Raw genomic sequence first — 144,179 nt, 5'->3', positions numbered from 1 at the left:
GCACGCCTCCAACTCAATCATCAAGTTTGCGGACGACACTACAGTGGTAGGCTTGATTACCAACAACGACGAGACGGGCTACAGGGAGGAGGTGAGGGCCCTCGGAGTGTGGTGTCAGGAAAATAACCGCACACTCAATGTCAACAAAACTAAGGAGATGATTGTGGACTTCAGGAAACAGCAGAGGGAACCCCCCCTATCCACATCGATGGGACAGTAGTGGAGAGGGTAGTAAGTTTTAAGTTCCTCGGCGTACACATCACAGACACACTGAATTGGTCCACCCACACAGACAGCATCGTGAAGAAGGCGCAGCAGCGCCTCTTCAACCTCAGGAGGCTGAAGAAATTCGGCTTGTCACCAAAAGCACTCACAAACTTCTACAGATGCACAATCGAGAGCATCCTGTCGGGCTGTATCACCGCCTGGTACGGCAACTGCTCCGCCCACAACCGTAAGGCTCTCCAGAGGGTAGTGAGGTCTGCACAACGCATCACCGGGGGCAAACTACCTGCCCTCCAGGACACCTATACCACCCGATGTCACAGGAAGGCCATAAAGATCATCAAGGACAACAACAACCCGAGCCACTGCCTGTTCACCCCGCTATCATCCCGAAGGCGAGGTCAGTACAGGTGCATCAAAGCTGGGAATTGATGGGAATTGATGTAAAATATATCACTAGCCACTTTAAACAATGCTACTTAATATAATGTTTACATACCCTACATTATTCATCTCATATGTATACGTATATACTGTACTCTATATCATCTACTGCATCTTTATGTAATACATGTATCACTAGCCACTTTAAACTATGCCACTTTGTTTACATACCCTACATTACTCATCTCATATGTATATACTGTACTCGATACCATCTACTGCATCTTGCCTATGCCGCTCTGTACCATCACTCATTCATATATCTTTATGTACATATTCCTTATCCCTTTACACTTGTGTGTATAAGGTAGTAGTTTTGGAATTGTTAGTTAGATTACTCGTTGGTTATTACTGCATTGTCGGAACTAGAAGCACAAGCATTTCGCTACACTCGCATTAACATCTGCTAACCATGTGTATGTGGCAAATAAATTTGATTTGATATTTTTGATTTGATACTGTTCTCTCTTTTCAGCTACAGTATGTGACAGTCTCAAAAATGATACTCCTGTGTAAGGGTCTGCAGCGAATCACAGCCAGCCGCCAGAGAGAAGCAAATGTAACCACAGGACATGTGACAGCGTTGATGGACACCCTATGTTCATCAATGGACAGAAAGTTCCACAGAATGGAATATAATCACGTGCTATCAGAAACCGCTGCACTTGACCCCAGGTTTAATAAGTTAGCCTTCAGTGATGCCAGAGCAATTGATGAGTCTCTTCAAAGAATAGCCTCAGCAGCAGGGAGGGACAGCCCCAGCAGTCAGCTGGCTCAGGCACCAGGGCAACAGGAAGAAGAGTTTGACGAGAGAGCAACTGGGGATGCAGCACAAAGGAATCCCTCAGCAGATGCCATAATGGAGGTCTGATCCTATTTGTAGGAGCCAAAGATCTGCAGATCCTCTGAGCTGGTGGAAGAACAAGGCCTCTGTCTACCCACGGCTTACTAAAGTCAAGACAGGGAGACTCTGCATAGTGGCCACATCCGTTCCCTCTGAGAGGGTCTTCTCGAAAACAGGACAAATAATTACTGAGAGAAGAAACTGTATCAGCCCCTCGAAAGTGAGGCAGCTTGGATTTATGAATGCAAATCTCTCATAAAAGCAAAATATGGTCAACATTGCTGTGTGCTGCTGGTTATAACATGGCAATAAAGAAGAGAGAAAAGAGGAATTAATTTAATGTTTTAAGTGAGATTCGCAGTTTTGTACAATGTTATGTATTTTTCTTTGATATGGTGCAATATTCTATTATGTTGTTCAGATTGTATTCGTTTTGAATTGTTACATTTATATGCAATATCTTTATATACATTAAAATAGTTGTACATTAAATGCACATGTGTAATAGTGTCCTTTTTTACATTTATTTAAATTTGTGGGATGCTGCAGTTTTGTTAATTGTTATTTATTTTTCTTTGATATGGTGCAATATTCTATTATGCTGTTCAGATTGTATTAGTTTTGAATGGATAGATTTATATGCACTTTATTCAAATACATTAAAAAGTTATACTTTAAATGCAGATGTTTAATAGCATTCTTTTTCATAACAAACCACCTACCGACTTAGCCACCTTGAACTGTAGTGTAGCCTACGGCTTGTGTATTTCCTGTTATCGCTAAAGGCCTAGAAAAGATGATGTCCAATCTATAGATAATCTGTCTTTCCCTCAACACCTCATGGCATAAAAATCCACTTTTCCAGAAACATGTCTCTCACCGTTGTAGCTTGCAATAGACCTCGTTCTGCCCCCAGCTGTGCCCTGGACACCATATGTGAATTGATTGCCCCCCATCTATCTTCAGAGCTTGTGCTGTTAGGTGACCTCAATTGGGACATGGTTAACACCCCGGCCATCCTACAATCTAAGCTTGATGCCCTCAATCTCACACAAATGATCAATGAACCTACCAGGTACAACTCCAAATCCGTAAACACGGGCACCCTCATAGATATCATCCTAACCAACCTGCCCTCCAAATACACCTTTGCTGTCTTCAATCCGGATCTCAGAGATCACTGCCTCATTGCCTGCATCCGTAATGGGTCTGCGGTCAAACTATCACCCCTCATCACTGTCAAATGCTCCCTAAAACACTTCAGCGAGCAGGCCTTTCTAATCGACCTGGCCCGGGTATCCTGGAAGGATATTGACCTCATTCCATCAGTAGAGGATGCCTAGGTTGTTCTTTAAAAGTAAATTAATCTAATCTAATCAACTATATTTAAATGATGAGAGCGCACCCTTAAATAAGCATACCCTATTCAAAACAATTGAGAACCAGGAACAGATATAGCCCTTGGTTCTCTCCAGACCTGATTGCCCTTGATCAACACAAAAACATACCATGGCGTACTACATTAGCATCGAATAGCCCCCGCGACTTTTCAGGGAAGTTAGGAACCAATATACACATGCAGTTGGGAAAGCAAAGGCTAGCTTTTTTCAAACAGAAATTTGCATCCTGTAGCACAACCTCAAAAAGTTTCTGGGACACTGTAAAGTCCATGGAGAATAAGAGCACGTCCTCACAGCTGCACTGAGGAAAGGAAACACTGTCACCACCGATAAATTCAGGATAATTGAGAATTTCAATAAGCATTTTTCTACAGCTGGCCATGCTTTCCACCTGGCTACCCCTAGCCCGGTCAACAGCCCTGCACCCCCCACAGCAAATTGCCCAAGCCTCCCCATTTCCCCTTCACCCAAATCCAGATAGCTGATGTTCTGAAAGAGCTGCAAAATCTGTACCCCTTCAAATCAGCCGGGCTGGACAATCTGGACCCTCTCTCTCTAAAATTATCAGCCGAAATTGTTGCAACCCCTATTACTAGCCTGTTAAACCTCTCTTTCATAACGTCTGAGATCCCCAAAGATTGGAAAGCTGCCGCAGTCATCCCCCTCTTCAAAGGGGGAGACACTCTAGACCCAAACTGCTACAGAACTATATCCATCCTACCCTGCCTTTCTAAGATCTTCGAAAGCCAAGTTAACAAACAGATCATAGACCATTTCGAATCCCACCATACCTTCTCCACTATGCAATCTGGATTCCGAGCTGGTCATGGGTGCACCTCAGCCACGCTCAAGGTCCTTAACGATATCATAACCGCCATCGATAAGCGACATTACTGTGCAGCTGTATTCATCGACCTGGTTAAGGCTTTCGACTCTGTCAATCACCACATTCTTATCGACAGACTCAACAGCCTTGGTTTCTGAAATGATTGCCTCGCCTGGTTCACCAACTACTTCTCAGACAGAGTTTAGTGTGTCAAGTCGGAGGGCCTGTCGTCCGGACCTCTGGCAGTCTCTATGAGGGTGCCACAGGGTTCAATTCTCGGGCCGACTCTCTTCTTTGTATTGATCAATGATGTCGCTCTTGCTGCTGGTTATTCTCTGATCCACCTCTACGCAGATGATACCATTTTGTATACTTCTGGCCCTTCTTTGGACACTGTGTTAACTAACCTCCAGACGAGCTTCAATGCCATACAACTCTCCTTCCGTGGCCTCCAACTGTTCTTAAATGCAAGTAAAACTAAATAAATGCTCTTCAACCAATCGTTGCCCGCACCTGCCCGCACGTCCAGCATCACTTCTCTGGACGGTTCTGACTTAGAATATGTGAAACAGCAAATACCTAGAACTACAAATACCTAGGTGTCTGGTTAGACTGTAAACTCTCCTTCCAGACTCACATTAAGCATCTCCAATCCAAAATTCAATCTCGAATCGGCTTCCTTTTTCGCAAACAAAGCATCTTTCACTCATGCTGCCAAACATACCCTTGTGAAACTGACTATCCTATCGATCCTTGACTTCGGCGGTGTCATTTACAAAATAGCCTCCAACACTCTACTCAGGAAATTGGATGCAGTCTATCACAGTGCCATCCGTTTTGTCACCAAAGCCCCATATATGACCCACCACTGCGACCTGTATGCTCTCGTTGGCTGGCCCTCATTACATATTCTTTGCCAAACCCACTGGCTCCAGGTCATCTATACATTTCTGCTAGGTAAAGCCCCGCCTTATCCCAGCTCACTGGTCACCATAGCAGCTTCCACCCGTAGCACGCGCTCCAGCAGGTATATTTCACTGGTCATCCCCAAAGCCAATTCCTCCTTTGGCCACTTTTCCTTACAGTTCTCTGCTGCCAATGACTGGAATAAACTGCAAAAAAATCACTGAAGCTGGAGACTTATATCTCCCTCACTAACTTTAAGCACGAGCTGTCAAAGAAGCTCACAGATTGCTGCACCTGTACATAGCCCATCTGTAAAATAGCCCATCTAACTACCTCATCCCCACACTGTTATTTATTTATTTTGCTCCTTTGCACCCCAGTATCTCTACTTGCACATTCATCTTCTGCACATCTATCACTCCAGTGTATAATTGCTACATTGTAATTATTTCGCCACTATGGCCTAATTATTGTCTTACCTCCCTTGTCTTACCTCATTTGCACACACTGTATATATCCTTTTTTTCTATTGTATTATTGACTGTGTGTTTGTTTATTCCATGTGTAAGTCTGTTGTTGTTTGTGCCGCACTGCTTTGCTTTATCTTGGCCAGGTCGCAGTTGTAAATGAGAAGTTGTTCTCAACTAGCCTACCTGGTTAAATAAAGGTGAAATAAAAAATAATAATTTAAAACATTTGCTTGGTAGCAAGTTCTCAAAGTATGAACAAATTCACTGTCCTTTTAAATGACTACTGTAACCAAAGACAAGCAGAAACTGAAGCCCAACCTGAATTAACATTTCTTGGCACTTTGCTAGTTATAACAAAAGACAGGAAAACAGCCAGATTCGGATCTAATCAGCTCAATGTAAATGATATACAAGGATGCGTGCCTCTCTCCCTCTTTGAACTATCGGCTTCCCGACTAACATAATAACACTTTGTGTAACAATAAATCCATAGCACTTACAGTACAATAAAATATATACAAATTCGTAGCTCTTTGTGAACTCTTGAAAAATTCAAACATGACAATTTAATTTACACAGTAACATTAATTTAGTTTATTCACGTTTTCATCTGTCCTCACACCTCCCCTGGCGTCAGTGACCCAAGGACTTCCGTGAGAATGTCTTTTCTTAGAGATTTCCACAGATACGGTATGTTTGAACCTTGTGACAGTTGAAAATAAAGGAGAGCCTCACACTCTAAGAGCTCAGATGCAAAAATTGAATGTCCAACATTTCGACAGGCAAGCTGTCTTCATCAGGGTATAATCACAAACACTGCAGGGGGACTCGTTTATATAGTGTCAAAAGACCCACACAGGTGTCTGTAATCATGGCCAAGTATGGCCTAATATCATTGGTTAATTATCAAATATTAAAATGACATACAAAGAACAAAATACAAAAAACAAATGGATAGCATACAATAATAGATTCAATTTAGACTACATAAGCCTTCAAACAATTACAATGGCAAATTCATAACAATCACAAGAATGGCTTCAGAACAAAGTCTACGTTGAGACCGAACGGAGCAAGGGTCTTTAAATTAAAGATCCAGGCAGCCTCTCATTTTAACAATAAATTACCAAGGTCGTTATTCATGGGAAACAAATGAAAAATCTAAGGGCCTTTTTGTTGATTTTACCCATGCCTGTTTATTCATGAAAAGCAGAAGATAGTGAATATCATCAATCACAATGGTTAACCTATGCAAAATAATAGGAATACATTTCAAGCTTATTAATAGCATTACATTTAGCTGAATTGGGAACACATATGGCGCAGGGAAAAGTCAAAGAAAGGAAAACACAACCAGATTCTAATCTAATCAACTATATTTGAATGATGAGTGTCATTGTGTCATTCCCTCTGAACAGTGCAATAAAATATATCAATATTCATAGCTCTTTACAAACTCTTGAACAATCCAAACATGACATTTAATTCACACAGTAACATTAATTTTGTTGACTCACATTTTCATCTGTCGTCAATGACCCCTGGACTTCCATGGGAACGCCAGCCAGTCAGGAGTATTATCACCTTCTCATCCTTCCACTACAGTAGTCATTTATGGGAAATCAAATTAAAAATCAAAGAGCCTGTCATGCCAAATAGTGTCCCCCTGCAAAAAATGTTTTAGGTTTACAGGACTGCCGAAAACACTGCAAAGAATACTGTCCGAAGATGCTTTACTTTCTCAGGCCCCAGAGACTGTAGGATGGGCATTGGCAGTTGAATCTCAATAAAGGAGTACATTGGGTTTTGTTTATTTGTATTTTGTTAATTATTTGGGCTGATATACAGCCAGGGCAGTGGGTGGGGGTATGCACTTGTTTGCAGACTGCCATAGTATCAAAGAAGAAGACCCCGTATGTAGGTTCAGGTCAGGAGACTGGCTAGGCCACTCCAGGACCTTGAGATGCTTCGTACGGAGCCACTCCTTAGTTGCCCTGGTTGCGTGTTTCAGGTCGTTGTCATGCTGGAAGACCCAGCCACGACCCATCTTCAATGCTCTTACTGAGGGAAGGAGGTTGTTGGCCAAGATCTCGCAATACATGGACCCATCCATCCTCCCCTCAATACGGCGTAGTCGTCCTGTCCCCTTTGCAGAAAAGCATCCCCAAAGAAGGATGTTTCCACCTCCATGCTTCACAGTTGGGATGGTGTTCTTGGGGTTGTACTCATCCTTCTTCTTCCTCCAAACACGGCGAGTGGAGTTTAGGCCAAAAAGCTCTATTTTTGTCTCACCAGACCACATGACCTTCTCCCATTCCTCCTCTGGATCATCCAGATGGTCAAACTTCAGAAGGGCCTGGATATGTGCTGGCTTGAGCAGGGGGACCTTGCGTGCACTCCAGGATTTTAATCCATGATGGCGTATTGTGTTACTAAAGGTTTTCTTTGAGACTGTGGTCCCAGCTCTCTTTAGGTCATTGACCAGGTCCTGCCGTGTAGTTCTGGGCTGATCCCTCACCTTCCTTATGATCATTGATACCCCACGAGGTGAGATCTTGCATGGAGCCCCAGACCGAGATTGATTGACCGTCATCTTGAACTTCTTCCATTTTCTAATAATTGCGCCAACAGTTGTTGCCTTCTCACCAAGCTGCTTGCCTATTGTCCTGTAGCCCATCCCAGCCTTGTGCAGGTCTACAATTTTACCCTGATGTCCTTACACAGCTCTCTGGTCTTGGCCATTGTGGAGAGGTTGGAGTCTGTTTGATTGAGTGTGTGGACAGATGTCTTTTATACGGGTAACGAGTTCAAACAGGTGCAGTTAATACAGGTAATGAGTGGAGAACAGGAGGGCTTCTTAAAGAAAAACTAACAGGTCTGTGAGAGCTGGAATTCTTACTGGTTGGTAGGTGATCAAATACTTATGTCATGCAATAAAATGCAAATGAATTACTTAAAAATCATACGATGTGATTTTCTGGATTTTTGTTTTAGATTCCATCTCTCACAGTTGAAGTGCACCTATGATAAAAATGTACAGACCTCTACATGTTTTGTAAGTAGGTAAACGTGCATCGGGAGAGTATCAAATACTTGTTCTCCCCACTGTATTATGATTTCAATGAATGGCATATCATAGAGAACACAATGTTTCAATGTGTCACCTTGTGCTTATAGGTGAGTACTTGTCTAGCCTGATGCGACCGATTATTTTACCAAGTGGGTGGAGGCAATAGCCATGAAGTTCTGTAAAGGAAGGGAACGTGCTTAACTCTGAATTCCCTTCTGTAACCCATTTAAAAAGGGTGCTTGGAACCAAAAAATGATATTCTTTTGTATGATGCCCATCAACGACCAGACTCTTTCTTTCACTTCCTTTCTGTTTCTGTTTCGTTGTTCAGTTGTTCAGTCGTTTAATTCTCAACCAGGATTTCTATGGAAAGGCATTTGGGTCCTTGCGTGTCAAAAAAGATACACGTCAAATAACACTATTTGACGTGTCAAATAACCTGACATAATCTGTTTCTATTCTGCCCTTGAGTTGCGTTCCCATGCAAAACTAGACAGATAGCTAACAACTAAGTCTTCAATAAAACTCCCAAGGCGTGACTTTTCTTGAATGAATATATTGAAAACGTTTATGTTGTGAAACTGCAAAATACAGAAAATAATATACTTTAGTATTCAATTCACACCGACATACTGTAGCTGTACATAGAAGGTACCCTTCTACTTTAGCACACTCAAGTTCTAGAAGAATGTCACCTAGTTCTCTTAGTTTGTGATTGTCTTTGTTAGCCAGTTTTGGAAAATCATCAATTTTCTTCAACAGTGCATTCTCGATCACTTTGGGTGTACCGTAGCACTCTTCTAGTCATTGCCAGACCATGTTAAGCCCTGCTGTTGCGTTGAAAATATGGACAGATCTAATTCTGTTTGCTTGCTGAGACGACTCTGCCCCTAGCCACTTGGTAATTAGATCTAACTCTTCCCTGGCTGATAAATTCAAGTCTCTGATCGCATTGAGAAAGGATGCTTTCCATGCCCAATAATTTTCAGGGCGATCATCAAACTTCAGGAGTCCGGAACTCACCATCTCACGTCGTAGGAGGTACTTGGTGAGGTCTGGTGCCACTTGTGACTCAGGGAAGTTGTGTGTGTGTGTGTGTGACTGGAAGTGGGCTTGCTTTCCATTTCCACCATGCTGCTGTTCATTTCTTTTGAACGGAGAGTCTCTGCTCATGTTCTGTTGTTTGCTACCTTCTGGATTATGGCATGTAGCTGGATCAACACTAAGCTCTTGTTTCTCCACTTCAAATGGAAGTTCAGCAAAGTAGGGCCTAGCATGTTGTTGCACATACTCACATGTACGTTGGACTGGACTTAAGGGCTGTGTCCCTGTGTCTAGTTCTTTGCGAAGCTCTCTGCGTTCTGATCCTACAGCTTCTTCAAAGGCTGCAGCTTCAGCCAACGCAGCAGCAGCTGCTCTCTCAACTTGGAGAACATATAAAGTTGCCTCGAGGTCAGCTTTTTGCTTCATCACAGAAGTTTCCTTCTCAGCATAGGGGACTTGTGCACGCGCTGCGTCTGCCTTGGCGCGTGCTTTGACGGCTGCAGAACTCGCCGTTGAGGATCTGCTTGACTGTTTTGATGACCTTGATCTTGTAGATTGAGACTTGGTCCCAATGTGCTGAAGAGGCTCTTCCATCTCTCTCTGTTGAACACCTGGCTCTGGTTGTTGCATCGTAGACTGCTGGTCTTCCCTAGGAAGAGAGGCTTTGTTTGCTGATGAACGTAGAAACAAAACCACCGTGTGTGGTTATTCTTGAGCTTGAGCCCGATGTGATGATGTTTTTTCACTATTCTGCCCTTGAGTTGCGTTCCCATGCAAAACTAGACAGGTAGCTAACAACTAAGTCTTCAATAAAACTCCCAAGGCGTGACTTTTCTTGAATGAATATATTGAAAACGTTTATGTTGTGAAACTGCAAAATACAGAAAATAATATACTTTAGTATTCAATTCACACCAACATACTGTAGCTGTACATTAAACATTTGAAGTTGCATAAATACAAAGCACGCGCTAAGGTACCATGCATCTGGCATGATGCCAAACCATATAGCTAATTGTTAACCATGTGGTAATTGGCTCATTTCATTACTCTAATAATGTATAACCATCTATGTAGAATAACAAAGCATATTACACTAGAAACAGTAACAAAACTACAGTATTGTATATTTTACAATTCGTTTGCATGACGCATGAGCAAAGTAATACAGCTAACGACATACATTAAAGGCATTGCAATTTGTGAGTAAATGCAACCAACATTGATATGTAAGCAACTCTATCAATAACAAGATTATCATCATTAGCTAAATGCTTGAATCGAACTTACAAACAAATATGTTTCCAAGACTGAAGCGTGACAAGAAATAACTACATTGAAAGACCTGCACCGTAGCGTTGTTTGTAGCTGCTTCTATGCGTGCAAAACAAATTCTGTACTTCCTGTTTGCGTCGTCTTTCTAAGTACCAGAAAGTGCCACTAGGGGGCAAATAACACCATTGAACACAATGAAAATCCAATTTAACCATTGTAATAAAATAATCTGTTACCTTCTAACAGGATGGCAGCACAGTTTCAGTAGCTATAGTTAGCTAGCTAACTATATAGCTAGGTGTCATCTGAAATAACTCTAATTTATAAGACAGTTCTTATTTGATTAATGGTGGTCAGACCAATCTATGTGAAGCTAGCCACAATAATGGACTTCGTGGTTAGCCTTCAAATTAAAAGGATGGTATAATTCTATTTGTATTCATTTGCAACACTGTCAATGGCATACTTTTATTTTTAAGGCAAACCGCAAATTCCACTATTGTGCTTAATCCTTATTGTGGCTAGCTTCACAGCACATAACCCAGTCCGGTTGAGCTTCACTAGCCAGATGAAGCTAGCTGTCTGCTTATAATGTTAGCTTTGGGCAACAGGGTTAATTAGCTGGCTAGCAATTTATTTTCATGAACTGAAGTTCAATTTCAATAGGCGAACAACAAGTGGCAAACTAGCTAATACTTACAAGGATTCATAAATCATTGCTAAGAATAATGAAAATGATTGCAGTTTCTACTGGTCATTGTTTTCAGGCTGGTTGTATTGGTGCTAGCTAGGTACCAAGCTAAAGATAGCTACCCCAGAAGTTGCGGTCGAACAACTTATGCTTCATTACCAATGCGGTATTGTAAACACATCGTTCGTGGCCGGCGTTTGCTTGTTTGCAGATTTTTTTGTACAGCTTTGACAATGCTACTGTATATTATTTGACACGCAAAGACTCAAACGGCGTTCCATAGTATGTATGTCGTGAAGCAGTGTCGCTATTACTGTGTAACTCCTGTAGGGCAACATCTGGAAAATACTGCACTTGGTAGTGTGTACCGGTGCTTGACCAGTCGGCGAAAGCCAACATCGCCCACGACAGAAAGGTTGATGAATTCCATTATCTTGGCTATAATGGATTTCGCCTTTGAGTAGTCTAGCTGAAATGTTCTTACTCTTTCAAATGACTGCTCAACTTGTTGACTGCTCGATCCACACAGCAGACATTGTGTGGGCTAGGTTTACGTGGCATTATTACGTCAAGACTGCAGTTATATAGGTATGCACGGTAGCTTTGACATCGGTTTTTAACATAGGGATTAAACTAGACATCGGGCCGATACAGATGTTGGCATTTTTAGCTAATATCGACCGATTCCGATATGTTCACCGATATATTGTGCATCCCTAGTATTTTTAAATACCTGATAATCATTTAACCTGTGTGTTTGCTTGTTTACATCTGTGTCCTACCCTTTACTCTGCTCCTGTTCTCCAGGACCTAGGGGTTCTGCCTAACACCCAGACATGGATCCACCTGATGTCCTCCATTACCAACCACCCTCCAACTTTTCAATACAATAGCTACTGTTATTGTCAAGTTGTCATTATCTGCTAAGATAGAGCAAGAAAACAACATACTGGGCACATAATGTGAGCTGCACAGATTAGCTAAAAACACTAGCACTACAAACACTCAGAACAAAGAGGGCAGCAGTGCCTGGACTTCGCAGTTTCCCTCTTCGAGTTCACCTTCCAAGACTGACTACCTGTTAAAAACAAGTGACAGGCAGAACCTCCCATCCACACAGCACCCACCTCCTCTCTATTCCACACACCATAATTTAGTAGCAGCACGCACCCGTAGCATGCGCTCCAGCAGGTATATCTCACTGGTCACCCCCAAAGCCCATTCCTCCTTCGGCTGCCTCTCCTTCCAGTTCTCTGCTGCCAATGACTGGAAGAACTTCAAAAATCACTGAAACTGGAGACACTTATCTCCCTCACAGCTCACAGATCGCTGCACCTGTACATAGCCCATCTGTAAATAGCCCATACAACTACCTCATCCCCTACTGTATTTATTTATTTATCTTGCTCCTTTGCACCCCAATATTTCTACTTTGCACATTCATCTCCTGCACATCTACCATTCCAGTGTTTAATTGCTATATTGTATTTACTTCGCCACCATTGCCTATTTATTGCCTTACCTCCCTTATCTCACCTCATTTGCACACATTGTATATAGACTTGTTTTTCCACTGTATTATTGACTGTATGTTTGTTTACTCCATGTGTAACTCTGTGTTATTATATGTGTCAAACTGCTTTGCTTTATCTTGGCCAGGTCACAGTTGTAAATGAGAACTTGTTCTCAACCTGCCTACCTGATTAAATAAAGGTGAAATAAATAAAATAAATATTAAACCACAAGGGTGTACTAATGAGCTATTATTTAAAAAAAAATCTAAATAGAGGACTAATATTATTTCAGTGTTGATAAGGGAAGGCCTGCTTAAAATGATAACATGCCAGCCAGACAAGCCAGTGTATGAATTAAATATATCTGCATATCAATGGAGTGGAAATTAGCTCACTTTGTGATCTGTAAGGTAAGTAACATTAGTGTGTGTGTGTGTGTGTGTGGGGGGGGGGAGAATTATATTATTTTTTACCCTGATGCCTGTTTATTCATAAAAAGCAGAAGATGGTAAATAACATTAATCACAATGGTCAGCCTATGCAACTAATAGAAATACATTTAGCCTAATTGGTAATAAATATGACTTAGGGGAAAGTTGAGATCCTAGTCAGGCTTTTGTTTGTCAAATCCAGATTAAATATAGGTCTTCATGTCTATCACATCTGTAGGCGATTGTGGACTAAGTCAATGACAAACAGCTGAAATGTTCAGGCTTCATCATGACATCATGATTAAAACAGGCTGGGGTGTTTTCGGTTACGTTTAGTCTAAGGATATGCGAAAGAACACAACTACACTGAAATAAATAGCCTGATTCAATAGGATTCTCCTGAATAACACATGTTTTTATATGTTAAATTTTTTGGTCTATGCATAGACCCATACCGATCCTAACGTTTTTGTATTTTGCGGTAGGCATAGCTCTAAATTGCAGAGCATTTAATAAGCCAACCACATGTTCCTATGATGTTTAGGCTGATCAAGACCTTCAATAGGCAAGTAGACTATGCATAAATAATCGAGGAGTTAATCATTGTTATAGCCTAGATCGCTTTATATAATCTAGACTGTTGCTTTTCCTATGGATAAGAAGACATATGCTTATGTAGCATATGCTTTTTGCCCATCTCTATAACAAGGCCTATATTCTCACATACCCCCTACCCCCTCAATTAGAACCCTGCTTTTAACCATAAGACATCTCAACAGAAATGTATAGACTAAAGATTGCTTGGTGACAGTGATTGTGTCTGTTAATCCAGTAAACTGGGAAGTGGGAAAAAACGAGGTCAAATCATGACATCAGTGATTTTCAGGTCAGAGAAAGATGCCAGAGTTTCTGAATTGGAATTTTGAGTTGGATGACTGTTCAAAACAAAACAAAAATCCCTGTCTGAGATAGTTTTTTTCAAAGTTCCCAGTTGTCTTGAATGCACTGAAGTCGGAAGTCAGAGATTGCCAACTTCCGAGTTGTTTTGAATGCGCCAGTAAAGACCGAGGCTACCTCTTAGCCTCTGAATCAGAGGTGCGGGGAGCTGCCTTAATCTAAATCCACATCTTCATCGCCCGGGGAACAGTGGGTTAAACTGCCTTGCTTGGGCAAAATGATACATTTTTACCTTGTCAGCTCAGTGATTCGATCCTGCAACCTTTCGGTTATTGGCCCAACACTCTACCCACTAAGCTATCAAGAAGCCCTTTTGTTTGCATGATAAATAGGCATATCTACACAGTAATGGTGGTTGGTTGTGATATCAACTTGCCTAATAAGTCTTGTATTGAGGTGATAGGCCTATTTTTAGCTAAATCGACAAATGAAATTGACAAATTAAAATATTTTTTTATAAAAACATTTACATGTAGACGTTTGTAAGGTGAGATCATGGTGAGAATAATAAACTAAACAGACACTTAAAATTACACGTAACACATAACACATGTAGACGTTAAGGCGTTCATGGTAAGATCATTCAAAATAAACCTACACACAAACTGACACGTTACACGACATGAACACTAGTCTACATGACGTGTACGTGTCACATGACGTGAATGCGTCGGCAGTTTGACGCCTTAAATACGTGTCTCCATTGACAGTCCATGTTAATTCATGGCGTTATTTGATGGCGCAAGGAAGACATTTGGTGACTTGGTGAGGAATCAGTAGCTTCACATGTCTTAATTCTGGCATGAATCACCCCCCATAGTTATGTGAACGATTGGCTGAGCCTTGGATAGACCCAGTATTGGTCCAAATACCAATCACTCATTCGCAGCCTTGGATACAGCCAGTATTGATCCAAACACGCATCACCCCCGCCCAATCATTTCTCATCGGATCTATTCGAATAAAGTGGGTAAACTATTTTGGATTCAAAACGGGAAAATTTTGCCGAAAGGTGACTGGTGACTGGGATGGAATGTAACAAAGTGTGGAAAAAGTCAAGGTGTGTGAAAAAAAGAAAAAAGTTTTACTATATTTCTTTCAGATTTTCACTCATTCACGCTTTTTAATAGAAAAACAACAACAATTGGATGTTGTAAGTCCACAACAATACTTAAACCACATCAGGAGAAAATAGTTGTGGTCTGGGAGACATTTAAATATATGGAGGGTGTAGTTTTCTGTACTGTACAATGTAGGCCTACATGGCAGTTTGCAAAACGAATGCCCTCCCGATTGATACAAATCATCATATCATTTTGCAGTCAACATTTAATTGGGAAGTTTTTTTCGGAAAGCCTACCGGAATGTTCATTCAAACAGCGCATGATGACTGAATTGCGCATTACAAAGATTCAACCGAGACTTCGGACCAAACATTTTCAATACCTGGTTTGCATATCCATTGTTTCCTTAGCATTTACTGGTAAATAAGTTCAAATGTCTTTCCTACAATACCAGCTACCGATGTCGTTCAATTCTGTGAGCTCCTCCCTGCGACAACCAGTTGCACGCGGTTACACCACTGCTACATAGTATACACTAGCTAGCTAGTACACACTACTGAGACGGTATCTGCTGGAGCCAGACCCTATTGAAATATACTCAACTAATTTATGATCATTCTAATTTGACCAATTAAATATTTTACTGTCATGTAAAAGTTATTTGTCTGACATGCATCTGATTATAATTATAGTGCCTACATTTAACAGTTGTTTTGGACTGGGCCATTCATATCAACACAAAATGTGTGTCACCACACACACTCAATCGCTTTCTCGCTTGCTCACACACACACACCTATATGGGAGCAACTGAATCTGCAACACCAGGGAAATGAATTCTGCCTATTACGTTCACATTCTGCCTTCACAGGTATCCATGTTCACATTCTGCCTTCACGGGTATTCACATTGTTTTTGCCAACAAAAGCCACCCCTGAATTTCTCTATTTATCTCAGTCCCTTATTAATATTTACATGATTAGATGGTCAATGGTGAGCTCTTCAGTCTCAGTCAAATTTAAACCTGATATCCCAGCACCAGGCTGTATGGTTTTACAGTTAGCTCTGAGCTCAGGCTCGATAGTAAGGAGCAAACATGGCATCCCACATCTGCTTCAGCATCTGCAGCATCTGTGAGATCCAGGGGAAAGATGAGGGATGAGCTGTGGAGAAACCATATCCAAGAATCATCATAACATTTCTGCTTTTTGTTCTGATATCTAGTCGCTGTTCAGTGCTTAGTTGCTTAAATACTGTAGGTAGGTTGGCTGCAATCAAAAGCTAGACAAAAGCTGTATGCTAAGTGCTAGACTAGTATTTACTAATGCAACCACATTAATTTGATGTTCAAATTATTTTTATTTATTTACCTGGATCCATCCAGACAAAAAGCATGTTTAGAAAGACCACAGCCAGAAAGACTCTCCGAATAGGGAATGACCCAGCACTGGCTACCGATAGTCCTCTGTTCAAAAGTCTAAGCAAGGCCTCAAGTTTCTGAATCACAGCACCTATAAAGTACAAACTGACAGTCAGTCACACTGTCTGGCAGCATTAATGTCAATACAAAGGGTTAATGCAACTGTAAGTGAGATCCACCTTGAGGTGTGTTAAGTCCAGCAGCTCCACCACAAGACTGGGGTTGGGACTAAGGCTTGGGGATTGTTTTTGGCTGAGGTTCTTTATTCTCCATGATATCCAGTGCTGTTTGTTTCTGGTCCTCTGTGAATGCAACCTTTGACCTCACCACAATGTCCAGTGTCTACATTGTATAGCACTGTTATAAATGGGGTGGAAGAAATGAGAACCTGCAAATGAACCATGTTACATTTTCCTCACCACATCTGCATTATTTTGGCAGGTATTTTCTCAGGGCACTCATAATGCTGCAGAATCCATGCCAGTGCACCAGGTCACTGATTGAGTTCAGCCAATGGTTGAATCCCCACAATGCTGAGTGCAGCCTTCAACTCCCTATACCTGAAAGTCAGCTGGACAACGGGTTAGTCCAATAATGCAATGCAACAAGGACCATGTCATAAAAGCAGAGCACATTCTAAGAATTAGTACCCACCGGCTGTCCTTTTTCTCCGGGTTTAAAATGCTCTCCAGACCTCTCTCACATGTGTCGAAAGCAGCTTGGAAATCCCCCCGAACCATTAGCAGCTGGACAGCTGAGTCCAACAGTCCATGTGTCAGCGCAACATTTTAACTCAGCCGGGGGCTTTGACGGACAGACCCGAAGCTGAGAGTCTGAGCCATTGAGGTGGACGAGTTGCTCCTCATTTTACTGTAGGTAACTAACGTTTCTTCTCTTTAAGTTGTTTGTGCTGACAAAATGAAAATACGAATCACTGACTGTCAACCAAACATTAGTAACGTTTTTACCAATATGTGAAACGCGCCGTCAATTATGTGGTGGTGGTAAGTTTAATTGCAAAAAACGGTGGTACCTGCCTTGTACCAATTTGTTTACATTCTGAGGCAATCTACATGCTCTTATTTTGCTTCCGCATTCGCCAACAATCTTATTAGGAGATTACTCATGAACACAAGTCAGTCACTTGCGTTCTTATTCAAGCGTGGGCGCATTTGCATATACATTTGCATCACTGTTTTGTAAAACAAGGACAGAAAGCAATGAAGTTGAAAAACTCAAAATAACTCTATGCCATGAGCTGATTATACTGTGCAAAGTAAGGTTTGCATGTTAAGAGACTTTCATTTACTAATTTTCTGTTGAGAGACAGATTTAGAAGGTTCTAAATATTAGACGTGATGTTTGATGTTTGAAATACTTATTTTTCATAGCAGTAGGAATCTCTCTTAAACATCCTCACAACTTTCAGCTCAATAAACATGCAAAGGAGAAAAATAAATGGCATACTTTGCCTTTCTGTACTATTCAAATCACATAATGTGATGGTGTAGAGTGGTAAAATATTGTGATACTTAGTTTCCCGGAAATGCTGACAACCATTGTCAACACATGCAATTACAACAAACATGTCAAATGAAAATAAAGCAGCTATAATGCCTTTGTTAACTGCTGTGTTGAAAGATTTTTAACAATAGGGAGCCAAGCGATGGATTAACTGAAATGGACAGCCACAGTCTCCCAAGCGTTAAGGAAAGAGAGGCCAGATACATTTTTTCACAGTTTGCTGTTTGATCCCTCACATGTGATCTCAAGCTGAAGTTTCTTTGCTCATGACAGAAATACCTCACAGTTCACACACAGGGACAAACTCCATGACCTTGGTTTTATTCATCAGGCGTGTGTGCAGAGAGACAGAAATGACATGCCAATTGTTTGATGTGGCATTCAACCCCATTTTAGTGTTGACATTTTTGTCAAATTGGATGTTATTTGGTTCTGATTTGGTTATGAATGAATTATACTGATATTTTGTGGATATTAGTGAGAACATCAACAAGGCCATCTGCTCCTATAGCACGTATAGTTTCTCTGTTGTGAAGTTGTTGTTGTAAGCGACCCCCCTGTTATTTGTACAGCTGCCGTTACAAGGGGTGTTTGGGTTCTCTCCCCATGGTATTCCGTGTTTATAGCTGTGCACACAAGCAAAACTTCACACACTGGCACACACACACGGAGACCCCGAAAAACTTTAGTGCATGCACACACACACACACACACACACACACACACACACACACACACACACACACACACACACACACACACACACACACACACACACACACACAGTACAATGAATGCACCATGGCTTTGACCGTCTAAACTACCTTAATTACTCATGTTGTTGAAGCTTGGGAAGAAGACTGCTGGCTTTGTTTTCTGCTTGTGCAGGATTGGTGAGTTTCTATGGTTACTGGCTGTGCTGATCTGCAAGAGCCAATGAGGGGATAAAAACAAGTTCAGGGGAGAGGGCCTTGTGCAAGTGTGAGGGGTATACTAGTCTACCCGTTCAGCTCATACAGCTCCACTCGGCTTGTCACCCTCCCCTAGCTTGTCTCATCTTTCACACTCGTCCTCTACATCAAGCAATCTTCATTGGATAACTACAAGCAGTTTCAGTATATGAAAAGGGATATGTTAATTTTATAGTTTATCCATAAAGGGAATTACTATACTTTTGTGTTCATAAAGAGAGAATACTTTTTTGTTCACTTAAATGAACTACTTCTGTGTTTTCTTTAAACTGGAATGTGAAAGGATTTTTGCTGCTTAAACATAATTTTTTGGTATTTGATTTATTCACTGGAACGTGTTGGTGTAAGGCTGGCTATCTAAACAAGGTGTGTGTTCACACCTTCAAGGCTGCTGAAGCATGGGCATAGATGGAATTCAGTTGAAGGAAGAGGGGGATGAGGTGAAGGAGAAGAAAGAAGATGAAGTGATCCACCTGAGGAGGACAATAGGTCTGCTTCCGGCTATCTCCTTCATCATCGGTACAGTGGTGGGCAGCGGCATCTTCATTGCACCAAAAGGGGTTCTGATGAACAGTGGTAGTGTGGGGCTGTCACTGGTGGTTTGGGCACTGTGTGGGGTCCTCTCCACCTTCGGTAAGCACCAACTGTCATTTTAAAAGAGGTAGTGGGTACCTATGAAAGAAAGAGGAGTATAATTGTGATGTTTGAGAGTGGCAGTTGCTAACACAATATCCGTCTTGAAACATTTGTATTAGATATTCACACATCAGTCTGATTCAGTATTGTTAAAGGTCCAATGCAGCCGTTTTTATCTCAAAAACATTTCTAGGTAACAATGAAGCACCTTTACTGTGATTTTTTTTTCAATTAAAATGGTTAAAAATATGCAAAAATAGCTTCTTAGCAAAAAGCAATTTATCTCGCAAGAATTTTGCTTGGACTGTATGGGAAAGGTCTGAATGAGGAGCCTAATTGGAGGAGCCTAATGGGAGGGAATGTAACCTGAAAACTAGCTGTTATTGGCAGAGAGGTATATTATTGTTATTGGTCTATTAATTTACACTGCCCGGTGATGTAGCCAGGCAGGGCAAAACAAGCTGAAATTTCAGGCAGTCTTTTCAAACAGCTTATTCCAACCTCATAGTGTGGAAATATATATAAAACACAGGTAAATCATGCATTTGACTGCACTGCCCCTTTAATTCACAGACAGCACACAACATTCACTCCCCTAATGGAAATTTAGGCTACCTCAGAGGTGTAATCTAGTACTCACTGTATTTTCGCTGGCAGTAAACTGTGCTGGATGTATTCACTTAGTTGAATGATCTGGCCAAGGTCCACAATCCTCTGGTATTTGCACATGCGAACAAACCTTTGTACCTATAAAGTAACTTTGACTTATCTTATTTAATTAAGGTAATAACAGTTCACTGTACCGGTTATTGTCATACATGCACCACTATTATTTGTACCATTAACATAATTTAAAACATTTATTATCCTTCAAGTATATGAGTCCTTGCACATATGTCCAAATGTTAACTATTAAACTGATGGGTTAATTTACAGATGTTGGATCTTAATTTGAGCCAGTTTGCTACAGCAGGAAAATGAGCCTGTGGATTATAATTAATGGCCATTTTTGTAGGGGTTGATGTATTTTTCATTAGGGCAAATCAAGTCTGAAATAGAAATTTCAGTGGAAATTACAAACTTCAGAAGCCTTTTTAAACCTCAAATACACTACAAGTTTGAATTTACTGCTGTGCAGGAAAATTCTTAGGAATAAAAGTGATAAAATGAAGATCTGTACTATTCATTACGGCTGTTTATAGGGTAATAGCCTATGGCTGACCAAATAAACGGATCAAAAGGGTAGCATGGGGTGGATAGCTTCCGGCGCCGACAGAGATGGCCGCCTCGCTTCGCGTTCCTAGGAAACTATGCAGTTTTTTGTTTTTTTACGTGTTATTTCTTACACTAGTACCCCAGGTCATCTTAGGTTTCTTTACATACAGCCGACAAGAACTACTGAATATAAGATCAGCGTTAACTCACCATCAGTACGACCAAGAATATGTTTTTCGCGACGCGGATCCTGTGTTCTGCCTTACAACCAGGACAACGGAGTGGATCACATGCAGCGACCAAAAAAAAAAACGACTCAGAAAAAGAGGGAAACGAAGCGGTCTTCTGGTCAGACTCCGGAGACGGGCACATCGTGCACCACTCCCTAGCATTCTTCTTGCCAATGTCCAGTCTCTTGACAACAAGGTTGATGAAATCCGAGCAAGGGTAGCATTCCAGAGGGACATCAGAGACTGTAACGTTCTCTGCTTCACGGAAACATGGCTCACTGGAGAGACGCAATCCGAAGCGGTGCAGCCAGCGGGTTTCTCCACGCATCGCGCCGACAGAAACAAACATCTTTCTGGTAAGAAGAGGGGCGGGGGCGTATGTCTTATGGCCAACGTGACATGGTGTGATGAAAGAAACATACAGGAACTCAAATCCTTCTGTTCACCTGATTTAGAATTCCTCACAATCAAATGTAGACCGCATTATCTACCAAGAGAATTCTCTTCGATTATAATCACAGCCGTATATATCCCCCAAGCAGACACATCGATGGCTCTGAACGAACTTTATTTAACTCTCTGCAAACTGGAAACGATTTATCCGGAGGCTGCATTCATTGTAGCTGGGGATTTTAACAAGGCTAATCTGAAAACAAGACTCCCTAAATTTTATCAGCATATCGATTGCGCAACCAGGGGTGGAAAGACCCTGGATCATTGTTACTCTAACTTCCGTGACGCATATAAGGCCCTGCCCCGCCCCCCTTTCGGAAAAGCTGACCACGACTCCATTTTGTTGATCCCTGCCTACAGACAGAAACTAAAACAAGAAGCTCCCACACTGAGGTCTGTCCAACGCTGGTCCGACCAAGCTGACTCCACACTCCAAGACTGCTTCCATCACGTGGACTGGGAGATGTTTCGTATTGCGTCAGACAACAACATTGACGAATACGCTGATACGGTGTGCGAGTTCATTAGAACGTGCGTTGAAGATGTCGTTCCCATAGCAACGATTAAAACATTCCCTAACCAGAAACCGTGGATTGATGGCAGCATTCGTGTGAAACTGAAGGCACGAACCACTGCTTTTAATCAGGGCAAGGTGTCTGGTAACATGGCTGAATACAAACAGTGCAGCTATTCCCTCCGCAAGGCTATCAAACAAGCTAAGCGCCAGTACAGAGACAAAGTAGAATCTCAATTCAACGGCTCAGACACAAGAGGTATGTGGCAGGGTCTACAGTCAATCACGGACTACAGGAAGAAACCCAGCCCAGTCACGGACCAGGATGTCTTGCTCCCAGGCAGACTAAATAACTTTTTGCCCGCTTTGAGGACAATACAGTGCCACTGACACGGCCTGCAACGGAAACATGCGGTCTCTCCTTCACTGCAGCCGAAGTGAGTAAGACATTTAAACGTGTTAACCCTCGCAAGGCTGCAGGCCCAGACGGCATCCCCAGCCGCGCCCTCAGAGCATGCGCAGACCAGCTGGCCGGTGTGTTTACGGACATATTCAATCAATCCCTATACCAGTCTGCTGTTCCCACATGCTTCAAGAGGGCCACCATTGTTCCTGTTCCCAAGAAAGCTAAGGTAACTGAGCTAAACGACTACCGCCCCGTAGCACTCACATCCGTCATCATGAAGTGCTTTGAGAGACTAGTCAAGGACCATATCACCTCCACCCTACCTGACACCCTTGACCCACTCCAATTTGCTTACCGCCCAAATAGGTCCACAGACGATGCAATCTCAACCACACTGCACACTGCCCTAACCCATCTGGACAAGAGGAATACCTATGTGAGAATGCTGTTCATCGACTACAGCTCGGCATTCAACACCATAGTACCCTCCAAGCTCGTCATCAAGCTCGAGACCCTGGGTCTCGACCCCGCCCTGTGCAACTGGGTACTGGACTTCCTGACGGGCCGCCCCCAGGTGGTGAGGGTAGGCAACAACATCTCCTCCCCGCTGATCCTCAACACTGGGGCCCCACAAGGGTGCGTTCTGAGCCCTCTCCTGTACTCCCTGTTCACCCACGACTGCGTGGCCATGCACGCCTCCAACTCAATCATCAAGTTTGCGGACGACACAACAGTGGTAGGCTTGATTACCAACAACGACGAGACGGCCTACAGGGAGGAGGTGAGGGCCCTTGGAGTGTGGTGTCAGGAAAATAACCTCACACTCAACGTCAACAAAACTAAGGAGATGATTGTGGACTTCAGGAAACAGCAGAGGGAACACCCCCCCCATCCACATCGATGGAACAGTAGTGGAGAGGGTAGCAAGTTTTAAGTTCCTCGGCATACACATCACAGACAAACTGAATTGGTCCACTCACACAGACAGCATCGTGAGGAAGGCGCAGCAGCGCCTCTTCAACCTCAGGAGGCTGAAGAAATTCGGCTTGTCACCAAAAGCACTCACAAACTTCTACAGATGCACAATCGAGAGCATCCTGGCGGGCTGTATCACCGCCTGGTATGGCAACTGCACCGCCCTCAACCGTAAGGCTCTCCAGAGGGTAGTGAGGTCTGCACAACGCATCACCGGGGGCAAACTACCTGCCCTCCAGGACACCTACACCACCCGATGCTACAGGAAGGCCATAAAGATCATCAAGGACATCAACCACCCGAGCCACTGCCTGTTCACCCCGCTGCCATCCAGAAGGCGAGGTCAGTACAGGTGCATCAAAGCTGGGACCGAGAGACTGAAAAACAGCTTCTATCTCAAGGCCATCAGACTGTTAAACAGCCACCACTAACATTGAGTGGCTACTGCCAACACACTGTCAATGACACTGACTCTACTCCAGCCACTTTAATCATGGGAATTGATGGGAAATGATGTAAATATATCACTAGCCACTTTAAACAATGCTACCTTATATAATGTTACTTACCCTACATTGTTCATCTCATATGCATACGTTGATACTGTACTCTATATCATCGACTGCATCCTTATGTAATACATGTATCACTAGCCACTTTAACTATGCCACTTGGTTTACATACTTATCTCATATGTATATACTGTACTCGATATCATCTACTGTATCTTGCCTATGCTGCTCTGTACCATCACTCATTCATATATCCTTATGTACATATTCTTTATCCCCTTACACTGTGTATGACAGTAGTTTTTTTTGGAATTGTTAGTTAGATTACTTGCTCGTTATTACTGCATTGTCGGAACTAGAAGCACAAGCATTTCGCTACACTCGCATTAACATCTGCTAACCATGTGTATGTGACAAATAAAATTTGATTTGATTTGATGTATGCCTGACCTTTCCCAGGTATTCCCCCAGTTTTTAACTTTATTATACCACAGTTATAAGCACAGCTATAACTAATGATATGCACTGAATAATTAATATTTAAAAAAAAAATCTGTTTCCTGAATGTATAGAGATCGTTATACAATAGAAAATATCCCAGCCCACTGAGCAAAAACTTGTTGAGTCCACATAGTTTCCACATAATTTCAATCAGCAAATTCAATGTGGGAAAACTGACTGTATTTGAAAAAAGTAATCAACTAAGGGAATTTTGTATTTTTTTTCACCCAAGGAATCCAATGACTTGGTGACATTTTTTGTGATTTCACATTGAATTCATGTTAGTTGACAACGCCAAATGTAAATCAAAACTTTACGTTGAACTGACGCCTATGCCCTGTGGGAGATGTGTCATCTGTCTCTGCCCTTTGTCCAGGGGCCTTGTGCTATGCTGAGCTGGGAACCACCTTTACAAAGTCAGGGGGCCACTACACCTATCTGCTGGAAACATTAGGACCCTTGCCTGCGTTCCTGCGTCTCTGGGCAGAGTTTTTATTCATCAGGTCAGCAGCCTGTATCTCCGTGTCTCTGTGCATACACTCTTAGAATAGTTTAGGAGACAGTATAGTTTACTACGAGTTTTTCTAATACTTTAATACTGTTCTCCATGTGGACTGTAAAGGCCAGCTGTAGCATCCTACGTGTCCCTGGCGTTCGGACGCTATGTGGTGGATCCATTTTTCAGCCCTTGTGCTCCTCCCACAGCACTGATTAAACTGGTCAGCATCCTTGGAGTGAGTGAGTGATAAAATACAACCGAAAAGACTTTGTGAATTGTTTGATTACTATGGTATACTATTTCAACAAGGTTTATCTTCCTCCTCTCACTGTAGCATTTGTGGTGGCGATAAACTGCTGGAGTGTGACCCTGGCTTCTCGCACCCAGATCACGCTGACATTCATCAAGATGTTTGCCCTGGTCTTAATTATCGTTCCTGGCATCACGGCATTAGCCAGAGGTGGGGTAGTGGTTTTGGTAGGGTAAAATGATACATGATGTACACAATATACACAGGACCCTAATCAATCAAACCCTGCTAACTCATTTTCCCCTCTCCCCTCCCCAGGACAGACAGAGAACTTTCAGAATGGCTTTGAGATTGATACATTAACACTGGATAAGCTACCATTGGCCTTTTATTCTGGTCTATATGCCTATGGTGGATGGTAAACAGTGCACAAGAAATTCCCATATCATACCATTGTTGTGTTATCCATAAAAATTGTTAATTGATAAATTAACATCTTTAATTTCTTCGCAGGTTTTATCTGAATTTTGTCACAGAGGAGGTCATTAACCCAAATAGGTATTTTATATTAAAAAAACAATTGACCAATTATTTCCACACAAAAAATCAAGTAACCTCATGTCTTAGTTTGTCTGCTCTATTTTGTCAGAAACATCCCACGGGCAATCATCTTCTCCATGGTGACGGTGACTGTGTGCTACGTTCTTGTCAACGTGGCCTATTACACCATGATGACAGCAGAGGAGCTTCTTGTGTCTGACGCTGTGGCTGTGGTCAGTACTGTGGCATCAGATGGTCAAAGCCAAGAGATGGAAAATAACTGCATATGAAGTGAACTGCATGTCAGTCTCATATATGCTGTCTGTTTATCGCAGACGTTTGCCAATCGTGCGCTTCACGGCTTGGCCTCTGTGATTCCTGTACTGGTAGCTGTGTCCTGTCTTGGGGCGCTGAACGGTGGCTTCTTTGGAGCACCCAGGTAATAATGCTGCACTCTCGTAATTCAGAAATGTACCCCTTGATGTACGCTTGGCTGGTTTTATTCACGAGACGTCTGTCTGTCCGTGGTGCAGGATGCTGTTCGTGGGGGCCAGGGAGGGACACTGGCCAGTCCTCTTCTCAATGATCCATATCCGTAGAAACACGCCTCTGCCTGCTATTCTGCTACTGGTATAGTCTACTACTACTGCCCATAGTCATCCTTGCTAACCCTATTAGAGTCTCTTTACAGACATCTGTATTGTGGGGATGTCCTTATTGGGTTGATGAGGTAGGTCTATGCTTTGCTTTCATGGTCCAGTTGAGATGTTTGTGTTGTCCTTCCTGCAGTATCCGTTGGTGGTAGTGATGGTGGCAAGAGGAGAGATATTCCAGCTGATCAACTTTGCCTCCTTCTCTCGGTGGCTCTTCATTGCCATGGCGACCATGGGGATGCTCATCCATCGCTACCGCTTCCCCCTCCACCCAAGACCCTTCAAGGTTGCTATGACTACTATAATTAACTAATGTCACTTGTTTGGTACTTACTAGTTGGCGGTTTCTTGACTGCTTACCTAGTTGTATTCCTATGATCAGCTCATAATTCTATTCTATGTCTACTAGGTGCCGCTGACCATTGCAGTCACCTTCACAGTGGTGTGCTTCTTCATCGTTGGGCTGTCTCTGTACTCAGACCCCTGGAACACAGGGGGCAGCTGTGCTCTCACCCTGTCTGGAATCCCTGTCTACTACCTGACCGTGCACCACTCACACTTGCCCACCCGATGGAGAAAGATATTCAGTAAGTCACATCCTTATCATGCCACTATAATGTCGTTGTCATCATACTGAATTACTGATAGCAGAAATGTCAGATGAGGGTGTTGTGTGGGATAGTTATGGCTGTTGCGAGTCACTGACAGGACTGCCTCTCTATTCTCCAGACTACTGCAGTAAGCAGCTCCAGATACTGCTGGAGGTGGCTCAGCAGGAAGTTCAGACCTACTAAAGACGCCTCTTTACTCACACACACCCATTGCTGTGCCCTCCATATTGTATATGGATGTAAATACCAAGGCATGTTAGATTTGGAAAATGAGCCATTAACTCTACAACATTCACTGCTGGGAAAGTTAGTTCTGCAGAAAAAAAACTTGTTTTTGTTTACTTGAATTAATGAGATGTAATTTTACGCTTTGAATACGATAGATGTTTTGTGTGGATTATTTACATTTAAAACGACGCTCATCAGCAAATGTTGACATACTGGTATTTGGTACTCACCTGCATTGCTTGCCGTTTGGGGTTTTAGGCTGGGTTTCTGTACAGCACTTTGAGATATCAGCTGATGTACGAAGGGCTATATAAATACATTTGATTTGATACTCAAATAAAACAAAAAGAGAAACTGTGACATTAATTTATTCCATTTACATAGGATTCATAAAACAGACATGCTTTTCTTAAACATCCCCAAATTTACCCATGTCAGTTTCTCCCCAAACCTCCCTCTGGGGTCTGTTGTACTGGTCATGCAATAAATACTGAATCAGAATGTAAAAGTTCTTGAATATTATGTGGTGTTCATGCCTCTTCCAGTTAATCATTATTTTAAATGATATGGGACAAGAAACCCAGGACTGTGTGGAATCTAGTCAAGTTAAGACACCTAAACCCAACCAATGTGAAAAGGAGCAGCAAAGTCAGCGGGTTTCACTGTAGTCAGCACACCCACCCAAAAAGAAAAAAAGGCACTTTAAACGTTTACATTAGCTACAGTTTCCAAGACACCAATACTGTAAAGATAAGAAACCAAGTCAATCACCAGCAAGCCCATGCCATGATATTAAACACTAGCAGACAGGATGCTCCTCAGACTTTAACATGAATGTGTCCGCCACAAGCACAGCTAACAAAGGAACTGAGAAGAACTAGAAAAAGCCTTACATCATTCAGAATTGGTCATATGCAAATGATGCCATCTTCCTTTCCCATAACAAAGTAACAACTATGACCCTTCGATCAAGATAAAACCATAAACTCATGCATTAAATGTTTAAACCTGCTAGCCAAAAAACTTCCAATGACAATTCAAACATTTTTTTTATTCAAATATATTTCCCTTCTACCCAGACGGAGTAACACAGGAATAGAAAACAATCACCGTACTACTTTATGCTTTTACATAGTGAGTAAGAAACTACTACCACTCTTTAAAAGTTCACAAAGCAGATTGGACATTGTCATGCCTAGAATAAGTTACAAAAGTGCACTAGAATAAGTGTTGACTTGGTCAATCAAAAATGGCATCTCCTTTGGGTGTAGACAGTCCTTGTTGTTTATTACATTCTCTCATTGGTGGTTGATCGTCTGTACATCATGTTACATCCTTTCAGAGGTCCAATCAAATGGAGACTCGCTCAGGCACCACATCTTATATTCTAGCATGGTAGTGTTGGTCTCACTGGATAGTGTGATGATTTATCTATGTATAAATGTACATTTTAAAGAGCAAAATATATTACAAAATGTGCAAATTAACATACATATTCTATGCAGGCTACACATTAACATACTTTTCGGTTCTCTAGTAGTTCCTTCAAGACTATTGTGGGAGACAGTGAATTGTAATCAAAATATGGTCGCTTAAGCTTGTGGCATGAAATACAACCAAGAGAGAGGAAAAAGACTGGTTAGTTTTGACAAAAGCAACCAACGACAAAGAAAAAAAATCTAAGTTAGAAACACTCCCACATTTACAGATTGGAAGATGTGAGCAGCTTGGGTAATGATGAGACTATGGCATCCTCATCTAGCAAAGAACTTTGAAAGGGTCGTGCTCTCTGCACGGCAGTGGCTACTTGAGTTCAGGGATGAGCTGAGACCAGCTGATGTTCCCCATACCCAGATCATCATCCTCCAGGCCAGAGAAGCTGATATCCACCAAGATCTTGCTCAGGCTGTCGTTCATGGTGTCCAGGACCAAGCCCTCCGTAAAGGAGCGGTTAGCTGTGGAGGGACCCCCGATCTGGAGCACTCTGGAGCAGCCCTGCAGACGCTCCGTCCCCGGGGAGCAGGTGTCGGTGGGGCCAGCCGCAGATGAGGAGCGTGCAGAGGTGAGCAGCTCGCGAGGGGAGTTGAACAAGGGCAGGTCCTTAAAGGGAGTGCTACTGAAGCTGAAGGGGGTGTGGTCATGGCGGTGCGGGGTGAAGTTGGGGCCGGGGGTGCGGATGGGGCTGAAGTCCAGCATGCCGCCTCTCTCCTTGCCCAGCGGGGTCACCCTCCAGGGCTCTAACAGCACAGTGGGTGGCTTGCTGGGGGTGGAGGAGGCTGGGTGGCTGCTCTTGATGGGGGTCTTGAAAGAGAACTCCCTGCAGGGGCTGTCAGGCTCTGGCCGGGGATCGAGCTCGGCGTCCTGGAAGGCAGAGCCGTCGGAGGCCAGGCCCGAGTCGAAGAAGGTGCTGTCGGGGAAGAGGAGCACGGGCTCCTCATTGGAAGGCAGGACGAGGCGCTGCTTGCGACGGGAGCTGCTGACTTCCTTCCTGGTGTTGGTCAGAACAGCCCTAGGGGCAACGGAGGTCAGGGGCACACAGACCTGCTCCTCCTTCATCTCCTCAACTGGAGGAGCATACAGCATCACTGTGGAGGCATCACTGTACGTAACCTGCCAAACACACAGTTCCAGCGTATTCATTTAATAACTATAGGGAATGAAGTAACCTCCCGGCACTTCACAATAAAAAAAAAACGTATGGTAATGGTGAGACTTTACCTTGGGAGCTATACGGACCCTCTTTCCCCCTCCTGAGGAGCTAGATTTCTGTTGGGGGGCAGAGAGGGGGAGCTGTGTGGACGAGGACAGGAAGAGTGACTGGGTGAAAGGCAGCTGGATGGGGACCAGGTAGGAGTCTGCACGAGGAAGAAGGGGCTTCATCTTCCTCTCTGAACATATGGATGTCAGAAAAAAATGTAATGAGGCAACAGCTACACATCAATAATTTCCAACTCTCAAAGGTTTGGTAATCGTCCAACTGCTTGTTTCCCCCCACGTCTTTCCGTCACTCACCAGGGGCACTGGCAGATGTTTTCTTGATTTCCGGAGCAATTCTCTTTTGTTGCTGCAGGAGACAATTGAGATGTTAACTTCTTATTCCCAACACAACTATTCTAATTGAAATGGTCCCTTTCTCTTCTCAAAGACAACATATGAAGACGGCATGAGTTAGACCTGTGTAGAAGAAGTTACTGACTATGTACGGTGGTCCTGTGATGTCTGCCTCTCTGCCTACACCTCGCATCTCCCCTGAAATTAATTGTCAGCTTAATGAGCTAAACAAGAGCAGATGGAAAGCATGTCCTGTCCTCTCTCCGACTGTCCTGTCCTCCCTGACTGACTGCCACAGATGAAAAGAAGGGTAAAACGATCTTACATGTTGTTCACAGACCTGCATGGTCCGAGACGAGATGGAAGTTGGATCAGACTCAGTCTGTGGGGGTGGACAATTGGTCAAAAGGGACAGAGTTATCATAGAGATGGGTAAATATCAGAGTTAAGACTGTTATATGCAGGGATTTGTCCTTTTGTGGAGTCCCATAGTTGTAATTGGCAAGCGACAAAATATGACTTAGAACAGAAAAGTGGGTATCATGCTGACCTTGTAAACCTGGTCAAGAGTAAGGCAGCGATTGGCCTCTGGGCGGATGGTCCAGTAGGAGATCTTGCCATCTTGTGTTGTCTCACGGATGAACATGTCATGCAGGGAAAGATTGTGGCGGATGGAATTCTGGCAAGGAGCATAGACAATATCAAACTAAGAGGATGTGGCTTATGCCATTGGCAATTATACAAGTTTTTGTTGGGTGCTTAAGGGGTATTCTTCTGCTTCTATTGTAACACGATCTTGTCCTCAACTACGACAGTGACACCAATAAAATCTATCTGTGACCAAGGGCTTATTGTGGATGTTTACCTTCCAGCCTGGCTTGGCCACCTTTCTGAAATATGGAAAGTGATCCTCAATCCAAGTGTAGATCTCTTTCAATGTCATCCTCCTGCTCTTCTTACTGTTGATGGCAAACTGAATCATTGCCATGTATGAGTAGGGTGGTCTCTCTGACAAGGGGTCTTTGACAACCATGTGTGTTTCCATTCGCTCACTTTGTGACTGTGTGCAAAACAGAACAAAAGAGAGGTTGGCTTTGTTTGGCCTATTTAGACACTACTCTTTGAAGACTCAACAAAGACTCAACAAATGCAGCAACCACACAGAACTAACATCACACTTGAGTGCAACTCTCTTGATAAACATAACATGTTGCCGGTGACACCCTCCTTGAGCATCACTGTTTACATACGTCCGTTGACAATCACACCGAGAAGCTAAAAGAGGAGCCAAACCTGGAGAATCTGTTGGCAAGTGTCATGATTCTCTTTGTTAGCAGCTTTCTTAGCAGGATCTGGTTCAAGACCGTCTGTATTCATCCTCCCAAGCCACTGGATGTTAGTAAGGCTGTCATCTAGAGGACTGCAATCAAGGTCCCTATTCACTGTGAAATAATAAAAACTGTGCGCATCAACAATGTTCATCAAACAGTTAAACAACACCTGAAAAGTGGAGGGTAATTTAACCCAAAATCATGAAAGAAAATAAACATACATGGTTTAATTGTAGTCAAAGTCCTAGTATCCTTTAGGCAGTCCATTGTTGTTGCCTTCTCTAGCTGTGTGACAAGAGCCATGCTACCCCTACCAGAGCTGCGTCCTCTCATATAGCTACGTTGACAGAAAGAATCTGCACCATCCTCGATACAGCCGCCACCACTTAGAAGGATGAATTTGTTTGGTCCTTGAGAGCCACACTCCTTCCCCTTGGCAGTGAGGGCCCCAATTACACTCTGAAGGTCTGCAGTTTTGGGGATGACAACCACTTGTGTGCCAGGCATAGTGGGATGGTCCATGATGCGGATGCCATCAGGAAAGCACTGGCCACCTGAGGGTTTGGATGTGGATGGTTCCTTGTGTCGTAGTCCATCCGGCTCCTCAATTGAGCCATCAAGTGTTGGTTCATTTAGCTGGAAAGGAAGCTTCCTCCTCCTAAGGATCAGGGGCCTTCTTGGGCTCTGTTTCATTTTGCTCAGATTACAGAGGCTGGCCCTTTGACTTCACTTGATGTCTGAAGAGATAACAGGTAACGTTAAAGCCACAACAACATTTCCCATGGGGCAGAAAAAACTGGTTAGATTAGAGCTAGTTAGCTATAATGGTTAAATGATAGCGAAACTGATCTCATGACGAATCAGGTGCTGACAACTTTTTACCTGAGTTGATATGCTGCAACTAAGCAAGCAAGACTGTCGATGCAAAAGCTGTTAGTTCAAAAAAATATCCAAGGTTCTTTTGATGGTTAAATTAAAGTAGCGTTAGCTAGCATGCGTAACCTGGTAACAACGCCGAATTAAATGTATTTCGGATATGGATCACATCATGAATTTATGTTTCTCATATTTGCGCTGACGTTACTCTAGTAACTTGCTAACTTAACTATACTAAAATATTTTGGATTGTTTAAATTAAAAATAAAGCAGCCAGCTAATTGTTACTATAGCTAGCTAGCTAACGATTTTAGAATAGAAATACCAGTCTTTCAAATATCAGCTATGGTTATGACGCAGTCTTCTAGAACATGGTGTTAGCTAAATTAGATAGTTGCTAATCCACGGGTTTATAGTTAGCTAGCTAACATACAAAGGTAGAAAAATATTCCCCAAAATAACGTAAACTAGTAGTTAGCTAGCTAGCGGTAGTAGTTAGCGCGTTTAGTTTGCCAGCTAACTAGCAACTTTAACCATGTTGAAAATAACAAACCTTCATATTATGGTGAAGCGCTTTTGTTCTGTGTTACTTGACTCCTTAATTAAACAATGACAATCGAAAATGAAAGTTGATAGGTAGTTTTTAGATCTCTACCTCCTTTCATCCAGTGTGAAAGGGAGTTTGAATTTTGGCGCAGTATTTGCGATTCCGGTCATGTGGTCTTTGCATATCCAATGGGCTGAACCCAGTGGATGTGAAAACCAATCAGCGTTAGCCATTATGTTAACCACAAGACTTGGAGGACAGCGGAGCAAATGCCAAATCTGTGTCCTTTCTGATTCTGACATTATTTATTCAAAACATTGATAAATAGCTACTTCTGACATGCAGTACTACACCCAAGTACGTCTTGTGATATACGAAGGCGTACTGTGTTCATGGAAGGGTACTTCACTCTTATTTTTGTTGTAGCTAACTAGCTACTTAACCCAAAGCAAGCTATAGCGTTATAACGTTTCTTATATACCACATCTGTTCCATACTGCATTACTTTGATACGTCACCTTATATTTCACCTTCTTTTGATCCCATCAGCTACTCAGCCATGATCTCTGATGCCCCGTAAAACAAGAAAGACATCTTTGCCAAACTCAGAGAAGCCGTCGCTGTTGTTTTTTGATCCACCACTTGATGACGCCAGATACCACAACGTGCCTCAAGTGAGAGGCGTACTCAATCCCAAGTCATTTCTGGTTGAGGAGCAGCGACAGAACAGCTGCACAGCCTGTAGTTCTTGGGTAATCACAGTTTAGGATAACTGATCATGTGTATGATGATAATCAATCATGTTTTTAATGTAATTATTTACTATCTTCTGAATGTTGTCCGTTCAAACTATAAATAATGTATAACTAACATGTTCAAAGATGTCTCGTCTCTCACTCAATTTCAGGTGAGTCCACAGTTTGATCAACTACCGCCCCCTGCACCCAGAGGAAGGCAAGGGAGGAAGAAGTCCTTCTCTGCAACAATAATTCTTGACAGGAGTTCTCAGTTATCCAGAAAAAAAGTTGTATTTGCAAGTTCCAAGCCTTATCTTTTCAGAGAAGGTCAACAGTCCAATCTCTCCTTGCAAGCGCATAAGGTCGGTTCTCTAAGTACAGAGTACCTAAGTAATCAAGATGAAACATAGACACCAACACCGATAACTTCTCTCAGGAAAGGGACAGCTGAGAGGAGACGGTTGTCAGAGGTAACACCGGAAGATGCAGCATCAACCTCTAGCAGATGTGTGGGGGTTCTTAGAACGTCAGCTGCCAATGTTGCCAGACATTGCAAGAGCCCAGTGTCATACTGTGCTCGGACTCCTGCCTCAGCAACACACCACACCCCTGGCACGGACAATGTCTTGTCCCCATCTGATGTAGAGACTCCAGAATTACACCATGATGGTAGTTCCTCCTTTCTTCGCCTCCCGTTGCCTGCGTCACAGCCGATGACCCCGCCACACACTGTGACTTCAGAGATTTTAGCAACAGACACCCCAGAGAGGGACTATGGAGTCAAGGTTACATGGAGGATGAGGAAAGGGCTGATGAGGTTGCTGAGGGACCGAGGTTATCTTTCAAGTGCAGAGGCACTGATTAGCATCTAATCAATATAACTGTAAATATTGACATTTAATCATCATGTTCTGCAATTAACACTGAATTGTAGTTAACACCACATGAATACATTAGTCCACTGATTGAAAGTGATATGTTGCAATGACTATAATATTATCGAGTCCACTCAATTGTTTTGCTACTCGGGATATTATCGAGTCCACTCAATTGTTTTGCTGCTTGAGATAACTTGGCATGTTGTCCATGTGCAGTTGGTAGTTCAGCCCATTATGGATGTGGCTCTGTCTAGGTTCTTGTTTTCTTTGTACCCTGGGTCCACATACATTTTTTTTTTTTTTTAATTGGTTGTTTTTAAATTTAACATAAATACATAATAGATTTCTGTGGTGTGAGTGTTACAACACTAGCTAGTAACTTGGGTATAAGTAGAGGGGTCTATTTACTAGCTACATGTGTGGTAACATGTCATGCAGAAGCAAAGAAACCTGTCCAATCACTCAGCCTATATAACTTGCCATCCAATATTATTGTCAGTGTTGCCAACTTAGTGACTTTGTTGCTATATTTGGCGAGTATTCAGACCCCTCTATCCTCACATTTTCAAAAAATCGACGAGCGACAAATCTAGCGACTTTCTGGTGTTATTGGAGACTTTTGGAGGCTAACGTGAAAGCACGTATCATTCTTACTCTTCTCAACTAGCAGCGGGTGCTGCCGTGGGCCCCACCCTGTCCCAAAGCACTCACAGGCGGCCCAGTCCTCGCGCAGCAGTCCCTCCCAGCTGCAGTCAGAGCAGGAGATGTTCACCCCTCCCCGTCCAGACTGCAAATGGATTGCGCATGCGGGAAGCTGCGGCTGGCTGATCCTGCCCTGGCTTACATTCAGGGCGGGATGCAAATGTAAAATGTTCTTTGTCTAAAATAAATCACTGCACAAAAATAAATCACTGCATTTGACTCACTGCCTCAGTCACTTACTCACCTTGTCCACTGTGTGTGTGCCTCTCTGTGACATAAGCTAAACATCTAGCTGGCTAGCTCATCATGTCTCAGTCTAAACTGTACACTCAAAAATACAGAACGGAGTGGGAATTAAAACCTGAATTCAAAGGTTGGTTGAAGCCGTTTATTGGAGATGATACACGGGCATACTGTATTGTAAGGCTGATTTCTACGCCAAACTTAGTGATGTAAAAAACACATGACAACTCAAAAACATACTCAAAAGGCAAAGCCTTATAACAGTTCCACCCAAAACCAGCTGCCATTTATGATTTAAAAAATTGACTCTGCAAAAAAGGCTGAGGCCACCATGGCATTAGTTATCGCTGAACACTGTTCCATGCTGGCATGTGATCACATTGGAGAAGCATGTAGAGCTGCTTTCTCAGACTCCACTGCTGCTATCCACTTCAAAATGCACAGGATAAAGTGCATAGAAATTTTTAACGGTGTTCTAGCACCATACTTTCTGAAAAAGTTGGTCGCAGATGTGGGTGACCAGCATTTCAGCCTCCTCCTCGATGAGTACACGGATGCAAGTGTTTCTACGTACCTGGGGGTTGTGATAAGGTACTTTAGTGACACCAAGCAGACAACTGTATCAACATTTCTGGGGCTTGTTGAGTTGGAGGGAGGAGATGCTAAAATCTATAGCCCGTGCTGTTGTGGCTTTCCTCAAAGTGTTGTCTTAAAAAAGAGAAACTCCTGGGGATAGGGACTGACAATGCCTCTGTTCTGACGGGGATTAACAATGGGGTCCATAAAGTGCTGAAGGAGGAGTATGGCCTCAAATATCTGGTTCTTATTCGCTGTGTGTGCCACTCTGCAGCTTGTTGTAAGTCATGCTTCCAATAACACCATCCCCGTAGTGTGGAGTACTTGGTACGATATACTTATAACTGGTTTTCAGTGTCTCCAAAGCTCAGGGAGACCTACAAGGCCATATATGAGACTTAACTGTGGGGAGAAACCTTTACAGATAACCAAGGTGTGTGCCACATGTTGGCTCTCCATTGAACCCACGGTTTTGACCAGTGGGAGGAGCTTAGGCTGCATTTCACAGTCACCAAGTTCAGTGAACACTGCTACATGGCTGAGGTTTTCTACTCTATGTACAGTGATCCTCAAAGAGGAGAGCAAGTAGATCCTCTTAAGCTACTTGACAGCTTGGTTCGCCTGATCAAGTCTGTGAGTAGCAGGGTGCTGAATCCACTGGCAAATGTTGATGTACTCAAAGGGCCAATAGATGGATACAGCCGTCCCAAACCGTACCTTGGTTACCTTTTTGAGTCAAAGGCAGCTGAGTTCCACCTTGCACCTGAGGATAAAAACAATGTCAGAAAGCGGTGTGTAGCCTTCACCATCTCCCTCACTAATGAGTTGAGGGTGAGACTGTCAGACAACATCGAAGCATTGCAGTACATGTCAGTTTTCAATGTGGAGGAAACTATAAAGCACAATAAGAGTCCTGGAGAAAAAAAAATAGCCAAGGTCCTTGGCGACTCAAATGCGGAGATAGACAAGATTGTCCAGCAATGGCGTGCCATCCATCTTAGTAAATGGAATGAGACAAAAAACACACTGGGCTTCTGGAGTGAGATTTGAAAGTTCATGGATGCAGCTGATATCAACCCGTTTCAAGAACTTGCCATGGCTGCTGTGTCTGTGTTGTCCTTGCCAAACTCGAATGCTGAAGTCGAGAGTGTATTCAGCCAGATGAGTGTGGTAAAAAGCAAACTTAGAAATCGGATGTCCTTGCAGACCCTTAACTCCACCCTGTACATTCGATATGGACTGAAGCTGTCTGGTGAGGCTTGCTATGAGCACCAGCTGCCTGATAATGTTTTGCAGCTTTTTGGCACATCAGCTGCTTACTCATTTAAGTCAGCTCCCTCAGTTGCTGAACCTGCCATAGAGCCCTGACCAAAATGACAATGACCCACTCTTTCTGTGAGCCAGCACAGCCTGTGTGTGTGTGGAGGCGGGTCTGTAAAAAAAACAACTATTAACCTGAATTAGGGCCAGACTAGTTACCATAATTTTCTCACATTGACAGTTGTTTCTATTGTCTCATTTTGGTCCATTTAGATTGATAATGTAGATTGTATACAATAAAAAAATGTAAAAACTGTTATGGTTAAAAATGTTAATGTTTTACTGTGACTTGTTGTAGCCTCCTAAGTGGACCCTAAGGTTAAAAACCAAATCAAATTAAGAAAACGAAACTAAAAAAAAATAAAAAATTAAATAAACAACTAAGTAACTCCGCCAGTGTCTCTTTTGGGTCACTTTTGCCGGTCCCAAGTCCAGATAAAGGAGGAGGGTTGGAATTGTGACATAAAAAAAACTATAATCTTTTTTTTTTTTCTACCCCCTTTTTCTCCCAAATTTCGTGGTAATCCAATTGTTAGTAGTTACTGTCTTGTCTCATCACTACAACTCCCGTACGGGCTCGGGAGAGACGAAGGTGGAGAGCCATGCGTCCTCCGAAACACAACCCAACCAAGCCGCACTGTTAATTTGTAGTTCTAAACATATTCAGGGTGTTTTTTACTAACTTTTTGTCTCTCGACTTTATTCCTCTCTCCTACAGCATCCATCACAATTACATGCACATGGCCAATTATGCAAATTAGGCGATGGCGTCATTTAGCGACTTCTAGGACAGCCAATAGCTACTTTCCTTACTGAGGAGTTGGCAACACTGTGTTGTAGTCATGTGCGGTAACTAGGGCTGTGGGGAACAATTTTCCAAGCGTGTCAAGGAAAGTTGTCTGCTGCACCAGGAGGCCACCACCAGCTGGGATCCATAGCAACCGTGGATAAACATGAGTTACTACAGCATAAGGTAAGTTTAAAAAATAAATAATATACATATAGATAGTTCTTATATAGATAGTTCTTATAGTTCTTTGCCCATGATATTATGTAGACATGCGGTGACCAAATTTGATGGGCGAAGTGTGTCTGATGGGTGGTGCGCGAGGCTGGTCTGTCACTTAACTTTTTCAGAAGGCACTGCTGCTCGAGAAGACTGATGCTAGTTTGGCTAATGTTAGGCTAGCTAGCTAACGTTTCTTGCTTGCCTGAAGATAGCGTGCTCCGTGAAGAGACTAGAACAGAGGCTGAGTGGTAAATCAATCATGGAAGATAATACCAAGCACAAACTAAAATACATATTTTTCACAACTTTAAATGTAGCTAACTATTCTATTTTTCTTGTTAGGAATCAAGCAGAGTTAAACGCATATTTTTAACGATTTGGGCATCGTTTTATCACGAAAAGGAAGCATGAGCTGGTCAGTGAATTGTAGCTAGGAAAACTCCATCGATTGTTAGCTAGCTAACGTTAGCGTGCGTGTTAACGGTTTAAGCAGAAAGCACACAATTCTTCATGGATTGCTCGTCAACTATTTGTTTCATGTTTTGTAACAGTAATGTGTTTGAAAATGAGAGAGTATTTTTAAAATGTTAACTTGTTAGCTAGCTACAACGTTCGATCTGAAAAATGTCAAAATTGTATGAACATGCATGTTGACAACGGAGCTATAACGACGTTATAAACATCTGGCAAGGCTCACGTCTTGAATATGTTGGGTTGCTAACGTTACATTATTGCGTCACGAAAGCCATCAGATGGGGAATATATTACACTCGATTTCTCGAGTTACTGTGGCTTTGTCATAGGAGCTTGCGCCATTCTCCTTGGAGACGGCATCGCATAAATGTGGGTACTATAGCATGCTGCTTGCTAAAAAATACAGTATTAGGGCCTATGAGGGGGGCAATCTTGGCAACATCACTCGGCACGGTCACCACCAAAGAAGTCTCCCGAAACGGAAGAAGTGACAGGATGAACAACATCAACAAAAGCAGGTGAATCAAGCTAATGTCATAGGATAATGATTGTATGGCTCTGTGGCCAACATGGGGACAATCCGATGTTGAATAGGGTGTTGGATGGTTCAGTTCGTGGTTAAGGATGTGATAGTAATGTGATATGCTACATGGAGGCAATAGACAAATTACAATATGTCAGTCAGAGTATGATTATTATTTAACACAACCTGAACCCTTCTGCATAACAGAATCAGCTGTCATAAACACAGTCATGACAACTTTTCATTAAAATTACAATTGACTTTATACTGTTTATGACCCTGCTTTTTGCAACTTCATTTCACCCTGTTAAGTTGAGTGTCATTTAGGGATTCTTAATGCTTATTTCACAAGCAATCATTTTCCTTATGCTGTGCATTTCTGGTCAAAATAATGACACTCCTCCCCCATATTATTGTGGATTGGAATGTAGTATGGCTGAATGTTATGTGACTATCTGGAGGCTATAGAGAATTCCAGTCTTTGCTTTTTAAAGAGTGCCTACGAATGTTGCAATACCATTGCACCCACAACAAACAATATTATTGGCTATTCCCTTTGTGACATTAATGCACACTGTTGAAAAGGGCTCAGGACAATTAATAGGCAAACATGTTGACACAAGAACTATGCAATCTGGTTTCCGAGCTGGTCATGGGTGCACCTCAGCCACGCTCAAGGTCCTAAACGATATCATAACCGCCATTGATAAAAGACAGTACTGTGTAGCCGTCTTCATCATCCTGGCCAAGGCTTTTGACTCTGTCAATCACCGCATTCTTATGGCAGACTCAATAGCCTTGGCTTCTCAAATGACTGCCTCGTCTGGTTCACCAACTACTTCTCAGAGTTCAGTGTGTGAAATCGGAGGGCCTGTTGTCCGGACCTCTGGCAGTCTCTATGGGGGTGCCACAGGGTTCAATTCTCGGGCCGACTCTTTTCTCTGTATATATCAATAATGTTGCTCTTGCTGCTGGTGATTTTCTGATCCACCTCTATGCAGACGACACCATTCTGTATACATCTGGCCCTTTTTAGTTTAGTTTAGTTTATTAATTTGACCATTTAAAAAAACAAGCACAAATAAAACTTAAAAGCCTTACATGCACATGAATAAAATCATCGAGGATAACACACAATAAAGTCTGGGACTTATTTCCATTGTGGTCCTTTTGAGACAAGATGGCTAGACAAGATCAAACACAGTACGTTAGTGAAATAATAAAACAAAAACATAGAAGAAGAACACCTATCTCATCATTCCAGTTACATCATATTCATATGGGCACAGAAGACATCAAACATATTTTTACTTTCTTTTTAAAGCTGTCCAGAGAGGACTATGTTTTTATAGACAGAGGCAACTCATTCCATTCTGAGGCTCCAGTATATAAGAAAGTACTTTTCCCAGCATTGCTCCTGAACCTGTATAAGCACACATCAGCAACACCTGATCTGGTGCTGTGATTGTGTGCATCCCTAACACGAGGAAAGTAATCACTTAGATATCTGGGCGCAGGACCATAAATATTCCTGTAAACCAAATCTAGTCTAATCTGGGACACCCCAGCCTCAACAGGCAGCCAGTTTAGTTCCTGAAAGCAGCTCCTGCCTATGTGAGTATGTGGACTCACCTTCAATACTACCATGATCAGCTTATTCTGGGCTATCTGGAGCTTCCCCTTCATAAGTTTAGATAAGCCCCCAAACCAGGAAGTACTAGCATGGTCGAAATGGCATTGAATGAGGGCAATAGCTAGCACTTTCATGGAGTCCTTATCAAGCAGCTTGGACTTTCTAGCCAAAAACTTAGTCCTGGCATTAACCTTCCCTAGCACCTTATTGGCCATGCTCACACCTCCCAAGCTTCCATCAAGGATACATCCCAAGTAGCTAACAGAGGTTTTAGTAGTCAGCACCTCACCCCCTAACTCCACTCTGATTTCATACGACCTACACAATTTAGGTCTGGATCCCCAAATAATTGCTTCAGTATTCCCTAAGTGCAGAGATAGCTTATTATCTCCAAGCCATTTGCTAATGTTAGTAAGCTCTGTGCTAAGTATGCTCTCCAACATAGTTTTACTTTTTTTTGAGACACCAGAAGTGTAGAGTCATCCGCATAAAGAAAAAGACGGCAAGAACAAGCATCTTTCGTATCGTTAATATACAATAAAAACAGCAGAGGCCCAAGCACGCTCCCCTGCGGAACGCCACAACTCATTGGTTTTGCCTGAGACAGTGAACCATTAACCTCTACTCCTTGCTCCCTTCCTGATAAATAGGACTTTACCCAGCCTAGAGGGATACTGCTTAACCCCAGTGCCTCCAGTTTGGAGATTAGGAGACAGTGGTTAACTGTATCAAAGGCCTTCTGTAGCTCAAGCAGTACCATGGCACACAGATTTCCCTCATCAATCTCTTTCCTGTGAAGTCAGTCAAGTAAAGTAGACATGAATCAGTGGAGTATGTTTTTTTTTAAACCCGATTGAAAATCATACATTAGACCCTGTTTGTTAACATATTCATACATTTGCTCATGTACAATTCTCTCCAGGATCTTTGATGTTACACATTGGATAGATACAGGCCTATAATTCCCAGGGTCAGACTTTATCCCCTTCTTATACAGAGGTATAACTTCAGCTTGTTTCTTGGACACTGTGGTAACAAACCTCCAAACGAGCTTCAATGCCATACAACACTCCTTCTGTGGCCTCCAACTGCTTATAAATGCTAGTAAAACTAAGTATATGCGCTTCAACCGATTGCTGCCTGCACCCTCCCACCAGACTAGCATCACTACTCTGGACAGTTCTGACCTAGAATATGTGGACAACTACAAATACCTAGGTGTCTGGTTAGACTGTAAACTCTCCTTCCAGACTCACATTAAGCATCTCCAATCCAAAATGAAACCTAGAATCGGCTTCCTATTTCTCAACAAAGCCTCCTTCACTCATGCCGCCAAACATACCCTTGTAAAACCGACTATACTCCCGATCCTCGACTTTGGCGATGTCATTTACAAAATAGCCCCCAACACTCTACTCAGCAAACTGGATGTAGTCTATCACAGTGCCATCCGTTTTATTACCAAAGCCCCATTTACTACCCACCACTGTGACCTGCATGCTCTCGCTGGCTGGCCCTCACTACATATCCATCGCCAAACCCACTGGCTCCAGGTCATCTATAACATGGAACCCAAACCGTCTGAGCACGTGCGCCATCGTGCATACATTTATTTTGTCCCCAACACCAAACGCGATCACGACACGCAGGTTAAAATATCAAAACAAACTGAACCAATTACATTAATTTGGGGACAGGTCGAAAAGCATTAAACATTTATGGCAATTTAGCTAGCTAGCTTGCACTTGCTAGCTAATTTGACCTATTTAGCTAGCTTGGTGTTGCTAGCTAATTTGTCCTGGGATATAAACATTGAGTTGTTATTTTACCTGAAATGCACAAGGTCCTCTACTCTGACAATTAATCCACACACAAAACGGTCAGCCGAATTGTTTCTAGTCATCTCTCCTAGGCCTTTTCTTCTCTTGACATTATATTGTGATTGGCAACTTTCATAAATTAGGTGCATTACCGCCACTAACCTTGTTCGTCTTTCAGTCACCCACGTGGGTATAAACAATGAGGAAATGGCACGTTGGTACCTGCTTCTATAAACCAATGAGTAGATGGGAGAGGCAGGATTTGCAGCGCGATCTGCGTTACAAATAGAACTGACTTCTATTTTAGCCCTTGGCAACGCAGATGCGTGAGCAGTGTGGGTGCAATGATTGAATAATATAGATTTATACATTTATTTTGCAAAGCTCATGCACGCGACACGAGCGGTGTAGTCAGCCTATAGGTCTTTGCTAGGTAAAGCCCCACCTTATCTCAGCTCACTGGTCACCATAGCAACACCCACCCATAGCACGCGCTCCAGCAGGTATATTCCACTGATCATCCCCAAAGCCAACACTTCCTTTGGCCGCCTTTCCTTCCAGTTCTCTGCTGCCAATGACTGGAACAAATGTCAAAAATCTCTGAAGCTGGAGTCTTATATCTCCCTCTCTAACTTTAAACATCAGCTGTCAGAGCAGCTTACCGATCACTGTACCTGTACACAGCCAGTCTGTAAATGGCACACCCGACTACCTCATCCCCATATTTTTACTTACCCTCTTGCACCCCAGTATCTCTACTTGCACATCATCATCTGCACATCTATCACTACAGTATTAATGCTAAATTGTAATTATTTTCGCCTCTACCTCCCTACTCTTCTATATTTGCACACACGGTACATAGATTTTTCTAGTTTTATTTTATTTTCTGTTATTGACTGTACTGTTGTTTATGTGTAACTCTGTGTTGTTTTTGTCGCACTGCTTTGCGTTTATCTTGGCCAGGTCTCAGTTATAAATGAGAACTTGTTCTCAACTGGCCTACCTGGTTAAATAAAGGTGAAATAAAATAAATAAATACAGTGTTTCCTCTAGGATTTCCACCAAACATTTTAGATGTTGGACGCTGAGACAAAATCTTGCAGTTTTAAAGCTAATTTCCTGCAATTCTACAATCTACAATTCTACACATTTTGCCATATGGCGGAGAAAACATTTTACAGTTTTATAGCTAGTTTCATGCTATTCTAAACATTTTGCCATGGGGATGAGAACTTTCTACCCAATTTAATGGTTCTTTTGATGAGCAAATTAAAGTAGTGTTAGCTAGCTAGCGTAACCTGTAAACACCAAATTAAATTTCTATCATGATCTGATGTTTTCCATATTTATGCTGATTTACTCTAGTAACTAGCTAATCCTTTCCTACAATTCTACACATTTTGCCATGGGACTGAGGGAAAATGTGCAGTTTTAAAGTAACTGTCCAGTGAAAATCTCACTTTTAAAATGTAATATTCTGTTATATACTATTCTCATATTGAAATAATGTTCTTGACTCATCCTATACTCGTATTTGTGGCCAAACCATAAATTGGAGCTTGCTATTTCCTCGTGGAGTATGATGTAATACTCCTAACGAGGTTGAGCTGACCAATCAGCGGTCTACTCGTATTACATTTTTTTAATGACCGGTATATGCCCACGCCATTCTGTTGTTGGGGTACGCCTAAACCGTTCCAACACAGAAAAGCTGCTGTGCATACTTAATTACATTTTTTTTGGAAGGAAAACTATTTTACTCATATTGTAATTCATTATAGGTCATATTAATCTGGAAACACTGGACAGCTACCTTTAAGCAAATTTCATGCAATTCTACACATTTTGCCATGGCTTATGCTGTGTTCTTATGCTATCTGAGTGACTCAAACATTATAACAAAATCAATAGTTCAATGATTATCTTATTTAAAAATATGTACCCTCATTATCTTTTCTGCATACTTTATATCTGGTTTTAGTCATTTAAGTTTACACTGAAAACATTTTATGAATACAGGGGAAACACTGACATGACATGTTGGAATGTTGGAGCATGCCTCTCCCTGCCTCGTCTTACTCTAGCTTTTCAATCAGTTTCAGAACTGAGGGCCCTGTGCTTAATGTAATGGCTTGTCTGAGGGAAATCAACTCTCCCTATGGTCCCCCAGCACTCCTATTGATGTCTGTTTGATGTCTGTGCATTAGGACTGTGCTGACCAGAGGTGCCCTGAGAGTAGAGCATGGTGCTGTGTGCGTAAGAGGTTACTGTTAACTAGAGGTCAACCGATTAATCGGAATGGCCAATTAATTAGGGTCGATATCAAGTTTTCATAACAATCGGAAATCTGTATTTTTGGACGCAGATTTTTTTTTTACTCCTTTATTTAATCTTTATTTAACAAGGCAAGTCAGTTAAGAACACATTCTTATTTTCAATGACGGCCTAGGAACGGTGGGTTAACTGCCTCGTTCAGGGGCAGAATGACAGATTTTCACCTTGTCAGCTCGGGATTCAATCTTGCAACCTTACAGTTAACTAGTCCAACGCTCTAACCACCTGCCTCTCGTTGCACTCCACGAGGAGACTGCCTGTTATGCGAATGCAGTAAGCCAAGGTAAGTTGCTAGCTAGCATTAAACCTATATTACAAAAAACAACCAATCAATCATAATCACTAGTTAACTACACATGGTTGATGATATTACTAGTTTATCTAGCGTGTCCTGCGTTGCATATAATCGATGCGGTGCGTATCGTTGCTCCAATGTGTAACTAACCATGAACATCAATAACTTTCTTAAAATCAATACACAGAAGTATATATTTTTAAACCTGCATATTTAGCTAAAATAAATCCAGGTTAGCAGGCAATATTAACCAGGTGAAATTGTGTCACTTCTCTTGCGTTCATTGCACGCAGAGTCAGTGTATATGCAACAGTTTGGGCTGCCCAATTTGACAGAATTTTATGTAATTATGACATAACATTGAAGGTTGTGCAATGTAACAGGAATATTTAGACTAATGGATGCCACCCATTAGATAAAATACGGAACTGTTCCGTATTTCACTGAAAGAAAAAACGTCTTGTTTTCGAGATGATAGTTTCCAGATTCGACCATATTAATGACCTAAGGCTCGAATTTCTGTGTGTTATTATGTTATCATAACTAAGTCTATGATTTGATAGAGCAGTCTGACTGAGCGGTGGTAGGCACCAGCAGGCTCGTAAGCATTCATTCAAACAGCACTGTCATGCGTTTTGCCAGAAGCTCTTCATTGTGCGTCAAGCATTGCGCTGTTTATGACTTCAAGCCTATCAACTCCCGAGATTAGGCTGGTGTAACCGATGTGAAAGGGCTAGCTAGTTAGCGGGGCGCGCGCTAATAGCGTTTCAAACGTCACTCGCTCTGAGACTTGGAGTGGTTGTTCCCTTTGCTCTGCATGGGTAACGCTGCTTCGAGGGTGTCTGTTGTCGTTGTGTTCCTGGTTCGAGCCCAGGGAGGAGTGAGGAGAGGGACGGAGGCTATACTGTTACACTGGCAATACTAAAGTGCCTATAAGAACATCCAATAGTCAAAGGTTAATGAAATACAAATGGTATAGAGGGAAATAGTCCTATAATTCCTATAATAACTACAACCTAAAACTTCTTACCTGGGAATATTGAAGACTCATGTTAAATGGAACCACCAGCTTTCATATGTTCTCATGTTCTGAGCAAGGAACTTAAACGTTAGCTTTCTTACATGGCACATATTGCACTTTTACTTTCTTCTCCAACACTTTGTTTTTGCATTATTTAAACGAAATTGGACATGTTTCATTATTTATTTGAGGCTAAATTGATTTTATTGATGTATTATATTAAGGTAAAATAAGTGTTCATTCAGTATTGTTGTAATTGTCATTATTACAAATAAATGTAAAAAAAAAAATTGGCCGATTGATCGGTAGCGGCTTTTTTTGTTCCTCCAATAATCGGTATCGGTAACGGTATCGGTATTGAAAAATCATTATCGTTCGACCTCTACTGTTAACTCTGCAGAAAAAAATTTGAAATCCATAGGTCCATTTTTACCCTGAGAGGAGAATAAAATCAGAGGGCAGTTCCCACCCTTTCCTGTTCTATTGCTGCAATGTGGACTGTGATTATTTGATGTAATCTGCTTGTGTATTCTTTCAGAGGATGTGTGTAGAGGATTAGTGTAAGGAACAGACATGTAGCCTGGGCAGGGTTTCCATTAGGAAAATTAGGCGGCGGACACCGTGACCGGCAAGATTTTAATTTACCGGATTTTTGAGAAATTTACCGGACATCCATATTTATTTATTATTATTATTATTTAAAAAAAAAAAAGTTTGTTTTTTTCTTTCACCTTTATTTAACTAGGTAGGCTAGTTGAGAACAAGTTTTCATTTACAACTGCGACCTGGCAAAGATAAAGCATAGCATTGTGAACAGATAACAACACATAGTTACACATGGAGTAAACAATAAACAAGTCAATGACACAGTAGAAAAAAAGTCTATGTACATTGTGTGCAAAAGGCATGAGGAGGTAGGCGAATAATTACAATTTAGCAGATTAACACTGGAGTGATAAATGATCAGAAGATCATGTGCAAGTAGAGATACTGGTGTGCACAAGAGCAGAAAAGTAAGTAAATAAAAACATGGGGATGAGGTAGGTAAATTGGGTGGGCTATTTACAGATGGACTATGTACAGCTGCAGCGATCGGTTAGCTGCTCAGATAGCAGATGTTTAAAGTTGGTGAGGGAAATAAAAGTCTCCAACTTCAGCGATTTTTGCAATTCGTTCCAGTCACAGGCAGCAGAGAACTGGAACGAAAGGCGGCCAAATGAGGTGTTGGCTTCAGGGATGATCAGTGAGATACACCTGCTGGAGCGCGTGCTACGGGTGGGTGTTGCCATCGTGACCAGTGAACTGAGATAAGGCGGAGCTTTACCTAGCATGGACTTGTAGATGATCTGGAGCCAGTGGGTCTGGTGACGAATATGTAGTGAGGGCCAGCCTACTAGAGCATACAGGTCGCAGTGGTGGGTGGTATAAGGTGCTTTAGTAACAAAACGGATGGCACTGTGATAAACTGCATCTAGTTTGTTGAGTAGAGTATTGGAAGCTATTTTGTAGATGACATCGCCAAAGTCGAGGATCGGTAGGATAGTCAGTTTTTCTAGGGTAAGTTTGGCGGCGTGAGTGAAGGAGGCTTTGTTGCGAAATAGAAAGCCGACTCTAGATTTGATTTTGGATCGGAGATGTTTGATATGAGTCTGGAAGGAAAGTTTACAGTCTAGCCAGACACCTAGGTACTTATAGATGTCCACATATTCTAGGTCGGAACCATCCATATGCATTGGATGTTCTTATATCAGCAAGACAGGTTTTATCGAAAAGCAAAACATTGCCCATTGCGTCTTCATCCCTGCTCGTAAATCGTAAATGAATATCATTAAAAAAAAGAAAAAACATTTAGCCTAGAAGAACAAGTCGCCTACACAGTAATAAAACACAACTTCAAAATGTAATATTTGTATAATATAATTTGCAAACGACCTGTCCTATAGCCCCCCAAACACCCAGACACTGTTTGTTTGTGTCCAGCAGTCATGCACACAGATAGCACAGCTGCAATCCTGGCATGTAAAACATCTCACCTATCTCTCAAGCCCTTTCCAGTAGCCTATCCTTCTCTCTTTCTCCGTAAGGGCAACTGAGGCTCCCTTCTCTCTCTGCTGTGGGTTTCATGCTTGGGTGACTCAGTTGGCAGAGGATGCGAGTCTGTTTTAAGAGCTGAACAGAGGGGTGGAAAGGGACCTTAACACAGCAGCATCTGAGGCTGATACCACAAACCTCAGAGTGGAGGGAAAAATGCAGCACATGAAACTACTGAACAAGCGCATGGATGGACAAATGAAAATCAGGGTGTCTGTAAGGTATAGTGCACACGATTATCATGGTCGGTGACCAAAGATAATCATGCACTCACAGTCTCACTCAAAATCAGTTACCATTCAGTCTGATGTAGGAAAATTGTTCCTGGTTTAATTCAATGTGTCTTAAATCAGTATCAGTAATTCCCTTTCCATAAAGGTGTGGTTGTTGTATCCCGATTTCACAATGGCTCAGCAGACCTATAACAAACCAGCTGGACCTCAAGTATCTAACTGTACAAGACCTGTGGGTGAGAAAGCCGTTTCAACAGGGTAGAAAATGAAGTGCAATTTACTTCCTGTTTTCCAGCACATTCCGAACACATGCCTCCTCAGTTGGCTTGGACAATCCACCCATTTGACTCAGGGACTGACAGACAGAAAAACAAATCTGGTATTTGCAATAGGTAGGCTGGTGCTCAACTGTATCATGTAGGCTACATCATTTTAGCCTACCTAATCTCCCGTGAGCCGATTCTGCGTGTAGACCGAAGAATCTGCCGTGACTCAATGGGATGCATGAGATAACGAGCTTCTGTAGTTCCGGTCTTTGGGTTTTCGTCATTGTTATATGGATGTAAGGCGGTGCTTCGAGTGCTGACCAGTCTACACTTAGCTCTTGTTTCCATCATTTGTTTTGACAGTGTTTAATTACTCTCAGGTGAATCATTCCCCAGATTGCCCTCAGCTGAGGAGAATGCCATTTTCCCTTCGCTGGTACGCGCATGCAAACACACGTACACAAACAGAAGACGATATGACTTAAAGGTCCTGTGGTCTCCTAGCAACAGGATCAAGGTCCCCCACTTCTTGCCAGTTTAAGGAATGAGAGGGTTGTTTGTTTATACTTCTGGTAATTGGGAGTAACTGTGGTTGTCATCCAGAAACCGCTCTACTTACACGGATTCAAGGAGGATGTAAGAAAAGCCTATGTAGAAAGGCAGAAAACCAGAATAATGTGGTTTCACATTGACAAGAAACCATTTGGTTCATTTTGCTATGACTAAGCAAATTCCATGTTCTGGCATTTTCTGTCAAAATAAAAGTGTTGGAATATTTTACTTAAGATACTGGGCCTAGGCTAAAGCTCACAAAACGTAAACTTTCCTAATTGGTGTAAAATTCAGTTTGTGTAAATGGTCTGCGGTTTTGATATGTGCAATATCTCCCTCTGAGTCAGAAAGCATTTTTAGCTATTACGATACAGTCATGTCCAGTTTTAGAACGTGGCCTATCAGTCTATATATCTGATACATCTTAGAAACTGAAGAAAGACGAACTTGTAACTAAGTCAGAGGACCAAGTTTAGCGATTTTATTCCCAGTATTTTGTCTTGGCATGAACTCACGCCACATTTAGACTCCTCTAACAAATCCCTGTGGGTTCACTGTGTTGTGTTCAGAGGCTAGCCTCAAGTGTGGCGTCATGGCAACGGCTCCTACTCCGAGACCTCACCCTCAGCTGCGTGGCGCTGGGACTCCCTCCTGGCTGCAGGGTAGCAGGGTTGTAGTTGGAGCTTCAGGTAGACCTTCAGACTGACTCTGGACCGGGTTGGGAGCACCATACATTACCGGAGCTGCTGCTGGACCTTCATACACCTAGACTGACTGATACAGCATCATGGACCGTGTAAAGAGTGGTGTCTCCCAGCCTGTCTACAGCCACTGCCTACTTAGGCACACGCTCGCGCCTAGACATGATCATATTGTACACACACACACACACACACACACACACACACACACACACACACACACACACACACACACACACACACACACACACTGTGCTTGATATCTCATAAATGTGTACTGTAGGGTGATAGAGGAACTGAGAGGGGTCTGTGTCCTGTGAGTCAGGTGTTTGTCGTGCCTGTGACAGACAGATAGGCTTTGAGCATCTCTTCCTCCTGTTCCCACTGATCCTACCTCCTACCCACACCCCGGTTCTCTGTTCTCCTTGGGCTGAATGGCTTACCTGTTGTTAAAGGGAAACAAACACCAAAAGGTTGTTTTTGAGTGGTTTTTCATGAGCCCACTGTTGATACAGCCCCAAAATGTTTTGTATGTCAGCAGTGAAGTTTTAAAGATATTGGAATTTCAAGAAGCAAAGTGTCACCGGCCAAATGCAGTGTCAACAGGGCTAATAAAAAGAAAGTTTACCTTTAAGGGTCTCTCCCACGCTCATGTTTTGTCTGGTGCATCGTCGTTACTTATTCAGAGCTCCACCTCTTGTACTGTAACAAGTTTCTTTCGAACATGTTATATTGTGAGGTTTTGTTTTACAGCTGTTTGCTCTAACTAAGGACGTGCTAAGAATATTTGACCAAGTACCTGACATGAAAGAATTTGATTGAAGTTGCTTGTGTTGAAAAGACTGTCGTTTTGCTTGTATGAGTCCTATAATATCCTAGGCCTAGTTAAACAGTGTTGTTCATGCTCTATACCTCACCATGCGTTGATCCTTTATTCAGCTGGTGTCTTTTCATTGTCTTCCTTAAAGGCACAATCTGCAATCTGGAAATCTGTTTTAATGGTCATTTCAATTCTTGGTATATAGCAGGGCTGCTGTTTCACACAAAAAAAATGAATCCCAAATTCTAGCTTTAACTTGACGCAGAGCTGATCTGACTGCCAGGGAATCAAAAACATTCTAATCTCACCCATGTCATCACCCTGTTTTGAATAATCCCTCTCTCTTGTGATTTCACTTGCTGAACTGGAACTGAAGCCATTCTCTCCAACCTCTGGGGAAATAGAAGTTTAATTAGACTACCTCTCGTTCAGTCTTTCATTTTTAACCCCGGAAAGTCATTTGCCGAAGGGGAAATGAAATGTACTTTTATTCGATGAACTTTAAAACATGATTTAAATTAGTCCAAAGCTGTGAAGTATATTAATGAGAATAATTTTATTGCAGTTTGATAATATGCTTCTCCCTTGTCTCTCGCCTGATAATAAAGTCTCTCATTTTATGCTCAGTTCCAGAGACACGTTTGGAACTGCATCATATTGTCATCTGTATGCAGGAGTCTCATCCTATTCTCAAGCCTTTTCACCAACAGACCGAGGACAATGCCATGACATGGAGGGTATCCTAAATCTTGTTCGTGACAAAGTAATAGGCTATTACTGGCCTGCGTCTTGTTTGCTTGTCAGTCATTAAGTCTTTTACAGCATAGTGTCAGTGTTATGAAACATTGATTACCGCGTAGATACCTGTGAAGTGGACAGAAAGACTGTGTCCTCCAAGTTTGATAGAGGTGGAGGACACAGTGTATTCTCAGATAAAAGTATAGAATGATGATACCCTGTGGCGGATTAAGCAAATACACAGCACTTGATCAATGTTCATTCACTGTCTGGGGGCTGTGACCACGCCACAGTCAAATAGGTGTTCATTCACTGTCTGGGGGCTGTGACCACGCCACAGTCAAATAGGTGTTCATTCACTGTCTGGGGGCTGTGACCACACCACAGTCATATAGGTGTTCATTCACTGTATGGGGGACTGTGACCACGCCACAGTCATATAGGTGTTCATTCACTGTCTGGGGGCTGTGACCACGCCACAGTCATATAGGTGTTCATTCACTGTCTGGGGGCTGTGACCACGCCACAGTCATATAGGTGTTCATTCACTGTCTGGGGGCTGTGACCACTCCACAGTCATATAGGTGTTCATTCACTGTCTGGGGGCTGTGACCACGCCACAGTCATATAGGTGTTAATTTGTAGTACTACTGTACAGGCCACTGTCTGTTCTATGTCTGCTAGCTCAGGTAGGCCTATTTTAGACAAATGAAAAATATATAGCTTATTATGTGTTATGGACTGGGGATCGATTTCCATTTCCCTGTAAGCTTGAAAGATCATGTGCTTCTCAAGCTGAAGGACTACACACGTATAGAGACTGTCAGAACAGTACTGTCAGAACAGTACCAACGCATCCTGTTTTAGCATGGTTCTTTTTGGTGTCACTGATCTCTTGCTAACTCTATTCTTCTCTGTGTCCTGTGTTCCTGTTTGAAAACCCCATGGCTCTGAAGACCCTCCAGCTCCGCCAGCTTCTCCTCTACCTCAACAGCAAGGTAAGCAGCACCGATGTTGGATCTTAACTTGATCACCCAATGCAGGAGATTTAAAACTTGGAGTATATTTGAGGTTTATAAAGGCTGCTAAAGTTTGTAATTTCCACTTTGAAATTTCAGACTTTATTTTCCCTTACGAAAAATGCATCACCCCTACAAAAAATGTCCAATAACTATAAACCACATAAGAATTCACATTTCCTGTTGCTGCAATATTATTCTACTGCTGTAGCAAACTGGCTCAAATTAAGATCCTACATATTTAGCACTCATCAATTAGAATACCTGTGATTAACCACCCACCCAGGCACCCACAGCTTCCATCAACTAGTCATTTCACGGTCAAAGAATATTTTTTTTACTCATAGTATGGTCCAATAGGTCAGTTGACAGACTACTTCAGAAATGCTCTGTTTTTGTGAGTGCCAGGTAAAGACCCTGTAGTGCAACCGGTGAAGTGAAATTTGTGCAGAACAGTCTGGATAAGGGTCTACTAGAAAGAGCTGTTGTGTTGTCAGAGAGACTAGGTTGAGTGTTGGGAGATGGAGGGCCATATTGATTGTGGTGTCAAGTAGATGGATGGAATCAAGGAATGTCCACAGTGGCCACACACAGTCACTCTTCTACCTCTAGGGTTGAATGGGGACACTTTTCGGGTGTTAGAGCCACCTAAAAAGGGTCAGTTTTACAGGCTGGCAGATTTAATGACAGTATCCCAACTATGTTTTTTCCCCCCAGTCCAAAAGAGGTCAAACACCCTTTGGTAGTAACCATACCCACCAAGCCTCCAGCCTTTCCCCAGTGGAGAGTATTCCCATTGCGTCTCCACCCAGGTCCCTAGCTGGACAGCTGTTGAAAAGAAAGATTCCCCTGCTCTTCCTCCGCTCCTCCTCTGGACACCCTACACTTTTAGAAAAAAGGGTTAAAAGGGTTCTTCCCTTTTTGGTTCCATTAAGAACCGTATATAGCAAAGGTTCAACATGGAACCAAAAAGGGTTCTTCAACGGGTTCTCCTATGGGGACAGCCAAAGAACCCTTTAAGGTTCTAGATAGCACCTCTTTATTCTGAGTGTAATGACCATCCCGGATGTGTAATTAACACCTCCCATCATCCTTCACTCGTCACTACCGTCACCAACACCTGCTCAGAGCCATGTAATGGCTTCCCTGTGGACAGATCTGCACGCCTGTATGGATAGCGCTGCACTGGGCTGATTAGACTCAAAGAGGGCTGTAACAATCAGTATACTAAAACAGAGTGCTCTACAGCCTCTGGGTTGTTGTTGAATAAATAGACAAGCAACTTGCCAAGTCAGGTCCAAAACTCATTGGTTCGATGACATTGGTATTTCTTATTGCCACAGAATGTGGAATTTCAATCTGTAGTAATTTACTTACTTACTTATAGCCTAATGATTTTAATCCATCATTCTGAGGATGTTGGAGGATGTGGCCAAGTCATCGGTGTTGTTGTCTGTAATAATCTGAGTTCACGTAATAGACGGATGATGTTTGCCTCTCAGCAGATGATCGTCCTGCTTTCTATTCCTCTTGGCATTTGGTGCGGGTCCTTCAGAAACGGTGATGATGACATAATGAGGCCCTTATATCCTCATGGAGATAGAGAGAGAATCAGTGGTATGGAGAGATTGTTATTTACTGTAGATAGCCGTGCTTAATTAAGTTCTTCTTGTCCTGCTCCTGTAACACGCTCTGTCTGAATGGGAGATGTAAAGGGTATAAAACAGCCGAGGCTGTTTGACAGCAACAGATGGTGTGAGCATGTGGACTGACAGAGAAATTAGTGAAGCCCAGAGATGTTAAATTGTTCTGAGAGATTTCAGCAGGTGGTGGCAGAACCTTGTTTTTTCCCCCTCCCAATCTTCAATCATCCTCCATCACCCCCATCACTCCCCATCCTCCATCACCCCCATCCCTGCATCACACACTCCTCCATCCTCCATCACACACTCTCCCATCCCTCCATCACACACTCCCCCATCCCTCCATCACACACTCCCCATCCTACATCACAATCTCCCCCATCCCTTCATCACTCCCCCCATCCTCCATCACACACTCCCCATCCCTCCATCACACACTCCCCCATCCTCCATCACCCCCTCCCCATATACGCTATGTTCTTGCAGTGAGAGTGTCTTGTAGATTATGTCTGTCAGTGAGAGTGTCTTGTAGGTTATGTCTGCCAGTGAGAGTGTCTTGGAGGTTATGTCTGTCAGTGAGAGTGTCTTGTAGGTTATGTCTGCCAGTGAGAGTGTCTTATAGGTTATGTCTGTCAGTCTTGTAGGTTATGTCTTGTCAGTGAGAGTGTCTTGGAGGTTATGTCTGTCAGTGAGAGTGTCTTGTAGGTTATGTCTGCCAGTGAGAGTGTCTTGGATGTTATGTCTGTCAGTGAGAGTGTCTTGTAGGTTATGTCTGTCAGTGAGAGTGTCTTGTAGGTTATGTCTATGGCTGGGTAGAGTAGCGGTGGGTTCCTCTAACTCGTTCTGTGCCTCTGAATAGACTCCCACTGCTACTCCCACCTTCTTCTCCTTCTCCACTGTAGCTTAGCAACATGTACCCAGCAGGCCTTTTCACAGGAGTCCAGGAAAAGTAGTCCCAAACAACAGCCACCACTCTGACGGCCAGAGACAGGACTCTATGGAGAACTGTGTTTTAGATCTAGACTTGCTGTTGCTTTGTAGCACAGTAGTGCTGCTGTCTGATGCGTTGTTCTATTGCATTATACAGTCCTGATCCAGTATCATTTTTGACCTCACCAGGAAAGTGAGGCGTTTTGTAGCTTGAGCCATAAGCTTTTCTCTTCAAGTTAGCCTCTGTGGTCATGAACAACTCCTGGACAAAATTATATTTCTTAACAACTACATGTTTTTTTTACAGTGTGCAGATCATGCAGTCAGGCTAAGCTCAAACAGTTATAGCCTAAGGTATGACAGTAATCCTGTATGTCAGTCTTAGTTATGTGCAGCAGTGTAACTGCTCTTTCAAGCGAACACCTTGGTAACGTTCAATTCTAGCTCTGCCAGGAGATTTCGGTGCCTTGTCCACAGTTATTATTCACAGTAGCGATGCCCCCTGGTGGAATTCCATTGAAAATCATTAGTGTCATTGATGTAAGTGACAACAGGGTAGGCTTGAGCAATATATCACATTTTCAAATCAAATCAAATGTATTTATATAGCCCTTCGTACATCAGCTGATATCTCAAAGTGCTGTACAGAAACCCAGCCTAAAACCCAAAACAGCAAGCAATGCAGGTGTTGAAGCACGTTGGCTAGGAAAAACTCCCTAGAAAGGCCAAAACCTAGGAAGAAACCTAGAGAGGAACCAGGCTATGAGGGGTGGCCAGTCCTCTTCTGGCTGTGCCGGGTAGAGATTATAACAGAACATGGCCAAGATGTTCAAATGTTCATAAATGACCAGCATGGTCAGATAATAGGTCTAGGACAGGTAGCACGTCGGGTGAACAGGTCAGGATTCCATAGCCACAGGCAGAACAGTTGAAACTGGAGCAGCAGCACGGCCAGGTGGACTGGGGACAGCAAGGAGTCATCATGCCAGGTAGTCCTGAGGCATGGTCCTAGGGCTCAGGTCCTCCGAGAAAGAGAAAGAAAGAGAGAATTAGAGAGAGCATACTTAAATTCACACAGGACACCGGATAAGACAGGAGAAGTACTCTAGATATAACAAACTGACCCTAGCCCTGACACATAAACTACTACAGCATAAATACTGGAGGCTGAGACAGGAGGGGTCAGGAGACACTGTGGCCCCATCCGATGACACCCCCGGACAGGGCCAAACAGAAAGAATATAACCCCACCCACTTTGTCAAAGCACAGCCCCCACACCACTAGAGGGATATCTTCAACCACCAACTTACCATCCTGAGACAAGGCCGAGTATAGCCCACAAAGATCTCCGCCACGGCACAACCCAAGGGGGGGAGCCAATATACCATATACCGGGGAATTTACAGTTGTCAGATGTTTACATATACTTAGGTTGGAGTTATTTAAACTCGTTTTTCAACCACTCCACAAATTTCTTGTTAACAAACTATAGTTTTGGCAAGTCGGTTAGGACATCTACTTTGTCCATGACACAAGTATTTTTTCAAACAATTGTTTACAGACAGATTATTTCACTTATAATTCACTGTATCACAATTCCAGTGGGTCAGAAGTTTACATACACTCAGTTGACTGTGCCTTTAAACAGATTGGAAAATTCCAGAAAATGATGTCATGGCCTTAGAAGCTTCTGATAGGCTAATTGACATCATCTGAGTCAACTGGAGGTGTACCTGTGGATGTATTTCAAGGCCTACCTTCAAATGCAGTGCGTCTATGCTTGACATCATGGGAAAATCAAAAGAAATCAGCAAGACCTCAGAAAATAATTGTAGACCTCCACAAGTCTGGTTCATCCTTGGGAGCAATTTCCAAACGCCTGCAGGTACCACGTTCATCTGTACAAACAATATTACGCAAGTATAAACACCATGGGACCACACAGCCGTCATACCGCTCAGGAAGGAGACACGTTCTGTCTCCTAGAGATGAATGTACTTTGATGCGAAAAAGTGCAAATCAATCCCAGAACAACAGCAAAGGACCTTGTGAATATGCTGGAGGAAAACAGGTACAAAAGTATCTCTATCCACAGTAAAACGAGTCCTATATTGACATAACCTGAAAGGCCGCTCAGCAAGGAAGAAGCCACTGCTCCAAAACCGCCATAAAAAAAGCCAGACTACAGTTTGCAACTGCACATGGGGATAAAGATCATACTTTTTGGAGAAATGTCGTCTGGCCTGATGAAACAAAAATAGAACTGTTTGGCCATAATGGCCATCGTTATGTTTGGAGGAAAAAGGGGAAGGCTTGCAAGCCGAAGAACACCATCCCAACCGTGAAGCATGGGGGTGGCAGCATCATGTTATGGGGGTGCTTTGCTGCAGGAGGGACTTGTGCACTTCAGAAAATAGATGGCATCATGAGGGGGAAAATTATGTGGATATATTGAAGCAACATCTCAAGACATCAGTTAAAGTTAAAGGTTGGTCGCAAATGGGTCTTCCAAATGGACAATGACACCAAGCATACTTCCAAAGTTGTGGCAAAATGACTTAAGGACAACAAAGTCAAGGTATTGGAGTGGCCATCACAAAGCCCTGACCTCAATCCTATAGAAAATGTGTGGGCAGAACTGAAAAAGCATGTGTGAGCAAGGAGGCCTACAAACCTGACTCAGTTCCACCAGCTCTGTCAGGAGGAATGGGCCAAAATTCACCCAACTTATTGTGGGAAGCTTGTGAAAGGCTACCCGAAGCGTTTGACCCAAGTTAAACAATTTAAAGGCAATGCTACCAAATACTAATTGAGTGTATGTAAACTTCTGACACACTGGGAATGTGATGAAAGAAATTAAAGCTGAAATAAATCATTCTCTCTACTATTATTCTGACATATCACATTCTTAAAATAAAGTGGTGATCCTAACAGACAGGGATTTGTTTTACGAGGATCAAATGTCAGGAATTGTGAAAATCTGAGAAATGTTTGAAATGTTTGAAATGTTTTTTTGCTCAGGTGTATGTAAACTTCCAACTGACAACTGTAGATATACCGATGGTATGATTTTCAATACCTTTTTCAAAAATAAATAAGGCCCCCTGTGTGCACTTCCGGTAATACCAAATACCCCGGTATGGTACAGAAGCGGTATAAAAATCTGCATACCACCCAACCTCGATCAGAGGTGCATTCATTAGTGACCACTGTAGCAAATAGTTTCTTATTGTAAATATAACAGATAACAGATGAGACCCAGATAACAGATTGGTATTCACCACAGAACCACTTGTATTATGTCTCAGTCAGATATGAGTTATGAGTGGATAGTAACCATTTTGTCTTTCGTCTCTTCTCAGTGCCCTTGATGATGACAGCACCAGCCTCAGGCAGCAGAAGCTGGAAAAGCAGGTAATGACTAACTTTATTAAACACATTTAACTAGTTACGCCACATACAGCACCTGTTCAACATCATAGCCACTCTATAGACATTACAGCTCCCATAGACTTGTTCAGGGTATATGTCATGAGTATTTTATTCATGATGCAGAAATGACCAGACTAGTCCATATTATTTATATCTAGAGGCATTTTGCGTTTTGGTTGTTTTTGGTGTCTTTTCATGTTTTTGTCAGAATTGTTTTTGAGGTCTCAGTCCATGTTTATAGCTGGGGGCCTGTCAAGCCTGAACATTTGACTGGCAGCGAGTGTACAAATGACCTGGTTTTCTGCCTCCGGTGTCACTCAGGCTATGAATTTAGTTGGCTTTGTAATAGCATTTGTATTTCCGACCATCAGCACAGTAAGGCTGATTGTCATGAAACAGGGAAAACAGGGTGTCTTTGAACTCTTTTATTTTCGAAGGCAGTACAATTTGTCCAATTAGCAGAAAGAAACATATTTTTCCGGAAGTGAATTGTTTTAGCACTCCTTGTAGAGATAAAGCACCAATCTGCTCCTTTCTCAGCGAACAGCTCTTCCTGGTCGGAGTGTCTGATGATTGTTCCTTACAATCCCTCCTGCCTGCAGTATCCTTATCACCACCCACGCTGTTTTAAAGTGAAACTGACTGATTTGGTTTAAGAAACCAGCCTTAAGCAACAGTCACACAATGGAGTAAAAGATGGATGAGATGATTGGTAGGCACATAGACTGACTCAATGCCTGCGTCCCAAATGGAACCCTGTTCCCTACATAGGCTTTGGTCAGAAGTAGTGCACTAACGAAATAATGCACTATGTAGGGAATAACCGTAGAAGGGTTTCAGTAGACAGTCTGTGTAGTGAGCTGTATGCCTACAGATGTAGGATCTTAATTTGTTGCTTTTGTTGCTGAGAATTTTCCTGCACAGCAGGAAATGCACACTTGTAGTGTATTTGAGTTTTAAAAGGCTTATAAAGTTTGTAACGCTAAACCTAACCCTAACCACTAACCCCTTACCTTAACCTTAATTCTAACCCTAACTCTAAACCTAACCCCTACGCTTAAAATAGCGTTTGTCCTCATGAGGATGTGGGAAATGTTCCCACAAGGGAGAATTTTTCTTGTTTTACTATCCTTGTGGGGACTTTTGGGGATTTTAGGTTCCCACAAGGATAGAAAAACCAACCCACACACAAACACAGACACTTGCAGCACCTCTATCCCCCTCCCTCCATTTCTCCATCTCACTCATTCTCTCTTTCTTCCCCACTCTGCCCTGGGGTGAGTAACACCGCTGATTCAGTTAGTTACAGTGACCACCCAGACACACGCACATACACTCTAGTTCTCTCTCACTCACACTCTCTCACAGGCTGAGGAGGAGACACGGACTCGGAGTGAGAGGGAAGCTGGTGTTGCGTGGTTATCCTCGTGTTAGTTGTCTGATCTGAAAGCCTGATCCAGGGGTAGAGGGGGACAGGGAGACAGAGGCATGCCCGGCACGAGTGCTGCTCGGTGGGAGAGAGTTTAGACTTGACGGGGTCTCACAGAGCATGGAACCCTGAGCTCCACAGAGAAACTTCTGCACTTCACTTTAACTCTCTGTCTCACTCCGGACACTAATGGACAGGGTGGGTCAGCACCTCTTATTCTCTGTTCTGTTTATGTAATTTATGGTTGACTATTTTGATCTGAGAGTAACATGGGAAGTTGTCTGTGCACAGGTATATGCTTGCGTGAGTGTATTTTGGTGTGTATATTTCTGTGTGCATGTGTGTATGTGTGTGTGTGTGTTTGCATATGTACATGCTTGCGTGTGTGTACTGTGCATGTCTGCGAGCATTTGATTTCAGCTCATCCTGGTGATATCATTGTTATAGCCTGTCTCTGGTGGGACACACTTCCGTGGATGTGGGATATCTCCTAGTCTGCTATTTTCATTAGCCTCCTGTGTCTTGTTTTAGGCCTGTACAATGTCTTGCTCCCACAGCCTCAGGACGGTGAATGAAACAGTGTATTGAGTCATATCCTTTTCTCATATCCTATCCTCTTAAGTCTTTTGTTTTAAATTGACAATAATACAATGGATTGTTTTAATTGTAGGGCAGTTTTGTTTCTAGTAGCCTACGTTCTTTTCTCCAGTTTAAAAAAAAAGATTCTCATGTTTTATAATTTAGAGGTATGATCTGTGTAATGGTGGTGTACTGGGAACAAATAGCCTATTCAACAGATTCTATCAACTCATTATGTTGCTGTTTGAATATGCAAATAGTTGAACAATGAGTAGCCTAAAGCATAACTATTCCTCATTTTCCGGCCATACTCTATGTTCGGATTATACACTCTTAGAAAAAAGGGTTCCAAAAGGGTTCTTCGGCTGTCTACATAGGATAATCCTTTTTTGGTTACAGGTAGAAACCTTTTGGGTTCCATGTAGAACCCTCTATAGAAAGGGCTCTACAAGGAACCCAGAAGGGTTCCTTCTATACCTGGAACTCAATGGGTTCTACCTGGAACCGAAAAGGGTTATTTAAAGGGTTCTCCTATGGGGACAGCTGTATAACTGTTCAACGTTCAAGTTAGAAAAATAGGTGCTAAGAGTGTAGTCCAAGCAAGCTAGGAACTAGGTTTGATTTCTGTTCAGTTTGGATAGGGTTAATTCAGTGAAGTGAAGTGTCGTGGCCACTGATGAGTTCTGTCAGCGAGTGAGACAGTTCAGTTTCTGCTCTACTGCTGTCAGTTCTTGTGAGGTAACCGTTCTGTAAAAACTTTATTATTAGTTAAATCCAGGAGTGGCCATTGCTAAGATTCCAGCAGCAATATCATCTTAGTTACAGATCAATATCACATCAGTGAGAGAAAAACAGCTTACACATGATATAAAACATGATAAGGCTGGCAAGAATTTCCCAGACAGTTTACTGCTAGCCAGTTTACACAGGAAGATGACTGCTAGCCAGTTTACACAGGAAGACGACTGCTAGCCAGTTTACACTGGAAGACGACTGCTAGCCAGTTTACACAGGAAGACGACTGCGTGCCAGAGCAAAGAGGGAAGACGAAGAAAAATACTAGACAAAAGAGTTTCAAAGTTTAATCAGTTCCTGGGTCAGATGTGTGGCTCTTGATAACATTTTTAAATAGGATCTCATCGTGAAGAAATGTGGGGCTTTTGTTTCTTGTTTACATGGAATCTGTATACTGTGTCCAAATTAACAGTCTGTTTCATTATGATAATCCATTCAGATGTTTTATTCATTTGTCTGCTATTTTTAGCCTTAGAAGAAAACGAAGAGGCGAACCCAGTTCCCCTCTTAAAGGGATACTTTAGGATTTGATCTACTTCCCCAGAGTCAGATGAACTTGTGGATACCATTTGTATGTCTCTACGTGCAGTTTGATGGAAGTTGCTAACTAGCATTATCGCAATTGATAGCTAGTGTTAACGCAATGACTGGAAGTCTATGGTAATTGCTAGCATGCTAGTAGATGCCATAGACGTCCAGTCATTGGGATAACGCTAATTAGCATTGGCTCGTGAAACTACCTCTGACTTCCTTCATACTGGATGCAGAGGCATAAAAATGCTATTTATGAGTTCATCTGACTCTGAGGAAGTAAATAAAGGGCTTCATTGCCAAAAGCCCAAAGTGTCCCTTTAAAACCAAAGCCTGTTTGAAATGTAAACCATCAGACTCCAAGTTGAAATCATTAAGCTCCCAGAGGCCTTTCATCTGGTCTTATTTTAATTTGAATCAAAGACAAAGTTTGGGTATTTAATTAATATAATTTTTCAGGTGCACCTTGAGATTCAGGTGTCAAATAGAAGCAGGCCATGGTAGTGTGTGTGTGCACGAGCATGTGTGTGTGTGTGTGTGTATGTATGAGCGTGCGTGTCTGTGCTTTTGTGTGTGCGCCTGTGTTGCATTGGCCCTGAATGTGTGTGTTGCGTTAGCCCTGAGTAATAAAACCTTTCTGCAGTGGTGGTTAATCAGCCCAATGAGGCTTCAGAGAGACAAGGACCTCTCGTCTCTTTCCAGCCCAGTTCGTCACTAAACACCGCTTGTTGTTTTGATGCTCCCCACTAATTGAGGCAGTTACGTAACCCATCGCCTACTTTGACCAGAGACCAGGACTGCAGGGCCAACTGATGAATGTGACCACAATTCATGGAAATGGACCATTTCTCTAGTGTGAAGCTTTTTTTTTTATTCATAGAGACATTGTGCTGTGTATTGTTTAGCCAGAAATCTAAAGGGGACCAACCCTCGTCGCTGTTGTCCCTAGTTTCCCAGAGTGTTTGTGATGGCTGTGACAATGTCAGCTCTAATGATCCCACTGCCTTGTCACTGTCTCCAGTCTCTCTGTCCCCGTGCTGAACAGAGCCTCAGCCAGCATTTCCAGTAGTTTGAATTGTTTGCACTGTATGTAAAGCACTCTGTTACTTTGTCTCAGCATCTTTTACAACAGTCTGGGCTTACTTTTCCAGGACCCATGTAAAAGGTTTTTCTAAATTGATTTCAATGGATTTGTTGCTGAAGGTTCCTTCACTGAGTAGCTAACTCTCTTATGTCCCATTTCCTCTAGTGGTATTGCTAGGATACAAAGGTCCATTATTCTGTGACCTTTACTATGAGAAAAATATAGCCTAGCCAACCTTACCTCACCTGTCCTGTTTCTATGCGAGTTGCTTATTCTGCCTTCCAATTTAGTCTCAAAGATACCGAAGGAAGAAAACATGACATTTTACTGTGGCTGAATGATTTGCCAGGTCGGGTCATGACGCTTGTGTGTGTTGTTTACAAAGCCATCTGGGGTTCCATTTTGAGATTCACATTGAATGGCCATCATGTTCTGTCCTCTCCCTCAACAACAGTAGGAGTGGTGAAAGACAACAACTAAGAATGTGGAGTCTATCAAGGACACTCTGACACGGTTACCATAGGAACATGCATCTTGTTTGACACCCCTGAAACGGAAGCTGGCAAGCCACCATAATTAGTTTTTTTGCTAATTTGTTTTGTCGTATTGCTTAAGATAACTCTGAGAGAGAGCACTGTTTTTCAAAACAACACCACCACCACAAAGTGTCTGATAAGGACAGAGTCGTTACTGATTGTCTGGTTCTCAGCATTTTGAGTGATCTGGATAAGGTCTAAGGCTGTCTGTGTCTCTGCATCCAGTAGGAAGGAAGTTAGCGGTAGTTTCGCCAGCCAATGCTATCTAGTGTTTGAGCAATGACTGTGTCATCAATTATGTGACAGAAAGTGTCATCAATTACCTAAAATTCTGGAAAATTAGGCGGCCCAAACTGTTGCAAATACACTGACTCTGCGTGCAATGAACGCAAGAGAAATGACACAATTTCACCTGGTTAATATTACCTGCTAACCTGGATTTCTTTTAGCTAAATATGCAGGTTTAAAAATATATACGTCTGTGTATTGATTTTAACCTGTTGCGATGAGCAATCCCGTATCCGGGATCCTATTTATAGCCTCAAGCTCATTACCATAACGCAACGTTAACTATTCATGAAAATCGCAAATGAAATGAAATAAATATATTTGCTCTCAAGCTTAGCCTTTTGTTAACAACACTGTCATCTCAGATTTTCAAAATATGCTTTTGAACCATAGCTAAACAAGCATTTGTGTAAGAGTATTGATAGCCTAGCATAGCATTAAGCCTAGCATTCAGCATGCAACATTTTCACAAAAACAAGAAAAGCATTCAAATAAAATCATTTACCTTTGAAGAACTTCAGATGTTTTCAATGAGGAGACTCTCAGTTAGATAGCAAATTTTCAGTTTTTCCAAAAAGATTATTTGTGTAGGACAAATCGCTCCGTTTTGTTCATCACGTTTGGCTACGAAAAAAACCTGTATCCAGGAGTGTAATTATCGCCGCAAGCGCATTAGCATAACGCAACGTTAACTGTTCATGAAAATCGCAAATGAAATGAAATAAATATATTAGCTCTCAAGCTTAGCCTTTTGTTAACAACACTGTCATCTCAGATTTTCAAAATATGCTTTTGAACCATAGCTAAACAAGCATTTGTGTAAGAGTATTGATAGCCTAGCATAGCATTAAGCCTAGCATTCAGCATGCAACATTTTCACAAAAACAAGCAAAGCATTCAAATAAAATAATTTACCTTTGAAGAACTTCAGATGTTTTCAATGAGGAGACTCTCAGTTAGATAGCAAATGTTCAGTTTTTCCAAAAAGATTATTTGTGTTGGACAAATTGCTCCGTTTTGTTCATCACGTTTGGGTAAGAAAACCCCCGAAAATTAAGTCATTACAACGCAAACATTTTTCCAAATTAACTCCATAATATCGACAGAAACATGGCAAACGTTGTTTAGAATCAATCAATCAATCCTCAAGTTGTTTTCACATATCTATCGATGATAAATAATTCGTGGCAGTTTGGTTTCTCCTCTGAAGAAAATGGAACGCGCATGGACCTGAAGATTACGCAATAATTTCGACTGAGGACACCGGGCGGACACCTGGTAAATGTAGTCTCTTATGGTCAATCTTTCAATGATATGCCTACAAATACGTCACAATGCTGCAGACACCTTGGGGAAATGACAGAAAGTGCAGGCTCATTCCTGGCGCATTCACAGCCATATAAGGAGGCATTGGAACACAGGGCATTCAAAATCTGGACCATTTCCTGTATGAAATTTCATCTTGGTTTCGCCTGTAGCATTAGTTCTGGGGCACTCACAGATAATATCTTTGCAGTTTTGGAAACGTCAGAGTTTTTCCTTTCCAAAGCTGTCAATTACATGCATAGTCGAGCATCTTTTTGTGACAAAATATCTTGTTTAAAACGGGAACATTTTTATCCAAAAATTAAAAGAGCGCCCCCTATCTCGAAGAAGTTAAGAAAGTTATTGATGTTTATGGTTAGGTACACATTGGAGCAACGATATGCACCGAATCGATTATATGCAACGCAGGACACGCTAGATAAACTAGTAATATCATCAACCATGTGTAGTTAACTAGTGATTATGATTGATTGATAATTTTTTCTGAAAGATAAGATGAAAGATAAGTTTCATGCTAGCTAGCAACTTACCTTGGCTTCCATTGCATTCGCGTAACAGGCAGGCTCCTCGTGGAGTGCAATGTAATCAGGTGGTTAGAGCGTTGGACTAGTTAACTGTAAGGTTGCAAGATTGAGTCCCCGAGCTGACAAGGTAAAAATCTGTCGTTCTGCCCCTGAACGAGGCAGTTAACCCACCGTTCTTAACTGACTTGCCTTGTTAAATAAAGATTAAATAAAGGTGTAAAAAAAAAAAATTGTTGTCCAAAACGGTGTCCAAAAATACAGATTTCCGATTGTTATGAAAGCTTGAAATCAGCCCTAATTAATCGGCCTTTCCAATTAATCGGTCGACCTCTAGTCCTCATGGACTGTGGGGAAGAGAGGCCAGGTATACCTGGACAGATACAGGTAGGGTCCAGAGAGAGAAGATCACTAGAGCCTTATCACCAGCTGTCCGTCCAGCTGTCAGTCTTGAGCAGGTAGGGACATACAGACAATATTTGCATGGTAAACTCTCACTGTCGTAATTCCCCTCCCGTTCACAGAGGGCGCTGTTGGAGCAGAAGCAGCGGCGGAAGCGGCAGGAGCCTCTGATGGTGCAGCCCAACCCAGAGGCCCGGCCCAGGCGCTCCAGGCCTCGGCGCAGTGAGGAGCAGGCCCCGCTGGTGGAGTCACGCCTCAGCATCACCAGCGATGTCATCATGGATGGTGAGCCTTGGTTCTTGGGGTTAGCTACTGTACTAGCTAGTTTTTCCGGGGTCAGCTCTCACCATGGGGATAAAGTAATGGGTCTAAGGAAGCAGGATCAGTGCTGAGCGATTGAACCCCAGTCTGCAGTCAAGAGATAGACAGTTGTTGGTGTTGGCTGTGAAGAAGAATACTTTAATGATCAATTTGCTTTCCAGTCCAGAGTGAGGACAGTATATCAGGTGAGGACAGTGAGAGGGAGTGGTGGGAGAAGGTGGGGCCCAGGAAAGCAGGAAGAGGAGCCAGTCATGGAGCTCACTCTGGAGGAGCAGAGTTGCTTTCCAGATCGAGGTAGAGGAGACCAGTCAGGAATTACAAGACTAGAGAAAAGGTGCTTATATTTTATTTATTTATTTATTTCACCTTTATTTAACCAGGTAGGAGGGAGGTTGAGAACAAGTTCTCATTTGCAACTGCGACCTGGCCAAGATAAAGCATAGCAGTGTGAACAGACAACAACACAGAGTTACACATGGAGTAAACAATTAACAAGTCAATAACACAGTAGGAAAAAAAAGAGTCTATATACATTGTGTGCAAAAGGCATGAGGAGGTAGGCGAATAATTACAATTTTGAAGATTAACACTGGAGTGATAAATGATCAGATGGTCATGTACAGGTAGAGATATTGGTGTGCAAAAGAACAGAAAAGTAAATAAATATAAACAGTATGGGGAAGAGGTAGGTAAAATTGGTAGGTAGAATAGGATCATAAACATTGGTGTATCCCACTTCTGATACCAATCACCTGTACATTGGCATGCAATATATTTTAGTCTCTCACGTACTGGGATACAATACAATGTTCCTACAAACAATCAGGAAGCTAATATGATGACGTGTGTGCGTGTGTGCGTGTGTGTGTCTAATAACGCCTCCCTCAGTCTTGGGACATGTGGAGAAGCGACTGTTTAAGGTAGTGGAGGGGACACCCAGGAAGCTGTTCTCTGATGCTCAGAGGGGCCTTCAGATGGGGAGGAGAGAGACACATTCAGAGAGGCAGAGCAGCATTCAGACTCCCAGGCAAGAAAAGGGCCACCTGCTCAGTGCAGCATATCACTCCATGGCACAAGGCTAAGCTCTGACATGAACATAGAGGAGAGGTATTACAGAGAAACGCAGCTGCAAGCAGACGGCTAAGTAATAAGGAGTAGGTACAAATCAAATCACCTCAGGGAAGCATAGACAGGAATACAGAACTGCTCTTGGAGAAGTAAACAGCTGGGTGCTCAAACACACAGACAAGCAGGACAAAGTCATTAACATAATTCAAAAACGTCTGTGAATGCACCCCACCCTGCAGGTATCGACGGCCCTGCTGCCTTCATGGGCTCTGAGGCCCCAGACCTGGGTGGCAAGATCCAGATTCTGTCGGTGAGCAAGTCCCAGCCCCTGTCCCTGTCACAGCCGCTGCCCCAGTCTCCCCCCGCAGAGGAGCCAGACCGGGACGGAGACACGGAGACTCTGCTGGAGCCCAAGACGGACATCCACGAGCTGCTGCAGAAACGAGGTGAGCCGGGGGGGGGAGCTTGAGAAGGGGGTCAGGACAGGGAGTCAGGACAGCCAGTTTGGACAGAAGGTTGGAGTGTTAAAGTACAGTGTTATAAAGAGCTCTGTCAGTAAGTAAGGCTGGAGGGGTTCCTGAACACATTACCTGACCAAGAAATACTCTGGGACCTAGTAATGGTCAGACCATGTGACCAGGAAATACTCCGGGACCTAGTAATGGTCAGACCATGTGACCAGGAAATACACCGGGGCCTAGTAATGGTCAGACCATGTGACCAGGAAATACTCCGGGACCTAGTAATGGTCAGACCATGTGACCAGGAAATACACCGGGGCCTAGTTATGGTCAGACCATGTGACCAGGAAATAGTCCTAGCCCTATGACCTCCACTGCACAGACAATGTCTCATACGTAGTAGTGCTGTAGACAGAAGACCTAGGAGAGTGTGTACACATGCGAGTCAGTCATTTATATCCTCATCGTCATCTACCCTGATAAATCCTCTGGGTCGCCTCAGCACACGAATACCAAGCAGCTTCAGAGATCACATCCCGTCTGCTGCTCTGGCGGGATACACCGACAGGGCACTCAATATAAGTGTCTCTTTCACACCTCTGGGCTGGTAGAGGCACTTTGTAGTCTTGTGAGAGGACAGGCTGAACTGAGAGAGAGAGAGAGAGAGAGAGAAATGCAGGATAGAGTGAGAGGTAGGGGGCGAGAAGATAAAGAAAGGAGGACAGATGAGAAATGGGAGCGTATCTGGTCGACATCGTTGTTCGGGGACAGTTTCAAGAACTATGAAGGCTGTGGTTTATTGTTGCTGCTGTTCTTTCAGTTACCCTCATTAAAAGCCATTGCGCATTGATAAAACCTTTTTCCTGCTCTGGGATACTTTCTCCTCCCAGGGCTGTGGTGCTGCAGTGTGCAGTTAGAGAGATGGCGGAGGGCAATGTTGATTGTGACACAGTGAGAATTTTATCATTTTATCATGTGTAAAGGGCAAGAGTAGCATCCACCTACCACAGTACCTATTTATGCCACCTCACCTCCCCTCCTTCTGGCTGGTCCACGAAGAGTGTTGAAGTCTCTTTAATTTCCTGAGACTAATTCAATATCCTTCTGTACTGTTACTGTGCTAAATGACAAACTAAATTAAGATAGCCAAGTCTATATCCGGGAGAGTGATGTATTACCTAGTTAAACCTGAGACCCAGATTAAGGGCAGTGTATTACTGCATTAGCCTCAGTTTTTAAGGATCTTCTCCTGGACAGCAACAAGAGGGCAGAGGTGACACTCCCCTCTCAATAATGCAAACCTTCATCATGAATGAATGCCTGGTCTGCTTAGTGCTACTGAGATACAGCCTGTCCTCAGGTGCTTTTAGATAGTATCTGTCTGCCCATGCTTTTTTATTTCCCAGTGGAAATGAATTGAAATGGAAACGGCAAAGGTTTAGTAGTAGCCTACTGCCTCCATTTGGATTTGACTTGGGGACGCTATTCAATCAAAACTGGTCAGTGAGTTCCCAAGTTCTTCATGTGCTGTGAGACAGAGAAAGCCGTTGAAATGATCACGTTGCAAGTTTTGGTTTTGCAACCTGAGCGTTGACATTTCCATTTCCAAACTTTGTGTGCTGTTTTAATTGATGCCTTTGAGTCACTATTAGAATGTAGCTGACATTTGCGGTCTGTATTTAATGTTTGTCAGTACCCTGACATTTAGACATCTCTGGGGCTAGATGGAGTGAACACCACTGTGTACATATTGTTTCTAGCCACGTTGGCCAATACATATGTGTCTGTCTGCAGAGGCGTGGGACATCTCTCTCAGCCCCTCCCCCTCTCTGACCCCGCCAACGACAGGGTGGTCCAGTTGGTTGGTGCAGTGGAGGAGGGCCCAGAGGAGGGGCTGGAGGAGGGGCCAGAGAGCCCACTGTCTGCCAGGAAGAAACTACTCCAGTCAGGTAGTAGAGAGCAGCCTGCCGTTCCCATGGTGACAGGGCTGAAGTGAAGGTTGCTGGGTTTCTGTCTCTCTGCCTCCCTCCCTCCCTCCTTTCCTCTCTCTCTGTAGCACTAACTCTATGGAGCAGAGGTGAAACTGAGGGAGGATACAACAACAGTGAATTCTATAGTTACTGATAATAACCTAGTCTTTGGATGTAAAGTGCTAGGTATTATACTCTGGCCTCAAGCCACACCGAAGAAAAACATTTCATATTTCTTGTATCATCAACAATGGAACACATTGAGAGTGGACATTTTTCCCATTCTCACTTTGAATTATGCTTTTACACCTAAAAAAATGCTTTCTCATTAAAATATTCCACAGCACCAGCCAGAGTCACGGCTGGTAAATCCAATTAGCAGCATTACTGACACCTGTCCAGAGCAGCTCCCACAGAGGCCTGTCTGACCACACGTGTTGTGTCTGTCTGGCTGGTATCTCTCAATAGGATTTCTGCTTTCCCTCGTGCCTAACTAACCGCTTTACATTGGACAATCAGGGCCGGTTTCGCGGACACAGATTACTCCTGGACTGAAAAGCATGCTTAACGTGCATTTAGTACAAGACTAGGCTTAATCTGGGTCCAGGAAACCAGCTCTCAGTGATGGATAAAACACACTGAAGATGGAGAATCTATTGTCTTGTATTTCAACAGTATTCTTTCCAATGTGGAAATGTATAGGGCTCTGAAGTGGACTAACGTTGGTGTCTGGGTATAATGAAGGCTGCTGGGATGGCTAGAGGTTCATAACAGGTCTCTTCTATCGTAACCTGGTTACTGGGTAGTCTCGTCTGTAGTCTCTTTTATCCAGAAATGTTCTTCCTCAATGGGTCTCAACAGTTACTCAGCACTATTTCGCTTCCACTTTCCTTCCTATCCTCTGCCAGCTGTTTTGAGGTTAGGTTGTCTCCTCAAATTATTTCGGGACTACTAAATATTTCAAAGACCAATTTTAGCTGCATATTGTAATATGTGGCCTTTTCCGATTGCAGAAATATTGCATCAGTTCAATATTTTCAACTGAGGTAGTATGATGACTTAGTTGGAACAAATCAAATGTGATCAAAAACAAAATGTGATCAAATGTGATCAAAAGCAAAATGTGCATACATTTGAAGAAATACGTTGCCCATATCCATTACATGCAGGCTAATCCCTTTGGATCCCAGGAGAAAATAATCTATCTAAAAGTCATGACAATAAGAACCTATGGGATTACTGAGGAGATATGGAGGAGTTGTAGCTTGGCTGGGCATCTGAGATGATCTCTCCTGTCTGTATAGAGAACCCTGGGTCCTCCTGATTAGAGGTCGACCGATTATGATTTTTCAACGCCGATACCGATTATTGGAGGACCAAAAAACCCGATACAGATTAATCGGCCGATTAAAAAAAACTGTATTTGTAATAATGACAATTACAACAATATTGAACGAACACTTATTTTAACTTAATATAATACATCAATAAAATAAATTTAGCCTCAAGTAAATAATGAAACATGTTCAATTTGGTTTAAATAATGCAAAAACAGTGTTGGAGAAGTGTTGGAGAAGAAAGTAAAAGTGCAGTATGTGCCATATTGCACTTTTTTAAGCTAACGTTTCAGTTCCTTGCTCAGACATGAGAACATATGAAAGCTGGTGGTTCCTTTTAACATGAGTCTTAGGTTGTAGTTTTAGGTTGTAGTTTTTATAGGAATTATAGGACTATTTCTCCCTAAACCATTTGTATTTCATTAACCTTTGACTATTGGATGTTTTTATAGGCACTTTAGTATTGCCAGTGTAACAGTATAGCTTCCGTCCCTCTCCTCGCTCCTCCCTGGGCTCGAACCAGGAACATAACGACAACAGCCACCATCGAAGCAGCGTTACCCATGCGGAGCAAGGGGAACAACTACTAGAAGGCTCAGAGCGAGTGACGTTTGAAACGCTATTAGCGTGCGCTAACTAGCTAGCCATTTCACTTCGGTTACACCAGCTTCATCTCGGGAGTTGATAGGCTTGAAGTCATAAACAGTGCAATGCTTGACGCACAACGAAGAGCTGCTGGCAAAACGCACAAAAGTGCTGTTTGGATGAATGTTTACGTGCCTGCTTCTGCCTACCACCGCTCAGTCAGATACTTAGATACTTGTATGTTGTATGCTCAGCCAGATTATATGCAACGCAGGACACGCTAGATAATATCTAGTAATATCATCAACCATGTGTAGTCAACTAGTGATTATGATTGATTGTTTTTTATAAGATAAGTTTAATGCTAGCTAGCAACTTACCTTGGCTTACTGCATTCGCGTAACAGGCAGTCAGTCTCCTTGTGGAGTACAACGAGAGAGAGGCAGGTTGTTATTGCGTTGGACTAGTTAACTGTAAGGTTGCAAGATTGGTTCCCCCGAACTGACAATGTGAAAATCCCCGGAACGAGGCAGTTAACCCACCGTTCCTAGGCCGTCATTGAAAATAAGAATGTGTTCTTAACTAACTTGCCTGGTTAAATAAAGGTATAAAAAAAATAATAATAATTGGCAAATCGGTGTCCCAAAATACCGATTTCCGAGTGTTATGAAAACTTGAAATCGGCCCTAATTAATCGGCCATTCCGATTAATCGGTCGACCTCTACTCCTGATCCCAACCAATGGAGTGTAAGCTGTAGGCCACATCTCCCATAGTGCACTCTTTCTCCCTTGACCAGGTCTGTCAGGCAGTATGAACTACGAAGAGGCCAGTGAGGATGAGGAACACGGTGACGAAGACCGGACACGCTCGTTGTCCCCCAACCCAGAGTCAACCCGGCCTGCGTCTGCCTCCAGCACAAAGTCCAACACAGTGAGTCCAACCGTACAATTGTCTCTGTCCTGTCATATCATTAGGTGCACACACATAGCTATGTGGCTATGGCTTGTGAGATTTCTAATGTGTTCATTACACATGGCAAATCAACTTGTCACTTGAAGACACTGAAACAACAAGATGGCAGATGAATGTTGTCCTCCCTACTCCTGTACCGTATCTCCTTTATAACAGCGATTGGCCGGTATGTTTTGTGATGTAGCAGTGTGTGATTTTTTTCCCCCCCTTACAGGAGTGCGTGACACCGGGGTCGCCCACGGCGGAGAGCGCCCTGATCGAAGTGGACAACCTGGAGGAGTTTGTGGTGCGTCCCGCACCCCGCGGCGCCCCCGTCAAGTGCCGCATATCCCGGGACAAGAAGGGAATGGACCGCGGCCTGTACCCCACCTACTTTATGCACATGGAGCGAGAGGACGGCAGGAAGGTACATTGACCTCACATCCTGTCATAGTGGATTAACATGGAGACAAGACCTAGATGGGTTTATTTTACCATCTTATCTCACAGGCCTGTTTCTTTTTCTTTTCCTCAATAGCTACATTTGAAATGGTGTGAGAATATAAAGTAAAAGTAACACCTGTTTTGATTGCGGTGATTAAAATGATGGTTTGTGAGTTTCCCTCTCACCCTGAGTTTACTCTCTTTGTTTCACCCAGCTGTTTCTTCTGGCTGGGAGGAAAAGAAAAAAGAGCAAGACGTCCAACTACCTGATCTCAGTGGACGCCACGGACCTGTCACGCGAGGGAGAGAGTTTCATGGGGAAACTGAGGTAGGACCATATCTCATTCGTCTCACAACTCTAAATATAATTCTAAATCTTTGCTGATGAACAATTTCCATATTGTTTTGAGCCCTCGGCTGCATCTGATAAACCTATTGGGTGTGAAGTGGGATTGTGAGTGCTGGAGGGTCATTGTAGACTCTAATGTGATTGGTCTGGTCATCCTGCAGGTCTAACCTGATGGGGACCAAGTTCACGGTGTATGACCAAGGCACCAACCCCTGTAAGAACCCTGGAGCTCTGCTGGAGGAGAGCAACACACGACAGGAACTCGCAGCCATCTGCTATGTGAGTGTACACACACACACACACGCACACACACACATACACACACACGCACACGCACACAAATATAATTGAACCTGTAAGGTTGTGTGACATTCTGTGACATTCTGATCTCCTGTGTTCTCTCTGCAGGAGACCAACGTTCTGGGGTTCAAAGGTCCCCGCAAGATGACCGTCATCATCCCAGGCATGAACATGAACTTTGAGAGGGTTCCCGTCCGTCCAAACAGTGTATGTATCAGCCCCATGGGACTGTACAACTCCAATCACTTCTTCTAACATTTGTAGTCACTGTACTTGTTATGCACAGTATGGCAGAGGGGCATGTCAGAGGGCATGATTGATTTAAGACTCTGGCATTCTTACATCTTGAAATAGAAAATAATTTAGCACAATCTGAATAATGGAGTGAGTATTGAAGTCAACATCATGTAATGGAAACTGAGGCTAACCCACTAAGGGCTGTGAGATGTGGTCACTGGGGAGTGATGTCAGATTAGATGGTTTGGATGTCTGGGTCGTATTCATTAGGGCACGCAACGGAAAACTAAAAAAGCGTTCTTATTGGGTAAGTCAAGGTTGTCACTCCCTGTTTCAGTCCTATTTCTTCTGTTTAGTGCCTAATGAATACAACCCTGTTGTCTGTGTGTTTTCAGGAGCAGGACAGCCTTCTAAGTAAGTGGCAGAACCACTCAGTGGAGAACCTGATCGAGCTGCACAACAAGGCCCCTGTGTGGAATGACGACACCCAGTCCTACGTGCTCAATTTCCACGGCCGCGTTACACAGGCCTCCGTCAAGAACTTTCAGATCGTCCATGACAACGATCGTGAGTCGATTCGTCAGTGCTTCTCTCAGCTCTTTCTCTCCTCTCTTTCTCTTTCTCTCTCGCTCTTTTTCACTCTATTTCGCACTCCCTCTCCTTTGGTAGAATGGAATAATGATTTCACATTATTGAGTCGTCTCTTCTCTCTTCCCTCAGCGGACTACATCGTAATGCAGTTTGGCAGAGTGGCCGAGGACGTATTCACCTTAGACTACAACTACCCCATGTGTGCCCTGCAAGCCTTCGCCATTGGCCTGTCCAGTTTCGACAGCAAACTGGCCTGCGAGTGACCAACCCCATCACGACTCCTAACTCGCCATTCCCTCCATGGCCTTTTCAACCTACTCCCTCTCCTCCAGGACAACGCCAACTCCACAACACCGCCCCTCCCCGTCACAGGATTCAGCGCCTTCCTTGTACAGTCAGCAGTCAGTTCGCCAGCAGTCTGCCACTATGGAAATAATCATGAACTATGACCTCTCACCCCTACGTGGTACATCCAATCATGGCACCCGAATCATGCTGACTTGGAGAGCGGATGAAGAGAGTGGGTGTGTGAGAGAGGACAAAAGCAAGTCGATTTGGGCGGAGGATATAGGATTTTCCTTATTGGCAGAAAAATGAAATTACCGTCCACAAAGGGAAACTTGTCAAATCATCAAGGCGCCTTTGTTTTTATTTGTATTTATCTGTAGTTCTGTTTCAATGAGTTTGTATTGCTTTTTGTTGCTTTAGCTGTTGTATATTGGTGATTTTATGTGTATTGAAATTGATTGAAAGGGAAAAAGGACACCAAGCATCATAGACCAAACACTCCCTGTTTAGGGACAGAACTTCTAACACAGACTAGACCAGGTCACAGGAGATGGTGTCTTTGATTTATATCAGATTTGAATGTTTTATAGGCCTCAACACGTCTGATGAACTTGAGTTTTTAGCAGATGCTTTTAAAGTTGCCTTTAATGTTGATTCCAAGTGTCATTTTACTCCATTTTACATTCTGTTGCCTTCCACAATCACTGTTGTGCGATTCTTTTTTTGCAGCACCAAGATGTTCAATAACTCTAACGTTAAACTATTTCAACCCTTTTTTCATTTTCTTCCTCTTGAAGATACATTTCTCATAATCACATTTATTTGCCTGCATATCCATCCAATGTGTCCTCATCTGTTTTCTTGTTTTAAAAACACACTTTTACTAACGTATCTCAGTAGCATTCTGAGGAGTTTGGAAGGGAACATTTCTTACTGCAATTCCTTTGTACATGTCATTTTGTGATGTCTTAGCCCCATGTCAAGTTAAAACCTCACGGGAAAGTCAATAGAGTTGCCCAGCAAGCACCATTAAAGGATTTTATTATAGTTTTATGTAAGATATGTCTTAATGTTTGGACATACTGCTCATTTTCAAATATCATAAAATGGCAGTCTAAATGTCATTTCAATGTGTGGAATACAAAAGAGTTATCCTGGAATCCAAACAATAGAGGAATATTCCGTTTGGATTCCAAGTGACAACGGTCGCCCTGTACTCAGTCTACATTATATGCCAAACGTATCTACCCATTTAAAATGATACCAGATTGAATAATAACACTACATTTTATATGTACTGTAATTGTTCAGCAGACTACACTTGTACTGTACCATGAAGTCATTGAGAACCCACTGGGTGAAATCTGGTTGAATCCATGTTGTTTCCACGTCATTTCAACCCCAACATTTGAGGTGATGACTTTGAATCAACGTGGAACACTGATTGGATTTGCAAAAAGGAATTGCGTCTTTTTTTTTAACCCAAAGTTTAAATCCAATGACTGGGTCAAATGTTTGGTTGATTTCACGAAGGTCTATGCCCAGTGGGAAATTACTTTTGGGGTGACATTTAAGGTGCAAAATAGTTCAAATCTGTGCAAAAATAAATATAAAGATGACCATAACAAGTTATTTAAGTAGTTTTAAGTACACTGAAAAATGCATAAATTAGTGGCCTTTTACAGCTCTCGTTGCCGAAGAAAAGTCACAATGCCAGATTATTACTTTTACAGTATTTTTTGCACAGGTTTGAACTATTTTGCACCATGAAAAAGTCACCCTTGATTAAAGTTTCAGCTGGATGGATGTGCTATAGAAATGATTCTGTCCAGTTCTGTGATTCTTGTTCTTGGAGGATTAGGAACATTCCTGGGTAACCTGCAGGATGCATTTGATTCCTGTCCAAACAAGACTAACACTGATTATGTGTGACAGTGTCGGGAAACAAAGTTAATTCACAAGATGTACTGTTAGAAAGAGGGAAAGGGTTTGTTTGTACAAAATATATAAAAGAGAGAAATATAACATTTTACTACAAGATACTTATGGGGAATTGCATTCCATTCATAACTTAACTTTCTGACAATTTTTGGGGGGATTGAATTTTAGAAATATGACTGTAAATAGAATAAATGAAGATAAGTGCACAAGACTCCCCCTGTAAGCTTAAGTAATTAATGTATTCAGTAAAATACATTTATTTGCACCTACAGTGCTGTGAAAAATTATTTGCCCCCTTTCTGATTTTCTCTACTTTTGCATATTTTTGATACTAAATGTTATCAGATCTTCAACCAAAACCTAATATTAGATAAAGGGAGCCTGAGTGAACAAATAACACAATTACATACTTGTCTAATTTATTTCATAAACAAAGTTATGCAACATCAAATGCCCCTGTGGGAAAAAGTAAGTGCCCCCTTAAACTCAATTACTGGTTGTGCCAGTTAGCTGCAATGACTCCAACCAAACGCTTTCTGTAGTTGTTGATCAGTCTCTCACGTCACTGGAGGAATTTTGGTTGACTCTTGCATGCAGAACTGCTGTAACTCAGTGACATTTGTGGGGTTTCAAGCATGTACTGCTTGTTTCATGTCCTGCCTCAACATCTCAGTTGTGATTAGGTCTGGACTTTGACTAGGCCATTCCAAAACTTCTAATTTGTTGCCTTTTAGCAATTTATTTTTGCTTTCATTTGTAGGCTAGGTTGTAGCAACCTCATGATGGGTACAGGGAAAATGTTAGTATCATGTAGTAGCCTAAACCTATCGATGTTACATTAAACTGGGTGAATGGAATATGAATGACAGTCATCCAATATTCTGTAATAGAAATAAGAACATGCTCATAAAAAAAAATCGTCCTCCGTAATCATAAACTGAACCGACTGCCCCTGATGTATTCAGTAAACCCATTTATTGTCAATAACATAACGACTTTACAGTTTATTAAGAACCTTTTTGAAAGCAACATCTAGAACTTATAATTTCTTCTTTCTACATTATCAATTTACAATTGTTTCCATTATTAAAACATTTCGAAAATATATCAAACTTGTTTGTGTTACATTTAGAATTCCATTTTAAAATGGGACGTTGTAGAAACTTACTGTAAAAATGGTAATTGTAAAACTTCCTAAAACACATCTATTCTAAAGATATTCCAAGTCTTTGGAAGGCTTTGAACATTATCCTTTGGACTGGATACACAAACATTTTGTTTGATGCAGTTTTGACTGATCTATTCTTAATGCTGTCTTTCACCTTAATGCAAGGTGCTGCATTATGGTCTGGTGTGGAGTGAACATCCAGTGAACAACAACAGTTACCGTCACAGGCAGCAACACAAGCTCCCTCAGGGCAAACCTACTCATTAACGTCCACCACTAGCAGCTCTTTGTATTTGATCAGGTAGTAGGGGTAGCACTGGCACCGGTCAAAAACTACAAAGATGGTGGGGTTGACCAGCTGGTCCACACAGGTGTCGTATAGGTTGTAGTTCTCCTTCGTGGATTTGACGGGTGGCGGCCGGCGGTATTTGCACTTGCCCACGCTCACCTTTCCCACCAGCACCTTGGCCAGGAACATGTGACGCACCCCAGCGTCAGGTGACACCGCAGCGAATGTGTTGGAGTAGGAGGCGTCGCGGGCGAAGTAGGAGCCGTAGCCGTACACGAACCCGTTGACTCCCGAGACGCGCGGGTCAAAGTTGTTGTGGCAGATGTCCTCAATGAAGTCCCCGACGGTCCCGTGGAACAGGTGCCTCTCCAGAGCCCCGTCTTCCTTGGTGTCACCGCGCTTCCGCATGTGCTCCTTGTACCTACAACACAAACAATGCCACCTAATGTAATGTATGAATTCATCTTAAATTCAATCGTTTTTTATCAGTATTACATTTATTCATTGACAAATGGAGCAGGAAAATAAAAAGCCTTCATCTCCTTTGGATAACCCTTATCAATAAAATGATATTGATCTGTTGTGTGATGTAATGTTGCACCGTGTTATCTACCTTTTCCCTATCCTTTATCCCATTCCCACATGACGGTCATATACACAGTACATGAGGAAAATGAATGGCTATTCTCGTAAGGATAGAAAACATATCAAAGAGGGCCAGAGGGAGTCCCCATCCACACCTTTGGAACTTGTCCCAGTGGAGAACATTCTGGATCTGGTGGAGGCTGACTATCTCCACCCGGGTCTCTGACAGGGTCTTGTGGAACAGGCGGTGGACCTTCTGGAAGGCCTGGGTGTTGGCCGGCACATCCACCATGCTGTAGTCCTGGTCTGGGGCGGAGCTAGGGGTCCACACTGGGGGGTACCAGGTGCTGAACTCCCCCAGAGGGTCTACGCTGAAGTTGGCCGGGGAAGGCTCGGTGGATGTGCTGGCCAGACCATCCAGCAGGATACCTGTCCTATACAAATCAAGTAGATTATTGTTTTCGTGAATGTAGTTCATATTATTGATGAACTACAACTAATATGGTGTGATTCCAGCATTATGGGTAGGACCCGGAAAAATGCTCTACCACCTGACCTATGACATTAACCTGCAGTTCAATCATTAATTTTACTGATGACACTACAGCCTCTTCCAAACACATTTCAACATAATGAACACATGGTTAGTCGTGGTTAGTCATTTTACAGGTCAGGAGTATCTTTCTAGCCCCTCCCACACAGATGCCTAACCCTAACCCGAACCCGACCCCCCTCAGCTCCCAGCTGTGCCCTGGACACCATTTGTGAATTGATCGCCCCCCATCTAGCCTCAGAGTTTGTTCTGTTAGGTGACCTAAACTGGGATATGCTTAACACCCCGGCAGTCCTACAATCTAAGCTAGATGCCCTCAATCTCACACAAATCATCAAGGAACCCACCAGGTACAACCCTAAATCTGTAAACAAGTGCACCCTCATAGATGTCATCCTGACCAACTGGCCCTCCAAATACACCCCCGCTGTCTTCAACCAGGATCTCAGCGATCACTGCCTCATTGCCTGTATCCGCTACGGAGCCGCAGTCAAACGACCACCCCTCATCACTGTCAAACGCTCCCTAAAACACTTCTGTGAGCAGGCCTTTCTAATCGACCTGGCCCGGGTATCCTGGAAGGACATTGACCTCATCCCGTCAGTTGAGGATGCCTGGTCATTCTTTAAAAGTAACTTCCTTACCATTTTAGATAAGCATGCTCCGTTCAAAAATGCAGAACTAAGAACAGATACAGTCCTTGGTTCACCCCAGACCTGACTGCCCTCGACCAGCACAAAAACATCCTGTGGCGGACTGCAATAGCATCGAATAGTCCCCGGGATATGCAACTGTTCAGGGAAGTCCGGAACCAATACACGCAGTCAGTCAGGAAAGCTAAGGCCAGCTTCTTCAGGCAGAAGTTTGCATCCTGTAGCTCCAACTCCAAAAAGTTCTGGGACACTGTGAAGTCCATGGAGAACAAGAGCACCTCCTCCCAGCTGCCCACTGCACTGAGGCTAGGTAACACGGTCACCACCGATAAATCCATGATTATCGAAAACTTCAATAAGCATTTCTCAACGGCTGGCCATGCCTTCCGCCTGGCTACTTCAACCTCGGCCAACAGCTCTGCCCCCCGGCAGCTCCTCGCCCAAGCCTCTCCAGGTTCTCCTTTACCCAAATCCAGATAGCAGATGTTCTGAAAGAGCTGCAAAACCTGGACCCGTACAAATCAGCTGGGCTTGACAATCTGGACCCCCTATTTCTGAAACTTTCCGCCGCCATTGTCGCAACCCCTATTACCAGCCTGTTCAACCTCTCTTTCATATCGTCTGAGATCCCCAAGGATTGGAAAGCTGCCGCAGTCATCCCCCTCTTCAAAGGGGGAGACACCCCGGTACCCAAACTGTTACAGACCTATATCCATCCTGCCCTGCCTATCTAAGGTCTTCGAAAGCCAAGTCAACAAACAGGTAACACTTTGCAGACAGAGTTCAGTGTGTCAAATCGGAGGGCATGCTGTCCGGTCCTCTGGCAGTCTCTATGGGGGTGCCACAGGGTTCAATTCTCGGGCCGACTCTTTTCTCTGTATATATCAATGATGTTGCTCTTGCTGCGGGCGATTCCCTGATCCACCTCTACGCAGACGACACCATTCTATATACTTTCGGCCCGTCATTGGACACTGCTATCTAACCTCCAAACAAGCTTCAATGCCATACAACACTCCTTCCGTGGCCTCCAACTGCTCTTAAACGCTAGTAAAACCAAATGCATGCTTTTCAACCGATCGCTGCCTGCACCCGCATGCCCGACTAGCATCACCACCCTGGACGGTTCCGACCTTGAATATGTGGACATCTATAAGTACCTAGGTGTCTGGCTAGACTGCAAACTCTCCTTCCAGACTCATATCAAACATCTCCAATCGAAAATCAAATCAAGAGTCGGCTTTCTATTCCGCAACAAAGCCTCCTTCACTCACGCCGCCAAGCTTACCCTAGTAAAACTGACTATCCTTCCGATCCTCGACTTCGGCGATGTCATCTACAAAATGGCTTCCAACACTCTACTCAGCAAACTGGATGCAGTCTATCACAGTGCCATCCGTTTTGTCACTAAAGCACCTTATACCACCCACCACTGCGACCTGTATGCTCTAGTCGGCTGGCCCTCGTTACATATTCGTCGCCAGACCCACTGGCTCCAGGTCATCTACAAGTCCATGCTAGGTAAAGCTCCGCCTTATCTCAGTTCACTGGTCATGATGGCAACACCCATCCGTAGCACGCGCTCCAGCAGGTGTATCTCACTGATCATCCCTAAAGCCAACACCTCATTTGGCCGCCTTTCGTTCCAGTACTCTGCTGCCTGTGACTGGAACGAATTGCAAAAATCGCTGAAGTTGGAGACTTTTATCTCCCTCACCAACTTCAAACATCAGCTATCTGAGCAGCTAACCGATCCTTGCTGCTGTACATAGTCTATTGGTAAATAGCCCACCCATTTTCACCTACCTCATCCCCATACTGTTTTTATTTATTTACTTGCTCTTTTGCACACCAATATCTCTACCTGTACATGACCATCTGATCATTTATCACTCCAGTGTTAATCTGCAAAATTGTAATTATTCGCCTACCTCCTCATGCCTTTTGCACACATTGTATATAGACTCCCCCCTTTGTTTTCTACTGTGTTATTGACTTGTTAATTGTTTATTCCATGTGTAACTCTGTGTTGTCTGCTCACACTGCTATGCTTTATCTTGGCCAGGTCGCAGTTGCAAATGAGAACTTGTTCTCAACTGGCCTACCTGGTTAAATAAAGGTGAAATAAAAAAATAAATAAAAAATGCGTCCCCTTCAGGGTCTAAATGCCAACAGGTGGCTTGAGATGACACTATCAACCTTTTGGTGCTGTAGGACAGAACTACTGGTTTTAAAAAGAGTGGAGAATTTCTCCAGGCCCCAATTATGAGTTAAACTACATGACCAAAAGTATGTGGACACCCCTTTGGACTCGGCTATTTCAGCAACACCCGTTGCTGACAGGTGTATAACATTTTGCAATCTCCATTGACAAACATAAGCAGTAGAATGGCCCGTACTGTAGAGCTCCGTGACATTCAACGTTGCACTGTCATAAGATGCCACCTTCCCAACAAGTCAGTTTGTCAAATTTCTGCCCTGCTAGAGCTGCCCCGGTCAACTGTAAATGCTGTTATTGTGAGGTGGAAAATTCTAGGAGCAACAACAGCTCAGCGAAGTGGTAGGCCACACAAGATCACAGAACCACTGAAGCGCGTAAAAATCATCTGTCCTCGGTTGCAACACTTACTACCAAGTTCCAAACTGCCTCTGGAAGCAACGTCAGCACAATAACTGTTTGTCTGGAGCTTCACAAAATGGCTTTCCATGGCGGAGCAGCCACACACAAGCCTAAGATCACCATGCGCAATGCCAAGAGTTGACTAGAGTGGTGTAAAGCTCGCCGCCATTGGACTCTGGAGCAGTGTAAAAATGTGTTTTCTGGAGTGATGAATCACGCTTCACTATCTGACAGTCTGATGGACGAATCTGGGTTTGTTCAATGCCAAGAGAGCGCTATCTGCCCAAATGCATAGTGCCAACCAGTTTGGTAGAGGAGGAATAATGGTCTGGGGCTATTTTTCATGGTTTGGGCTAGCACCCTAGTTCTAGTGAAGGGAAATCTTAACGATACAGCATACAATGACATTCTGGACGATTCTGTGCTTCCAACTTTGCGGCAACAGTTTGGGGAATGCCCTTTCCTGTTTCAGCATAACAATGCCTCCGTGCACAAAGCGAGGTCCATACAGAAAGGGTTTGTCAAGATCGGTGTGGAAGAACTTGACTGGCCTGCACAGAGCCCTGACCTCAACCCAATCGAACACCTTTGGTATGAATTGGAATGCTGACTGCGAGTCAGGCCTAATCGCTCAACATCTGAGCCTGACCTCACTAAAGCTTTTGTGGCTGAATGGAAGCAAGTCCCCGCAATGTTCCAACATCTAGTGGAAAGCCTTCCCAGAAGAGTGGAGGCTGTTATAGCAGCAAAGGGGGGGAATCAACTCCATTTTAATACCTATGATTTTGGAATGAGAGATTCGATGAGCATCCACATACTTTTGTAGCCATGTAGTGGATAACAAACAAGTGCATGTAAATTAGATTTAAGATAATTGATAACACAGTTAAAAAGAGCCTAGAAAGTAAGGTAACTGAACCAATCAACCAGCTCAAGGTTAAAACAAAACATGGATACGTACCTCAAATGTGCTCTCAGAGACTTGAGGGAGCGGTAGAAGGGTCTGAGTCGGATGGCCCGCTGAAACCCTGTGGTGACGTTGGTCTGGATCATATTGATGAAGTCCACCTTGTATTCCACCGCTAAGATGTGCAAACGACACTCCAGCTCCCCAGCATCCCTCTTGTCCAGAAGGATCTTGGACACATCCTTAACAAGACAACCCAGTAAGTCAAAGCCTACATGAACATGAAACAGAGGTAACCATTTGTGAGGGAATTATCTTTTGTCATGAACAAAACGCAGTCCGCCATAGCGAAAGTTCATTAAAGATCTGAGGGTAGGAGAGAGGGGTTTGAAGCACTCACGTCTTTGTACTTTGTCCAGCTGAGGTTATTCCACCAGAAGAAGCACCACCTGGTGTAGAGGTGAGGGTTCTTGGTTGGGTCTGTGGTGTTCTGGAGTCTTCTGACCCGGTCGTATTTCTCCCCGTCCTTCAACGTCATGTTGTCAAAATGCAGGGTGAACATATCCATACTAGTGATGGGGGGGGAATTAGATACAGTTACGTATCGGGATAGAACTTTTTGACGATATACAGTGCCTTCAGAAGTTTATTCACACCCCTTGACTTTTTCCACATTATGTTGTGTTACAGCCTGAATTCAAAATGTATTAAATTGATATTTTGTATCACTGGTCTACACACAATACCCCATAATATCAAAGTGGAATTATGTTTTATAAATTAAACAACAATAAAAAGCTGAAATGTCTTGAGTCAATAAGTATTCAAACTCTTTGTTATGGCAAGCCTAAATAAGTTCAGTAGTACGCATTTGCTTAACAAGTCACATAATAAATTGCATGGAATCACTGTGCAATAATAGTGTTTTACATTATTTTTGAATGACTACCTCATCTCTGTACCCCACACATTCAATTATCTGTAAGGTCCCTCAGTCGAGCAGTGAATTTCAAAAACCGATTCAATGCCTCACAAAGAAGAGAACCAATTGGTAGATGTGTCCAAATTAAAAAAGCAGACATTGGATATCCCTTTGAGCAAAGAATCCCGAGCATGATTACCGTCAGGTGTGTCCACATTGACACAGAATTGGCGCCCGAACAGGGACTTGAAGAGAAACACCCATGACACCATCCACACAAGGTTGAATCATGTCTTTTGTTGGAACCCCATACTGTGTCAATGTGGACACACCTGACGGTAATCATGCTCGGGATTCTTTCATTGTGGAAGGACTCGATGAACTAATGGAGTTGGATAGCACTGCCCCTAATCCCCAGGCTTCTGGCTCACCTATAACATCTCCACCATTACCCTCTCCTCAAACCCTTCCGGTTACCCTGTCCAGAGAGACTGGGAGAGGTGTCTCTGTGATCACTGGACAACTGGAACATCAATGGGCACACACCAATCATAGTTTGACAATGCAGGAGAATGCAATTCGCAAACTCAGTGAATGTGTGGAGGCTCATCAGACAGATGTGCAGCGGAGGTTGGATTACCTTCCCTGTCAAATGGAGGAAAACCAACAACAAATTGTTCAGAGGCAGAAATATTTACAAGATTCTCTGAAGCAGGATATTCAAGGAAAATTGCACCGGTTCAAAACACAAATGGAAACTAACCATCATCAAGTCATAATCTTTCTTGAGGAGGAACAAAAACAGAGAGCAGAGGAGTCAGCCTCTGTTGTGAAGGGAGTGTGTTCTTATCTGAAGGAAGTTATGGAGGACATGAAGAACTCTCTCACAGGGGAACTACGATTTTTGATTGAACAGACTCAAAAGGACACCGTTAATGAGATGGAAAAAGCACAGGAGGCCACAGACCTTCAACTGGAAGGGCTGCACCAGGAGGTAATGCAGTGCTTTTCCCTTCTGGACAAATCTTCTGCACCTCCCTCAGGTTTTACCTCTGCCACTGGCTTGGCCAGTAATGGAATAGGAACAGGTAGCACTACAAAAACCCCTCTGAAGATACTGTTAAACAACAGAACTCCCGCTGCCACTGTCATGCCTCCTATAGAGCGCTTCCTCCCTATCAAAATACTTTTCCCCACTTTTGGCAGCCCAGAAGATGATGTTGATCCACTGTTTTTCTTATCTAAGTGTAATGATTTTCTTTCTATCCGGCCCCTTACTGACTTGGAGGTTCTTGCCACCCTCCGCAGTGTTCTCCATGGTACAGCAAGAGACTGGTGGGAGATAGCCCGTGAACATGTGTCAACCTGGGAGGAGTTTCAAAAAATATTCCTCTTAGCCTTCCTTTCAGAGGACTATGGGGATGAACTGGCGGAACGTGTTCGTAACAGGGTCCAGGGTGAAGCAGAGCCAATACGGGACTTTGCCTTCTCCTATCGAGTACTATGTAGGAGATGGAAGGCTGACATTACTGAGCAGGAGATGGTTAAACTCCTTCTTAAGAACATGGTTCCCCGCCTTGCTAGTCAACTTCGAGAACGTGTGGAAAATGTGGATGATCTGGTGCGTCTTGGGACTCAGTTTGAGAAGGACTGGAAGCACCACCTCCAAACTAAAAACCCTGTTCCCTCATCACAGTATACCCATAACTCTCTTAGGGCTAAACCGTCTCAGATATTTGTACCCAAGATCCAGGACAAATGTCCAGTTGTGTGTTGGAGGTGTAAAGTCCAACATCCTCCAGATTCTTGCCCGCTCTATGTCCAGCGTCAGGATTCAGGAAAAGGTCAGAAAGGACCGAAGACTGAAAGTCTAGACAGGCGTGGTGGCTTGCATACAATTGGGTCATCCTTAATGCCCACCATGAAGCCTTTAGACAGTATAGCTAGCGGTCTTATTCCTATTCCGCAACAACTATTGGTTCCTCTGACTGTTAGAAACTGGAGAGGGAAGGCCATAATCGACACAGGGGCATCTTACACCCTGATGCAAGAGGCCCTGTGGCAGAACATGGCATTACCTCATGAGGAGCTACGAACATGGGAGGAAGGACCATTGTACTTGGCCAATGGAGAACCTACCACTCCCTTGGGCTGGATTAGTATAATAATAAAACTGCATGGTGAGACTATTAACCTTCCTGTGGCAATACTTGCAGACTCAAGCCTTGCATTTGCTGTAGTCCTTGGCCTAGACTTCCTGTTCTTCAGTGGACTGACCATCTCTATGTCCGAACCCTCCTATCGGCTACACTCTGACTATTCCCAGCCTCATCCATTTCAACCTGGTAATGCACTGATTTCAGGTTGGAGCCTGCTACATTATGCAGAGTCCGGACAAGGTCAAGTCAGAGACAGAGAAAATATAAAGAGACAAAGACAAAAACATGTTCCACCAGTGAAGTCTGAGAACCCAACTATCACCCTGATTACCGCCGTACCCCCCCTTCTATCCGAGAGCAAAACAAACCTGATGCGGATTTCTACATCAAACAAGCAGTGGAACAGGCATGTCTGTCGGATGATGAAAGGTGGCAGCTCTCCCAGATGTTGGACGTGAACAGTGAGGTCTGTACTCTTACACTCGGCCGTACAACCGTCTTCAAACACAAAATCTATACCCGGCATGAGGTCCCCATTAAGCAGCGTCCCTACAGGCTGTCCCCCACCAAACTGGCAATTCTCAATGAACAGCTCAAAAGCATGTTGGAGAATGGAATTGTGGAACCTTCTTTTTCTGGATGGGCTTCTCCGGTCGTCCTGATTCCTATGAAAGACGGTGGATATCGATTCTGTGTGGACTACAGGAAGCCGAATGCCATAACAGAAAGCGATGCCTATCCTCTACCAAACATAAATGACATACTGGAATCTCTGGCAGGAGCATCCACCTTTAGTAATCTGGATCTGAACAGTGGCTATTGGCAGGTGTCAATGGATCCCGCTAGTCAGGACAAGACTGCTTTTGTCACCCCTGCTGGTTTGTACTCCTTCAAAGTCATGCCTTTTGGTTTGAAGAATGCTCCAGCAACCTTCCAACGGTTGATGGAGACTGTCCTGGGAGATCTGAGGGGTAGAAATTGTCTCGTGTATCTGGATGACATCATCATCTACTCCTCCTCTGTTGCGGATCATCTGCAAGACATTCAGTCCATCTTCGACAGACTAAAGGCTGCAGGTTTGACCTTGAACTTGAAGAAGTGTCGTTTCTGTCTGCCAGAACTCAAGTTCCTTGGTCATGTGGTTAATGCTGAAGGTATCCATGCAGATCCAGCCAAAGTTGCAGCCGTGCAGGAATTCCCAATTCCCACATCCCTCAAGGCTGTTCAGCGGTTTCTGGGTATGGCTGGATGGTACCACAGGTTTGTGCCTGATTTTTCAAAGGTAGCTGAACCCCTCAACCACCTTAAGAAGAAAGGTGTGAAATTCCAATGGACCCCTGCATGCCAAGGTGCATTTGAAGCACTCAAAAACAGTCTAATTACTCCTCCAGTGCTTGGACATCCTAACCTGAATGCTCATTTCATTGTGTACACGGATGCCAGTCAAACAGGACTTGGAGCAGTCTTGGCTCAACAAACAGGACTTGGAACAGAAGAAGTTCTTGCCTATGCAAGTCGCACCCTTAATTCAGCAGAGAGGAATTATTCAACGACTGAAAGGGAGTGCCTCGCTGTGGTCTGGGCTTTGGAGAAATGGAGCTACTACTTGGAGGCAAAGATCTTCACCGTTGTCACAGACCATGCTGCTCTGCAGTGGGTTTTGGCATCAGGCAAGACCAACAGCCGTTTTATTCGCTGGTCTATCAGACTGCAGACGTTTGACTTCATCATTGAGTATCGCAAAGGAAAACTGAACGTTGTACCAGATGCCCTTTCTCGGATTACAGAGACTGCCAATGTTTGTCCTCCCTTGTGCAGTACTTATACTACCGCTAAATGTCTGGATGATTCCTTTCCTCTGGATGATGAGAGTGTATGGAGAGCACAGCAGAAGGATGCTGCCATCATGGCGATCCACAAGAGTCTGTCGGAAGAAGACTCCAAGAGTCGCTTCAATGATAAGTATAGCATAATTCAGGATAAAGTGTATCGAAAAACTCCAAGAGGAGATGGAATACACAGCACCCATTATCGCGTCTTCATTCCCTCTACATTGTGTGACCAGATAATCCAAGTTTATCATGCCAATCCCATGAGTGGCCATCTTGGAGTTTTTAAAACTTATCGAAGACTACAAGAGGTGGTTTACTGGACAGGCATGTGGGTTGATACCCGGAAGTTTGTACAGCAGTGTGAAGTCTGCCAGAAATACAAACCAGACATTGGCAGACCTGCCGGGAAAATGCAGCAGACCGTGGTGAACCATCCAAATGAAATGTTGGGAATTGACCTCATGGGACCTTTTCCTCCCAGCCGGGGGACACGGAATGAATTTTTATTGGTGGTAGTGGACTACTACACACACTGGGTGGAGTTGTTTCCCCTCCGCAAAGCTACTGCATCAGCCATTGCTCTAATTCTGCGAAGGGAGGTTTTTACCAGATTTGGAATTCCAGACCAAATCCTCTCTGACCGAGGTCCGCAGTTCATATCAGGAATCTACAAAGAGCTCTGTACCTACTGGGGTGTAATTGCCAAGCTGACCACAGCCTACCATCCTCAGACCAACCTGACCGAGAGGGTAAACCGAACCCTGAAGGGGATGATTGCTTCATTCGTGGGGGATCAGCACACAAGGTGGGATCAGCATCTTCCAGAATTTCGCTTTGCACTGAACTCTGCCGTGCAGGAGACTTCTGGGGTCACTCCCGCCGAACTTCACCTGGGAAGACCACTAAAAGGTCCGATGGACAGGGTCTTGCAAAGTTCGAATGTTTCACCTGACTGCCCAGCGTTTGATGCCGTACAACACCACCACACCTTGCTAGCCAGAGTGGAGGCCAGCAAAACCAAAGCCAAACAACGACAGCTGAGAAACTATGACAAACATAGACGAGACGTGTGTTTTCCACCCCAGTCTCATGTCTGGGTACGTTCACATCATCTGTCAAAGGCATCTAAGAAGTTCACTGCCAAGCTAGCTTCGAGATGGAAAGGTCCATACCGTGTAGTGCAGCAGTTGGGACCAGTGAACTACTTGGTCTGTTTGGAGGACACTGGGGAAGATGTCAGGACAGTGCATGCTGTTGACCTAAAGCCCTGCTACCCTACGGCAGAAGAGCTGGATCGCAGGCAAAAGCAACACCTGCAGGACCTCTTCGTGGAGGACTCTGATGAGGAGGACTTCCCTGGTTTTGTGTAGCAGGAACATGAACCTGTCAAAGCCTGTATCCTCTCTGTTTCTACAGGCATTGTTTTTTCATGGGGGGAGGAGTGTGGCGAAATCTGCTCGGAGCCTTCACCGTGCGCTGCCACTTTAAGAACGCATGAGCAGTAAGGAAGGAGGAGATAAAGAGAGCTCGTTCAGCTCTTTGGGGAGGGGCTCTTGGGTGGCGCGACAGTTTGATTGTGTGCTGTGCTGCAGAAGTTTTGTTTGTTTTCAGCGTGTGTAGTTTATAGAGTATTTAACTCAATCATCGGTGTAATCGCTCTAGGTCGTGGTTGTTTTCGTTTGGGACCGCGCCCGTTATGGATCGCATGGAATAGTAGCAACATTGTTGCGAAGCTTTAACATAGCATCTCCCACCTGTAGCACACGCTCCAGCAGGTATATCTCTCTAGTCACCCCCAAAACCAATTCTTTCTTTGGCCGCCTCTCCTTCCAGTTCTCTGCTGCCAATGACTGGAACGAACTACAAAAATCTCTGAAACTGGAAACACTTATCTCCCTCACTAGCTTTAAGCACCAACTGTCAGAGCAGCTCACAGATTACTGCACCTGTACATAGCCCACCTATAATTTAGCCCAAACAACTACCTCTTTCCCAACTGTATTTAATTTTTATTTATTTATTTATTTTGCTCCTTTGCACCCCATTATTTTTATTTCTACTTTGCACATTCTTCCATTGCAAAACTACCATTCCAGTGTTTTACTTGCTATATTGTATTTACTTTGCCACCATGGCCTTTTTTGCCTTTACCTCCCTTCTCACCTCATTTGCTCACATTGTATATAGACTTGTTTATACTGTATTATTGACTGTATGTTTGTTTTACTCTATGTGTAACTCTGTGTCGTTGTATCTGTCGAACTGCTTTGCTTTATCTTGGCCAGGTCGCAATTGTAAATGAGAACTTGTTCTCAACTTGCCTACCTGGTTAAATAAAGGTAAAATAAAAAAAATAAAAAAATACAAACCAACAAACCAACGGACAGTCAGACAGTACACCTGCACGCCTTAAGACCACAGCTAAGATCTCTCTTGTTATCTTTTTCTCTCTCTTTCTCTTCCCTCTCATTCCAGTGCTTTACCCTGCAACAGACTCTCTATTTTTCAAATGCACTTCCCATTGAAGTTCATTAGAGCTGGACTATTATTTCCCTGCCAGAAGTATTTGGATGGACATTTTAGTAGGTTGCTTGCAAGTTGTATATTATGTGAACTGTATTGAGGTGGGGTGTACTAATGACATGTGGCCGAGAAGACTGTGGACATTTTTAAGGCCTTTGTTGTGTCGATGAACACCCCCCACATTCATACCCTCTGCACTCATCCACTAGAAAATAATACAGATTATTGCAAATCCTATGTTGATGACTGGGTTCGTTCTTGTATGAAGTTGCTGTTCAATTGCTCTGCCATTATTAGTATTAGTATTATTGTATGAGGTATTCTTGTTTGGGTTACCCCTGTGCTGTGATGTGGGTTTTATATGGTGTGTATTCTTTTTTCTCTCCACTGGCTATCTGGTAAACAGGCTACCCACTAGGCAGTCTCTTCTGCTGATGTGTGTGGGTCTGGTAGTGGTACTCTCTCTATTCTACTCTTTTCCTTTTGGCATGGTTAATACCTGCCTGGCGCCCGAACAAAATCTTTCTTTACCCTCTCGAATAAATACCGCTACAAAGTTATTAATTAAACTTTGGATGGTGTATCAATACACCCAGTCACTACAAGGATACAAGCGTCCTTCCTAACTCAGTAGCTGGAGAGGAAGGAAACCATGAGGCCAAAGGTGACTTTAAAATAGTTTGAGTATAATGGCTGTGATCGTAAACTGAGGATGGATCAACAACATTGTAGTTACTCCACAATACTAACCTAAACGACAGACTGAAAAGAAGGAAGCCTGTACAGAATAAAAATATTCCAAAACATGCATCCTGTTTGCAATAAGGCACTAAAGTAAAACTGCAAAGAATGTGGCATGTAAAGAAATTAACTAGGATTATGTTTCAGGCAAATCCAAAACAACACATCACTCTTCATATTTTTCAAGCATGGCGGTGGCTGCATCATGTTATGGGTATGCTTGTCATCAGCAATGTCTAGGGAGTTTTTGGGGATAAAAAATAAATGGAATAGAGCTAAGCACAGGCAAAATCACTGGGACACTGGGAAACAAATTCACCATTCAGCAGGACAATAACCTAAAACACAAGACCAAATATAAACTGGAGTTGCTGACCAAGATGACATTGAATGTTCCTGAGTGACATAGTTACAGTTTTGACTTAAATCGACTTGAAAATGGCTGTCTAGCAATGAACAACAACCAACTTGACAGAGCTTGAAGAATAAAAAATATAGAATCCAGTTGTGCAAAGCTCTTAAAGACTTATCCAGAAAGACTCACTGCTGTAATTTGCTGCCAAAGATGACTCTAACATGCATTGACTCTTATGTGAATACTTATGTAAATGAGATATTTCTGTTTTTCATATGCAAAAATATCTCAACATGTTTTCACTTTTTGTTATTATGGGGTATTGTGTGTAGATTGGTGAGAAAAAATATCAATTGAATCCATTTTGAATTCAGGCTGTAACACAACAAAATGTGTAATAAGTCAAAGAATACTTTCTGAAGGCACTGTATCTGCACCAACATTTCAATATTTTTCCTTCATAGTTCTCCATCTTCTTTTTAAAAAGGGAGACCATTTTTTTTAGCAAATTTATTTTCACGACTGGTCGGAACTTGTTCTCTCATGCTTTCTCTTGTCCCTCTACAGCAGACATCGTGAGCAATATGCTTGAAATCACAGTATCGAAACGCAATACATATCATATTGGCACCTAAGTATCGTATCGTGAGGTACCTGCCAATAACCAGCTCTAATCATAGCAAAAAAACGTTAAGAGTTATGGTGGGGTAGCAAGTAGCGCTACGTTAAAAAAAACGGTATCAAATCCTTAATGTCATCTCTGGCACTTCCCGTGTGTGTGTGTGTGGGTGAGTCTCAGTTCCTGTATTTTTCTTCTTCATAAACTCTGTAAATGTGCAATATTTTATACATTGATTGATAAACTATTGTGTGATTAAAATTCAGCAGTACTTATGGAGCTATGAATGACAACAAGTATGGAAATCACAGATTTTGAGGACTGATGGACAGTTTTATGATTAACATCTACTACCTGTACTACTCACCCTTCCTTGACTCCAATCTCCTCCCGGTTGACATTGCAGTAGGCCCTCTCTAGATTAACCTGGGCGCGGGGGGTGAAGTCTACCCACTGGTGACTGTTGATGCACCACAGCTGCCAGTGGAAGGGATATGGCGTGTGGTGCTGCTTGCAGTTGCTCCCCGTCCTGCAGAAGTAAGTGAGAAAGTGGTCGCAGATCTGGATGTCGCCGGAGATGTTTGTGTGGAAGGTCAGACTGGCTGCCGTCTTCGATGGACCAGGGGGCTGATTAGTGCTAGCGGCTTGGGCTTGTGTTTGGGCTGGGGTGGTAGGCTGGTGGACAGGCTGTGGCTGGGTGATGATGACAGGCAGGGGGAGGATGAGAGACATGGTTTTGACTGGGCCCGGTGTCATGTTTTGGGGCTTGTGAGGTGAGATGGTGATTGCTCCAGGTTGAGGAAAGAGGGTGCTTTGAGGAAAGGTGAGGAGCACACTGGGGGGGATTTTGGTTGGGGTCATTTGTTGTGGTAGAGGTTGGATGATCATTTGGGTCTGGTTTAGGGCCAAGGATGGGCCTGACGACAACTGGATGATCCTGGTGGTGCTGCTGCTTTTGCCAGGAGAGCAGATAAGAGTATTGCTGGCACTAGTAGTCTGCCCTGACTTGGAGGGGAAAGGAGTGAAGCGGACATTGATACTGTATGGTGTCACAGTCCAGACAACGTCCACTTGTTGGGAGTGCATGGCGTCCCACACTGGCAGACTGGTGTTGGTGTCAGAAGGGACCTCCATGAGCAGTAGAGAAGGAGTGAGGAAACTGACCTTGGGAGACTTTGGACAGGCCTCTGTGATCACGGTTGTAGGTCCCCTCTTCTTCCCTTTGATTGATGAAAGGTCAGTCATCTTCAAAATTTTTGAGGGTAAATGGTCAGTTTATGTTGGCATAGCATGGTACATGAAGGACTAAAATGTCCCAATCATATCCCGAGTCTCTGACAAAACAAAAGCCTAATACTTTTAAAAGCAACACTTATAACTTGACCAAAATCCAATTTGCTAGAATCCTAAAAACGCTTATATAGATATCCTGTAGACATTTAATGAAAATGTACTAATACGAATGCTTGAGACTTTGCTGATGCTTTTCGTCGTGTTTCTTACTAGCTAAATTACTAGCATCGCATAATGCAAAAACAGAACATGAACTTACTTTTTATCTGTTAACTTGCAGTGTTTCAGGCCTAATGAATCTGTCCACGTAACTTAAAAGACATTTAAATTTAAGCCTAAAAAAGATCTGGAAGTCGTCTTCAAACAATATTCTTACAGGATCGTTTATAGATTTCAGGGGAAACCATTTGACGGTGTTATTACAGGAATGGTTTAGCCCAACTATTTGAAATTGATGACGACTGCATAGAAATACTAGTTTATCTTAGTATGTTATAATAAAATATCACCACAGCAAGTCTGATGTTCCATTTTTATTCCACACAGAAAACGAAACTTTTATTCCATACTACATAATAAAATAAATGTCAACAAGTGTCCATTAAATCAAATGTAAGTGTTAATTTAAAGGCAACGAGTGGCAAATATTTAAATATTATTTATCCATTAGATGTTTCTCATGACATAAAAATCAACATCAAGAAAGACACTAGAGACAGAAAATTCCATGCGCCAACACATTCTCAGGTGTGATCTACAGCTTTCACTGAGACCTCTAATGGCTCAATCCTCAGAGGACACTGCTTACAGCCAACCCAGAAATAGGGGAAGACCCTCTCAGAAAAGATGTGTTTGAAAGTGTAGATCTGCGTGTTGTCAGCAGGGTCAGAGAAGCACACTCTCCCCTTCTCCCAGTCTAGCTGCACTCTGATCCTCTGAGGGCTCTTCTTCAGATTGAGTCGTGTCAGGGGTGAGGTCCCTGCAAAGTACATCTTGTGGTAAAAGTACACGGACAGGTATCCATTCTTCAGTACGGAGGAGACCTTGTCTTTCCTCTGGATGGACTCTTTGGCTACGCCGAGGACCCAGGCGCTGTTCTCTCCAACCTCCACGTCCCAGACATGCTTTCCTGAGCTGAAGCCCTCAGAGCCCAGTACGCCTGTGTCAGGGTCAAACCTCTCGGGGTTGTCTGGAAGCTTCTGTTTGTCGTCGCTGTCCCTCACACTGGTGAGGTCTTCAGACAGCAGGAGCCAGGGGGCAGCCGTGTTGGGGTCCAGAGTCACTGGCGCTAAGGAGAAAGTATATCCAGTTACCATGATGTAGTGGTTCTCACCACTGTAATTACTGTGTCAATACACATTAAGAAGCACTTTAAGTGCTTAAAAAGTTACGGTTTCAGTCTATCATGTAATGAAATAGACTAGTCTTGACACCAAGTGATGTTCAACACTCTGCAGTTAGTACTCACTGTATTTAACAATCCCTTGCATCTTCTCCCACACTTTGTATTGAAGTGAGCCCAGGTACTTGGCCACATCGATGAGTGCTCCAGAGACCATATCTGGGTCCTGCAGTGTGCTGCACTGAGCACTATACGGCCAGAACAAGTAGGAGTTAGTACTCATCACGGTCTGTAGACAGTGAAACCACCAGGGGTTGTATAATGTACTCACTTTCTCATTGTCTGCTTGCATTTCTGGAGAAAAAAAGTATCCTCCAAAGCCATCTCCTCCTCCACGGCTCTGATTGTGTCAGAGAGGGAGGCCAGGGTTCTGTCCATCTCCCTCATTCTCTGCCTCAACATCTCACTCTTACTCTCCTCCTCCTCTTTCAGAGCTGCAAGCCTAGCAGCCTCTTCAGCTTGGAGGAAATGGTGGAGTGTCTCAAACTCCTCATGAATCCTCTTTGCCACAAACCGGGCCTGGACCTGAAATGAGACCTCTGTTAGGATTGTGTGTTAACATATGAGAGAGTTTGATTTATTTCATACTATGGCCAACCACCAACACTACCTGAATGTGTGCCACTGTATTTTCATAGTTTTGCTTCATTTTGTCAAAAGCCTCCGTCTTCTCTTGCAAACAAGTAAGCACAGACTTCATATCCTCCTACAAAGAACATTAAAAAGACAATTGACTAAGAATAGAGTAAACAAAACATTTCAGTTCTTCAAAGGCAAACAGTTGCAGAATGCATAAAACAGATTAGATCAAACTCACAGCATTTTCCCCGTTACCTCTTGTTCACCTCTGAACTCATAAAATGCTAGCTAGAGAACTCAATTTATAGGGTTGCCTATCACAACAACAGATTACCTTCATGTCGCCTATAGCCTCTCCCACCGGGCAGCACTCATGGTTTTTATGCTTCCTGGAGGTGTGACAGACCACACAGATGGGCTCCTTGTCCTGCAGACAGAACAGCTTCAGCCTCTCCCCGTGCAGGGAGCACAGCTCACCCGGTTCACACAGCTCTCCTGTAGACCCAAGCGCTCCACTCTCCTGGATGTAGGAGTCACACAGGTTTTTCAGGGTGAGGCTGGCCACCGGCTCGTCCACAAACTCCCTTCTACAGAGAGGGCAGTCTCGGGCCGAGCCCTTCCCAGACCAGTACTGCTGTAGGCAGGCTGCACAGAAACTATGGCTGCACTTGAGGACCACAGGGTCCCTGAAGATGTCACAGCACACAGGGCAACAGAGGTCCTCCTCTGGGACAGAGAATCGAGCGGCCATGCCTTCTTCACACGAAAGTGACTCTTCCTCTGGAAGGGAATGCAGGGCAAAGGGACGCACAGAGCTGCAGGCATTAGACAAACAGAGTGAGCCCCTGTTTTTTCTAGTTAGCTAATTGCCTCTGTAAGGTACAGTATTTACTTTAACTTTTTCCAACTAAATATTTGGGCTCAACAACATAATGCCTGAACTTCAAACTGGCCATACTTACTGCCTAGGACAAGTCGATGTTTAGTTTGGGAGTGCTTTAATAGAACAAGTTACATTGACACTCGCCTGATATCCAAGGCACGTCTACAGGAGAACGCAACCAATACACGTAACTAGCTCCTTGTTTTATCTGCGACGTCAAGAGTTGTTTTGACTTCCTTCTTCCTGTTATGGTGTGACACATCCTTATCGGGGTGGAGCTAGGCAGACCATTCTTTAACACTTTACCACCAGTTCCACTTTGTGCTCCCTTTGGTTTCATTATTTGGTGGTACTAGACTGTTACTCCATTGTTTGTGTTTGCTGTCATTGTTGTCTTTGTAAACAAATAATTTATTCATATTAAAAGTAATGTTTCACTAATGAGTTGTCAAGCCATGAGCACTACAAATACATAATATAAATCAACTACTATTTGAATGTTAATGTCATAGCCAGCCGTGGGATGTATTTACTCCATTGATATTTACATTTTTGTTGTAGGCCCACTCTGACTATAGGCCCATTTTGCAGTGTGGCATTGAGCAACAGTGGGCTCTACTGTATACCGGTAGTTGGAGATCCCCATCTAGTGGTGAATATTTGCAATGGTAGCAAATTGAAACTTTATTTTATAACGTGTTAATGAATTAAATGAGCTAAACCCACTTATATAATTAAGAAGGTACATTCAGTTAAATAGAAAAGCACAACATGAAATGCAATAGAAACTTTTAATATTTATTTAGATAACTGTACTTTACATATTTTACATACTGTAACAACTGTTCTAAACACTTGTACAAGCATTATGAGATAGACAGTTGTTACCTTACCACATTCCATTGGCATCAATTAGATTACACTACTTATACCCATAGTATGCTTTGTGTTGAGGCAAGTCTTACAGCTATTTACATGGAACTGGATTCAACTAAAGTTCACACAATGGGGTCCCTACAGTTGATACATCAACTAAATAACATGTTAGTTGATATTTGTCCCCACATATTATAAACCTGGCAACCTGTCTCCACTCATGTTTATATTCTGCCCAAAGTTGGGGCTAACTGACAAAAGGCGCAGTGGGACAAACTGATTGGTACTGTAAAAGTATGGGAACACTTTTTCAGTGAATGTATCATTGAAGGTGTACAGAGTAGTGCTCTTAGTGGGATCGCAGAATGTCAGCTCCCCCTTGTCACAGTCCAGAAGTGCTCTGATCACTGGTGGGCTCTCATCCAACTTGATCTGGATGTCTGCGTTTACACATACTCTATATTTCCCACTAATATATCTGATGCTCCACAATCTACATTTTGAGTGACTTGCTGCGCACAATGGACTCTTTGCCTACTCCCAGGGTCTAGTTATCACTTTATCCTACCTCTACATCCCAAAAATGTCTGCCTTTACTGTACCCTTCAGAACCCAACACTCCCATTTTAAGCCTCTCAGGATTTTCTGGAATGTTCTGCCTCTCCTCACTGTATGTCACAGTGGTCAGGTCATGAGTCAGTATGAGCCTTGCAGATGCTGTTTGGATCAATGGTCACTGAAGCTTTAAGGGGAAAGTTTATTTTACTTTTATATTGTACTTTAATACTGAAGTGTGTGGGTGTAATGGGAGATAAAACAATAAATAACTATTGAAAAAAATACATTTATTTCCAAAGTATTGTGGCCTTACAGTAAGATATTTAAAAACAACATTTGTGATAAACCTGGACTTTCTATAGTAAACGATCCCAAGCATCTTCTTCCAGACCTTGGATTTCAGAGATCCCACATGATTGGCTATGTCAATGAATGCTCCGGACACTACCTCAGCATCTGCAGTGTCTGTTGCTGTGGATTCGGCTCTATGGGAATAAGAAAACATCAGTGCTGTTGTAAATGGAGTGTAACATGTATTTAGTAGGGATGAAAGGGGACTTCATTTACGACATACCTATTAAGTATGGCCTTGTAATTGTACAAAAGAAGGACATATTTCACTATGTTATATCAGATGACACTGAGATAATTGAGAAAAAACTCACAGAGAAATAACTAATTTACAGTTGTGAACTCATTCACCAGCAATTTCCGACCTGGTTGATAATTTCAAGGCGTTATACGACATTTGACTGTAGACTAGCAGTGTGACACTTGCGTCCTTTGGACGAACATTCGTTTTTGCAGTGAGTTCATGAGCTCATGTTGGGAATTTACATCTTTGTTATTTAAAAATTCTTTACCCTTAGCTGAAGGAATGTGATATTGTCAACTTCCATTTCCTTGATCATTTAAATAGTCTCTATTAGGGTTGAAATCTGCTTGGTCAACGGCTCAGCTCTTTCTCGCATCACTTGACATTTCTGTTGCTCTTCCTTTCTCAGGGCAGCTGTCCTGGCTGTCTCTTCCTGTTCCGGGAACTGGTGGTGTCTTAAACTCCTCCCTTATCTGCTCCTCTCCACACTGGACTTGACCATTATGGACTTGACCAAACTTGAACACTGCTCAAATGTTTCTACATTTAAAACCTTTTTTTTTAAAATGACTGATACCCGTATATGCTCCTCCCAGGTTGGATGGTACATCTTGGCTGTGTTCATGTTTTTTAATTCATTCTTCAAAGTGGAACTCACACGCTGGATTTCTCTCTAAAAATAAATGAAAAATGATTCTTGTAAACATGGTAAATGTATGTTACACAGACCAGTCTTTTAATCCAGCCAGTCACTCTCTACTCAGTCACAGAATGTGATTTAAATGACGAGTTCAAATAAAAGCAAAGGGAACAGATACTTTCACAAACTGACCTTCAAATCAGGCAGAGCCTCCTCAGTGGGACAGCAGTCATGGCCTTTACGTTTCTTTGATGTGTGACAGACAACACAGATGAACGGCTTGTCATCAAAACAGAAGAGTTCCATGTTGCTGGCAATTGTCCTGAGATACTTTCTCCTTTTCACTCCCTCTCTGCAACAATTCTCAGAGACTCTTTAAGGCCAAACTTAGGCTAGGTTCATCAATAGAACACTCGTTCCTGCATACAGGACACAGCAGATTGTCCATATCCTTCCAGTATTTCTATAGACACTCCTCACAGAAGCCATGGCTGCATTTGAGGACGACAAGGGTGATGTATATTTATTTTTTATTTAAACTTTTTTTTAACTAGGCAAGTCAGTTAACACATTCTTATTTACAAAGACGGCCTACCAAAAGGCAAAAGGCCTCCTGCGGGGTTGGTTCTGCAGGTGGGGACCACAGACCACTTCTCAGTTCCTATGCTTCCTGACTGATGTTTTGGCCACTTTTGAATGCTGGCAGTGCTTGCTTTCACTCTAGTGGTAGCATGAGACGGAGTCTACAACCACACAAGTGGCTCAGGTAGTGCAGCTCATCCAGGATGGCACATCAATGCGAGATGTGGCAAGAAGGTTTGCTGTGTCTGTCAGCGTAGTGTCCAGAGCATGGAGGCGCTACCAGGAGACAGGCCAGTACATCAGGAGACGTGGAGGAGGCCGTAGGAGGGCAACAACCCAGCAGCAGGACCGCTACCTCCGCCTTTGTGCAAGGAGGAGCAGGAGGAGCACTGCCAGAGCCCTGCAAAATGACCTCCAGCAGGCCACAAATGTGCATGTGTCTGCTCAAACGGTCAGAAACAGACTCCATGAGGGTGGTATGAGGGCCCGACGTCCACAGGTGTTGGTTGTGCTTACAGCCCAACACCGTGCAGGACGTTTGGCATTTGCCAGAGAACACCAAGATTGGCAAATTCGCCACTGGCACCCTGTGCTCTTCACATATGAAAGCAGGTTCACACTGAGCACATGTGACAGTTTGTGACAGTCTGGAGACACTGTGGAGAACGTTCTGCTGCCTGCAACATCCTCCAGCATGACCGGTTTGGCGGTGGGTCAGTCATGGTGTGGGGTGGCATTTCTTTGGGGGGCCGCACAGCCCTCCATGTGCTCGCCAGAGGTAGCCTGACTGCCATTAGGTACCGAGATGAGATCCTCAGACCCCTTGTGAAACCATATTCTGGTGTGGTTGGCCCTGGGTTCCTCCTAATGCAAGACAATGCTAGACCTCATGTGGCTGGAGTGTGTCAGCAGTTCCTGCAAGGGGAAGGCATTGATGCTATGGACTGGCCCGCCCGTTCCCCAGACCTGAATCCAATTGAGCACATCTGGGACATCATGTCTCGCTCCATCCACCAACGCCACGTTGCACCACAGACTGTCCAGGAGTTGGCGGTTTCTTTAGTCCAGGTCTGGGAGGACATCCCTCAGGAGACCATCCGCCACCGCATCAGGAGCATGCCCAGGTGTTGTAGGGAGGTCATACAGGCACGTGGAGGCCACACACACTACTGAGCCTCATTTTGACTTGTTTTAAGGACATTAGATCAAAGTTGGATCAGCCTGTAGTGTGGTTTTCCACTTTAATTTTGAGTGTGACTCCAAATCCAGACCTCCATGGGTTGATACATTTGATTTCCATTGATCATTTTTGTGTGATTTTGTTGTCAGCACATTCAACTATGTAAAGAAAAAAGTATTTAATAAGAATATTTCATTCATTCAGATCTAGGATGTGTTATTTTAGTGTTCCCTTTATTTTTTTGAGCAGTGTATATATATATATAGGACAAACACACATCACAATAAGAGAGACAACATAACAGTACATAAAGAGAGACCTATAAGACAACAACATATCAAGGCAGCAACACAACATGACAATACAACATGGTAGCAACACAACATGGTAAAAGCACAAAACATGGTACAAACGTTATTGGGCACAGACAACAACACAAAGGGCAAGAAGGTAACACAACAATAGACAACAATACATCACGAAATGCAGCCACAACTGTCAGTAAGAGTTTTATTTATGTCACAACACACAGGACAAGAGTGGTGTTCCTCCAGGAGAGACAAGCTGGCTGCCCATTTAATGAATCACTCTGTGTGCTATTCTGTCTTGGTTAAGGCTAGAATCCATCAAGCAGGTTGACTGGGTTGTGGCTAAAGGGGCAGGTTATACTGGTTATAAAGGCATGATACAGACTAAAACTCCACCCACAGTTAAGTTTTCATATTCCAGGAAACTAAACTACCACATTTCCCTCTGTGTCCTGGCAGGAACCCAGATGTGTGTAGCGTTCCAACCAACAATAATGAGTGATCTGACACAGCCATGTATTAATACGTCTTATCTTGTCATAGCAGCTTTTACACATATCATATAATACATAGTAAAGTAAATATGCAGCTGTCACCTTTCCAATATCTATTAGGAAATACACTGTACAGACTAGTGACCTTTTTGTTATTTAATCAAACTAGTGATGTGCCAATTAGTACCTGTGTTGTGAGAACAATACTTTACCACTAGATGTCAGTAAGTGTCCAGACATTTCAAAGAGAAACAGTTATTACTGTGAAACTAATTGTAAAACTACATTGTAGACTGTTACTTACTGATGGTGAAGATATCGTAGTATTGCTTAACAGTTTATAAGTATACAGACATGGTCGTCCAATGAGATATGCTGCTATTATATGCTACATCATTTCAACTCTAGTCTGAAAATAGTCCTACAGTAAATCCCATTTACTTTTAACCTGTCCTTTCTGCTTTTTAGTATTTTCTGCTTTTTCCCACAACCCCTCCGATATACACACACACATACACAAACACACATTAGGTTGGAGAATCTGGAGCAGAGGGAATCCGCAGTGCAGCGGCCAATGAGCAGATTTGCCTCGTGCCCCAGCTCACGTCTCAGTTACCTTAGTGAGGGGTCTCTTACAAAGGCGCAGTGGGCTTTTAAGACTGCCTATACTAAAGTATGGGAACAGCTTTTCAGTAAATGTGTGTTTGAAGGTGTACAGAGTATTGCTCATAGTGGGGTCAGAGAATGTGACCTCCCCCTTGTCACAGTCCAGGCATACTCGGATCACTTGTGGGCATTCATCTACCTTGATCTCTTTGCGTGATTTCACACCTGCTTTGTATTTCCCATTAATATATCTGATGGTCCACAATCCACTCTCAGGATCCAGTTTTACTAGCTTCTTCCGCACAATGGACTCTTTGGCTACTCCCAGAGACCAGTTATCGCTGTCTCCTACCTCAACGTCCCAGAAATGTTTGCCTGTAATGAAGCCCTCAGACCCCAACACTCCTACATGAAACCTTTCAGGATTGTCTGGAAGACTCTGCTTTTCCTCACAGCACGTCACAGTGGTTAGGTCATCAGTGAGGATGAGCTTTGTGGACACTGTGTTTGGATCCATGGTTACAGGATCTAAGGAGATACAGATAAACCATTTCACAGAACTATTGAAAGATATATTCTGTTCACAAATGTTGGCGAATTGAATTGTGAAATACCCTGGACTTACTGTAGTCAACAATCTTAATCAGACTGTTCCAGACTTTGAACGTCAGACATCCAACATGCTTGGCCATGTCAATGAATGCTCCTGGCCCCATCTCAGCATTTGCAGCAGTGTCTGGAGGTGTGCACTCGGCTCTAGGGTAATAATTAAACTTTAGTGATTCCATTCAATGGAATGGAAAAGTATGGAGATAAAATAAAATGGGACTTACCTGATAAGTATGGCCTCGTAGTTCTATAAAAACAACAAGGACAAATGACACTGTTACAGTATGAGGTGGCTGTGAAATAAAAGTCCATAAACCTGTCAATCATTGTAAATATGCTTATTTGCCTCATAGCTTACAGGTGTGTCCATTGACAGTTGTGAAACAATTGTATTCACCACCAATTGACATAAATTAAATAATCCTGGCCCACATACCTGCAGGAATGTGATATCATCAGTCTCCATGTCCTTTTTGATAACTCCAATAGTCTCAGAAAGCATTGAGATATTCTTGGTCAACTTCTCCATTCTTTCTCTCATCACTTCATATTTCAGCTGTTGTTCCTTTTTCAGAGCAGCTATCCTGGCAGCCTCTTCTTCTTCTAGGAACTGGTAAAATTTCTTAAACACCCCCCTTATCTGCTCCTCTCCAAGTTGGCCCTGGACCTACCATAGACAAGAAGGAAACTTAAAAGGATAGTTCACCCAAATTACAGATTTACATATTGGTTTCTATACCCTGAAGCAGTCTATGGACAAAGAATGACAGCAATCCATGTTTTGTTTTAGTTTCCCTGTGCAGCGACGCTCTCCATCCAACCTGACAGAGCTTGAGAGGATCTGCAGAGAAGAATGGGAGAAACTCCCCAAATACAGGCATGCCAAGCTTGTAGCGTAATACCCAATAAGACTTGAGGCTGTAATCGCTGTCAAAGGTGCTTCAACAAAGTACTGAGTGAAGGGTCTGAATACTGATGAGGGAAAAACACTATTGAATTAATTTTAGAATAAGGCTGTAACGTAACAACATTTGTAAAAAGTCAAGGGGTCTGAATACTTTCCGAATGCACTGCATCTTTACTAGAAAGAATGTATTACTGTGAACTACCATTAAGTGTTCCACACAGTTTTCCTCTTCCAGTTTGGCGGTGGTCATTTTTCCCAATTTGTTCTGCAAAGGAGCCTTGATTTCACTCTAGAATGACATAAGAAGTGAAATTTGTCAACCTTGCTAAACGTTTATGTAGATTAAACAAAACTGAGTCAGGCGTTCATTGTACAGTACTCAGCTAGTCATGTCTTTATTCAGTCACAGAGGGATCCATTTGTCTTTAAACAAGGGCAAAGTTAACAAATCAAATCACACAATTATCAGTTAAATAAAGGCAAACATGTTGAAATCTGTCTCACCTTCAAATCAGGCAGAGCCTCCTCAATGGGATAGCAGGCATGGCCTTTATGTTTCTTTGATATGTGACAGACAACACAGATGAGCTGTTTGTCATCAAAACAGAAGAGTTTGAGTTTCTCTCCATGCAGCTGGCAGATATCCTGAGATTCTTTCTCCTTTTCACTTCCTCTCTGGAACGATTCACAGAGACTCTTTAAGGCCAAACTTTGGCTCGGTTCCTCAGGAGAACACTCTCTCCTGCATACAGGACACAGGAAAATCTCCAAGTCTTTCCAGTATTTCCGGAGACACTCCTCACAGAAGCTGTGGCTGCATTTGAGGACGACGGGGTTGCTGAATATGTCACAACACACGGGACAAGAGAGGTGTTCCTCCAGGAGAGACAAGCTGGCTTCCATTATAATGTATCACTCAGTGTGCTATTCTGTCTTGGTTAAGGCTAGAATCCATAAAGCAGGTTAACTGAGTTGTGGCTAAAGGGGCAGGTTTTACTGGTTATAAAGACATGACACAGACTAAAACTCCACCCACAGTTAAGTTTTCATATTCCAGGAAATGAAACCAAAACCAGAACTATCACATTTCCCTCTGCATCCTGGCAGAAACTCAGGTGTGTGTAGTGTACCAACCAGAAATAATGAGTGATATAACACACACTAGAGGGATATAAAACAACAATAAAAAAGATGTTAAATCAAACGAGGACTTTACCACTAGATGTCTAGCCATTGCAAAGAGCAACGGTTATTACTGTGAAAAGCATTGCAAGACTACATTGTAGACTGCTGGTGAAGACATGGCAGTATTACTTAATAGTTTATAAGTACACAGACATGGTCACCCAATGAGATATGCTGTTATTATGTGTACTGTACTTTCAAATCTAGTCGGAAAATAGTCCATTTACTTTGAACCTGTCTTTCAACACACCAAGGTACATGTCATCTTACTAACAAACAATTCCTCAACTAAATGCTATTGCAGTCTTTCTCTCTCTCCCATTATGTATTGAAGTGAATTCTTCAATCTGGACTCTGGTGTTTCAGATCAAAATGATGTCATTTCAAGTTTGCAAGTGTTCAGTTTGTCTGTCTCTGTATAGATATTATGTATAAACTACTGTGTACTATATATACTCTGTGTAGAATGATATCCTCATCTAGTTGTGAGAACTTGAAATGGCAGTAGATGACAAAAAATGTATCATCTGTCAATCAACAACGTTTAAAGGGAGTTCAATTCACTTGAACAAGTTGGAAGAAAACAATATTTACAAGTTTTCAGACCCTTTGCTATGAGACTCGAAATTGAGCTCAGGTGCATCCTGTTTCCATTGATCATCCTTGAGATGTTTCTATAACTTGATTGGAGTCCACCTGTGGTAAATTCAGTTGATTGGACATGATTTGTGAAGGCACAAACCTGTCTATATAAGGTCCCACAGTTGACAAGTCATGTCAGAGCAAAAACCAAGCCATGAGGTCGAAGGAATTGTCCGTAGAGCTCCGAGACAGGATTGTGTCGAGGCACAGATCTGGGGAAGGATACCAACACATTTCGGCAGCATTGAAGGTGCCCAAGAACACAGTGTCCACCATCATTCTTAAATGGAAGAAGTTTGGAACCACCAAGACTCTTCCTAGAGCTGGCAACCCGGGCCAAACTGAGCAATCAGGGGAGAAGGGCCTTGGTCAGGGAGGTGATCAAGAACCCAATGGTCACTCTAAAGGAGATCCAGAGTTAATCTGTGGACATGGGCGAACCTTACAGAAGGACAACCATTTCTGCAGCACTCTACCAATCAGGCCTTTATGGTAGAGTGCCCAGACGGACGCCACTCTTCAGTAAAAGGCACATGACAGCCAGCTTGGAGTTTCCCAAAGGGCACCAAAAGGACTCTCAGACTATGAGAAACAAGATTCTCTGGTCTGATGAAACCAAAATTAAACTCTTTGACCTGAATGCCAAGCATCGCATCTGGAGAAAACCTCGCACCATCCCTTTGGTGAAGATTGTTGGTGGCAGCATCATGCTGTGGGGATGTTTTTCAGCGGCAGGGACTGGGAGATTAGTCCGGTTCGAGGGAAAGATGAACAGAGCATAGTACAGACAGATCCTTGATGAAAACCTGCTCCAGAGCGCTCCGGACCTGGGCGACAGTTCACCCTCCAACAGGACAACAACCCTAAGCACACAGCCAAGACAACGCAAGAGTGTCTCAATGTCCTTGAGTGGCCCAGCCAGAGCCCAGATATCAGTAAGTATCCAGACATTGCAATGAGCAAAACTACATTGTAGACTGTTACTTACTCCTGGTGAAGACATGGTAGTACTACTTAATAGTGTATATGTCAAGGCTGTGGGTAACTGGTGAAAGGAGTCAGGCGCAAGAGAGCTGAGATGCGTGGACAAGGTATTTAATTCAGGAAAACACCAGTACAAAACACAATACTATGGTGCTGGAAAAATACAGATACCACGAAATAAACTGGCGTAACAACAAAACCCGGCAACAATAATACCAGCCGTCAGATACAGCCTTATATTAAAACAAACACGCACACAAACATGGGAGAAACCAGAGGGTTAAATAATGAACATGTAATGGGGGGAATTGAAGCCAGGTGTGTAGAAAACAAAGACAAAACAAATGGAAAATTAAAAGTGGATCGGTGATGGCTAGAAGGCCGGTGACGTCGACCGCCGAACTCCGCCCGAACAAGGAGAGGGACCAACTTCGGCAGAAGTCGTGACAGTATAAGTATACAGACACGGTCATCCAATGAGATATGCTGTTATTACATGTACATCTAGATGAGAAATTGTCTTAAAGTAAATCCAATTTGTTTAAAATATGTCAAGACACCAAGGGTTACTGTCATTTTATTAGCAAGCAATTCCAACAGCCTCAACTAAATATTGTCTCCCATCTCCTGTCTGTCTCTATCTCTCTCTCTCTAAGATGGAGAGTGGCAGGCAGGCGGCGCGATGGACGCAAGCTTAGTGATTATTTCACTCATACTGTCCACCATTCTTCCAGTTAGCCAGGCAACTTGGAGCCTTATCGGGGATCCAAGTTGATAGTACAGGGGACAGACTCTTTTCACGCAACTTCGATACGAAGTAATTTTCGTAGCAGTTTAGGAGAGCATTTTGCTAACCCTAACCTTAACCCTTTTCCTAACCTTAACTCAGTCTCCTAACCTGCTACGTTAGTTCTCCAAATCTGCTGCGTAAATTCTCCTAACCTGCAGCGAAAAAGACACTTCCTGATCGAAGTGGTGAAAAGAGTGTTTCTCCACTGTACAGAGTGTGAGTGTGCAGTGCACTTCCCTAGGGTCCTGGGGAGAGGAGAGGGTGCTGGTTCCCAGTGCCTAGTCCAAAATGTCCTCTTCCTCTTAAGCTGACAGCACAGTATGACAGTGTGCTGATCCCTGCCCAGCGTTGTAGTCAAGTCTCTAACCTGGACTCGGGTACTACCATTCTGGCACTGCTCCCAAGTGTCCTGTGAGAGAACAGGGTACTGGGGCCCAGTGTCTGTCCCAAAATGCTCTCCTCTTGATTCGATGTTAGAATCGATCAACTTGGCAATGTAAGTTGTGGTGGCTTGGTGGATCAAAGTGCAGGTTGATAGTGTTGAAATGGCCTCCACCCACAATGACCAGCAGTTTCTATGTCGTTCCCATTATGGAGAGTTGCTAGGCAACAAAACCAAAACTTCACTCTGCCTGCTCCCGACAGAAACTAAGGCTCTGGCTCAGGGGTGTATGCACAATATTACCAACCAATGGAGGCTGCTGAGGGGAGGACGGCTCTTAATAATAGCTGGAAGGGAGCGGATGTAACGGCATTAAACCATGTATTTGAAACCATTCCACCTATTCTGCTCCAGTCATTACCACGAGCCCTTCCTCCCCAATTAAGGTGTCACCAACCTCCTGTGCTACCAACCCACATTATGACAATCTAACAGTCAGACAAGTCTTGTCAAACCAACTGGTATCCGTATATACAGTGACTATGCATATGCAGCTGTCACCTTTGTAATATCTATTAGGAAATATATTGTACAGACTGCTGACATAATACAACAACAATAAAACATCTAATTAAACTAGTTAAGTAGCTACTAGTACCCGTGTTGTGAGAACTGTACTTTACCACTAGATGTCAGTAAGTGTCCAGACATTGCAAAGAGAAACAGTTGTTACTGTGAAACATTGAAAAACTACATTGTAGACTGTTACTTACTGCTGGTGAAGACATGGTAGTATTACTTAATAGTGTATAAGTATACAGACATGGTCATCCAATGAAATATGCTGTTATCACATCTATCATACTTTTAAATCAAGATGAAAAATTGTCCTAAAGTTAATCCAATTTGCTTCAAATATGTGAGACACTAAGGGTTACTGTAATTTTATTAGCAAGCAATTTCAACAGCCTCAACTAAATATTGTCTCCTGACTCTGTCTCTCTCTCTCTCTCTCTCAGATGGAGAGTGGCAGGGAGGCGGTGCGACGGACGCAGGCTTAGTGATTCATTATTTCTCTCATACCGTTCAATGTTTTCCCAGGCAGCCAGGCAACTAGGAGCCTCATTGGGTCTGAGAATAGCTGTCAATCCCCCTAGGTTCTAATGAGCTTTGGCAGTTTGACATGCAGTGTTCCCTCTTACTATCCTCCCTGGGACTCGTCTCAGTGACGGATGCCTTCTGGAGAGTGTCAGGACCCCTCCACCAGTCTCACACCTCTATCAGGGTGTTACAGAGCTGATAGTACATAGGACAGACTCTTTTCATACCCCTTGGATACAAAGGGATTTTCGTAGCAGGTTAAGACAGGATTTCTGTCTCCTAACCTGCTACTTTAATTGCAGCCTCATGTAAACCGATTCAATAGGCTATTAATCTGCTGTGCTACGCAGTAATGGTGGACGGTAACTAGTGAGAAGAGGGACCATTAGTTATTAGGGTGCTTATGGACTGAAGAGAGCAAAGTGTAGAGGGGAAGGAAGAGCGAGAGAGATGGAGATGGAGAGAGAGAGGGAGAGAGGGAGGGAGAGAGCTCCTCAAATGATCACAGTGAATAACTACCAACGGAACAGGCCTTTAGAGTAGTCCTTGGGTAAATAGTGGAAGACATTAGCAGATGAATATCCTCAAGTTGAAACACAACTGTATTGTTACAGCCCCGAGATGGAAGAAGGCCATGGTGCTTGGTCTGTATGTCATGCTTTATCAATATTTCCTATTCAGAAAGAAATTGTTGTGTGACGTGTCAACCAATCATTTCCATTCCCTTCACGTTCTGAGTAGTAGAGGACCACGAGCGTCAAAGGAAATAAACCTCAAGCACATCCATTTAATCAGAGGAGAATTTCATTTCTTTTCACATATGAATTGAGGCCTCCGTATAAATTGGATGAAATGCACAATATCACCAGACTGGCTGCTTACCAAGTACCAGTTACCTTTTCGGTCATATTGATTCTTTTCTCCCTTCTCTGTATTGGTGGAGGAACTCTTGACAACAATTTCAGACAGACATGAAACCAATGGGAAAAAAAACAAGGAAAAAATATTCAGTTTAGAAAGTTTCCCCAGAAGCTATTTTATTTATGGATTCTTACTCAGAGGCCTAATGTGTGTTGACCACTGGAACACACACACACACACACACACACACACACTCACACGTCTTGCCCACGGTTTGCATGGGGACGAATGAGAGGTGGGGTCAATCTTATTTGGAGAGAATGGTGAGAAGCCTAGGACTCAGACTCCATCCTTCTTGGAGCTCTGGAAGGTCGCCAGGCCTCACATTTCAGATCTCCAGGATTCACTGGGAGCCCAGCTGTTATTGGGTGTGCAGCCCTGCATATCTCCACCTCCACCGCTGCAAATAGAGTTTAAAGGAGCAACATCAATTCAATAACCCACACCAGACGGACAATACACCCACTCTCCCCTCCCCAATCTCATTCTTCTTTTCATTTGTTATTCCCAAGCTTTCCTTTAAACTCTAGCTGAGGGAGAGAGTGATTACAAGGTTGTCAAATCGTTCTTAGTTTTTTCTCTGGCTTCGTGATGGTGCGAGCGAGGAAAGCACTCCTGGTGTAAGGAAGGTTTTCACAATCACTTTCCTGAAATTGTGTTTCATGTTATGGATTTTTTTTCTTTCATCAATGTCATGAAACGGTGACTGGGGACAATTATGGAAACACCCACTCTGGAGAGATAAGAAACGTTACAATGTGATTCAGATCACAGATGCAGGCACTACATCACATCACGTAGACATCTCCAGACTACGGTGTTTAGGGTAGCATCCATTCTATTAGGGCTGATCTGAAAGGTTGGTGCCAAACCAATGTCACAGATTGACCGTCTCCAAATAGGTCACATGGCCTACAGTGCAGAAATGGAAATTCTCAATGGTGAGGGGCCTAATCCACTGTGGTTTGCTGGGATAGGCTCTAAGCTCTGGGCCGCACAGTGAAGAGAAGAGGACCAGCTTCACACCACAGGCAGATAAGGAGGTAGTAGCTAGAGGAAACTGGGAGTCTTTTTTAGAGCCAAGATGGATGGTTGTGATGCTCCATCAAATCAAATCAAATCAAATTTATTTATATAGCCCTTCGTACATCAGCTGATATCTCAAAGTGCTGTACAGAAACCCAGCCTAAAACCCCAAACAGCAAGCAATGCAGGTGTAGAAGCACGGTGGCTAGGAAAAACTCCCTAGAAAGGCCCAAACCTAGGAAGAAACCTAGAGAGGAACCAGGCTATGTGGGGTGGCCAGTCCTCTTCTGGCTGTGCCGGGTGGAGATTATAACAGAACACTGCCAAGATGTTCAAATGTTCATAAATGACCAGCATGGTCGTATAATAATAAGGCAGAACAGTTGAAACTGGAGCAGCAGCACGGTCAGGTGGACTGGGGATAGCAAGGAGTCATCATGTCAGGTAGTCCTGGGGCATGGTCCTAGGGCTCAGGTCCTCCGAGAGAGAGAAAGAAAGAGAGAATTAGAGAGAGCATATGTGGGGTGGCCAGTCCTCTTCTGGCTGTGCCGGGTGGAGATTATAACAGAACATGGCCAAGATGTTCAAATGTTCATAAATGACCAGCATGGTCGAATAATAATAAGGCAGAACAGTTGAAACTGGAGCAGCAGCACGGCCAGGTGGACTGGGGAAAGCAAGGAGTCATCATGTCAGGTAGTCCTGGGGCATGGTCCTAGGGCTCAGGTCCTCCGAGAGAGAGAGAGAAAGAGAGAATTAGAGAACGCACACTTAGATTCACACAGGACACCGAATAGGACAGGAGAGGTACTCCAGATATAACAAACTGACCCTAGCCCCCCGACACATTAACTACTGCAGCATAAATACTGGAGGCTGAGACAGGAGGGGTCAGGAGACACTGTGGCCCCATCCGAGGACACCCCCAGACAGGGCCAAACAGGAAGGATATAACCCCACCCACTTTGCCAAAGCACAGCCCCCACACCACTAGAGGGATATCTTCAACCACCATCATGGCACAACAGGGCCTCTGTCCCAATGATAGGGGATATTAAGAGCTGCCCTGGGAGAAAGGATCCTGCCCTCATTAACTGTGTGCTAGCGGGGCATATACAAGATGGGAATGGTTATAAGGCGCCATATTGACCATTGACCTCTACCAGCCACGTGCATCCGTCTCAGAGCGGAGGTGGAGTTCAGGGACACATCCGCTGCCGCTGGCTGGAAATAGTGTGACTTGTGTGGGGTTGATTCATGACAGGATGGGGTCCTTGGAGACAGTGGATAGTAGATGGTGCCGTACAGTAACAATACATGTACCTTCCTCTGAGACATCACTGTTATATGTGATTACATTGAGAGTAAGAGATGATGTGAGGCCTCTGCATATGTTGTTTTTCTATCCTGATCATGGGGGGGATTTAATTAATAAAACCTCTTTGCTTGCAGGAAGCGATTGTTGCCGTTTAGAATTTGACAGTTTCCATGGGGCCGAGAATGCAAATAATCCTTTAATCTTAGCAGTCGGTCACAGCCTCACAGCCGCCCTCCTGCATCCCTCATCACATTACAACTCACACACCTCACATTGGTCCCAGCAACCCTTTGTCCCATGTCAAATGCTTCAGGCTCGTAGCCATTGTGGGGTTCTAATGCTTTTTATTAGTAATTTCTTAGTGGTTTTAAATTTGATCAGTTGGTGCGCTGACCTCCTACTGAGGGGAGATGGCAGAGAAAGTAACATTCAGTAAATTAGCCTCCCAAAGTGCATCAGCCCAGTCTTTAAGCACTGGCCTGTCATACTAGTGTGTTAGCGTAGGAAATCCCAGGATACTTTGAGCTGCTGAGGGCAGAGAAAGTACCATTCAGTAAACAATGAGGAAGTAGAAGGTTGGAGTGAGTCATCAGGGAGTTTTAACCTATAGATAACGAGGATTAGGCATGCAGGTGACATAACAGGTGCGTCACTGTGGTGCCCTGGTATAACCAACAGTTACTCATAGCTCAAGTCCATTTAGAGTTTCAGTCATCAGTGTACGGTAGCCTACATCCTCTTTGTCATGCAAGGAGCCAAAGTGGAGCTGATGAAAGAAACGGGATGCCGTCACTCACGGCAACCAGCCCATCCCCTTACTCCTTCTCTGTGGGTGGACGCTGGACAGACATGGTCCCGTTGCCAAGCTACGGCAGGGGAATGCTGAGGGGGACCAGGGATGTGTCTCTGAATGACTTGCAGAACTGCTGCCAGTAAATGTCAACTCTAAGACCTAATGATTTTTAGTCGTTGACATGTTTTAATGTGTCCATAAAAGTAGCGAGGAACCAGTCCATTAAAGAGTAGATGGCAGAGAGTGGAGAGAAACTAATAAGGTCTATTTTTTATCACCCAGTGCCTTTCAGAGGGACATAAATTGAGTTTTCGAGGAAGTTAGAAGGCTTCGTAATAATTGTATTTGAGGAAAATGACAAGAAAATAGAATTGGGGCTATAGTCTTAAATCCTGGTTTGTAGTCCCTCATTCTCTTGCTCATAACAGACCATCGACCATCCAGCATGTGACGGCTCCAGTCTGTGACTGTCACAGATGGAAGATGCCGTAGTACCTACACATCAGGTGTGTATTCGTGTGTCTGCACCGTTCATAAAACAACAAAGTCCCCTTTCATCATTCTAATAGGGTTGTTATCAAAGATAGTCTCCTATTTTACCCTCTGCAACGTGATAAACGACAGACATAATCTGACTGCCATCTGTATCGACTGGGGCTGGGACTGGAGGAGTGGACTGGCCCTGAGAGGAGAAGAGATAGGAGAGGCGGGTTGTTGTTTAAAATAGTAGCAGTGCAGTCAACCATTGATCTGGGGGGAAGGGGGGAAGCGGGAGCCCGCCCTGGAGCGGCTCAAATTAATGCTAGGGTTTCAATTTTGAGAAACAATGATGTATGAGCCGATGCGGAGAGACGGGGGAAACGAAGCGAGATAATTGTTTTGTTGGTGTCCATGGTGCCCAGAGAAGGTCATGCGTTATTGAGTGTTTGGCAGCGTTTTTATCCATAACCATACTTGAAACACAAAACTATGGATAATGGCACTGTTGAGTGTAGCGATCGCCGGAATCGTATATTTTACGAGTCTTCAACGCGGCCCATAAAGATGCAAAATACATTTCTCCATTCAAGGTGACAAAAAAAGCTGTCCATTAGCCAAGAGGAATTGGAGGCTGTTATATTTCTAATGCAATGCTATTGAGGGGGAGTAAAATATACATATGCAATGGTTTACAGAAACGGTAGTAGGCCCTATAGGTGTCAGATAAGTGGCATTCCATTTGTAGTTATGGACATCAGAGGATGATGTTTCATTGCTGTGAGGCAGCTCTGGGGGATGCAGTTGACTGCTGCTCAGACAGTGGAGCAGAGAGGGAGGTGACATGATCATCGTGACAACAGTGATGCAATCTCTTTGGGTTATCAGTGCCTGTAGAGAGAGGACTGCTGCAACCGCTCTCTCTGTCTCTGCCTAGCCCTGGTCCCAGATCTGTTTGTGCTCTATAGCCAACTCCTATGGCTGTTGATATGCCAGGTGTTGCAAGCATAGCAGGCATAACAACCACTATAGTAGGCTACACAGCACAAACAGATGTGGCACCAGGCTAGTCTCTGACACACATAGTGACCTCCCTCTCTGATAGAGTCTCGTCACTTGCAGGGTGATTGATATATGGCGTCCGCTGGGAGGATGGTGAGATGGTTGTTTGCCGTCAGACAAAGACCCTTGTGATGGGTTTTTGTGTGGGGTGTAAAGGTCAACGCGGTGTGGAACTCCCCTGCCCAGAGCAGACCTCATCTCAACCTCATTAGAGAAGAGCACAGAACCGCCAGCACCAGACGACCTCATCTGTATGCTAACAGACTAATAAACATGTCAATGTGTCTGGAACGCTGCCCTGTCTGACCCCCAGTATGCAAAAATCACTTATTAAAGCTGTTACTGAACACAAACGGTGTATCATTCTAACAACACCTGCAGATTGAAAACTAGAGGAAGAAAGGCGTAGTGAAATCAAAATGGCCACCCTCTTTGACCACGGGTGACCCCACTGAAATGTGATGGGAACACGTCAAGTTCCAGTATCCTGCACAGATATTAACTCTAGTAATAATACTAGATATATTAATAACAGTAGTTACAGTATATTTCAGCCCTGAGAGAAGTTTCAAATGAAATGAAATAAAGCAACTCTGTGGTACTTCATTCTCATCAAACTGGGGATTAAAACTAAATCTGCCTTTATTTAGTTCTATTGTACAATAATGTGTAATCTTTACAATATTCCATATTGCCATGGAAATGAATGCACACCCAGCACACTTCAAAGCGTTCAAATTTGAGTTGTGAAAAGATTTTCATTAATAATCGAAATGAGCTCTGAATATTGTGATCAAAGTTAAAAATCCGTGTTTAAAGGGTTCCCTTTTTATTGTCCGTAATTACAGTGGATTATGTGGGATTAGCTGGGAAGCAGTGCCATTAGATTAGAGATCATGTCACTCACTCTGACGTCCCAGGTTGTTTCATAACCTTTGTTTTTCTTAGTCCTACCAGAGGTGTTCTGAGTGATGACATCACTCACCAGATGCTATACATCCACCTCCATACATGTACCTATAGATAACACAACTACAGAGATAGGATCTTAATTTGATCACTCTTCTGTTGCTGAGAATTTTCCTCAGCCGCCGGATATGCAGATGAGCTTCTGTGATTTCCATTAATTCAGTGAAAACTCACACTAACACAAGGTTATATTAACAGTATTGTACTTTTCATGTAGCCTACTTTTTTGTCCAGCTAATAGTTTAACCACCGATCAAGCAACAATATTGACTAAACTTTCCAATCCTGTTGCTGAAGGAATATTTTGCTGTGACAATCACCGTTCAAAAGTTGAGTCACTTAGAAATGTCCTTGTTTTTGAAAGAAAATCACAGTTTTTGTCCATTAAAATAACATCAAATTGATCAGAAATACAGTGTAGACATTGTTAATGTTGTAAATGACTATTGTAGCTGGAAATGGCTGATTTTTAATGGAATATCTACATAGGCGTACAGAGGCCCTGTCAGGCATATGTGTATAGGTGGCAGGGAAGTCAGGCGCAGGAGAGTCAAACGGAGTGTAAAATGGAGTCTTTTAATAATGTCATAGTAACATGCTCCATAACACTAAACAGGATTAGAACATAAACAAATATGGGTACGAAGACCCGTCGCGCACCTATACAACAAAAACACTACACTGACAATAAACAATCTCTGACAAAGACATGAGGGAAAACAGAGGGTTAAATACACAACAGGTAATGAATGGGATTGAAAACAGGTGTGTGGGAAGACAAGACAAAACCAATGGAAAATGAAAAATGGATCAATGATGGCTAGAAGACCGGTGACGTCGAACGCCGAGCACCGCCCGAACAAGGAGAGGCAACGACTTCGGCAGAAGTCGTGACAGGCCCATTATCAGCAACCATCACTCCTGTGTTCCAATGGCACGTTGTGTTAGCTAATCCAAGTTTATCATTTTAAAAAGCTAATTGATCATTAGAAAACCCTTTTGCAATTATGTTAGCACAGCTGAAAACTGTTGTTTTGATTAAAGAAGCAATAAAACTGTTATTCTTTAGACTAGTTGAGTATCTGGAGCATCATCATTTGTGGGTTCGATTACAGGCTCAACATGGTCAGAAACAAAGGACTTTCTTCTGAAACGCATCAGTCTATTCTTGTTCTGAGAAATTAAGGCTATTCCATGCGTGAAATTGCCAAGAAACTGAAGATCTGGTACAACGCTGTGTACTACTCCCTTCACAGAACAGCGCAAACTGGCTCTAAACAGAATAGAAAGAGGAGTGCAAAACTGAGCAAGAGGACAAGTACATTAGAGTGTCTGGTTTGAGAAACAGATGCCTCACAAGTCCTCAACTGGCAGCTTCATTAAATAGTACCCTCAAAACACCAGTCTCAAAGTCAGCAACAAAGAGGACTCTGGGATGCTGGCCTTCCAGGCAGAGTTCCTCTGTCCAGTGTCTGTGTTCTTTTGCCCATCTTAATCTTTTATTTTTATTGGCCAGTCTGAGATATGGATTTTTCTTTGAAACTCTCCCTAGAAGGCCAGCATCCCGGAGTCGCCTCTTCACTGTTGACGTTGAGACTGGTGTTTTGTGGGTACTATTTAATGAAGCTGCTTCTTTCATCCAAACAACAGTTTTCAACAGTTTTCAGCTGTGCTAACATAATTCCAAAAGGGTTTTCTAATGACAAATTTGCCTTTTAAAATGATAAACTTGGATTAGCTGACACAACGTGCCATTGGAACACAGGAGTGATGGTTGCTGAAAGTGGGCCTCTGTACCCTATGTAGATATTCCATAAAAAATATGCCGTTTTCAGCTACAATAGTCATTTACAACATTAACCATGTCTACACTGTATTTCTGATCAATTTGTGGTTATTTTAATGGACCAAAAATGTGCTTTTCTTTCAAAAACAAGGACATTTCTATCAAGGCACAAAGCAAGGCCCAAATGCAGACACAGGAGGCAGATGGTTGGAGTATTACAATGTTTAATAATCCAAAGGGGTAGGCAAGAGAATGGTTGTGGACAGGCAAAAAGGTCAAAACCAGATCAGAGTACAGGAGGTACAGAGTGCCAGACAGGCTCGTGGTCTAGGCAGGCAGAATGGTCAGGCAGGCGGGTACAAAGTCCAGAAACAGGCCAGGGTCAAAACCGAGAGGACTAGAAAAAGGAGAATGTAAAAAGCAGGAGAACGGGAAAAAAGCTGGTTGACTTGGAAACATACAAGACGAACTGGCACAGAGAGACCGGAAACACAGGGATAAATACACTGGGGGAAATAAGCGACACATGGAGGAGGTGGAGACAATCGCAAGGACAGGTGAAACAGATCAGGGCGTGACACATTTCAAAGTGACCCCACACTTTTGAAGAGTAGTGTAGGTCAAATTAAACTCTGACATCTGAATGCAAACACAATCCACCAATAATGTTAATTTCCATTGTAATGGTTTGATGTTACAGTATCCATTACCATGAATCTGCTCTAGTCTGGTCTTGAATCTAACCCAAACTGCTGGTTGAGGAAGACTGATTTCAGATTTCCGAGGCACTTGCTGTGTGTCAATGCTATGGATTTGTATTTACTTTTGTACTGGCAGGATTGACAGTGAGCACCTGTGAACGGCGAGGCACCAGCCCACTAAACTGATCTGTTTATACACTCCATTGATTTAGAGAGGAGGCTGGGAGAGGAGAAATGAGGGCCTGATGCCCCGTGCCAATCAAAAACAATTCAGTGCCTGCTGAAGAAGCAGCATGCCCTAGTAGTGAAAAAAAGCCATAAACAACGCCAGCGCTTGATGTCGTCCCCATCTGATTATTAACGTTAGCTAGGTTTGGATTCTTATAACTTTATTAGTATTATTTTCTAAATAGTTTTTTACATTTGTCTCACAAAGGAGTTTAGAAGGAATGGAGATTCAACCTCTTTCTCCTCAGGCCTCCGGCGAGGTCTATGCTGCCTGTGGTAATTTATTTTCCAATCGATTTCCACTGCAGGCCCCTCTCTCCTATCACTGATGTCCAGTGATCAGCTGGAGTGAGACAGAAGTGTTTTATTTTGGGGGTATTGCTCTCAATATAAACTTCATGGAAAGGAGTGTATCACACCATTTACAGGTCACTGTTCTGTCTGCCTCTGTGGCAAGAATGGAGGGGGAAGGGTGGGGTGAGGAGGGTAATGTCTAATCTGCATCTTCTGCCACGTAGCAGCTATCAACATGAATGTTTCAGAGAGAGACAGTTCCTCAATGTCCTCAGGTGATACTGAATAGAGGGGTTCATTTCCTGGTCACAGCCCCATCTCTGTCTCGCTCTCCAGCACTTTACATAGGCAAGATAAAAGGCTAGACCTGAGAGCAAGCAGCCAAACCCAGTGGCAACAGACAAAATGACAAAGAAAGAGCAAACTGACCAAACCAAACACAGAGCTTGTGGAATGCTCCCGAGGGCCCAAGGTTCCATCATCTGTAGCAGCCCAAGTCAGGCTTGATCCACTTTAACTCTCTGTTCAGTGTTCACTGGCACTAATCTCAGTGTTCAGTCTGCTGCCAAGATCACTGACAGTTCGCTCAGAGAAACAAAGAGGTTTTCCTCCTCCACTGTTTAATGCTACTGTCTGTCTGTGTCCGTGTGATGTGCAGCAGACAACTGGGAGCACTTTTAACCCTATCCTTTATGAATGGCTCACTTCCTCTGTTGCTATGAAGGGACTGGTGTAGTCACATGGGCCAATCAAGGGCATTCCTAGATGACATAGGGATGTGTAGGGTGCATACTGTACATTAGTTACAATGTACACTGTAGGAGGTGTAACCATTATCTTCTTATTAGAATGACAGAGAGAAGCATTTCTACCACATGGCTCCAGTTCAGACTTCCACAGTAATTAGATGTATGTATTTAAATCTAGCTTGAGCCCGAGAACACAACACTGCATATTAGGCAGATACATGTGAAAAGGAAAATTCTTCTTCTTCACTGGATTTGTCATGTTTACAATGTACTTTGAAAGAAGAGAAAGAGCGAGATGTGACATTGTGATAGTTCAGAATAATGCACAAACATGTCTGAAGTTTGTTCTAAACAGAGGATTCATAATCAGAGCACACAAACAAAATATGAGTTGTTTCAATATTTCACCAGATTATTTTGAGATTCTTTTGGGAGAAATCTTCGAGTGTGATCAAGAAAGGTCTGGAAGATATAACACATATAATTCACATATCTAACAGAGGTTTTTCGTCACCTCAGGGTATAGATTTCAATTATAAGCAGTGATACAATACTGCAAGACCTGCCCCCCCCCCTCTCTCACTTTCTGCCCCTCTCTCTTTTCATCTATCTCTCACACTCTCTCTCTCTGCCTCTCTCCCCTCTCCCTCTGACACCCAGTCCTGTGGTGCTTGCAGCTCTAGTCATTATTTTAGTGTAGGTACTGTACATCATCCTCCCGATCCCAGAAGACTGAAGTACAACTTGTATTCGAATGCCAAAAAACAAAGAGGAACTGGAGGATTTAATTAATACAACCTCTTTTCTTGCAGGAAGTGATTGTTTAACTTTGTTTGACTGCAAAATACATTTTTGTTTACAAAATTGACCCTCAAATAAAACATTTAGAATTATAGTTCTGCCGCATATGATTGAAAACCCATTAATAAGAATAAACACGTGGCATCCTTGCACATTGAAATAAGCCATTAAAAATGCATGAGTTTCTGAGGTGAAGTGTCTGTAGGTGGAAAAGCGCATGGCGACTGGGTGAGAGTGTTGAGCTGAGAGACAGATCGCACCCGTCCAGGCTGGCTGTTGCTGCTGCTTCGCCAGCGCTGTCACACTTCAACAGCCAGACAGGGTGTTTGGATCCTGCAGATTAATTGTCAGGGCTAAATTAACTTTCCTTCCATCCAATTGCAACCTAAAACAGCCTTGGCTTTCGAGGCTCTGGGTTCTCGAGACAGGGGAGAAGGGCAGCACATCAGGAGCTGTCAGAAGCATCAGGAATCAGTTCACTGGGAGCACTAGACCAGGATTCATGGTGTCTGCTGTCTGAGTGGGTACAAGAGAGAAGGCTTCAGTTGGATCAGTATCAGAGGTACATTCAGTTAGGAATATTTAGTTCAAACTGTAATACATTGTGTAGTAAAATCCCTTGACACAGGGAGAAATTCACTTTGAACTGGGCATCCTATTCATATGATACAATGAGGCAGCAGCAGTAGTAGTTGTGATAGTAGTAGTACGTATATTAGTAGTAGTATATTCAAGAAAGAGTACACGTCGACCTGAAAGACTCTTGCATAGTATAGAACAATGAAATGTTGCTCAGAAAGTGCATTGTGAAGGCTTTCATTATAGGGAAACATCATGCTGATAAGGGTTGTCTTGGGTGGGTTAGAAAAGGCCCTCTTTACTTTTATAAGCAGTGGCACAGACGCATAAATATTAATACTCAGCCGAGAGCTCATGATTTTTTTTATGCAGCTGAGAATCTTTTGAAATGAAATTGGCATAATAGAATTTCTTTCATTACTTCATTTTGAATTAATAAGGGCCATAAAAAAATGTTGGATTTTAAACTGCATTGGAGAGGACTTGATCCCGATAAGAAAAGACTGTATTGTGAACCTATTTGTTTTCCAGCCAGTGAAACATCCAACAACATGGAACTGAGTGGCCTCGTCTTTGACATGTTTGCCAACCTGTCAGATTGTGTGCGGTTTTTCAGGATTTGAGTGGGTCCTGTGACACATCCAGCCTGGTTGCTAGCCAACAGACCCTCAAATCACATACAGTATGCTCCAAAGTAATGATGAGGGAGAAAGTTAAAGACCCACAAATACCACATCCCAAGACAACCTCTCACCATTACAATAACAGGGGAGGTTAGCATTTTCTTTTGGGGGGGGTATGATATTTATGCCTCTAAATTTCTCACTCATCATTATTTACGTTTCATTCAGGATTATGTGTAATCATGGTTGCATCCATATTAATGTAGACGTGTTTACAAACATATTTTATTCTTATTTACAATAAAAGTGACTCTAAAATGACACAATACATTATTTACCATTAATTTCTATTGGGCACAAAATAATCTGAAACATCCAAAACAAACAGCAAATGAGTCACAATCTTGATGTAGTCATTACATGCTATGAATATGGGAACAAATACTTAACTATTTACATATCAGTGAATTTGTCCCAATACTTTTGGTCCCCTAAAATGGGGGAACTATGTACAAAAAGTGTTGTCATTTCTAAACAGTGTATCCAAGATGGATGAAAATATCCACAAATTAAAGCTGACAGTTTGCACTTTAACATCATAGTCATTGTATCATTTCAAATCCAAAGTGCTGAAGTACAGAGCCACAACAACATAAATGTGTCACTGCCCCAATACTTTTGGAGCTCACCGTAGCTGGCGATTAACGTAGTCAGCCAGATACTCATTTGGCCATTGTCCTGGAGGCAATTATGAAGTGAAGAGCAGATGTCATCGGATTCTGAGCGTCTTAATAGATAAAAAATAAATGGATCCAAAGAGCACCGAAGGACACTGACATTTAATCACCAGGCTGATTTTAGACGCTCCACGGTGACATGTAGTGAAGAACAGAGTTACCCCCTGAGAACCGCTCAATGATTGGGTCAGCAGATTGCCATCACTTTCACCTGTATTGATGGGTTCCATTCCCTAGGCCCCTCCCCCTCTTGGTTTTGTTCGATCTCAGTCTCTGCCAATGCCCCAGAGGTGCTCCAAATGTGTTTGTATGAAGTCAGTCTGTTTGTGTGTGTGTAAGAGAAATTAGATGGGGGTGTGGGGGGGCATGACGTCCACATGCTGAAGTTGGACCATACATTTTAGGTCAAAACTTTCAATCACGCAGACGGTCAGAGACTGGTCTAGACATTGTCTCCATTTGTTCTCTTGCTGTCTCTGTTGGACCTAAAGTTGATAAGATGAATTGGATAAGGCCCACTGTGTAGTATGGATCCAGACAGAAGAGATGGATCTCATGTGTTCTATCTAAACACAGTATGTTGCTGTTCTGCTGTGCTGTGTGACACTGGAGAGGACTAGCTTGCCAGACAGTGGCAGCCCAGCCTGTCTCTGTGCTAGTCTGATCGAGATGCATGCAGTTACCTGTCTGCAATGGCCAGAGTGTTAGCTGTCAGCATGGCTCTGTTTGCGTGGCTGATTTATGTCATTTCCACTCCACTCGGAATGGACTCTCGGCTTCCATCAAGGTAGAGGAGTTTAGAGTCCTTTCGACCCAGAAATAAGTTCAATCTCAATTTCCATTCAGACACAGCAGAAATGGAACATTTGCAAGAATGAAAGAAAACAAATAAGTTATTCTCCCTTTCTGCCGTATGCTCCCTTTTAGTGATGTTTCCCCAACAATATTGCTCTCTGCTCAGCAATTTTCTCCCAGCCAACGTATTTGTGTCTGGGAGATGACAGAGGGAATGACAGCCGGGTCTCTGGGCCTCGGGTAGGTAGGTGTTCCATATGTCAAAGAGGGAGCGGCACAACGGGGTTAACGGGGGATTTCATTTGGTTTCACCAGATAGACGCTCACACACACACACACACACACACACACACACACACACACACACACACACACACACACACACACACACACACACACACACACACACACACACACACACACACACACACACACACACACTGAGGGATGGGGTGGGATGGGGCTAACCTAATGGTAAAAACAGATATGGGATGGGGCTAACCTAATGGTAGAAACAGGGTTGGGGTGGGATGGGGCTAACCTAATGGTAGAAACAGGGATGGGGTGGGATGGGGCTAACCTAATGGTAGAAACAGGGATGCCTGCCAGCATAGTGGAGTCTGCCACTAGCACAGTCAGTGTAGTCAGCTCAGCTATCACCATTGAGACCGTGTCTGTGCCTCGACCTAGGTTGGGCAAAACTAAACATGGCGGTGTTCGCCTTAGCAATCTCACTAGGATAAAGACCACCTCCATTCCTGTCATTACTGAAAGAGATCATGATACCTCACATCTCAAAATAGGGCTACTTAATGTTAGATCCCTTACTTCAAAGGCAATTATAGTCAATGAACTAATCACTGATCATAATCTTGATGTGATTGGCCTGACTGAAACATGGCTTAAGCCTGATGAATTTACTGTTTTAAATGAGGCCTCACCTCCTGGCTACACTAGTGACCATATCCCCGTGCATCCCGCAAAGGCGGAGGGGTTGCTAACATTTACGATAGCAAATTTCAATTTACAAAAAAAAAAAAATGACGTTTTCGTCTTTTGAGCTTCTAGTCATGAAATCTATGCAGCCTACTCAATCACTTTTTATAGCTACTGTTTACAGGCCTCCTGGGCCATATACAGCGTTTCTCACTGAGTTCCCTGAATTCCTATCGGACCTTGTAGTCATAGCAGATAATATTCTAATCTTTGGTGACTTTAATATTCACATGGAAAAGTCCACAGACCCACTCCAAAAGGCTTTCGGAGCCATCATCGACTCAGTGGGTTTTGTCCAACATGTCTCTGGACCCACTCACTGTCACAGTCATACGCTGGACCTAGTTTTGTCCCATGGAATAAATGTGGTGGATCTTAATGTTTTTCCTCATAATCCTGGACTATCGGACCACCATTTTATTACGTTTGCAATTGCAACAAATAATCTGCTCAGACCCCAACCAAGGAACATCAAAAGTCGTGCTATAAATTCACAGACAACACAAAGATTCCTTGATGCCCTTCCAGACTCCCTCTGCCTACCCAAGGACGCCAGAGGACAAAAATCAGTTAACCACCTAACTGAGGATCTCAATTTAACCTTGCGCAATACCCTAGATGCAGTTGCACCCCTAAAAACTAAAACAAATTCTCATAAGAAACTAGCTCCCTGGTACACAGAAAATACCCGAGCTCTGAAGCAAGCTTCCAGAAAATTGGAACGGAAATGGCGCCACACCAAACTGGAAGTCTTCCGACTAGCTTGGAAAGACAGTACCGTGCAGTACCGAAGAGCCCTTACTGCTGCTCGATCATCCTATTTTTCTAACTTAATTGAGGAAAATAAGAACAATCCGAAATTCCTTTTTGATACTGTCGCAAAGCTAACTAAAAAGCAGCATTCCCCAAGAGAGGATGACTTTCACTTTAGCAGTGATAAATTCATGAACTTCTTTGAGGAAAAGATTATGATTATTAGAAAGCAAATTACGGACTCTTCTTTAAACCTGCGTATTCCTCCAAAACCTCAGTTGTCCTGAGTCTGCACAACTCTGCCAGGACCTAGGATCAAGAGAGACGCTCAAGTGTTTTAGTACTATATCTCTTGACACAATGATGAAAATAATCATGACCTCTAAACCTTCAAGCTGCATACTGGACCCTATTCCAACTAAACTACTGAAAGAGCTGCTTCCTGTGCTTGGCCCTCCTATGTTGAACATAATAAACGGCTCTCTATCCACTGGATGTGTACCAAACTCACTAAAAGTGGCAGTAATAAAGCCTCTCTTGAAAAAGCCAAACCTTGACCCAGAAAATATAAAAAACTATCGGCCTATATCGAATCTTCCATTCCTCTCAAAAATTTTAGAGAAGGCTGTTGCTCAGCAACTCACTGCCTTCCTGAAGACAAACAATGTATACGAAATGCTTCAGTCTGGTTTTAGACCCCATCATAGCACTGAGACGGCACTTGTGAAGGTGGTAAATGACATTTTAATGGCATCGGACCGAGGCTCTGCATCTGTCCTCGTGCTCCTAGACCTTAGTGCCGCTTTTGATACCATCGATCACCACATTCTTTTGGAGAGATTGGAAACCCAAATTGGTCTACACGGACAAGTTCTGGCCTGGTTTAGATCTTATCTGTCGGAAAGATATCAGTTTGTCTCTGTGAATGGTTTGTCCTCTGACAAATCAACTGTAAATTTCGGTGTTCCTCAAGGTTCCGTTTTAGGACCACTATTGTTCTCACTATATATTTTACCTCTTGGGGATGTTATTCGAAAACATAATGTAAACTTTCACTGCTATGCGGATGACACACAGCTGTACATTTCAATGAAACATGGTGAAGCCCCAAAATTGCCCTCGCTAGAAGCATGTGTTTCAGACATAAGGAAGTGGATGGCTGCAAACTTTCTACTATTAAACTCGGACAAAACAGAGATGCTTGTTCTAGGTCCCAAGAAACAAAGAGATATTCTGTTGAATCTGACAATTAATCTTAATGGTTGTACAGTCGTCTCAAATAAAACTGTGAAGGACCTCGGCGTTACTCTGGACCCTGATCTCTCTTTTGAAGAACATATCAAGACCATTTCAAGGACATCTTTTTTCCATCTACGTAACATTGCAAAAATCAGAAACTTTCTGTCCAAAAATGATGCAGAAAAATTAATCCATGCTTTTGTCACTTCTAGGTTAGACTACTGCAATGCTCTATTTTCCGGCTACCCGGATAAAGCACTAAATAAACTTCAGTTAGTGCTAAATACGGCTGCTAGAATCCTGACTAGAACCAAAAAGTTTGATCATATTACTCCAGTGCTAGCCTCTCTACACTGGCTTCCTGTCAAAGCAAGGGCTGATTTCAAGGTTTTACTGCTAACCTACAAAGCATTACATGGGCTTGCTCCTACCTATCTCTCTGATTTGGTCCTGCCGTACATACCTACACGTACGCTACGGTCACAAGACGCAGGCCTCCTAATTGTCCCTAGAATTTCTAAGCAAACAGCTGGAGGCAGGGCTTTCTCCTATAGAGCTCCATTTTTATGGAACGGTCTGCCTACCCATGTCAGAGACGCAAACTCGGTCTCAACCTTTAAGTCTTTACTGAAGACTCATCTCTTCAGTGGGTCATATGATTGAGTGTAGTCTGGCCCAGGAGTGTGAAGGTGAACGGAAAGGCTCTGGAGCAACGAACCGCCCTTGCTGTCTGCCTGGCCGGTTCCCCTCTTTCCACTGGGATTCTCTGCCTCTAACCCTATTACAGGGGCTGGGTCACTGGCTTACTGGGGCTCTCTCATGCCGTCCCTGGAGGGGGTGCGTCACCTGAGTGGGTTGATTCACTGTTGTGGTCATCCTGTCTGGGTTGGCGCCCCCCTTGGGTTGTGCCGTGGCGGAGATCTTTGTGGGCTATACTCAGCCTTGTCTCAGGATGGTAAGTTGGTGGTTGAAGATATCCCTCTAGTGGTGTGGGGGCTGTGCTTTGGCAAAGTGGGTGGGGTTATATCCTTCCTGTTTGGCCCTGTCCGGGGTGACCTCGGATGGGGCCACAGTGTCTCCTGACCCCTCCTGTCTCAGCCTCCAGTATTTATGCTGCAGTAGTTTATGTGTCGGGGGCTGGGGTCAGTTTGTTATATCTGGAGTACTTCTCCTGTCCTATTCGGTGTCCTGTGTGAATCTAAGTGTGCGTTCTCTAATTCTCCTTCTCTCTTTCTTTCTCTCGGAGGACCTGAGCCCTAGGACCTGAGCTCCAGGACTACCTGACATGATGACTCCTTGCTGTCCCCAGTCCACCTGGCCATGCTGCTGCTCCAGTTTCAACTTCCACCTGACTGTGCTGCTGCTCCAGTTTCAACTGTTCTGCCTTATTATTATTCGACCATGCTGGTCATTTATGAACATTTGAACATCTTGGCCATGTTCTGTTATAATCTCCACCCGGCACAGCCAGAAGAGGACTGGCCACCCCACATAGCCTGGTTCCTCTCTAGGTTTCTTCCTAGGTTTTGGCCTTTCTAGGGAGTTTTTCCTAGCCACCGTGCTTCTACACCTGCATTGCTTGCTGTTTGGGGTTTTAGGCTGGGTTTCTGTACAGCACTTTGAGATATCAGCTGATGTACGAAGGGCTATATAAATAAATTTGATTTGATTTGATTTGATGGGGTGGGATGGGGCTAACCTAATGGTAGAAACAGATGTGGGGGGATGGGGCTAACCTAATGGTAGAAACAGGGATGGGGTGGGATGGGGCTAACCCAATGGTAGAGACAGGGATGGGGTGGGATGGGGCTAACCAAATGGTAGAAACAGGGATGGGTGGGATGGGGCTAACCTAATGGTAAAAACATATATGGGATGGGGCTAACCTAATGGTAAAAACATATATGGGATGGGGCTAACCTAATGGTAGAAACAGGGATGGGGTGGGATGGGGCTAACATAATGGTAGAAACAGAGATGGGGTGGGATGGGGCTAACCAAATGGTAAAAACAGATATGGGGTGGAGCTAACCTAATGGTAAAAACAGATATGAGATGGGGCTAACCTAATGGTAGAAACTGGGATGGGGTGGGATGGAGCTAACCCAATGGTAAAAACAGATATGGGATGGGGCTAACCTAATGGTAGAAACAGGGATGGGGTGGGATGGGGCTAACCTAATGGTAAAAACAGATATGGGATGGGGCTAACCTAATGGTAGAAACAGATATGGGATGGGGCTAACCTTATGGTAGAAACAGGGATGGGGTGGGATGGGGCTAACCTAATAGTAACAACAGATATGGGATGGGGCTAACCTAATGGTAGAAACAGATATGGGATGGGGCTAACCTTATGGTAGAAACAGGGATGGGTGGGATGGGGCTAACCTAATGGTAGAAACAGATATGGGATGGGGCTAACCTAATGGTAGAAACATATATGGGATGGGGCTAACCTAATGGTAGAAACATATATGGGATGGGGCTAACCTAATGGTAGAAACAGAGATGGGGTGGGATGGGGCTAACAAAATGGTAAAAACAGATATGGGGTGGGGCTAACCTAATGGTAAAAACAGATATGGGATGGGGCTAACCTAATGGTAGAAACAGGGATGGGGTGGGATGGGGCTAACCTAATGGTGTAAACAGATATGGGATGGGGCTAACCTAATGGTAGAAACATATATGAGATGGGGCTAACAATGGTAGAAACAGGGATTGGGTGGGATGGGGCTAACCTTATTGTAAAAACAGATATGGGATGGGGCTAACCTTATGGTAGAAACAGGGATGGGGTGGGATGGGGCTAACCTAATGGTAGAAACAGATATGGGATGGGGCTAACCTAATGGTAGAAACATATATGAGATGGGGCTAACCTAATGGTAGAAACAGGGATGGGGTGGGATGGGGCTCACATAATGGTAGAAACAGAGATGGGGTGGGATGGGGCTAACAAAATGATAAAAACAGATATGGGATGGGGCTAACCTTATGGTAGAAACAGGGATTGGGTGGGATGGGGCTAACCTAATGGTAAAAACAGATATGGGATGGGGCTAACCTTATGGTAGAAACAGGGATGGGGTGGGATGGTGCTAACCTAATGGTAAAAACAGATATGGGATGGGGCTAACCTAATGGTAGAAACAGATATGGGATGGGGCTAACCTAATGGTAGAAACATATGTGGGATGGGGCTAACCTAATGGTAGAAACAGGGATGGGGTGGGATGAGGCTCACATAATGGTAGAAACAGAGATGGGGTGGGATGGGGCTAACAAAATGGTAAAAACAGATATGGGGTGGGGCTAACCTAATGGTAAAAACAGATATGGGATGGGGCTAACCTAATGGTAGAAACAGGGATGGGGTGGGATGGGGCTAACCCAATGGTAAAAACAGATATGGGATGGGGCTAACCTAATGGTAGAAACAGGGATGGGGTGGGATGGGGCTAACCTAATGGTAAAAACAGATATGGGATGGGGCTAACCTAATGGTAGAAACAGATATGGGATGGGGCTAACCTTATGGTAGAAACAGGGATTGGGTGGGATGGTGCTAACCTAATGGTAAAAACAGATATGGGATGGGGCTAACCTTATGGTAGAAACAGGGATAGGGTGGGATGGGGCTAACCTAATGGTAAAAACAGATATGGGATGGGGCTAACCTAATGGTAGAAACAGGGATGGGGTGGGATGGGGCTAACCTAATGGTAGAAACAGATATGGGATGGGGCTAACCTAATGGTAGAAACAGATATGGGATGGGGCTAACCTAATGGTAGAAACATATATGGGATGGGGCTAACCTAATGGTAGAAACAGGGATGGGGTGGGATGGGGCTCACATAATGGTAGAAACAGAGATGGGGTGGGGCTAACCTTATGGTAAAAACAGATATGGGATGGGGCTAACCTAATGGTAGAAACAGGGATGGGGTGGGATGGGGCTAACCCAATGGTAAAAACAGATATGGGATGGGGCTAACCTTATGGTAGAAACAGGGATGGGGTGGGATGGGGATAACCTAATAGTAAAAACAGATATGGGATGGGGCTAACCTAATGGTAGAAACAGATATGGGATGGGGCTAACCTTATGGTAGAAACAGGGATGGGGTGGGATGGTGCTAACCTAATAGTAAAAACAGATATGGGATGGGGCTAACCTAATGGTAGAGAAAAACAGATATGGGATGGGGCTAACCCAATGGTAGAAACAGGGATGGGGTGGGATGGGGCTAACCTAATGGTAGAAACAGATATGGGATGGGGCTAACCTAATGGTAGAAACAGATATGGGATGGGGGGGCTAACCTAATGGTAGAAACAGATATGGGATGGGATATGGGATGGGGCTAACCTAATGGTAGAAACAGGGATGGGGTGGGATGGGGCTAACCTAATGGTAGAAACAGGGATGGGATGGGGCTAACCAGATATGGGATGGGGCTAACCTGGTAAAACAGGGGATGGGGCTAACAATAATGGTAGAAAATGGTAGAAACAGAATGGGGTGGGATGGGGCTAACAAAATGGTAAAAACAGATATGGGGTGGGGCTAACCTAATGGTAAAAACAGATATGGGATGGGGCTAACCTAATGGTAGAAACAGGGATAATGGGGCTAACCCAATGGTAAAACAGATATGGGATGGGGCTAACCTAATGGTAGAAACAGGGATGGGGTGGGATGGGGCTAACCTAATGGTAAAAACAGATATGGGATGGGGCTAACCTAATGGTAGAAACAGATATGGGATGGGGCTAACCTAATGGTAGAAACAGGGATGGGGTGGGATGGGGCTAACCTGGTAATGGTAAAAACAGATATGGGATGGGGCTAACCTTATGGTAGAAACAGGGATATGGGATGGGGCTAACCTAATGGTAAAAACAGGGATGGGATGGGGCTAACCTAATGGTAGAAACAGGGATGGGGTGGGATGGGGCTAACCTAATGGTAGAAACAGATATGGGATGGGGCTAACATAATGGTAGAAACAGATATGGGATGGGGCTAACCTAATGGTAGAAACAGATATGGGATGGGGCTAACCTAATGGTAGAAACAGGGATGGGGTGGGATGGGGCTAACATAATGGTAGAAACAGAGATGGGGTGGGGGGCTAACCTTATGGTAAAAACAGATATGGGATGGGGCTAACCTAATGGTAGAAAACAGGGATGGGGTGGGATGGGGCTAACCCAATGGTAAAAACAGATATGGGATGGGGCTAACCTAATGGTAGAAACAGGGATGGGGTGGGATGGGGCTAACAACTAATGGTAAAAACAGATATGGGATGGGGCTAACCTAATGGTAGAAACAGATATGGGATGGGGCTAACCTTATGGTAGAAACAGGGATGGGGTGGGATGGGGCTAACCTAATGGTAAAAACAGATATGGGATGGGGCTAACCTAATGGTAGAAACAGATATGGGATGGGGCTAACCCAATGGTAGAAACAGGGATGGGGTGGGATGGGGCTAACCTAATGGTAGAAACAGATATGGGATGGGGCTAACCTAATGGTAGAAACAGATATGGGATGGGGCTAACCTAATGGTAGAAACAGGGATGGGGCTGGGATGGGGCTAACCTGGTAAAACAGATATGGGATAGAAAAACAGGGATGGGGTGGGATGGGGCTAACATAATGGTAAAACAGATGGGGTGGGATGGGGCTAACAAAATGGTAAAAACAGATATGGGATGGGGCTAACCTAATGGTAGAAACAGGGATAACCCAATGGTAAAAACAGGGATGGGATGGGGCTAACCTAATGGTAATGGTAAAAACAGATATGGGATGGGGCTAACCTAATGGTAGAAACAGGGATGGGGTGGGATGGGGCTAACCTAATGGTAGAAACAGGGATGGGGCTAACCTAATGGTAAAAACAGATATGGGATGGGGCTAACCTAATGGTAGAAACAGATATGGGATGGGGCTAACCTAATGGTAGAAACAGGGGATGGGATGGGGCTAACCCAATGGTAAAAACAGGGATGGGGCTGGGATGGGGCAATGGTAGAAACAGAAATAATGGTAGAAACAGGGATGGGGTGGGATGGGGCTAACCTAATGGTAAAATGGGATGGGGCTAAAATGGTAAAAACAGATATGGGATGGGGCTAACCTAATGGTAAAAACAGATATGGGATGGGGCTAACCTAATGGTAGAAACAGGGATGGGGTGGGATGGGGGGCTAACCCAATGGTAAAAACAGATATGGGATGGGGCTAACCTAATGGTAGAAACAGGGATGGGGTGGGATGGGGCTAACCTAATGGTAGAAACAGGGATATGGGATGGGGCTAACCTAATGGTAGAAACAGATATGGGATGGGGCTAACCTAATGGTAGAAACAGATATGGGATGGGGCTAACCTTATGGTAGAAACAGGGATTGGGTGGGCTAACCTAATGGTAAAAACAGATATGATGGTGCTAACCTAATGGTAAAAACAGATATGGGATGGGGCTAACCTTATGGTAGAAACAGGGATAGGGTGGGATGGGGCTAACCTAATGGTAAAATCAGATATGGGATGGGGCTAACCTAATGGTAGAAACAGGGATGGGGTGGGATGGGGCTAACCTAATGGTAGAAACAGATATGGGATGGGGCTAACATAATGGTAGAAACAGATATGGGATGGGGCTAACCTAATGGTAGAAACATATATGGGATGGGGCTAACCTAATGGTAGAAACAGGGATGGGGTGGGATGGGGCTCACATAATGGTAGAAACAGAGATGGGGTGGGGCTAACCTTATGGTAAAAACAGATATGGGATGGGGCTAACCTAATGGTAGAAACAGGGATGGGGTGGGATGGGGCTAACCCAATGGTAAAAACAGATATGGGATGGGGCTAACCTAATGGTAGAAACAGGGATGGGGTGGGATGGGGCTAACCTAATGGTAAAAACAGATATGGGATGGGGCTAACCTAATGGTAGAAACAGGGATGGGGTGGGATGGGGCTAACCTAATGGTAGAAACAGGGATGGGGTGGGATGGGGCTAACCTAATGGTAAAAACAGATATGGGATGGGGCTAACCTAATGGTAGAAACAGATATGGGATGGGGCTAACCCAATGGTAGAAACAGGGATGGGGTGGGATGGGGCTAACCTAATGGTAGAAACAGATATGGGATGGGGCTAACCTAATGGTAGAAACAGATATGGGATGGGGCTAACCTAATGGTAGAAACAGGGATATGGGATGGGGCTAACCTAATGGTAGAAACAGGGATGGGGTGGGATGGGGCTCACATAATGGTAGAAACAGAGATGGGGTGGGATGGGGCTAACAAAATGGTAAAAACAGATATGGGATGGGGCTAACCCAATGGTAAAAACAGATATGGGATGGGGCTAACCCAATGGTAAAAACAGGGATGGGATGGGGCTAACCCAATGGTAAAAACAGATATGGGATGGGGCTAAACTAATGGTATAAACAGGGATGGGGTGGGATGGGGCTAACCTAATGGTAGAAACAGGGATGGGGTGGGATGGGGCTAACCTAATGGTAGAAACAGGGATGGGATGGGGCTAACCAATGGTAAAAACAGATATGGGATGGGGCTAACCTAATGGTAGAAACAGGGATGGGGTGGGATGGGGCTAACCTAATGGTAGAAACAGGGATGGGATGGGGCAAACCCAATGGTAAAAACAGGGATGGGGTGGGATGGGGCTAACCCAATGGTAGAAACAGGGATGGGATGGGGCTAACCCAATGGTAGGAACAGGGATGGGATGGGGCTAACCCAATGGTAAAAACAGGGATGGGTTGGGATGGGACTAACCCAATGGTAGAAACAGGGATTGGATGGGGCTAACCCAATGGTAGAAACAGAAATGGGATGGGGCTAACCCAATGGTAGAAACAGGGATGGGGTGGGATGGGGCTAACCTAATGGTAGAAACAGGGATGGGATGGGGCTAACCCAATGGTAAAAACAGATATGGGATGGGGCTAACCCAATGGTAAAAACAGATATGGGATGGGGCTAACCTAATGGTAAAAACAGATATGGGATGGGGCTAACCTAATGGTAGAAACAGGGATGGGGTGGGGCTAACCCAATGGTAAAAACAGATATGGGATGGGGCTAACCTAATGGTATAAACAGGGATGGGGTGGGATGGGGCTAACCTAATGGTAGAAACAGGGATGGGGTGGGATGGGGCTAACCTAATGGTAGAAACAGATATGGGATGGGGCTAACCTAATGGTAGAAACAGATATGGGATGGGGCTAACCTTATGGTAGAAACAGGGATTGGGTGGGATGGTGCTAACCTAATGGTAAAAACAGATATGGGATGGGGCTAACCTTATGGTAGAAACAGGGATAGGGTGGGATGGGGCTAACCTAATGGTAAAAAGGGATGGGAGATATGGGATGGGGCTAACCTAATGGTAGAAACAGGGATGGGGTGGGATGGGGCTAACCTAATGGTAGAAACAGATATGGGATGGGGCTAACCTAATGGTAGAAACAGATATGGGATGGGGCTAACCTAATGGTAGAAACAGATATGGGATGGGGCTATGGGGCTAACCTAATGGTAGAAACAGGGATGGGGGTGGGATGGGGCTAACCTAATGGTAGAAACAGAGATGGGGTGGGATGGGGCTAACCTTATGGTAAAAACAGATATGGGATGGGGCTAACCTAATGGTAGAAACAGGGATGGGGTGGGATGGGGCTAACCTAATGGTAGAAACAGATATGGGATGGGGCTAACCTAATGGTAGAAACAGGGATGGGGTGGGATGGGGCTAACCTAATGGTAGAAACAGGGATGGGATGGGGCTAGATATGGGATGGGGCTAACCTAATGGTAGAAACAGATGGGGTGGGATGGGGCTAACCTGGGGATATGGGATGGGGCTAACCTAATGGTAGAAACAGGGATGGGGTGGGATGGGGCTAACCTAATGGTAGTAAAAACAGATATGGGATGGGGCTAACCTAATGGTAGAAACAGGGGGATGGGGCTAACCTAATGGTAGAAACAGGGATGGGATGGGATGGGGCTAACCTAATGGTAGAAACAGGGATGGGATGGGGCTAACCTAATGGTAGAAACAGGGATGGGATGGGGCTAACCTAATGGTAGAAACAGATATGGGATGGGGCTAACCTAATGGTAGAAACAGGGATGGGGTGGGATGGGGCTAACCTAATGGTAGAAACAGGGATGGGATGGGGCTAACCTAATGGTAGAAACAGGGATGGGGTGGGATGGGGCTAACCCAATGGTAGAAACAGAGATGGGGTGGGATGGGGCTAACCCAATGGTAAAAACAGATGGGGCTGGGATGGGGCTAACCCAATGGTAAAAACAGGGATGGGATGGGGCTAACCTAATGGTAAAAACAGGGATGGGATGGGGCTAACCCAATGGTAAAAACAGATATGGGATGGGGCTGGTAAAAACAGATAATGGGATGGGGCTAACCCAAACAAACAGATATGGGATGGGATGGGATGGGGCTAACCCAATGGTAAAAACAGATATGGGATGGGGCTAACCTGGTAGAAACAGGGATGGGGCTAACCTAATGTGGGATGGGGCTAACCTAATGGTAGAAACAGGGATGGGATGGGGCTAACCAATGGTAAAAACAGATATGGGATGGGGCTAACCTAATGGTAGAAACAGGGATGGGGTGGGATGGGGGGCTAACCTAATGGTAGAAACAGGGATGGGATGGGGCAAACCCAATGGTAAAAACAGGGATGGGGTGGGATGGGGCTAACCTAATGGTAGAAACAGGGATGGGATGGGGCTAACCCAATGGTAGGAACAGGGATGGGATGGGGCTAAAAACAGATATGGGATGGGGCCAATGGTAAAAACAGGGATGGGTTGGGATGGGGCTAACCCAATGGTAGAAACAGGGATGGGATGGGGCTAACCCAATGGTAGAAACAGAAATGGGATGGGGCTAACCCAATGGTAGAAACAGGGATGGGGTGGGATGGGGCTAACCTAATGGTAGAAACAGTGTATGGGATGGGGCTAACCCAATGGTAGAAACAGATATGGGACGGGGCTAACCCAATGGTAAAAACAGATATGGGATGGGGCTAACCCAATGGTAAAAACAGATATGGGATGGGGCTAACCTAATGGTAGAAACAGGGATGGGATGGGGCTAACCCAATGGTAAAAACAGATATGGGATGGGGCTAACCTAATGGTAGAAACAGGGATGGGGTGGGATGGGGGGGCTAACCTAATGGTAGAAACAGGGATGGGGGGCTAACCTAATGGTAGAAACAGGGATGGGATGGGGCTAACCTAATGGTAGAAACAGGGATGGGATGGGGCTAACCTAAAACAGGGATGGTGGGGCTAACTGGGATGGGGCTAACCTAATGGTAGAAACAGGGATATGGGATGGGGCTAACCTAATGGTAGAAACAGGGATGGGGTGGGATGGGGCTAACCTAATGGTAGAAACAGGGATGGGATGGGGCTAACCTAATGGTAGAAACAGGGATGGGATGGGGCTAACCTAATGGTAAAAACAGGGATGGGATGGGGCTAACCTAATGGTAGAAACAGGGATGGGGCTAACCTGGGATGGGGGGGCTAACCTAATGGTAGAAAACAGGGATGGGGTGGGATGGGGCTAACCTAATGGTAGAAACAGGGATGGGATGGGGCTAACCCAACCCAATGGGGATGGGGCTAACCTAATGGTAAAAACAGGGATATGGGATGGGGCTAACCCAATGGTAGAAACAGGGAACCTAATGGTAGAAACAGGGATATGGGATGGGGCTGGGGCTAACCCAATGGTAGAAACAGATATGGGATGGGGCTAACCCAATGGTAGAAACAGGGATGGGGTGGGATGGGGCTAACCTAATGGTAGAAACAGGGATGGGATGGGGCTAACCCAATGGTAAAAACAGATGGGATGGGGCTAACCCAATGGTAGAAACAGATATGGGATGGGGCTAACCCAATGGTAAAAACAGATATGGGATGGGGCTAACCTAATGGTAGAAACAGGGATGGGGTGGGATGGGGCTAACCTAATGGTAGAAACAGGGATGGGATGGGGCTAACCTAATGGTAAAAACAGGGATGGGGCTAACCTAATGGTGGGATGGGGCTAACCTAATGGTAGAAACAGGGATGGGATGGGGCTAACCCAATGGTAAAAACAGATGGGATGGGGCTAACCTAATGGTAGAAACAGGGATGGGGTGGGATGGGGCTAACCTAATGGTAGAAACAGGGATGGGATGGGGGGCTAACAATGGTAAAAACAGGGATGGGGTGGGATGGGGCTAACCCAATGGTAGAAACAGGGATGGGATGGGGCTAACCCAAACAGGGATGGGATGGGGCTAAAAAACAGGGATGGGATGGGGCTAACCCAATGGGGCTAACCCAAAACAGGGATGGGATGGGGCTAACCTAATGGTAGAAACAGATATGGGATGGGGCTAACCCAATGGTAGGTAAAACAGGGATGGGATGGGGCTAACTAACCAATGGTAGAAACAGGGATGGGATGGGGCTAACCCAATGGTAAAAACAGATATGGGATGGGGCTAACCCAATGGTAGAAACAGGGATGGGGCTGGGATGGGGCTAACCTAATGGTAGAAACAGATATGGGATGGGGCTAACCTAATGGTAGAAACAGGGATGGGATGGGGCTAACCTGGTAGATGGGGCTAACCTAATGGTAGAAACAGAGATGGGGTGGGATGGGGCTAACAAAATGGTAAAAACAGATATGGGGTGGGATGGGGCTAACAAAATGGTAAAAACAGATATGGGGTGGGGCTAACCTAATGGTAAAAACAGATATGGGATGGGGCTAACCTAATGGTAGAAACAGGGATGGGATGGGGCTAACCTAATGGTAGAAACAGGGATGGGATGGGATGCTAACCCAATGGTAAAAACAGATGGGGTGGGATGGGGCTAACCTAATGGTAGAAACAGGGATGGGTGGGATGGGATGGGATGGGGCTAACCCAATGGTAAAAACAGATATGGGATGGGGCTAATGGTAAAAACAGATATGGGATGGGGCTAACCTAATGGTAGAAACAGATGGGGTGGGATGGGGCTAACTAATGGTAAAAACAGATATGGGATGGGGCTAACCTAATGGTAGAAACAGATATGGGATGGGGCTAAAACCTTATGGTAGAAACAGGGATGGGGTGGGATGGGGCTAACCTAATGGTAAAAACAGATATGGGATGGGGCTAACCTAATGGTATGGGATGGGGCTAACCTAATGGTAGAAACAGGGATATGGGATGGGGCTAACCTAATGGTAGAAACAGGGATGGGATGGGGCTAACCTAATGGTAAAAACAGATATGGGATGGGGCTAACCTAATGGTAGAAACAGGGATGGGGTGGGATGGGGCTAACCTAATGGTAGAAACAGATATGGGATGGGGCTAACCTAATGGTAGAAATAGGGATGGGATGGGGCTAACCTAATGGTAGAAACAGATATGGGATGGGGCTAACCTAATGGTAGAAATAGATATGGGATGGGGCTAACCTAATGGTAGAAACAGGGATGGGGTGGGATGGGGCTAACCTAATGGTAGAAACAGGGATAGGATGGGGCTAACCCAATGGTAAAAACAGAAATGGGATGGCGCTAACCCAATGGTAGAAACAGGGATGGGGTGGGATGGAGCTAACCTAATGGTAGAAACAGGGATGGGATGGGGCTAACCCAATGGTAAAAACAGATATGGGATGGGGCTAACCCAATGGTAAAAGCAGATATGGGATGGGGCTAACCCAATGGTAAAAACAGATATGGGATGGGGCTAACCTAATGGTAGAAACAGGGATGGGATGGGGCTAACCCAATGGTAAAAACAGATATGGGATGGGGCTAACCTAATGGTATAAACAGGGATGGGGTGGGATGGGGCTAACCTAATGGTAGAAACAGGGATGGGGTGGGATGGGGCTAACCTAATGGTAGAAACAGGGATGGGATGGGGCAAACCCAATGGTAAAAACAGGGATGATGTGGGATGTGGCTAACCCAATGGTAGAAACAGGGATGGGATGGGGCTAACCCAATGGTAGGAACAGGGATGGGATGGGGCTAACCCAATGGTAAAAACAGGGTTGGGGTGGGATGGGGCTAACCCAATAGTAGAAACAGGGATGGGATGGGGCTAACCCAATGGTAAAAACAGTATATGGGATGTGGCTAACCCAATGGTAGAAACAGATATGGGACGGGGCTAACCCAATGGTAGAAACAGGGATGGGATTGGGCTAACCCAATGGTAGAAACAGGGTTGGGATGGGGCTAACCTAATGGTAGAAACAGGGATGGGATGGGGCTAACTCAATGTTAAAAACAGATATGGGATGGGGCTAACCCAATGGTAGAAACAGGGATGTGGTGGGATGGGGCTAACCTAATAGTAGAAACAGGGATGTGGTTGGATGGGGCTAACCTAGTGGTAGAAACAGGGATGGGGTGGGATGGGGCTAACCCAATGGTAGAAACAGGGATGTGGTGGGATGGGGCTAACCCAATGGTAGAAACAGGGATGTGGTGGGATGGGGCTAACCTAATGGTAGAAACAGGGATGGGATGGGGCTAACCCAATGGTAAAAACAGGGATGTGGTGGGATGGGGCTAACCTAATGGTAGAAACAGGGATGGGGTGGGATGGGGCTAACCCAATGGTAGAAACAGGGATGTGGTGGGATGGGGCTAACCTAATGGTCGAAACAGGGTGTCACGGGGGACTAGGTGTGTGAGGAAGAATCAGGCGCAGAGAGCAGAGAGTTCCACAGGAAAAAGTGCACTTTAATACGGCACCAAAAGTAATGCCCACAACACAGGGCGCGGAAAAATATGGACCAACCCAAAACACAGGGCACCAGGTCCAGAGCACGAACACACCTAATACCACACACACGTAACACAAGAATAATCCCGCACAAAACAAGGGCGGGTAATACTAACTTTAAATAAGGAAGCCCATCAAGCAAACACAAATAGACACAGGTGCAACTAATAAGACAAAACAAACAGAAAAGGAAAAAGGGATCGGTGGCGGCTAGTAGGCCGGTGACGACGACCGTCGAGCACCGCCCGAACAGGCAGGGGAGCCAACTTCGGCGGAAGTCGTGACACAGGGATGGGATGGGGCTAACTTAATGGTACAAAAAGCCCTTATACTCTGCCAGGTTCATAGGGCCATCAACCAGTTTAAACTGATGAAAAACAATGAGGTAGGAACTGGACCTGCCGGAGAGAGCAATTTTCAACGTCCTCTGCTTGTGAATTGTGTTTTTGAGAGCGGTGCCCTGAGATAATGGTGAATCCACAGTTGTTCTGGGTTGAATGAATAGAATAAAACGGCTGGTGTTGACCGAGACCTTTTTCATCGCGTCTCGAATTCATCGAGTCTCATTTCTCATTCAATAAGTTGATGAAAATGGCACCATTAAAAGAGCTGAAGAGGGACATAATGGGACATATAACACACTTAGGGGAGGGGAGCAAATGGAGTGAGTTCATTATTGATGAGAGGAATATGAGAAGGAAGGAAGGGGATGGTGGAGTGGCATATCACCACCTGGGACCATGACTCATACTGGCGAATGACCACTGATGATGTTCTCCTGATCAATGTCTCAAATTAATGAGTTACTTTAACTATAGTGTGATACCGATAGAAGAGGCTGCATGTGAGCTGATGCTTCAAATTGGTATTTTAAGCATATAATGCAGTGCATAGCTTCCTCTTCCTCTACCAGCAACACAGGGTGGGTCCTCCTCTATAGATTGGACAATACTCAGTCCTTTCCCTTTGTCTAATGATGTAGATAAAGGCACTTTCCAGCAATCTAAATACATTCCATAAAGAGATTAGATCTTTTCAAGCAGATATTTGATTTCAAACGAGAACGTGGATTGATACAACAGACATTCAACAAACATTCTGATAAATACTTCGAAAGCAGCATCAAAGGCCTGTCTAATAGTATGTCTAGGCTCAAGCTCCTGGCTCTTTTTTCAATGTGTTTGTGTCTATTTGTGCCTGCATGCCTGTCTGTATAGGCAGTGTTAGTCTGACGTCAGTATTGTGCATGGGCTGTGGAATATCCAGCGTTAATGACACGTTATTGATTCAGTGTGCTGTAATCTGTCGAAACCGGTCGGAACCAGCTGCAACAGGGGGCGACGCTTCCTATAAGGTCATCTGCAGCCATCTGCTCTGCAGCGGACGTGATTATCCTCCTACAACTTGTTAAAGTGCCACCATTAAGAGGATCCCACAGCAAATTAGAACTGAAATTAATTGAGAAGAGGGAAAGTTTTCAGAAAGTTACTTTGTCGAACGCAGTTGTAGTCGACAGAAGTACAGTGCTGTTGATTGAGAATGATACCAGTTAAAGTCTAACTGATCCAAACTCCTATTACTCAATAGTATTTTGACTATACTCATATCGAAATAACAATACATCTAAAATATATTTTTATATACCTTTTAAGGATACATTAAATATACAAAATTGGCCAAATAATTTATAATTTGTATTTTATTTAACACAGTTGAAATGCATTCCAAAATATATTATGGAATGTATTTAAAATGTATGTATATATATATATATATATATATATATATATATATATATATATATGTATGTATGTATGTATGTATGTATGTATGTATGTAAAGTCTATATGACAATATATGTTAAACACATCGGGAAATATTTCAATGATTTTCAATAAAGGCTAAAGTGACAAAATTCAGAATTTTGACATGTCTCTCCATGGACCCTCAGACTTCTAGGAAGATTTTAGCCCACGAACCCCACAAAATACAAAATAGTTTTCACCATCATTGTAAAGCCCAGTTATTTCGTTGCTTTGACAGAAAGTTATTTCTGAAGATTTGTATTTATTTCAAGTGATTAGTGATTCATTTACATCTGTCCCTCATTTTAAGGTCAACACTGTTACATGAACTGAATTGTTTTAAGAAACTATTCCTTTTTAAAAGGTATGGGTCAAATCATAGTGTAAAAGCAGGTGAGCTGGTTCTACTCTTTTTGGCCATTTTCTGGTGCTTTATGGTAAAAAAAACTGAGTGAGTTGAACATAACAAATCAATCCTGTTACCCATTCAATTGCCTCTCCCTGCTGCAGTCAACAAGCTTCCTTTCCCCCTGTCACAAAGGGATTTGTGGCTGATTTAACTAGTAATTACCAGTTTGAGGGCCGTTCAAGTGGATTTTCCCCAAATGTGGTAAATTCCCACTCCCCACTTGGATACAAACACAACATAACCCAGCTAACCATCCACTGTAGATCCATATAATACCACTCATTGGAAGCACAAGACTTACACCAACATTTTGACATATTGTGGAGTGTTGTACGAATAATCGTTTTTATTTAATTAAACCGATAACTCAAATACAAAAATTATAAAAATAGCTTCGCTTTTTTGTCATTATTTAATTAAGCTGAAGAGAGGCTCTTACTACAGTAATACATTTTTTCTTTTGAGATGGGAACATTTTATAAAGTTGAACGTGCTCTTTATGACAGAATGTTAAATTTAGGTGAAATTAAACTTATATTACTTACCATAACAATTTTGGGCTTAGTGGACCAAAAATAATTATCACCATTGATCAATACGTAATCAGTAATTTAAGAAGCTGACATAGGAACCACTTTGACCACTCTGTAGACTAGGTGTCACTGTCATTCATTTCTGGAATATTGTCAGTCATTACATGCATTTGAGCAAAGATGCAAATGTATGTACATGTACACTACCGATCAAAAGATACCACCCCTACCTTGTCACAACACAACTGATTGGCTCAAATGCATTAAGAAGGAAAGAAATTCCACAAATGAACTTTTAAGAAGGCACACCTGTTAATTTAAATTCATTCCAGGTGACTGCCTCATGAAGCTGGTTGAGAGAGTGTGCAAAGCTGTGTCATCAAGGCAAAGGGTGGCTACTTGAAGAATCTCAAATATAAAATATATTTTGATTTGTTGAACACTTATTTGGTTACTACATGATTCCAAATGTGTTATTTCATAGTTTTGATGTCTTCGCCATTATTCTACAATGTAGAAAATAGTAAAATAAAGAAAAACCCTTGAATGAGTAGGTGTGTCCAAACTTTTAACCGTTAGTGTATTTGAAATACATTTTATGTGACGTTAAATATATTGAAATGTATTTTTTCCAGTATGGGTACTGTTGTCCATGTTGTTGTCCATGTTGTTCTTTTGTTGTTTATATAACTACTGTATATTA

The 144,179-nt window shown here is 43.5% G+C and overlaps 6 protein-coding genes and 1 pseudogene across 16 annotated transcripts; 3 read left to right on the top strand and 4 right to left on the bottom strand.

The window, feature by feature from the left end:
* The first annotated feature begins 18,869 nt into the window (after positions 1-18,869).
* On the top strand, positions 18,870-27,821 carry LOC112217068 (cystine/glutamate transporter-like). 2 transcript variants are annotated; one of them, XM_024377325.2, is made up of 12 exons: positions 18,870-18,998; positions 24,895-25,021; positions 25,141-25,256; positions 25,352-25,477; positions 25,586-25,685; positions 25,781-25,825; positions 25,917-26,040; positions 26,143-26,246; positions 26,341-26,437; positions 26,597-26,746; positions 26,870-27,047; positions 27,190-27,821. In XM_024377325.2, exons 1-12 carry the CDS (start codon positions 18,941-18,943, stop codon positions 27,252-27,254), a joined length of 1,290 nt encoding a protein of 429 aa, XP_024233093.1. In that variant the 5' UTR covers positions 18,870-18,940; the 3' UTR covers positions 27,255-27,821. The 2 variants fall into 2 exon arrangements, with proteins under 2 accessions (XP_024233093.1, XP_024233092.1); XM_024377324.2 differs by lacking the exon at positions 18,870-18,998 and adding an exon at positions 19,087-19,709.
* Positions 27,822-28,329: 508 nt separating this feature from the next.
* On the bottom strand, positions 28,330-33,737 carry LOC112234199 (forkhead box protein M1-like). 6 transcript variants are annotated; one of them, XM_024377321.2, is made up of 9 exons: positions 33,623-33,737; positions 31,903-32,418; positions 31,644-31,792; positions 31,216-31,410; positions 30,901-31,029; positions 30,676-30,732; positions 30,312-30,363; positions 30,018-30,187; positions 28,330-29,909 (listed from the first exon to the last, which is right to left on the bottom strand). In XM_024377321.2, exons 2-9 carry the CDS (start codon positions 32,372-32,374, stop codon positions 29,103-29,105), a joined length of 2,031 nt encoding a protein of 676 aa, XP_024233089.1. In that variant the 5' UTR covers positions 32,375-32,418; positions 33,623-33,737; the 3' UTR covers positions 28,330-29,102. The 6 variants fall into 6 exon arrangements, with proteins under 6 accessions (XP_024233089.1, XP_042156347.1, XP_024233091.1 ...); XM_042300413.1 differs by lacking the exon at positions 33,623-33,737 and adding an exon at positions 33,111-33,296 and having other exon boundaries at positions 31,996-32,418; XM_024377323.2 differs by lacking the exon at positions 33,623-33,737 and adding an exon at positions 33,111-33,293 and having other exon boundaries at positions 30,691-30,732.
* On the top strand, positions 33,674-35,639 carry LOC112234201 (annotated as a pseudogene).
* A 2,749-nt stretch (positions 35,640-38,388) lies between these two features.
* On the top strand, positions 38,389-76,551 carry zmp:0000000711 (tubby-related protein 3). 3 transcript variants are annotated; one of them, XM_024402209.2, is made up of 12 exons: positions 38,389-38,533; positions 53,030-53,071; positions 59,029-59,080; positions 66,712-66,874; positions 68,218-68,424; positions 73,130-73,263; positions 73,520-73,711; positions 73,944-74,056; positions 74,239-74,356; positions 74,486-74,584; positions 75,010-75,181; positions 75,335-76,551. In XM_024402209.2, exons 1-12 carry the CDS (start codon positions 38,514-38,516, stop codon positions 75,466-75,468), a joined length of 1,446 nt encoding a protein of 481 aa, XP_024257977.1. In that variant the 5' UTR covers positions 38,389-38,513; the 3' UTR covers positions 75,469-76,551. The 3 variants fall into 3 exon arrangements, with proteins under 3 accessions (XP_024257977.1, XP_024257976.1, XP_024257978.1); XM_024402208.2 differs by lacking the exon at positions 38,389-38,533 and adding an exon at positions 38,687-39,561; XM_024402210.2 differs by lacking the exons at positions 38,389-38,533; positions 53,030-53,071; positions 59,029-59,080 and adding an exon at positions 60,442-60,725.
* A 1,839-nt stretch (positions 76,552-78,390) lies between these two features.
* On the bottom strand, positions 78,391-95,071 carry LOC112217208 (protein mono-ADP-ribosyltransferase TIPARP-like). 2 transcript variants are annotated; one of them, XM_024402308.2, is made up of 6 exons: positions 94,913-95,071; positions 93,728-94,605; positions 84,610-84,778; positions 84,264-84,451; positions 79,632-79,910; positions 78,391-79,312 (listed from the first exon to the last, which is right to left on the bottom strand). In XM_024402308.2, exons 2-6 carry the CDS (start codon positions 94,603-94,605, stop codon positions 78,859-78,861), a joined length of 1,968 nt encoding a protein of 655 aa, XP_024258076.1. In that variant the 5' UTR covers positions 94,913-95,071; the 3' UTR covers positions 78,391-78,858. The 2 variants fall into 2 exon arrangements, with proteins under 2 accessions (XP_024258076.1, XP_042156344.1); XM_042300410.1 differs by having other exon boundaries at positions 93,728-94,580.
* A 102-nt stretch (positions 95,072-95,173) lies between these two features.
* LOC112217065 (zinc-binding protein A33-like) lies at positions 95,174-97,758 on the bottom strand. 2 transcript variants are annotated; one of them, XM_024377314.2, is made up of 6 exons: positions 97,597-97,758; positions 96,969-97,449; positions 96,666-96,761; positions 96,327-96,580; positions 96,122-96,243; positions 95,174-95,941 (listed from the first exon to the last, which is right to left on the bottom strand). In XM_024377314.2, exons 2-6 carry the CDS (start codon positions 97,383-97,385, stop codon positions 95,397-95,399), a joined length of 1,434 nt encoding a protein of 477 aa, XP_024233082.1. In that variant the 5' UTR covers positions 97,386-97,449; positions 97,597-97,758; the 3' UTR covers positions 95,174-95,396. The 2 variants fall into 2 exon arrangements, with proteins under 2 accessions (XP_024233082.1, XP_024233083.1); XM_024377315.2 differs by having other exon boundaries at positions 96,969-97,414.
* A 4,686-nt stretch (positions 97,759-102,444) lies between these two features.
* LOC112234196 (zinc-binding protein A33-like) lies at positions 102,445-105,866 on the bottom strand. The gene is made up of 6 exons (XM_024377313.2): positions 105,377-105,866; positions 105,075-105,161; positions 104,402-104,632; positions 104,190-104,212; positions 103,982-104,112; positions 102,445-103,884 (listed from the first exon to the last, which is right to left on the bottom strand). The coding sequence occupies exons 1-6, from the start codon at positions 105,773-105,775 to the stop codon at positions 103,352-103,354; spliced, it is 1,404 nt and encodes a 467-aa protein (XP_024233081.1). The 5' UTR covers positions 105,776-105,866; the 3' UTR covers positions 102,445-103,351.
* Between the last annotated feature and the right edge of the window lie 38,313 nt (positions 105,867-144,179).

Source organism: Oncorhynchus tshawytscha, linkage group LG17 (genome assembly GCF_018296145.1).
Source record: "Oncorhynchus tshawytscha isolate Ot180627B linkage group LG17, Otsh_v2.0, whole genome shotgun sequence".
NCBI lineage: Eukaryota > Metazoa > Chordata > Actinopteri > Salmoniformes > Salmonidae > Oncorhynchus > Oncorhynchus tshawytscha.
Note: the sequence above shows the minus strand (reverse complement) of the source record. Positions and strands in the feature narration are given on the sequence as shown.

What these genes read in the sequence shown, in the direction of transcription:
- LOC112217208 (XM_024402308.2), bottom strand. Translation starts at nt 94,605, where the DNA reads ATGACTGACCTTTCATCAATCAAAGGGAAGAAGAGGGGACCTACAACC. An exon ending in TCTCTGAGAGCACATTTGAG is followed by an intron (nt 79,911 to 84,263) that starts GTACGTATCCAT and finishes TGATTTGTATAG; the next exon opens with GACAGGTATCCTGCTGGATG. An exon ending in CACTGGGACAAGTTCCAAAG is followed by an intron (nt 79,313 to 79,631) that starts GTGTGGATGGGG and finishes TTTGTGTTGTAG; the next exon opens with GTACAAGGAGCACATGCGGA.
- zmp:0000000711 (XM_024402208.2), top strand. Translation starts at nt 39,461, where the DNA reads ATGAGGGGGGCAATCTTGGCAACATCACTCGGCACGGTCACCACCAAA. An exon ending in CCAGCACAAAGTCCAACACA is followed by an intron (nt 73,264 to 73,519) that starts GTGAGTCCAACC and finishes CCCCCCTTACAG; the next exon opens with GAGTGCGTGACACCGGGGTC. An exon ending in GATCGTCCATGACAACGATC is followed by an intron (nt 75,182 to 75,334) that starts GTGAGTCGATTC and finishes CTCTTCCCTCAG; the next exon opens with CGGACTACATCGTAATGCAG.
- LOC112217065 (XM_024377314.2), bottom strand. Translation starts at nt 97,385, where the DNA reads ATGGCCGCTCGATTCTCTGTCCCAGAGGAGGACCTCTGTTGCCCTGTG. An exon ending in ATACAGTGGCACACATTCAG is followed by an intron (nt 96,581 to 96,665) that starts GTAGTGTTGGTG and finishes GTCTCATTTCAG; the next exon opens with GTCCAGGCCCGGTTTGTGGC. An exon ending in TGCAAGCAGACAATGAGAAA is followed by an intron (nt 96,244 to 96,326) that starts GTGAGTACATTA and finishes CTGGCCGTATAG; the next exon opens with TGCTCAGTGCAGCACACTGC.
- LOC112234199 (XM_024377321.2), bottom strand. Translation starts at nt 32,374, where the DNA reads ATGAAACAGAGCCCAAGAAGGCCCCTGATCCTTAGGAGGAGGAAGCTT. An exon ending in TGCAGGTCTGTGAACAACAT is followed by an intron (nt 30,364 to 30,675) that starts GTAAGATCGTTT and finishes TGTCTCCTGCAG; the next exon opens with CAACAAAAGAGAATTGCTCC. An exon ending in GGGTCCGTATAGCTCCCAAG is followed by an intron (nt 29,910 to 30,017) that starts GTAAAGTCTCAC and finishes TGTGTTTGGCAG; the next exon opens with GTTACGTACAGTGATGCCTC.
- LOC112217068 (XM_024377324.2), top strand. Translation starts at nt 19,475, where the DNA reads ATGGGCATAGATGGAATTCAGTTGAAGGAAGAGGGGGATGAGGTGAAG. An exon ending in GCAGAGTTTTTATTCATCAG is followed by an intron (nt 25,022 to 25,140) that starts GTCAGCAGCCTG and finishes TGGACTGTAAAG; the next exon opens with GCCAGCTGTAGCATCCTACG. An exon ending in CCGATGGAGAAAGATATTCA is followed by an intron (nt 27,048 to 27,189) that starts GTAAGTCACATC and finishes TCTATTCTCCAG; the next exon opens with ACTACTGCAGTAAGCAGCTC.
- LOC112234196 (XM_024377313.2), bottom strand. Translation starts at nt 105,775, where the DNA reads ATGGAAGCCAGCTTGTCTCTCCTGGAGGAACACCTCTCTTGTCCCGTG. An exon ending in AGGCTCTGCCTGATTTGAAG is followed by an intron (nt 105,162 to 105,376) that starts GTGAGACAGATT and finishes ATGTCATTCTAG; the next exon opens with AGTGAAATCAAGGCTCCTTT. An exon ending in ACTGTGTGGAACACTTAATG is followed by an intron (nt 104,633 to 105,074) that starts GTAGTTCACAGT and finishes TGTCTATGGTAG; the next exon opens with GTCCAGGGCCAACTTGGAGA.